The 116216-nt window shown below is 41.5% G+C and overlaps 14 protein-coding genes across 15 annotated transcripts; 7 read left to right on the top strand and 7 right to left on the bottom strand.

Annotated features, from left to right (window-relative positions):
* Positions 1-2724: 2724 nt before the first annotated feature.
* On the bottom strand, positions 2725-6347 carry zpd (zona pellucida glycoprotein d). The gene is made up of 10 exons (XM_061076469.1): positions 6327-6347; positions 6197-6248; positions 5127-5234; positions 4817-5025; positions 4486-4643; positions 3920-4034; positions 3689-3816; positions 3404-3587; positions 2971-3076; positions 2725-2846 (listed from the first exon to the last, which is right to left on the bottom strand). Exons 1-10 carry the CDS (start codon positions 6345-6347, stop codon positions 2725-2727), a joined length of 1203 nt encoding a protein of 400 aa, XP_060932452.1.
* Positions 6348-9400: 3053 nt separating this feature from the next.
* nup93 (nucleoporin 93) lies at positions 9401-32899 on the bottom strand. Of its 2 annotated transcripts, none has more exons than XM_061076204.1 (22): positions 32776-32899; positions 31315-31497; positions 30514-30631; positions 20483-20545; positions 17822-17950; positions 16949-17023; positions 15830-15922; positions 15605-15744; positions 15350-15482; positions 14481-14638; positions 14227-14392; positions 13979-14072; positions 11748-11939; positions 11532-11658; positions 11341-11413; positions 11174-11218; positions 10794-10910; positions 10588-10706; positions 10367-10484; positions 10170-10253; positions 9964-10092; positions 9401-9770 (listed from the first exon to the last, which is right to left on the bottom strand). In XM_061076204.1, the coding sequence occupies exons 2-22, from the start codon at positions 31491-31493 to the stop codon at positions 9660-9662; spliced, it is 2463 nt and encodes an 820-aa protein (XP_060932187.1). In that variant the 5' UTR covers positions 31494-31497; positions 32776-32899; the 3' UTR covers positions 9401-9659. The 2 variants fall into 2 exon arrangements, with proteins under 2 accessions (XP_060932187.1, XP_060932186.1); XM_061076203.1 differs by having other exon boundaries at positions 32783-32899.
* Positions 32900-36821: 3922 nt separating this feature from the next.
* On the bottom strand, positions 36822-38374 carry steep1 (STING1 ER exit protein 1). Its single transcript, XM_061076122.1, has one exon. The coding sequence runs from the start codon at positions 38232-38234 to the stop codon at positions 37557-37559; it is 678 nt and encodes a 225-aa protein (XP_060932105.1). The 5' UTR covers positions 38235-38374; the 3' UTR covers positions 36822-37556.
* A 2667-nt stretch (positions 38375-41041) lies between these two features.
* On the bottom strand, positions 41042-41905 carry mt2 (metallothionein 2). The gene is made up of 3 exons (XM_061077002.1): positions 41800-41905; positions 41607-41672; positions 41042-41252 (listed from the first exon to the last, which is right to left on the bottom strand). The coding sequence occupies exons 1-3, from the start codon at positions 41822-41824 to the stop codon at positions 41161-41163; spliced, it is 183 nt and encodes a 60-aa protein (XP_060932985.1). The 5' UTR covers positions 41825-41905; the 3' UTR covers positions 41042-41160.
* Positions 41906-45009: 3104 nt separating this feature from the next.
* On the top strand, positions 45010-49349 carry LOC133009567 (lathosterol oxidase-like). The gene is made up of 7 exons (XM_061077090.1): positions 45010-45706; positions 46277-46419; positions 46984-47201; positions 47283-47415; positions 47519-47619; positions 47800-47928; positions 48091-49349. Exons 3-7 carry the CDS (start codon positions 46992-46994, stop codon positions 48358-48360), a joined length of 843 nt encoding a protein of 280 aa, XP_060933073.1. The 5' UTR covers positions 45010-45706; positions 46277-46419; positions 46984-46991; the 3' UTR covers positions 48361-49349.
* Positions 48497-50056, bottom strand: anapc13 (anaphase promoting complex subunit 13). The gene is made up of 2 exons (XM_061077091.1): positions 49726-50056; positions 48497-48829 (listed from the first exon to the last, which is right to left on the bottom strand). The coding sequence occupies exons 1-2, from the start codon at positions 49822-49824 to the stop codon at positions 48704-48706; spliced, it is 225 nt and encodes a 74-aa protein (XP_060933074.1). The 5' UTR covers positions 49825-50056; the 3' UTR covers positions 48497-48703.
* A 327-nt stretch (positions 50057-50383) lies between these two features.
* On the top strand, positions 50384-54308 carry LOC133008758 (uncharacterized protein DDB_G0271670-like; the record flags this gene model as incomplete). The annotated part of the gene is made up of 2 exons (XM_061076035.1): positions 50384-50736; positions 54041-54308. Coding segments are annotated over 2 exons (621 nt in total), but the record flags the coding sequence as incomplete, so codon positions are not given.
* A 1125-nt stretch (positions 54309-55433) lies between these two features.
* rspry1 (ring finger and SPRY domain containing 1) lies at positions 55434-67288 on the top strand. The gene is made up of 15 exons (XM_061076015.1): positions 55434-55756; positions 56612-57233; positions 57636-57688; positions 59948-60060; positions 60647-60773; positions 61417-61475; positions 61918-61984; positions 62189-62320; positions 62413-62528; positions 62637-62780; positions 62865-62976; positions 63626-63728; positions 63924-64076; positions 64614-64718; positions 65036-67288. The coding sequence occupies exons 2-15, from the start codon at positions 56836-56838 to the stop codon at positions 65130-65132; spliced, it is 1779 nt and encodes a 592-aa protein (XP_060931998.1). The 5' UTR covers positions 55434-55756; positions 56612-56835; the 3' UTR covers positions 65133-67288.
* Positions 67289-67679: 391 nt separating this feature from the next.
* Positions 67680-71250, top strand: LOC133008756 (ADP-ribosylation factor-like protein 2-binding protein). The gene is made up of 7 exons (XM_061076033.1): positions 67680-67740; positions 68055-68124; positions 68539-68600; positions 68849-68955; positions 69137-69222; positions 69368-69464; positions 70077-71250. The coding sequence occupies exons 1-7, from the start codon at positions 67722-67724 to the stop codon at positions 70173-70175; spliced, it is 540 nt and encodes a 179-aa protein (XP_060932016.1). The 5' UTR covers positions 67680-67721; the 3' UTR covers positions 70176-71250.
* Positions 71251-72220: 970 nt separating this feature from the next.
* LOC133008759 (ADP-ribosylation factor-like protein 2-binding protein) lies at positions 72221-73787 on the top strand (the record flags this gene model as incomplete). Its single annotated transcript, XM_061076036.1, has 6 exons — positions 72221-72330; positions 72621-72682; positions 72835-72941; positions 73126-73211; positions 73357-73453; positions 73689-73787. Coding segments are annotated over 6 exons (561 nt in total), but the record flags the coding sequence as incomplete, so codon positions are not given.
* A 349-nt stretch (positions 73788-74136) lies between these two features.
* On the bottom strand, positions 74137-81069 carry pllp (plasmolipin). Its single transcript, XM_061076032.1, has 4 exons — positions 80570-81069; positions 77331-77504; positions 77044-77154; positions 74137-75798 (listed from the first exon to the last, which is right to left on the bottom strand). Exons 1-4 carry the CDS (start codon positions 80732-80734, stop codon positions 75691-75693), a joined length of 558 nt encoding a protein of 185 aa, XP_060932015.1. The 5' UTR covers positions 80735-81069; the 3' UTR covers positions 74137-75690.
* A 1451-nt stretch (positions 81070-82520) lies between these two features.
* tgm2l (transglutaminase 2, like) lies at positions 82521-89978 on the bottom strand. The gene is made up of 15 exons (XM_061076014.1): positions 89891-89978; positions 89351-89521; positions 88242-88472; positions 87777-87895; positions 87263-87391; positions 86516-86687; positions 86221-86353; positions 86033-86136; positions 85691-85833; positions 85482-85581; positions 85228-85379; positions 85012-85141; positions 84722-84882; positions 83878-84014; positions 82521-83303 (listed from the first exon to the last, which is right to left on the bottom strand). Exons 1-15 carry the CDS (start codon positions 89904-89906, stop codon positions 83135-83137), a joined length of 2067 nt encoding a protein of 688 aa, XP_060931997.1. The 5' UTR covers positions 89907-89978; the 3' UTR covers positions 82521-83134.
* Positions 89979-96428: 6450 nt separating this feature from the next.
* Positions 96429-103775, top strand: LOC133008746 (cytochrome P450 2F2-like). The gene is made up of 11 exons (XM_061076020.1): positions 96429-96825; positions 98101-98263; positions 99167-99319; positions 99915-100075; positions 100622-100690; positions 100851-100955; positions 101590-101728; positions 102080-102165; positions 102272-102373; positions 102579-102720; positions 103385-103775. The coding sequence occupies exons 1-11, from the start codon at positions 96664-96666 to the stop codon at positions 103570-103572; spliced, it is 1470 nt and encodes a 489-aa protein (XP_060932003.1). The 5' UTR covers positions 96429-96663; the 3' UTR covers positions 103573-103775.
* A 1131-nt stretch (positions 103776-104906) lies between these two features.
* LOC133008754 (cytochrome P450 2F2-like) lies at positions 104907-113858 on the top strand. Its single transcript, XM_061076031.1, is given in 11 exon segments — positions 104907-105071; positions 106451-106613; positions 106927-107079; positions 107283-107443; positions 111374-111442; positions 111539-111643; positions 112037-112175; positions 112770-112855; positions 113037-113138; positions 113223-113364; positions 113587-113858. Coding segments are annotated over 11 exon segments (1470 nt in total). The 5' UTR covers positions 104907-104909; the 3' UTR covers positions 113775-113858.
* Positions 113859-116216: the final 2358 nt, after the last annotated feature.

Genomic DNA, 116216 nt, shown 5'->3' with positions numbered 1-116216 from the left:
CAGTTTTCAAGTTTTTGATATATTTTACAAAAGTATAGAGAAATAGATAGAGATATAGGTAAGGAGATAGAGCGATATAGATACACTTAGATAGAGATAGAGTTTGAGAGATATATAGATATAGTTGAGATAGAGAGGGACGGCAGATTATTTGTTTTGTAAATTCTTATATTTTAAAATATATGGATTAATATTGGGACCATCTACAATGTACATCTGGTGTATACAGGTAAGTAGGAATATAGTAGTATAAGTACATATATATATACTTTGCCTCAGAGACATTATCACTGTACCTCAGCACCGAAGCCTTCCTCCTCTGGAACATCTGTCTCTGTGCTGCACAGGCTCAGGGAGCAGAAAGACAATAACGTGATGATGAAGATGAAGATGATGTGTGTCAGTGGTGGTTGTTGTTGTTGTTGTTGTTGAACGCCATCCTCCTCTGTGATCTGCTGCCTGTGGTCCTCAGCTGGAGATCACAGTCCTGGACGATGAGCTGATCAAAGAGCTGAGGCTTTGATCCGCTCTCTTCTCCTCACAAGTTCCCAACAAGTGAAACTATCTGCTCATGTTTGGAGTTTGCACATCAGGAAAAAAAGGAAAAACATCAGACTTGAATATTCCACACTAATAAAAAAAGGGGGTATGCACAGAGTCTGAGAAAGTCAGAGTGATACTAATCCATACCCGGCTGCAGGCAGACAGACCTGACCCGGGACAACTGACTCAGACAGCACATCTCTGCCATGCATTACAAACTCCAGCGACCAGCAGGGGAGAGAAGTCTTCCTCCTCCCTCAGGCCCACAATGGCTGATCAGCAAAGAGTCAGAAGAAATCCCCCCGACTCTCCTTCTGCCAAAAGAACCCAGGGAAAGTCCGAGCTCATGAAAAGTTCCTCCAAAGTTTCCCAATCACTCTGTGAAGTCGTGCACAATAGAATCCAGACCAGCGTCAAGCAGCTGCGGGCAGATAGAAGTTTCTAATGATCTGGACCCTCCTCCCTCTTTGATAAAGCAGAGCAGAGGAGGCCACGGCCAGGGCGCCACCTGCTGGTCCGATGGGGGAAGTACAGCTAGTGCAGGCCAACACAGAAAGATCAGCAGCAGCCACGAAGGTCAATGCATGAAGGAGAATTCATCTGCAGGTGTTCACTTTTTACTTTAGAGGTTGCCTGATTTTAAATTAATTTAATCATGCAACTCTGGAGTCAGAAACTTGCAGAATGAATAACCAGGATGTGTATCAGTGAATAAACATTAATTTCAATCATTCCATCAGCCTGAATCCACACTGATTCACCCATTACCTTCAAGGATGCCTCAAATTGAAATTAGATTTTCATATATTATTAGATGTGACTCCTCCAAAGTATTACAGACATTTGTCAGTTAAAAAGTGAAAATTTAGCTCCTTCTCCACAGGTTTATTCATACTGAGACAATATGTATGAAATATGAATTGAATGTAAAAATAAGAGTATCCTCTGTGTTTGCTTTACCAACATTTAAATTGTGAACAAAGAAAACCAGCCATCAACAACCAAACAGGAGAATAACAAAACAAAACCTCAGTTCAAATCATCCAGTGTCTCAAATTTGAGACGGAGTAAGCCCTCTTTCCGCACAAAACCATGAAGGATCTCTGATACTGTACCTTTTCTGTTGAGATCAGTTTTTTCCTCTAGTAGTGAGTCATCTTCCAAACACCTCCATAGATCTGTGATGAGGGAGAGGAGCTGAACTCACCTGCAGCTTCAGGCCTCATGTCTTCACACCCACACGAGAAAAGAGGATGTTTGTCCAGAAGGAGGCGCCATCTTCTCCTCTTTCCTCTTCTTTGGTGTTTAATGGCAGCTTGTGTCTTTGCATTGCAGCTATCTTCTGGTGTGATTTACCTCCTAAAGAGTCTGCTTTGTCTCATCAGTCCTGTTCTCCTAAGTCCCAGATGTTTCCTGGCACGTCCTCTCCCCAGACTCCAGTTTGTCCTTTACACTAACTCCTGTCATTTCCATTCCCTCCATCATGTCCTTCCTCTGTGGAGAATATTTTTTACATCCTCTCTGTCTGGTACATGTTCACAGAGGCCTGTTGGATGGTCCCTATGATGTGGAGTGTCATATTCTTGAGTCTAGTTGATACCACCTCCTCTTTCCTCCCCTGTTTCCCTCAGTCCAATATAGACGTCTCCCTCTTGTCTCCTGATCCCAGTGCTGCTGCCACTCTTTGATTTTCTTCCATGCAATAAACACTTTGCCTCTGATTCTGAAAATTTAATGAGATGTCTTGGTTTTCTTTTTTAGCAGCTTTGTTTATCCACTTACTCATTACCCACAATGCCCCAGTGTGCAGGAAACCAGTAGAATGTGACTATAGTGCCTTGTTTAACTGGTCCTGAATGGATTTCCCTAATTTTCAAGGCACCATCATGACTTGTACCATCTGTAGTTAAAGTTGGAGACAGGATCAGCGTAGGACACAATCTCATTGGCTGAACAATCTGTAGATTAATTACCTTTCAAGCAAAAAAACTTCATAATTGAGGGAGGAAAAAAACATGAGCTTCACCAGTGTTTCATGAGTCAAATCTTTTAGTTCAGTTTGCAATATTTTCAATAATTTACATTTTTTTGTTACATTTTATGCAATCACATATCACGAGATCAATAAAATAAGCTTTTTTAAGTTTTATTATTCGAGCTGCAACAGCAGCATCTTTGTCATCAGTGCTGTTCCACTCGTTTGAGCCTCCGGCTGGCGGCCTTCGCCACAGTGATGACCACGATGAGGAAGACCCCCATGGTCCAGACCCCCGCTACGGGCAGCACCACTGTGGACAGTATGCCTGAAACCACACAGAACACAGACAGTAGTCACACAGATCAATATAGTGGGGCCTATGGAGAAACAAGGACAGTGGAGGGTTTGATACACATTACTTTGGTTCGGTCCCAATGATCGGAGCTTACTGGATTGAGGTCTGTGTGGCATCTCGATTCTGATTGGTCCATATGACAGGAGTCCCTGGAGGGGGTCTGCCCTCACTGCTGCTCTCTTACTGATCGAATTACAGCTCTGCAGAGAAAACAATAATAAGATGAGATCACTGACTTCTTAGAAAAATGACTCTTCAATGTTTTTTTTTAGACTTGATTCATGTTAAGACCAGGACATTGTTTATAGTGATATAAATATCAATTCATAGTGGCACCATCAAAACATCCTTAGCTCAGCCACATGTTTTCGTCCCGGTCTTATTGTTTGAAAACAGGATGACTCAAAAACTAGTTGACACACAACCACTAAACCTGGTGGAATGATGCAGTATGTGTCGGGGAAGAACCCGTTCACTCTTGTTACAGACCCAGACCCACGAGCTCTGAACAATAGAAGTGCGCTCACAGGGATACAGGACTGGTGGTCGTCGGGCTCACACAGCTGCACGGAGCAGTGCAGGTAGAAGCTGTTCGGTTCTGCTGTGAAGCGAAACATGTCGAAGCTGTAGCGGACGGTGGAACTCTCTCCGTTCCTGCCGGACTCTCCCTCGCTCACGTTGAGAAAAGAGACAGTTTGGTCGTTCACGCAGCTGAATGAAGAGGAAGAGGAGCAGGGAGGTTATTCACTGAAGTCACCAGGAACACACATCAGTATGGAGGTTAAACAGTCTGCAGTGAGAGAGGACTGCACCCGTTCTGGACCAGCGTGTAAGCTGATCCCTCTGTCGAGTTGGGCTTAGGAGACTGAGTGGCCCAACACTCGTTGATGCGGAGCAGGAAGAAATCTGCCGGCTTCGTCACGGTCACCTCCACGTACACCTGGAGACATTTTGTTTAAGTTCCTCTAAAGAGAAAACACTCACGGTACAAATAACCAACATCTGAGCAATATCTGATCGAACTGATCGATAAGAGTAGGAACCTTGTCTCGGAGTTCAATGGTGGGGGCGCTGGTGAAGGCCTTCTTGTAGGTTCGGTCTTTGTAGAGCATCATCTGGATCTCAGCGTCGAGTTCATCTGCTCGTATGACCATCTCACTGAGCGAGAGCAGAGAGAGAGAGAGAGAGAGAGTTAGTCAGGGAAGGTCTGATTGGTCACTTTAACTTAACAAACATACGTGAATGAAGGTAGTAGAGGAGAAGCAGTCGATTCCTGTGTCGCAGCAAATCGTGGCCATGGAGACACATTATCTAAGTATGGCATTTCAGACATGTGATAACAGCATTCATTTATATGAGAAATAATTTGGGATGAATATAAGCTTTAGAGTCTCTTGTTGACTGAGATATTTCTGAAAATCTGTTTTCATTGCACCACATTTGTTGATCTTGAGCTCGATCTTTGATTGATCAACTGCAAACGTTAATCATCTGGAGATGAACTCACGAGTAGGAATCCCACCATGTTTGGCTCAAATCCACCCGTGCATTGATGAGTTATTTTGCACACACACATTACATCGGATTTCGCACGTTGCTTCTGGTTTACCTGGAGAAGGGAACGACCGGGAACGGCAGGCTGACGGTCCTGATGTACGGGAAGACGCACGTGTAGTCGATCTTAATGACGGGATCTCTGATGATGTTTCCCATCACCTGAGGGTCCGTCAGCAAACTCAGAGAGTACGAGACGTGAGTCAGGTTTTTCTACAACAAGGGGAAGATAAAACAAAAAACACACAAATAAAACATTGCCATTTGTGGGGACAACTTGAAATGTTGGTGTTTCTCTACTGCACAAGTGAGATTAACTTAGTGAAAGTACACCTTTACAGTGAGTATTTCTCTGTCGATGTGTATAAAGTACTTTGCAGTTGTACCTCCAGCGGTCTGCCTCCACACTTCAGATACTGCTCTTTGGAGATAGAGGACATGAAGTACGACACGCCGTCGATCTCCTCCTTCTGAACTCGACACGTTTTGTTGGGTAAGTGCAGCGATTCCAGCGGCACGTTGTAGTACTTGAAGAAATCCTCGACTACCCTCATCGCAATGTAGTCTCTGCCACACATCACTGCAATCTGTGCATCTGTAAAAGTCAATGGTGATAAATACACACATCTCAGGGGATTTCTCCCATGAAGACAGGAGAACTACTCATGGAACATGTGGTGATAAAACTTTGCCCACCTTTGTCACACAGGTCTCCATAATATCCCACAGTGCATTTGCAGCGTCGCTGGTCTTTGGTCAGAACACATGTGGTTTTGTTGGTGCAGTGTTCAACGCTGCAGAATCCTGACACACACAACAGATTTATAATACAAACTACAACACACCTGACACACACATATTTAACTTCTACAACACATTTAAACTCCAACACACAAGACACATTGAAACTGAGACATATTTAAACTACAACACATTTAAACTGCAACACATCTGACATTTTAAACTAAAACATATATTTAAACTACAACACAACATATTTAAATTAAGACGCATTGAAACTGTGAGACATATTTAAATTACAACATATTTAAACTACAACACATTTAAACTGCAACACATCTGACATTTTAAACTAAAACATATATTTAAACTACACCACATCTGACATTTTAAACTACAACATATTTAAACTACAACACACCTGAAGCACACACACACACGACAGATTCGAGCTACAACACACCTGACACACATAATTTACTTCTACAACACATTTAAACTACAACACACAAGACACATTGAAACTGAGACATATTTAAATAACATATTTAAACTACAACACATGACATTTTAAACTAAAACATATATTAAACTACAACACAACATATTTAAATTAAGACACATGGAAACTGTGAGACATTCAAATTACAACATATTTAAACTGCAACACATCTGACATTTTAAACTAAAACATATATTTAAACTACAACACAACATATTTAAACTAAGACACATTGAAACTGTGAGACATATTTAAATTACAACATATTTAAACTACAAACACATTTAAACTACACCACATCTGACATTTTAAACTACAACATATATTTAAACTACATCACAACAGATTTAAACTACAACACACCATATTTAAATCAGGACACGTATTGAAACTTAGAGACATATTTAAACTACAAACTAAAACGCACACACATTACATATTCCAAACTACACGACAGATTTAAACTACAAATTGAGATTTAAACTACAAATTAATATTTAAACTCCAGGTGAGACACACTTACCTTGCACACTGGGGCACATGAGGCCGAGCAGGAGCATGAGGAGCATGCTCAGCTGTTTGAAGTGAAGAAGATGAATCATGTGATGAATAAACTTCTTAATGGAAAATAATTGTGTTGGAACTTCTCTCACCTGCGTGTGGATCCGCGTCATCTCTGTAAAATAATATTTTAACCGTTGCTCTTAACTTTATTTGCAGTCAGACGTGATTTTCTCTTTCTTTCTTTCTCTCTCTCTGCTGATCCTTAATGATCAACAGCTGTGTCACTCTTGTCTGTGCCTGCAGGGGGAGCTCGTGGCCCGATTGTCTCTGTTGATGGTGTTTTTATAGCGCTATGGAAAATAAACTAACTCGTATCATTTTTTTTCCCCATAATAGTTTTTTTCACCCATAATATTAATATTAATATAATTATTAACGTAGATTATAATAAATAAGAAGATTGACACCAGTAATTATACTGGTAATATTTTATTATAGAAATATATGTATATATATGTATACTATACTGTGTAGTACATATAAAATACAGTGTATATTCTGTATGTACTGTACATATTTATATATTTATATATTTCTGTTTTGCTGATGAGTTTAATAAGAGAAACCTATAAAAAGATGTGATTACTATCTGAACATGATGGATGATGCAACACAAACTTGGATATTTAGTTTCACCTTTATTGAACACAGTGTTTTTATTGTTGCCCTTCAAACGAGACAATGGGTGACTGGTAAGAAATGTGACCACAGGGAGCGTCATGAAGTGGGTCACTGGTTTTCCTCCGGAGCCAACTCCTCTCACCCGGAGGCTGAGTCCATGTTTCCAGAGAGGATCTTCACACAGGCCTCCCTCCTGTCGGAGAACAGACCATCTGTCGGGGTCAGGGCGGATCAGAGCCACCACAGGTTATTGATAAGAAGCTCATGATGAGTTATGAGGAACTTTTCCCTCAGAGATAAACGTGTGGTGTCCCTGCTTCTTTTATATTTATGTTATATCGAGTAGATCTCCTCGTCTGAAATATGAAATGGCTACAGTCACTTCGATGGTAAATGTTTGCATAAAGGATTACGACAAATAAACTAGTTAGAACAAATGTGTTGCTTACAACGAAAGCCCATTGTATGATGTATGAATGATCTAATTAATTATCTGATTCATATTTCTTTCTGTTTTTCTATATACTGAGTAGAAACAATAGAGTCCCAATAGATTGATATCTTTATTTAACCAATCAGGATGCATTTGATAAAATTAAGGGATATTAGTCTTATTTCAATTCTGATATATAACTATTGTTATGTTTGCCAAATTAAAGTATCCTTCGGCAGAGGATGGAAGAGTTTCAAACCTTAGGCCATTTTTATGTCTCTTAACTAATGGATACATCATATTCTGTGAAAAACACATATGGTGAGGAGGGGTTTGTTTAATAATTTAAATAATCTGCTTGTATCATCTCAAACTAAATCTTGTTTAAATCTTCTTCTTTTCCTCCAAAGACAGTTTGGACTCAAACAACAGAATAAAGAGAAGAAACACTGGTAAATATTCTCTCAGTTTATAAGAGACGAAAAGATCTGAAAAGGCATTTTACAAGTTTGTGTTTTACAGAGTTGTGATGTGTTGCTCGGTTCATCAGTTCAATTTATGAAGATGGGAGGAAAAAAGAACGAGAAAATTAGGTGATGGATTAAATCATAAAGTCGACACAGCAGAGGAAACAGTTAAACACACAGTAAGAATACAATGTCAGGGTCAGTGTACAGACCACTGAAATCATAAATCTTTTAAAGAGCAACTTGTTCCTCTGGATGTAACAGAACAATCATAAATCATCTCTCCATTAGCAGCAGCAGCATCACGTGGTGGTTCTCGGTCTCGTCGGCTGTGGTGTGGTGCCACCCTGGTGTTGTGAAATAGCCGGGTTATCTGAGGTGTTTGTCATCGGCCTGATTCACAACACCAGCTGCAGCGCGCACACCTGAGAGGCTAGTCTTCTTCTGCTGGAGGAGGCAACACACACAGACCAGAAGGAACAACTCATCCAACAGGGATGTAAAGAAAGAGTATAACCTTTACTCCAGCCTGAATAATTGGCATCAGATTGGAGCAGGAGATATCTAATCCCATGTCTTAAAGAAACCAGGTGAGTTTTAACATGATCAGCATCATTAGCATTAAGTGTCAGAGTGGTGATGTGTCAGTGTCGGTCTGAGGACAACAGCCGGCAGATCCCACAGTCACTTGGCTCGGCTCAGTCTGTGGCCGTGCATGAACCCGACACATCCCAACAGTTATGTGGAGCAGCCAAGACAGAATGAGCCTCCATCTGTGTTCTCTCAGGCCAGACTGAGGGACATGAGAGAGAGGGTCACAGATTTAATGGGGTGGGTGGCGGTTGGTTGCTACTGCACATGCGGAGACTTGTGTTAGGGCCCAGGAAACCTCAGCACAAATCCGTGTGTGTTGGCTGGTAAATGAGGGAGAGGGGGCTGGTGGGATTGGAGCAATAGGAGGAATAAGCAAAACTTCTGATTCCCTTTTTTCGTTACATTAACTTATAACAATTGGGAAAGAAAAAGTCTAAAACTGAAAAGTTACCATTACATTTCTTCTTGACATCACTCTGGATAAATTAGCTCAAGAGGAATCGGACACTTTAAATCCCATATTCATTCAATGCAGTTGGAGTTACTCATTTTATCTTTTATCTTGTTTGATGTTATGTTAAACAACACCAATGAAGACGAACCTTGTGGATGACAAAGTTCCTTTTGACAACAACTTGGTGTCGGTCCTTCACAACAAACAGGAAGGTGTGATGATGTCTATCAAAACCCAACACCTGGTTAAGAGGTGTCGTGTAAGACATGTTCGCTCAGGGAATCCTTCACCCTACAGACCTCAGCCACAGCAGAGAAAATCATCCTCTCAGAAAGGGACTGAGAAAACAAGCTGAGGGATGATATGTATGAAAGAACTTGAATCATTGTGCAATAGAAAACAGAAAGTCTAATTTAACTGGACATCGACTGGAAGCTGCTTTGCTCACAATGAAAAACACTTTACTGATCGTCTGCGTGTGCAAAACAAGCATAATTAACTGGAAAAATTAGGCAAAATGAATAAAATGAGGCAAAACATAAAATATGGAATTAAAAAAATGAAACTGAAAATTATACTTAGTTTTTTTTATTCCAAATGATCACAGATACAAATATGAAACAACAAAATGGGGAAAAAAGAACAGAACAGAAAGAGGAGACTGACAAACGGGAACGGGTGAGGCAAATATGTGTCTGTTAACACACAACAAAACAACAGACAAGTGAGTGTGAGTGTGATTGTATACTCAAAAGCCAAAAGGTTTATGGTAGAAGGCTGCTCTGTGTATGTGTGTGTTTGTGTGTGTGTGTATGTGTGTGTGTGTGTGTGTGTGTGTGTGCGTGTTGACGTCTCAGTTCATCAGTAATTCCATCTGCACCAGTCTTGCGTTGGTGTCACCGGCCATGTTGTATGGAATCATACCAGCAAAGGTGATCAGGGCTCTGGCCTGGTTGCGTAGTTGCTGTTTGAGGAAGAAGACGACATATGAAGCATTAATATTCACAAATGGTGCAAGAGTTTCCCACTGAGCCAAAATGTTGGTCTACCTAATAAAAAAATCCTCAAAATTGCAGCTTTGGTACGTTTCTTATTTATAAAGCAGGATTCTTATGAAATTCAAAGATGTTGAAATAGAAAGACGAGTGTCTTCTCACCATGTCTCTGTCCTCCATGGTCCTCTGTGGCCGTCCTGGCGTGCCTGCCGGCGCCCCCTTCAGGCGTTTGTACTGTGTGAACAGGATGTTCATGGTGGCCAGCAGCACCTCTGACAGGTTGTGTCGCACCTGGAGACATTGACACAATTTAGAAAGAGATAAAGAATTTATAAAAAAAGTTGTGTGTTGTGAGAAAGTTTCCTCACCTCATCGCTGAAGTTCCTGAAAGCAGCGACTCGCTCCTCCACGCTGTCCTGACTGAGAGGAAGAAGCTTTAAACGCTCCATCACCTGACGGACAAACAGAAGAGGAGCTGTACTCAACACTCAATATCGATCAGGGTTTGAGAAACGTGATTCATGAGTTGTCAGTCGTCTCTGTGTGCAATCACAGCTACACTCACGTCGTAGGCTCGGTCCACATGACCTGCGTGGTACTCGTCAAAGAAGGTCATCAGGTCTAAGAGCAGGTAGAACGTGCTGTCGACCGATTTCTCTCCTGAGACGCTCTGAGAACGATACCTGAACATGGAAAAGAGGAAATCATTCAAGTTTGTGCAGTTATATGACACCACTGAATAGATACTAGTCGTGTGTGTGTGTGCGTGTGTGTGTGTTGTCCTACCTCTCAGCAATGGCCACCGCCGTGTTCTTCAGCCTCTCCTTGTTGGACTGAGGAGCACTGACCTGGGCAATAACCGGACTCAACAGTCTGTTCATCAGCTCCAGCACCTTATCTGGATTCTACGAGGAGGCAAACAGACGGTGAGAGGATGTTAATTCAGAATACAGATGCAAAAGATCCGGAAAAAAAAGAAAATGTCTGCTCACCTTGGCGAGTTCGTAGAGTCTGACTGCCTCCTCGAACAAGCCCTTGTTCTCTGCCTCTAGAGCCACTTTACTGATGATCGCTCTGGTGTCGCCGGCAAACTTATCTATGACTCCCGGCTAAAGAGGAGGAGGGAGAACGAGACTGAGACTGAGAATACTACAGAGGATACTGCTCTACTTCTGCTGGTGGAGCATAAAACTGCAAAAAAAACCGACTTAATGCTACAATGAAGATTTGTCCTGCAAATTCGAACCATGAAAGACCAACACCGCTCAAATATAGTGCAGACAAAGAGCGAAAGGGGAGAAGTGTGAAGGAGAGAGAAACACAATAACCACAGAGGAGATGAGCGGGTCAGATAGAGAGAACTCCTTCCTACCTTCCTGCTGCCGTCCTTCTCTAATCTCCCCAGCAGCATGTCAAACTGCAAGAGAGACAAAATCCTCACAAATCAGATAAAAATATATATATAAACCTTACCGGAGAAATATTGTGGTGACACATTTGAAATATAATACAAACTAAAACTATTATAGTCGCACTCACCTCTCGACTCTCAATAACGAGCTCACTGACGCAACGCATGAACATGTTCTCTCCCTGGCTGTCCTTCTCGTTACTGCGGAAAAACACACAATTATCTTTTAAGACAAGCAACAGTTCAATCTGTGTATTTCAGGCACTTAACTCTTTATTTATCATTTACTAACTCGGTGAAGGTGTGTGGGATTAATCACCGTAAGAAGTAGAAGTACTGCAGCGCTTCCCGTGGATCCGTGGACTCGAACTTGCGAGTGTAAAGCATGAGCAGACGGATGAAGTTGAGGCGGCGTATCATGGGAGGATCCCCGGGCTCCTGACTCACTGCACAACGACAAGATGGACACATTCTTTTTAAAAACCCAAACATTATCTCGAGTGTCTGCAATGAAGATGAAGGTGAGTGCACTCACACAGCTGAGCACTTTGGCCCGATGACTTCAGCAGCAGCCGCAGTTCATACAGCACCAGCGCCATGTGCACGGCGTGACTCCGCAGCCTCTCAACGCGAAACAAGAAAGCCACCGCCGCCTCGAACTGAGCCGTGAGGAACAACACCTGGAAATACAGGAAGGGCTGCTGGCTGGCGGAGAAGTGAGACTCTCCTGTTGGACAAAAAGACGAGAGAGAGCGAAAGAGAGAGAGAGGGGGTTTGTTTAGATGAAAACTGAAATTCATGAGAAAGTATTTCTTTATTGCTTAGACCTGTGTGTAATTTCAGAAAGAAGGACAGACACTTTTATTACCAGATAGGAATCAACACATTTCACTGACATCTTATCTCCTTCATCTATAAGCAACGTTCGCATTTTCCCTTTTGAATGATTTCCTCCATCTGACGCTTTATGTGTAACTGTTAAAAAAACTAATTAATAACAGCGGTCTCTCCTTTCTGGAGGACAAAGTTAAGTATTTGGGGAAAAGATGATAACGAAAATGGGATTACGGGGCTTAACTTTTTCTTTAATTTGTGCTATTGTGGCCGTGATGCCCCAAACTTCCAATTTCTGTAAATCTAATTAGAAAGTGAAATGAAAAGATTAAGGAAATTAACATTTATTGTTATATAGTGACAGTGGAGAAGTGTCAGGAAACAAGGGGAGAGAGTAGAGGTATAGAACAAATAAATAAAAGGTTCTCTGAGTCCATGTTAACGACCCTATACCCATCAGCCATCAGGATATGTCCCAAAAAGGAGACTATATTTTACACCTCTACTATTAAGCATTAGAAGGATTTAAATCCATGATGTTGTACAGTAGCTTAGAAACTGGCAACCCAAGTTCAAGTGTCAGACATCAATATGACAAACAACATGGAGACCACACTAAGCAGCTCACTGAAGTTCTGCTGCACCAGCCTTTTCTAAACTGATGCACAAACCTCATGACATGAAATGTCAGCTTCTGACAGTTGCCACGGCAACTAACATGTAAGAATTTTTTTTTTTTAAATACATTTTTGTCTGGTGCAGGTGCTTAGTCATCAAGTTTACTTTTTAATTATAATCCTTAATCCCCTTCCTGGCTGAAAGTTTGGGGAGCAGAACAGGGCGGACCATGTCAGCCATTTTATAGCCTTATCTCAGACTTACAGCACTTTAGTTCAAAAAAACGAGAGAGCGTGTGAGAGAAGAGGAAGGAGGAGGAGGAGGTGGGGGAGAGCGATGAAGAGAGGAAAAGGGATGAAGGAGGGGAGATAAGAGTGTGTGCATGTGTGTGTGGGGGGGACGCTGCAGCCGAGTGTGCAAACAAGAAAAGTGAAAGAACAAATCACATGCAGAAGGCGAGAACATGCGAGAAGAGGCTGAAAATCCGTGGGAGGAAGGAGGGAAAACATTGATGCAGGTGTGATGCAAAAGAGGGATGAAAAGGAGGAGACGCGGCGAACAAGGGAGGGAGAAGCCGGCGAGCCGTGGCGAAGAGAGAGAAGTGAAGCGAGAGGCTTCGGGCTTTACATCCCGCTGTGAAGCAAGATGGAGGACAAGCAGGAACATGGTGGTCGCCATGTGAGGGCGTGGAGCAGCAGGGAGAAAACAGAATGAGGCTCGAGGCTGTACACTGAGAAGAGGGGGTGAAGAGGGGGGAATGGAGAGAGGGGGGTTGCTACTGAGAGAGAGAGAGAGAGAGAGGGGGGAAGAGAGTACAGTGTTATCTGAATGGAGAAGCATCGGCCTGTGGAGAAGACAACACCCGGCAGAGAAAACTGTGCTTTCGCCTAATGCCCTCATGCTCTGCTTTTTATGTGTTGGGAAGGTCTGTGGTGGTTTTAAGTGGGTAGTTTTATTTTGAAATGGAGGGAGTGAAGAAGAGTCAAAGGAAGTTTATCTTTAAAAAGGGGCAGTTGGAAGATAATTGCGTTTACGGCTAATTTAATCTGATGTTTGGGTGAAACAAATTGCCCGGGTAAAATCTAACATAAGCATGTGAACCTCTCTCTGTCTCTTTTATCAGCTTTCATACCAAATATCCTGGATACGGGTTCAATAACTAATTTTCAAAGAAAGCACAGACAGCACTCAGGAGCAAAATTACACAGGGAAAGCAAAGAAAACCAAGGGAGGCAAAGTGATGCTGTTTTTTTCCCACTTCCCAACAAGTAAAGCTGCAAAGGGAAACGGACAGGGAGGTGAACACTGTCGTACCGTAGTCCTCCAGCAGCTGTTTCTGTAGCTGCGGCAGGGTCAGTCTGTCCTGAGGAGAGTTGCTGCCGTCATCGTCAAAACACACCTGGTTCAACTGCAGGGACAAAACATGGTGCACGGGGTGTAAAGACTGAAGAAATACAGCCGGTGTGACTCCAAGAAAGATGCACAACTAACAAAACAACATAAAATACCAAACTGGAACCTCTCAGATCAAGCAAAGTGAAAAGAAGGAGAAGGTAGTGTACCTTGAGCCAGAGGTAGTCTTCAGTCTTGTCTGCTACCTCTCCATGGTTGTCACTGATGTCACATTTCCCGATCAGGCAGTAGACGGCTCTCTTGTAGGGGTCGGCGCTGTTCCTCAGCACTCTGCGGTAGTGGAGACGAAGCTTGTTCTCCGACGTTGGGGAAAGGCTGAAGAGGAACAGGAAATTAGAAAGAACAGATTTAATATACAATTTGAACTCTATTGACCCGTTTAGACATCAGGCTGTGTCCTCACCGTCTGTCGGGGCTGTTCATGTACTCCTGGAACCAGGTCTTGAAGTCTCCGAGCTGATGCTGCACTCGGTTCACCACCTGCATGGCTGCGTTCAGGTCTCCACAGCGCAGGCAGTAGTAGATCACAGCCCACACTGGGTGGCCTTCGATCTCCCCGTCCTGTTGCAAACACACACATGATTTGATGCAGTGGTGAAGATAATAATTTATAATAAATTTCCAAATAACATTCCGTCTCACACTGTGTTTTTGATTGCAGTCAGGACATTACCAGGACATATTATCTCCACTACACAATTTCTCCAATAACTTGCCTCCACCAACTAGCAGGAAACTATGGTTTAGTAAACCACATTATCATATGGTCAAAATCAAAAGTTAAAAACTGGAATACATGATGTATATACATAAACATATAAAATACAAATGTGTCATTGTGACATATGCCATAGAAAGACAAGGTCCCATTTAAACCATACTTAACAGACACTGCAGTCTTCAGCTGATTTAACAAACATCTGCCATTGTTCATGCAATCACACTGATTGTGTTTTGTTTACTACCTGTGTACACGTGCATGTTGACTACACAATACCAGCATATTAAACCAAGCACTGGGCAGAGGTTGAGAGAACAAATTGTGTTGTTTTTGCAGATGAATACAGAATAAATGTATTAGTCTTAGAGATGGCACGGATACAAATATCTCTCAGTCTGGATCTTGATATTTGGCAGCCGCAGGTGTGTTCTCAATAATCTGAGTTTCACTTGGCAGGTTGATCAGTGATCGCAACAGCTGGTGACATGTTGTCACACTTCACTTAAGTGTGTGGTGCAGGTGATGTCAAAATGTGTGTGTGTGTGTGTTACCTGCATGCCAGGCAGGGGACCTGGTAGTTTAATGTTGAGGAAACTGCGGACCAGTTGGGATGTTCCTGGCACCCCTCCTAACTGGGCCTGATGGAGGTTCCCGAATACCGTGACCATGGTGTAGTTTTTATAACTGGGAGAAACGAGACACACCCAGAATTAGTCATCTTGGTGTAGACGACTTAATATCCAGCAGTAACATTTACATAAAACATCAAAAATAAGTTTCCATTCCCAAAAACAACAAGCAGTTACCTGTTCTCGAGGAAGCTGAGTGCCTGACGTACGAAGGCCATTTGCATTTCAACTGAAGTGCGACTCTTCAGTGTGTCTTTAGCCGGCACCAGCAACACGTCTGTCATCTGCTTCACCATCAGCCACATGTCTGATACGTTCTGATATGAAGAGAGAACAGGAAGGTCACAGGTGCATTCACAGAGAAAACACACAGAGTAAACACCAAGCAGATGTGAGTGTTACCTTGTCATCCAGGCTTTCAGCAACAGACGCACACAGGTCTCCCAGGTTGGGCTGAATGTGACCATTCACTATCTTCTCATTGAAAATGTAGATCTGAACAAGGAAAGAAAAGATTTGATGACGGCTGCTCCCCAGGTTGTTCCAATGCTCACATTTCAGGTTTAGTTTCAACAGCTCGAGAAAAATATCTTAAAATCCGCCTACAACTCCATCCTCAGCTTAAACAGTGAAAGCAGAGGCTACGACCATCGGGTGAAATGGTTCACAACGAAGAAAAGGAAGAAAAGAATCAAAACGTTAAAAATGTCGTCGAAGAGGATGACAAAAACAAGACAGATGACTCCGCAGGCGATGTGTCGACACATGGTCGAAGGAAAAGCCACAATCGAGGCACTGCGTCATGTAGCAGACGAGAGACAAACACAGAGGGAAAGAGAAAAGGTCAGACAGGATGATGAGGGGGGGAGAGAGAGGGGCAGTGGAGAGACACAGACACCCAATGAGAGAGTGAGAGAGAACTACCCAGAGTTCAGCTCTAACGCCGAATCAATCAATATGTTTGATCCGCCTCTTCCTGGCTCGCTGTGACCCAGTTTCCACTCAACAACCAGACTAGGCATCACAAATACAATTTACACATCTGTGTTAAATTTACTCTAACTTCACTTCTTTAGATTTAAGCAGCGATACACTTATGTTGGACAGAAAAAACTGTATTTTAAGTAAAAACGTTGACAGCTATTTTCTTTCATATATGAAAAGATTTCCATATTTTGTAATTTCTGATTATTTCTTTGGTAGCAAATCAGTGATCAGATAATATTTATAGTAGCTAGATCTGGACATTTTTTGTTCATAACTTACTAACCAAGTGTAAAATATTCTGCTTTGTACACAAATTGGGCACAAATCATTAAAAAATATGATTATTTGTTCTTGGATGAAAAAATGTATTGGTGAATATATTAGGTATTTAGAGATCAATTTCAGGAAGTGTAAAAATACGACACAGAGATTAATGGGCTTGAATTAATTTCCCAAAGTATAAATCGTTTATTATTCATAGTAGATATTTCCAGTGTCTTCCTTCGCGTTTCAACGATCATTAAAGAGACTCACCTGTCGTCCGTAGGCCACCTCCACGCTGTCCAACGCACTCCTTCCCGGAGCCGTCACTTCACTCACAAAGCTTGGCTATAACAGAGAAGAGAGTTTACTTCATAGATACACTTCACAGAAGCAAGTGGCACAAAAGTAAAGTAGTAGTTTTGGTTTCCAGGCATATTGTAAAATGAAAGCTGGGATATGTTCCCACAGGATGATACACAAGTCTTTCAGATAGAATCGACAAGTCTCTGATATAACATAATTCTGGTTAGTTCAAACAAGACTTATCACCAGACTTATTAAATATGGTCAAATATAGATTTTTATTTTAGTTTTTCTGACCAAATATATTAGATAATTACTCTGTTGCTCAATGATTCAACAATAAAAGTCGATATCATCAATCTAGGCTAGAACTTCCGTGGTTGAGGGATCTGAGCCTTGAAGAAATGAGGTGTTAACTTGTAAACTAGACAGTAGACGACTGAATCCGGGAGTGAAACCTGGTGTCTCTACCTGCCGCCCCTCCAGAGTAAAGCCAAAAATAGACATTTCTTCAGGCCTCTTTATTATTAAAGAGCGACAGCGGTGGCCCTGCGCTTTCCTTTTGGGAGAAGTATTCATTTTTTATGGCAGTTCTTATTAAAGAGAGGAAAGGTTGAGCAGGGCTGCGTCCATGAGGCAGTAAATCTGACAAATTTACAGACTTGTTGAGGAAAAATCCTCTCAACAAGCCACAGTGTTGCCTCGACTGTTGAACCTTCAAAGACCCTGCGGCAAGTGTTCTGCTAAATCGTATTTGGTTTCCTCATCAGGTAAAACCTTGTCCTCATGAACTGTGGACGTATCTCGTCATAAAGTAGATCTGAGTGGTTCATCCTGTACCTCCACATCTTGACTGAAGTCCAGAGCGTCCTCTCCTGCTCCGAGCAGCGTGTGCAGAACTCTCTGCTTCACCTGCTCCCACTGGACCAGCATGGACTCGCGGTGGTACTCCTCCGCCAGCAGGAACGTCTGAAACAGGAGCACAAACGCACTTAGCACATTCTTGTGTTTGTGTATGATTATAGAATCCAAATCACAAAATACCAGGAATGATGCAACTTGATGATAGAGCTCGATGAGAACAAGAAGTTTTACTGCCAAACTCTTATACCTGTATAATTCATATTAATATATCATGTTAGATGCTATGTGATGAATTTATTCATGTTTATGAATGTTCCAAAATTGTCTTAGTGATCTCAACTCGCTAAAGCTCGATGTATACATATAAATGCCATCAATTTAAACATACACAGGTGCAGGTATGCAGTTGATACGATGAGCAGTTCACAAGAAAGCCTCGAGTCCCTTTTAAAGTCCTGATATTTATTCAATGACCTGCTAGGATTGAGATTTACTGTAGATCACAGACACTGCAGCTTTTTCGAGGGTGACACTGAAACCACTGATCATCTGTTTGTCCGCTGTATTTACTCTGTGACATTTGGGAGGATTTGCAGGATTGGCAGTCGACCAGAATCCTTCTATCTGCTGCTCTCACCAGAGAATATACTGAGTCTGGTATTAACGTGGAGGACGGTTAGCATGATTCCATTTTGAGTAACCTCATAGTCCTCATATATGCATCCAAAAGGAGAAAAGAGGAAAGTTGTTTATTCTTTTTTTAAAGGGACACTTACCTGGAATTTTTAAATTAGTGAGAACGAGCAAGGACTCTGATTAGAGCTCACGAACAACTGGAAATATTTGATGACCATGAGAGAAACAACTGAAGAATACAGTTTTTATATCATCTTTTTATGTTGCTATATGATAACCTCCACCAAGGAGGTTGTTTTTTCTCTCAGGATTACGCGAAAACTACTAAACACAATTTCACGATACTGGATGGGAACGTTAGCCAAGAGAGAAACCTTTCAATTATGGCAAATCTAGACAAAGGGACATCTGACAAAGGGGAAAAAGGCGTGGGTGCATATCCAAATAAAAATCGAGATCTTGCTAATTTTATTGGGGGTATGTAACAAATAGGGCTAGAATCCTGACTGCCACCAAAATATAACTCAGATAATGTGGTTTTAGTAGAAAATTAACTGTTTACATGTATCTTTAATAGTTCAGGACTATGTCCAAATGAACATGATGATTTAGTGTGAAATTTTAGGCAACTGTTGGCCCATGGTGGAGGTAAGCACTCTACTAAGCACCATTCCAGTTAGAACTAGAATGAATTGTATTTTAAGAAGTGTTAAATGTCATGATCTCTATACCTTGGGTGTTTGTAAATCTTCCTCTTCAATAAGAAACACTGACACATGGATCTGTCTTTTTCTGCCCCTTGTTTGTGGCTCTGTTCATTTGATGAGATTCTAAAATGGGTAACTTGTGTGAAGTTGGTTTGGATGATCCCAGTTGACAGGCACATTTTGGGAGAGCTCAGCACTAGTTATGTAAATTTGGCCTACCTATGACAGTCACACACACACACCAGATTAAGCAGCAGACCTCAGTTAAGATTGCACTACTCCGCCAGGACACACTGCAGCCCACTTTAAATCTCCACCGAGACTCAGCGTGGGATAAAGGGAAAGTGAGATAATTGAAACTCCAGCTCAGGGACGCACAGATCTGGACCAAAGCCAGAATTTACTGGTTTAAATTGGTCGCTGCCTGGATGTCAAAGCTTTAAATAATGTAAAATTTGATCATTTATGTAAGTGAGTTCACTACATACATAGTTTGTTCACCAGAGAGCATTGACAAGTTAATTTTTCAAATGCATGTGGAAGTAGTCAGTAAATATAGATCATGGTCCCATTTCCCAACCAATAAAAAAATGTATATTAGCCATTATATCAATATCAGATTTCGATCAAATACAGATAATTTCATCAGCCTCCTTATAAATGGACAACTGCGAGTGAAGCCAGGACTTTGAATTTAAATGAGATCATTCATGTGAAGTAGCTGCAGTGACTTCCCACATCTCAAACGAAATTTGTCGTTTAACAATCCACATTTCCTGTCGTGTAAAAGCTGCAGCGGTCATTCACAAATCTGCCAGAACATCTAAAATCCACTTTCTTTTAAATCTTCGTTGCATTAGATGTTTTTCCACCCTTCTCGTCTCCCAGGGAGCAGAGAGAGAGATAATGGGAACGGCAGCTAATTAAAAAGGGCCTATTAGCTCTGCACATCAGGGAAGCCATTTCAAAACTGTTCCCTCAAGGTTCCCACCAGAGGGACTTTAAGATCACAGTGCACACATATTGCACATAATTTTTTTTTTTAAGTGTTCCAAAACTGTAAAGTGCTAATCTGAAAGTAAGTGACACAAGGAAGCCCCCGTGTATAACTACTTTCTGATTACTGGTCATTTAAAGTGTACATAATTTCACCTGTAAAGAACAATAAAACTATATTTTGGCATCTCGAGCGTGTTTGAATCTGGAGATGGTCTTTTGGAACTTGTTTCCTACAAAGGATTAGATTTCGTAACCCAATCTGTAGATCTTCTTCATCGTGAGAGGAAATACTGACCCTGCGACGAGACTCCTCGATGGCCGACAACAGGGCGTTGTCCCTCTCATTCTTCAGGAAGCCCTGTGAACGAGGCAGACAGACAGAGAGATGGAGGGAGGGGATGACGCACAGTGACAAACACAGAGAGAGAGAAAAAGCAGGTGATATTAGTTTGACTGGTGAGGACCAAATAAAGCAGAGATAAACTGTTTGCAGCGAGTTCTAAGGGGACAGATTTAGCAGGCGCGCCATCATTTGCTCTGCGGGAGATAGAAGCTGCTCCTCAATTTTCCGCCCCCTTTTTTTTCCTTCTCTGCCCTTCTCAGACGTGTGCAGTCACATCATGCACTGCCAGGATTAGTCAAACGTATAGCAGCCAATTTATCCTGATGTACAGGCAGGCCGGAGAAGCGATGCTGCTCTTCATGCACCATCCTGCTATGAGACAGCAGTCATCACAGCCTCCATTTTGATGCAAACTCAAGATGGCTGCCGCTGCAAACATTCCTCCCCCTGTTCTGGCCCTTTTGGGCAAGGTAATTATTCATATCTTGTTGAAGTGATAATAAAACCTCTTGTCAGGTCGGTAAGTGGTAAGAACTGGAGTACACAGGACAGGACATGATAGCGCTCAGCAAGAGGGGAACGAGGATGTGGACGTCCATCTTGAAAGAACATCAAAATGGTGGCTATGCTCTAAATGCTGTCTCTGTTCTCTAAGAGTGAACACGAGGGTATCAAAAAAATTATTAAAATTTACACAAAAAGCTCCTTGTTTTCATATTATTATCAATTCAAGCTAAAACATCTCTCCTCTATAATCGTAAATATAAAATATAAAACCCTTTTCTATATTTTCAACTATATCGGCAAGACTATATGTAATTAAACCAAGTTGGGACTGAAAAGCAAAGAGAAGATGCATGAAAATCCATTTCATCAGCAAACTCTGACAACGATTGTATTGTAAGGAGTTATAATTTGAGCAAAGTCAAACAACATGTTACGCAGCACATCAAACACATTATAAATTGTGATTGCAACATTCACATTCAAGAATATCACCAATTAACCAGGTTTCCACATACAAGGGATTTGCTGTAGTGTATAAAATTGAAAAGGGCACATTTAAAAAGTTAAATTTGACTAAAAATGTCAGAGCGTTGAATTAATCATTCACTGCAACACAGGGTTTTAAAAACTGTACATTTCACCTTCAGAGCAACCAAAGGATTTTGAATATTCAGTTTAGATGGAAAAAAAACAGCATTTCCTCACAATTACGAGAGAATTTATCATCATTTTGTTGCAATCAATGAATTAACGTCTCACGTGATTGCTTCAGTGCACTTAACAAGCCCACATTATGTATGAATACGAGCACTTTTGTGGGCCCGGAAAATAGAAGATAATTCAATCAACAGAAAACGGTGGAAAATGTAGATTTTCATTTGCTTTTTCATTTACTCATTGATTCAAGGACATTTTAAGACGCAATGCTTGGTTTTTCTCCATTGTGTTTTCTCAAAGGTCAAAACAACGGCCAGAAGCTGGTGTGTTCAAATTTGCATTCATGCCACGGCACATTATTTCTGATATTGATGTACCTATACGCCTTCAGCTCCTGACTTGACAGCCCCTTGAGTTGGTGGAGTCGTTCCCCTCTGTCAGATAATGGCATGTTTTATTTATGACATTTACGGCACCATACGTCTTTCTACCTGTAGCATATGTAGGATAATTTCAGCTTTTAGAATAAGCACTTTAGATTAGAGAGGGTTTAGCATTTGTCAATCCGTCTGGAGGTTATTCTGATCTACAGGGACGTGGGTGCTCCTGGCTTCGCTCCTCCTTTCTCGTCACCTCTCACTTGCTCCTCTAATCGCCCACCTACTTCAGCCCCGTTGAATCCCAACCCATCCTTTCTCTGCTCACTCCGAGCCTTCACCTCTGTCTGTCATTGCATTCTTCTCCTCCTCCTTCACTTTCATCCCTTTATCCCGGCAAATCAGGGCCAACTGGAAGCATAGAGGCCAATCTCAAACTACAATAGAGGGACTGATTATCAAACCCTGCGATACACAGGTGACTTGTGGAGGGTGTGCCCCGCTGCTCGTCTCTAAAAGAGGAGTAAGAATGAGTCTTAGCTCGTCTTTTATAAGAAATCCAGAGGAAGAGGTGTTGTCACCCGACAAAAGAAGTTGTCAAAGTACCAGAGACTGAGAAAAAAGGGCAAACCCAACCCATTTCAAGCCAGAAGCAACAGCAGTTTGTTTCATTTTATACATTTCTCCTCGTAATAAGGTGAAGATGCTCAGTCATCCAGGTCATAGTTAGGCAAAAAGAGTTGAATTGACAGCAACTGGACTTGGCTATAGATGTTTCACTCTCATCCGAAATCGCATCTCCAGGTCATTATCGAAGTCAGTGATGTAAATCACATTAACGGCCTTAATTCAACTCTTCTTGGATGTTATTAAGGTCCTTCATAGAGAGGAAGCCATGAACTGGGCCGCGCTCAGTCATAGTGGAAGGCAGATTAACTCGATCTAAGTGGGTTAGTAATACGAGAGTCAGGTCACAAACTCACTCAGACAGGAACACTGTATGACGAGTGAAGCTTCCTTCAACGAAAGCACTATGTGAGTCAGTTTAGTTTTGGACGAAGATTCAGTCAAACAAGCATTTCTTTGTGGTGGGACAATGCTACAGACATCCTTAAATTATCTTACATAACTTTAATACTAATCTAATGTACTGAAAAATGGGCCCTTCATATTCCAAGACATTTGACTTTCCCGTATGAAGAATGCCGCAGGAGACTTTCCAAGACGTGTTCACAAAGTACCGGAAGATGTCCACATTTGTGGACTCACATAAAAAATTCTGTAATATTAACTAGTATTATATGCAGCTAAGGCTAGAGCAGTTTAACTTACCGTCTTGGGGAAATGCTGTCAAAAAATTGTTTAAGTCTATTTTATTCTATTTATAGGGGAAACAAGTTTCATCCAACCTTCCCATTTACCCTCTGCCCCCACCCTCACTTTATTCCCCAGGAGAGGCCGACAATGGGTCTATATTTAAGTGCTCTAACCAGAGAGGAGCTCAGGTCAATGCTCACTGGAGAGCTGCACTGAAAAATGTGAATAGAATAGAAATGAACAGAGGAGAGGAGAGCAGAAGAAAATAGAGAAGAAGAAAATAGCTGTAACAAGGGTTTATAGAAAATATCTACTACAATGTAAGAGGGGGATATTTTCTGTCAAGGGTCCATTTCAAATTGGAGAGGGAGGAATGAGACGATCATCTTCTCCAGACACAGACGAGGGGGGGGGGGGGGGGGTTGCTCTTTACAAAAGCATACAAGCTGCGTACTGGAAGACTCTGCTGGGAAGTCGCCTCAGCATTTTTTTGGTTTTAACTGGAGTACAACGGGAAGAAATGATTTTTCATTGCTGTCATTTCGTTGCCAGCTGCATTTGTGCTGCCAGTGACTTTGCCTATCAGCATTTTTTGTGCCAAAACCTTAACTGACAAGTTCGCCAAGAGCTGTGGCCAAATCTCCAATTTGTCTGAAATATAATCTTCATCTTTCTTGCCTCGAAATGTTGGCATAGGGGATGATATTGTACCTTTTAAAATAAAATTAACAAAGAAAGAGCTCTTACTGATATTAGATAATGCCTGAAAAAATGTATGCATCACATTTTTTCTCGTCTTTCATTGTTTCTCGGTTCATTTCTGAAAAAATCTGACCAAATTCTGAGCAGATTTTGAGGCTTTATCACAGAGAGACACGACATCACTGCTGCTAACATCATATCGGCACTAAATATATGAAAGACTTGGCATGTTACTCAGCCTGAGACATACTGTACCGAACATTTCACACTGACTGAACAGTGCAGATGCTCCGTGGGAAAAAATAAACGCAAAATAGGGGGAAAGGCTTAATATTAAAGAGCCTTGGTTAAATTTCAGACGACGATGCGTAACTCTCTCACTTTCTCTCATTCAGTATTCAGTGCTGGGCTATAGGGGAATCTAAAGATGTACATTTTCAGTTGCCCCACCCCTGTATTGTGTATCCTCAGAGATCTGCAAGCCACTGTACACCCACAGCCTGCTGGCCAGACAGAGCCGGGGACTTTTATAGGAGCAGAAACACAGCCACGGAAAATAGCTGAGGATTAAATCAGGAAATACAGAACTGATGATGATAAAAAAATACCAGATACCGAACAGGGAAGACGAACGGACCTGAGGACCAGTCTGCCATCAATGGAAGTTTTGGTCTTTGTCTCTAATTCTGTAACAACCAGCAAATATAATAAAATTACAGCGGACGCCTGATTGTGTCTCTAAAAATACCTCTTATTGTTATCTGCAGATCATATAGGACAATTTCTGGCAATAACAAGTACATAATTTTATGCATGCGTGTTTGTGAGCACACATGTGCATTTTAACATGCGTATGTGAAAACGCACACATGTGCTCGTTCTGTTAGCTTCGGTCAAGAGAGTCAAACTGTCTGCGTCTCACTGACCTGAATTTTTCCATACTAGGGAATCAAGATTTTCAACTTTCCATCCGGCTTCATGCTTATCACACACAGACACTACCAGACACAGTCATGTTGTAGAGAAACCAGGTCTCGAGGAATCCAAAGGCTACGTGAGGACACGGTCAATGAGCAGTTAAAGAGAAAATGAACGCAGGGAGCCTTGTTCTCTGTGCCAGTCATGATGAAAGAGTGGACGGCTTTCTGTCCTCATTTGCCACGACAGAATGCGCTGTCCACTGCCCTAGTGAGCGTGTGTGTGTGTGTGTGTGTGTGTGTGTGAGCGTGTGTGTGTCCGAGAGAAACCCCACCCTTCGCTTCTTTGCTTCCTGTGAGGCAAACATATATTTGTAAAATACTACAGCAGAAATACACACACACAGACATGTGCATTTGTGCATTGGAGACAGTGATGTCTGGGTGTAAATCATACAATCAATTTATAAAATCGTCATCATCATCACGGTCGTCACACAGTCGCACAAAATAAAGAATAATCACAGAAGAGGATGAGAAAGAGAAATAAAACAAAAAAAGTCTGTCAGACAAAGCACTTGCCGGTCTATGTGTGTATGTGTGTAATTTTGTGTGTGTGCGTGTGTGTATATTCATGTGCATGGGAAATACTCACTCATGCTGAGCGCCTGCCTGCCTGGCAGACAGACAGACAGACAGACAGGCAGACAGACAGATGAGAAGAGAGGATGAGACAAGAAAGAGTGAACAAAAGAAGAGTTTGTTTCTTTGTCTGTGCCCAGGTATCTGAGCTATGACATCCCTCTCTCTGCCTGTCCATACCTTCAGGTCGCCGTGCCAGGGGAGAAGCAGTGGCCGCCATACTGGGGCGTGTTCCCTGTGCCTTGTGGAGCCGGCATGGCGGACCCGCTCGCAGCCTTTCCCCGTTGGCAAGCAGGCCGGTGACTCTCTGGCGCGTGAGCCGGAGAACCGAGTGGAAGTGCTACATCTAGACTCACTGGAGGTGCTTTTATCGTCGGAGGGCCGTACCAACTGAGTGCGTAGACACAGGGGGGGATCCATGAGAAGGAACTATGGATCCATATAGAATAACAGTTCCTACCATCAGCTGAAACCCCCCCCCCATCCCTCAGCTCTCCACCCTCTCCCTCAGTCTCTCTCTCTCCCTCCTGCACTCTATCTCCGATTGCCCTCCCTCCCTCAATCCCACTCATTTTCTTCCCATTTTATCCATCTATGCATCCTCTCCCCCTCCTCTCCTCCCTCCCTCCCTCCCTCGGCTCAATGCAATTATAGTAATGGATTTTTCCCCCCACGGTTGATGGCTTCCGACATCCTGTCTTGAAATGAGGCTAATCATGCTCTTAAGGGTCATGTTTAGTTAATGAAGGGTTTGGGAGGCACATGTGGGTGGGGTGGGCTAAGGGGGGGGGGGGTATTCCTATGTGCCGGTTGACATATAGGAATCGCCGCCCAAGCACACAAAGCAGGCGTGTTAATACACACCAGACTTGTAGTCCTGCGCACATGGCTGGCACACATTCTCACTGACACACATACTATCACACACATATACATTAACACAAATTGATACACACACACACACAAAGTAAAGCTGCATTCATACGTGCAGGCCGGTACACACACGGATGAAAATGCATGCTCCCACGTGCAGCCAAATCTACGCTACACACACGTTCATTCATAAGCACATGGTTGTGCACTGTATATGCCAGCGATCGATCGTGCCTGACACAGATACAGGCATGCAAACGCAGCACAGGGTGCCTGTGCACCACACACACACGCACAGACCCACACACACACACACATCCCTCAGCAGTGATGGCATGCGTTCAGCGGATGCAGTTGGCTAAGCCCTGAGCATCTGCTGAGATAGGCGAACAGTACTGACATAGCTTCACTGTGTGTGTGTGTGTGTGTGTGTGTGTGTGTGTGTGTGTGTGTGTGTGTGTGTGTGTGTGTGTGTGTGTGTGTGTGTGTGTGTGTGTGTGTGTGTGTGTGTGTGTGTACGAGAGGGGTTGGGGAGGGCAGCAGAAGACGAGTAAAAATAAGCGAGTGAAAGGACGAAAATGAGGAGTAGAAAAAAACTGAGAGAGAGGAAGGTGAAGTAGAAGAGAAAGGGAGAGGAAGAGAGTGAGGTGATGAAAAGCAGAGAGAGAGAGAGAGAGAGAGAAAGCGAGCGAGCCGTGGCAGAGAAAGATGGAACAGTGAAAAGTGAGACGAGGACACGGAGACCAAAAAAAAAGAAAAAACTGCAGCCAGTCGCCATTTTTCTACCATTTTTCGCTCTCAGCGCTCCACGACTACAGTTTACATTGTTCTGACCGTCTCCATCTACTTTCTTTGTATTTTGTCTCCTTGTTGCAGATTGTCCATATTTGTCCTCTTCCTCTGTGGGTTTACATTACTTCACAACAGATACGAACACACACAACCCAGAAGCACTGAACAGTGTTTCGTCCATGACAAGTGCAGACACGGAACATATTGTACAGATGCCAAACTGGAAGAGAACAAAAAGAGGATTTAATTATAAAAACATCTACACTGCTGGGGGTAAATCTGTGCATGCATGTCCTATAATGGGATTAGGTCTGGGTGTCGAGAATTAGCCTCATTTAATTATCAGCTCCTGATGGTGTTCTTCCGTCTACATCTTTGGATTCACATGTTTCAATGTACAATGTAGATATGAAAGAAAGAACTGACAAAAGAGGTATAGGGATGAGAATCGGTTTAACAGTAATTAATCTACTATAATAGTTCACGAATAGTGATTTAGGCAATGAAGAAATAGATATTTGGGCTTTAATTAATGATCATCTTATTAATTGTTCATAAAAGGAAGGAAAAAGCCGATGTCATTGGATCTCTTGTACTAACTATACTAACTACATTGTTGAAATACAAGGATAAGCATCACAATTTCAATTTAATTATTGGTTATTTTACCTGATAAATGACTCAAGTGGTGAAGCAGTTATAAAAATAGTTGCCGATCAATATCCCATCGATCGATTACACATCAGGTTTGTGTTTTTGTATTTTTCTTCATGTTCTAAATGCTGTGAGCCCTTTGTCTGGATTTATTAATTAGGAAAGCTTATAATGTAAATCACTAATAATTGGGTTCTATGATTCACAAAAACACATATGCTGCCTAGAATGAAACACGTTATTTTCATACTTCTTTGGTTATACAGTGATGTTTAATCTACATTTTCTCAAGGTTTCCCTGGAAGACATTGGATTTTTTTTAAATATCTTAAGTGTTTGACAAAAGGGTGAGAAATGAAACAAAGCCCTGTCTTGTGAGATGTGCAGTGTATTTTTGTGCAGTCTGGAAACAAGGTCCTTGAAGCCCTTAATCTGGGGCTGTGGCTATATGGTCCTCTATAGTAAGCTTCTCACTCATTTGCATTCAACCATACATACAGACACATCACTCACACACCAATAAAGCTCAGTAATGTGTGTGAGTGTGTGTCAGACAGAAGGCATTTATCAGCTTAGTCATGCACAACAGACAAAAACACACACTGGCAGCATATTGGCACTTCTCTTAATCAAACTTGTATACTGGCCCCAATCCTTGTCTTTAAACTAAAATTAAACCCCTTAAATATTGCTTTGTATTTTATCCGACCTGCTTTAAACAATATTATTGCTCCTCAGGATACTTTGCACTCTTCTACAGTTTCTCAGACAAATGAGTAGATAAGTACAATACACAGGATCAGTGCTCGTCCCGATACACACTTTTACTTGAAGTATATATTACAACTATCAGATTGAAGGAGGTGGACCAGTACAGAACTGGAGGCTAATGGGTCTGTCCACATTCTGTGAAGACAGTAACGATAAGAGCATCAGTGTCTGACAGCAGCTAAGTATGATTCATATAGACTCTTCCTATAAATCCGAACTAGGAATTCAGATAATGTATTTGGTGAGACTGGAAAAATGGTAACAACACACTGATTTCTCTTTATTAAATTATGAGAGTGATGTCATGTGTGCAAAAAGCTGTAAAAACCATCACCCTCAGTTTTGATATCCGACTTCAAGCTACACTGCAAGTAGATAATGTTTAGGTGATTTGATTTGTAGTTCATTGGTATCTGGATATTTAGTGATTCAATCAGTAAAATACAGTTTGAGAACACTTTCTTTGATATCTAAAATTTAAGTATGAAACTTCTGTAACAAGCTTGATATTGTTGTGTTTTCTCAATCATGTAGTGTTTGTATCCTGTAACATCCCTGTACCACATATCCTCTTTTCTTCTCCTTGTTCCTGGTGATGTAAAGTGACTGAGACTCTCCCAGCACCACATTCAATGCTTTGCTGTAGGAGGAAAGAAGTGGGCTGCGATGTAGCGTGACAGCGTTCAGAGCTTGGCTCAGTCAAGAAATGAGAACGGTGCGTGTCTGAACACCGTGTAACACCGGTAACATCGACCTGACTCACGCGGCAACCCTACACTGCACATTTCTACCGAGATGGATCTGTGTGATGCACTGTCTCCCTATAAACCAATAAGAGGTGAAGAGCAAGTGCAGAGTGTGTGTGTGTAAGTGCTTTTCCAGTGAGTCAGTCAAACCCACCCATGCCTCTCTTCCCACCTAACCAAGAACATCGCATAAGATATCGATGAAAACAGATGAGTAAATGTAGAAGAAGAAAAGCTGCACAGTCATAGATGAAGAGGAATAAATGATAAAGGAATAGAAACTTAGAGATGGAGTTAAATTACTATATTCAAGACAAAGAAATACAGACTAGTTCATTAAGTTCTGCCTGGAGCTGATCATAACTCCAACTGACACAAAAAGTCTTTACGACTGAATCATGCTCCTAAAATATAAATAATATATACTGTACAGTATATAAGGTTATTTTAATTTGTGTAAGGTTAAAATATGTGCGTTTATTCACCAGGTTCTCATCAATCTCGATCCATAATCAGATATTTCTACGTGAAGAAATATCTAAATATTATATCCACTGTAATTAACTGTAACCTCATTCTCCTGACGCTACACAATACAAACGTTCCACCTGCCAACCACTATCCAATGACACAGCTCAATTCAGAACCGGTTCTCAATACACAACTCTAATGCCTCGTTCCTCATTAAACACATAGACATGTCAGTTGACTTCAACTGACCATTTTGTGACTTTTCCTTTCATCCTCCTTTCATCCTCCGGACATAATCTCAGAAACTTTGTTCACTGTCTTTGCTGCAGACTATCGTACTTGGTCAATGTGCTCTCTGCGAGCCAGCATCTTTAATTAAATATGCTGAGCCAAAGATGGCTAAGAGAGAAAGAAGTCTCACTCTTTATCATTCATAAAGTGGACTGTATCTTTTTCCATTGGACAAAATAAAGAAAACTCTCATGGTCTTCCTCAACAATCATAAGACTACAAAGCCAGTAGTTAGCTGTGCTCATGGCCTGTTCTGTCATTCCTACCTGTATGTCAGTGTCCTTGACAGGCTCCAGGGGCTCAAAGGTTGTGGCAGCACTTAGACTTTCCAACCTCTGAGAGATGTGGAAGATGTCTAAGCCTCTGGAGCCGAGGAGGATCGACCTGAGAGGGAGTCAGAGAGGGGGAGAGAGTGAATGAGTGTCATTCAGTGAAAGACTTACTAACAACTGTAGTTCTACTTGACAAACACTAGAGGGCATAAGAGGATATGCTACAATTACAGAACTATCCACTGGTCTAAAAATCACTTCATGTCGGCTACATAGGAATTACACAAGATTTGTGTTCAGACATTTATGAGGGAAACTAAACAAACTATGAAATATTGCTATTTCTAGCATTGTCTTAAAACAAGAAGCCTTTAGACAGAATAGTAAAGTGCTAAATCACAGAGGATCAATAACATTACTTAAGTAAATGCTGTTTCATTCCCAAAGAGACTTATCTGTTAGAGGGATTGAATGAAAAAAGAACTCTGCACATGATTTGAACACTCATTTTGCATTTGCTGAAGAAATATGATCTGGCTATGAGATGTGAGGATATGACAGACAAGAGGACAGCTCTTTATTCAGCAAGTGCCAAATGGGTAGCTAACCCTTGGCTCTCCAGCTGTCTACGAATATCTGGCTGAAGCTTTGTCAATACAATCAGTTTGGATGAATTTGCGAGCAGACTTTTAATTTCGTGATAACATGACAGTCCGTGTGACAACTTTTTGCATTTGCCAAGCTTGATTCAGAGAAGCCCTCCATGCACGCATCTATTTATCTGGTGTAACTTACGCTTTCACGTCGGCAGCATCTTGTGAGGTGCGGGTCAGCGTGCGGGATCGCAGCCTCTCCCCTGCCTGCTGGATCTCCTGGAGGTTCCTCTCAACATGTGGCAGCTCCGACACTGCTTCTGTCTCTGCAGCCAGCTGCTCTGCCTGCTGGAGCAGCTCCCCGAAGCCCTCTGCATCCATACCTCTATACACAGAGAAGAAGACTGTCAGAACTAGTGGATACAACAACAGTAAACTTGCACTACATTAAATTATGAATGGAATATATAGTAAAGAGTGACGTCTATGTACTTTACCACATTAGATTCAACATGAAACAATGACTATGGAGGTAAAATGTCAACAGGGAGCTTCAATTCTACCCCAAACTTTACAGAAGCCATTTATGTGACCTGGAATTTGCAAAAAGTCAGAGTTGAGTTCACCAGGATTAATCAAAAATCACAGTAAACAAATCCAAGATAAAGCCAGACTATAAATACCAAGAGTCTGTCTTTGATATTTCTGGTTAAATTAGGCCACTGAAGGCAAAGTGTCATATCAACAGGTGTAACTTTTATTGGATTTCCAGGATTTAAACTTAAATATAATGACGCATCATGATTTGCAAGATATTTAATTCCCTGGAAAACCCAAAAACAGGTGTTTATAACATTTATGTACAAAACACTACAGTGAACAGCGTATACAATGTACATAATCAGCATCAATTTGTTATCTATTGCCTTTTTTATTCATATAAGGTTTTTATTATCTTGTCTACCTCATTCTGATCTGCTGCTTATGTTACAACTGCATTCCCCTGGTGTGTGGATCAATAAAGTTTGATTCTTATCTTCCACCAGGAGAGAGGGTTGTTGTTTCAAAGGAGTCTCCCACTGACTCAAAGAGATGAGACTAAAATCCAAAACATGATGTAGAGAAAACTTAAAATCTGAGTCAAGCTTAAATTAGGTTTACATCTCAGCCTCCATCCCTCAATCAGCTGGACACTCCATGAACCCTTCAAAGTAAAAGTAGCCTGTTTGGAGCACACGTCACACAAACTGTAACACGTTAGTTTGGGTTCGGTTGACACACATGTTCCAGAACAGCTGATGTAAACACACTGGCACCTCCAGCCCGCGCATGGATCTCCCTGGCTGTCAGTGTAGCTTAGCGTTAGCACGATGCTAACACATTGGCTAGCTTGGTGTGGACACTCGCCTCCCTCCTGACAACCGGAAGAGCCTGAAAGTTAACTTCCTGTGCTCAGAGGAGGGAATTACAAACCAAGGTGACAACGACCTCAATTCCTCTCCCTCCCCAGTTTTGTTCTGGCACTTCTTTAATTTAGCCTCATGCTAAAAATGAATGGCGTCACCGGAGCTAGCTTACAAAGCTAATAGGCTAACGCTGTCTCACATGCTCGCAGTCGAATCGACTTATTCTCTGTCGCAACGCTAACCGGAAACAGACGAACCTGGTACCTGCTGTACGGGACAGACGTGGATCTGATCCGGTTTGTATTTCTCAGGTGAACGTGTTTACAGTTGTTCCTGCTTAATTCGGTTTAGTTCAGAAATACAACATGGACCAGGGAATATGATTTGCCGGCACTGGAGGAGCCGATGCTGATTGGACGAGCGCTGGCCCGTACCGGAAGTGACACTTACTCGCCTGTTCTGAGGATTTGGGGAAAACCGGCTGCTCCCCCCTCAGGACTGGAGGACTTATTGCTTATGGCATCTGGCAAATAGTCCTCATCCCTGACACAGTTTGTTGGTTCTAGTTTGTGTGTTTTCTCCAAAGAAAGAAAATCAACAAGGATTTTTATTTGTATGCCATTTATTATGATGCCATTTTGCTGAATAGAATATTTAAAACAACTGTTTAACAGCACAGGGGAAACTTCTTTGAATGGTAGAGCCGTGCCCGTACATCCACCAAGGCTTAAAAATCCTATAAATGATTGTTTATTTCTTATAGTAAAAATGTAAAATAAAATATGAAGTGGTCTGACAACATTGATTACCTATATGCCATCAAATCAAATCGAATTTTATTTGTATAACCCATATTCACAGATCACGATTTGTCTCATAGAGCTTATCAAGGTGTGACATTCTCTGTCCCTAACCCTCAACAAGAGTAAAATTTCCAAAAACTAAAACTATTTACAGGGTGGAAAAACGTAGAAACCTCAGAGAGAGTCAAATGTGAGGATCCGTCTCCCAGGACAAACAGAAGTGCAATAGATGCTGCATGTAAATGAGAACATCAACAAAATGACGATATTTCCCGAAATGATTAGAAGAAACAGTTTGTAACATAATGGAAAAGTGTGTAAAAGTTTAAAGTATTTATACATAAGAAAATGTCTGATAGAGATGAAGGGAGCAGCAATGATCATTTAAGTTGAGGAGTTATATTGTATGTCATGCAGTCTGGTTGTAATCATAGTCCAAGATCAGCTGCCATACCGATCAGAGTCCACCACCACACTGGAAATTAGTTTGGTTGTTTGTGCATAATCCTGCTGACAAATTAACCAATGAATAGACATGAGTGAGACATACCCTCCTACGCTGTGTTGACAACAAAAAACAATAGCAATCACTTACTGTAGGTAGAATCCTTTTAGGACAAAGGAGAAGATGGAGAAAGTTTGAAAGTCAACCAGCAGATGTCAGGGAAAAGTCATCAGTTGTTTTCCTTCAGCGTCAGCGACAGAGTTCAACACCAGGACAAAGCATTTTTCTTATTTCTCTTGTTTAATTCCAAGGCTCTTATTTTTGGATCAGTTTCTATTAAATATGTTTTACAAACTTGGCATGACGTATTTATTTTAATAGAAAAATGATTGGCTACTACTTTTAAATGCAACTTGATAAAAGCATTCATACCAAATGCGGGGAAAAATTAATTGATTATGCCTGCATGTACTCGGAATTAGAATCAGAATCAATCTTTGCTAGATTGAGAAATGCATTCTCTTTCACAGTTACACACACACAGACACACACTCATAACAGTTTTTTAAATAGCAAAGTAGTTATTTTCCATCATTCATCTGTTTACCCTTAAAAAGTTCATGGTCAAAATGTGGAGCAACACTGCTCAACTTCTTTGAGTTTAACGAGGTCATGTTTACAGTTTTATGGAGCGCAGGGAGTTTGGTGCAATGTTAGTTAGTAAATGAGTAGACTGAGTATATCACCGTTAAACACAAGGTCTGCTTGCACACTGTGTCATATGAAGATTAAAATGTTTGTTCCCCTTTCTCGATGTTTGTTCTTCTGTCATGAAATTGGAGTCATACACCAGTTATCTGGTTTTGATGTGGTGGTGTTTGTTTTTCTACTTAGTCAAGCTGTTAAGCCAAGAAAGATAACTGAAACAAAAAAAACAAGATCGGAATCACATTGCAGATGATTTAACATTAACATTAAAACTAGTTACAGGTTTTAATGAATGTAATTAATGAAAATAATCTGCCTCCTGTTTCTCGTAGGGTAGCATGATGTATATGATTTTCATAATTGAGGTGAGAGAATATAGCAAAAGTTTATAAATAGCAAGCTCTTACTACCTGCTGTTTAAATCTTTGGGATCGTGGGGACAGATCCATAACTTAATTCTACCACTCCTGAAGTTTGTATTTTGTGTTTTTGGTACCAGAGATTGACAACAACAAAATATGCAACTGCATTTGTTTTGATGTATGATTGTAAAAAAAGGCACAAAGTGAAACGTTTGAAATTTTCTTTTGTAAAACCTCTGCCTGCAAATAAAAATCCCAGATGGATGATAACAGCTTACAGTCTGTTGCTTTGTCAGGACAGATCCGATCATGTGGAGTTAAAAACCCCAGAGCTTCTTCATAATATAATAGCACATACTGTACTGTACATGTAAGTGTTTCCTCTGTTTTACGACACAGAGAGCTCATCACAATTGTGCTTCTGTGAGTCTTTAACCTACACTTGGCTGAATCTCCAGGATCCCTATGATCATAAGTTTATCTTGTGACGAGCAAATTTTACTCATGTGCCTTTTTACAGCAGAAAAAAAGAAAAGAAATAAGTAAAAACAAAGAAAATATCTGTGTATGTCTTAGGTATTTAACAGACATTTTGACATGGAGGACAAGCACATATGTGAATAATCGTGTCCCATGTTGCTTTATTTTGTTGAGAAATATTTATTTCCACATAGACTTTTACTGTAAAATGTTGTATTGACAAATGTTTTTTTTAACTCAATTATTTAGACATTTTGAACAATTGTCTGCATATTTTTTCCTTGCAATACAGAAAAGTATTGTTCTATATCATGCAACAGAATCTGCAGCCCTTATATTTTGTATGTGCTCTGAACTGTGGCCAAGTTATGATCCAGTCCAGAAAGCACATTGTTTTTCTAATCGGTCTGTCCTGTGTTTTCTGTGACCCACATTCTGGGTCGACCTGGTATTTAGACACCGACCTTTATTTACTCATCTTCTGATGAAACAGTGTCTGATTCAGGCTCCAATGTCTGTTTTATACAAACAAGTTTAAACATTACCCATAATACACCAGATAACAGGCAATTTAAGTTTTTAAATTAATTTTCTTAATTACCAGAGAGAACACTATGAATATTAAGTGTGGTGAATGTGTGAAGGAATGACTGAATTTCAGTTGATAGATGAAAATATAAGATTCTTATTAAATAGCTTGTGCAATGCTAGTACTAAAACCTTAAGAAGCATCTGGATATACTGAACAAATACTCGATTCCCTGCTGACCTCAGCAGCTCCAGGGTATTTAGTTTGTTATGCATGTCTGATTCTCAGGCCACAATATCCTCTGTGAATAAAGGCTTTGAAATCTGTTTTTTAAAATGCCGAGAAATACGTTTCCATCACAGATTAATCGAGTGATTTGTTTATCTCTTTATGAATAAATACCTCTGCCATGGAGGTTATGTTTTTATTGCCGTATGTGTTTGTTCGACCATCAGCAGGATTACTCAAAACTACTGAGCCAATTTCTATAAAATCTTGTGGAGGGATGAATCATGTCCAGGAACGAACACATCAAATCTCTGAGTGGATCCGGATCAATGCTCAATTCCAGGAGTTTTGTTTCTCTAACTTAAGCATGAAGAGATGCAACAGTATCTTTGGCAGTGATATGGGCCCTCTGAGCATCCTGTAATATGTCAGATTCCTTAAGCAACATCTTTCAATGACTTGCTTTGTTCCAGGGCTCAACAGAGACAGTTTCAAATAATTTAAAACAGAACGCTGCAGATAATATTCTTGGTAAATTAATTAATTGTTTGTTGCTGACAAACACTTCAGCTCTTGTACGTTTAAATACAAATTAACTTTGTATTTGAGCACAAACACATTTTTAAACCTGTACACAATATTTGATTTGAATTTCAGAGCATCGGTGACCTGGAAGTCACATTTTCCAACAGCCCGTGACTTTTTCTAGACTTTTGCTCATGTCACACAAAGAGGAAATGCTACCAACAGGTGTATTTGTTTTTTTAATTTAGTAAAAAATAACATTTCAAAACATCTACAACTTCTTTCCAGGATCGAAAAACATGTAACACCCTCTTCATCAGTCCTTTTTTTCTCTGTGTGTCCAGATATGTGAAGCGTATATAAAAAGGTGATGTTACTCCAGACAAGCTGAACAGATCAGGTCAAAGCTGCAGGATCCATGGATGGAAACAGGTCAACAGTCAGTGTGTGTGTGTGTGTGTGTCCCTCCCTCAGTGACACTCGTCTACTTGAACTGAGTAGTAGTAGATGAGCGTCCCCTTCATCTTGGCCTCTTCCAGCTCAGCCAGCTCCTGCAGCCTCCTCTTGCTCATGCCCTGTGTGTCTGTCTGTCTGTGTGTGTGTTTATGTGTGTGTGTCCCTCCCTCAGTGAAACTAGTCTACTTGAACTGATTATCGATGAGTGTCCCCTTTATCTTCACCTTCTTGGCCTCCTCCAGCTCGGCCAGCTCCTGCAGCCTCCTCTTGCTCATGCCCTGTGTGTGTGTCTGTCTGTGTGTGTGTTTATGTGTGTGTGTCCCTCCCTCAGTGACACTAGTCTACTTGAACTGATTATCGATGAGTGTCCCCTTTATCTTCACCTTCTTGGCCTCCTCCAGCTCGGCCAGCTCCTGCAGCCTCCTCTTGCTCATGCCCTGTGTGTGTGTCTGTCTGTGTGTGTGTGTTTATGTGTGTCCCTCCCTCCCTCAGTGACACTAGTCTACTTGAACTGATTATCGATGAGCGTCCCCTTCATCTTGGCCTTCTTGGCCTCCTCCAGCTCGGCCAGCTCCTGCAGCCTCCTCTTGCTCATGCCCTTCCTCTCCAGCTGCTTCTCGATCACCTTGGCGTTCTGGGCGTACGAGTCGGCCACCTCCCGGGCCTCGATCTCCTCCTCCTCCTCGTCGATGGTGGACACGGTGACGGAGCTGAACTTGCCCATGTCCTTGGTCCTCTTGGTCATCATGACTCGCACCTTCTTGGGCGGCTCGGGCTTGGTGCTGTACACGCTGGTGCCTCCGTAGCCCAGGCTGTACTTCACCACGGCGCCGTCCACGATGAAGGTGGCCGGGCTGTTCTTCTCCAGGTGCTGGTAGAAGAGCAGCAGGCCGCACTTGCCGCACTTCTTGCGGCGCTGCCTCTCGATGCCCTCGGCCCGCTTCACGTACGCGGTCTCGTCCACCTCCACGTTGCAGAACTTGTGTGCGTGCTTGGCGGCGTCGATGACCCGGGCTTTGTCCCAGGGCCTCATGGGGAGCTTCTCCAGCTGGCAGTCCAGCACCAGCACCATCTGCCCGCACAGGCAGTAGAAGACGTGCAGCGGCTTCTCCCCGTCGTCGTACTCCTCCCGGTCCCGGGTGTCCGAGCACACGACGCTTCTGGACACGACCTTCGGCATCTTGGATTAGTTTTTAACACCTTGTTGTTGTTTTTGTTGTTGTTTTTGTAGCTAAACGCTGCTAGTGAGCCGCCGTGACGACATAAACACGATCAACACACGGAGCAAGTGTACAGAAACTACGCAACACTTCCGGTGTCCGTCACTTCCTCTGCTCCGACAGTGTCCCTTTTTCGTTCCGCCTGATCTGATGGTTCCGCATGCAGTGGCTCTCGTGAAAATGTATCTAAAAACTGCAAATAAATTTAAATACCCGAAGAAACTTGTTTTATTAAATGTTTGGCACATCAGGTAATTTTTTTAATCATTTTAAGCTCCGTCTGCAGGTAGATTTTTTTTTAAATTCCACAACCAAAAGTAGATTTTGCAGGCAGTTGCCAAGGATTACCTCAAGTCACCTCAAAGAAATTAGACGTCCACCAGTCCAGTCAGACAAACATTATAACTGTAGATCAGGGGCGGCTCCTGGCATAGGCGAAGTAGGCGGTTGCCTAGGGCGCAAAATGCCGAGAGGGCGGCACAAGGGACTGATTTATCATGACGTGACACATGCAATATAAACCAAAACATTCACATCACAACATCATCTTCTAAACCCGGGGACGCACCGGAGATAGAAGCGCAGCAAGGCGCCACGAAAGCTGTCCGCTTCCTTTCCGCGCCCATGTTAAATAATTGGGCTGTTCGCACCGGCAGCGTTGTGCCGGGAAGCTGCGGGCAGCGCCGCGGCCGGCTCGCGATCTGCAGCGATGGTTCCGGGGTCTGTTCTATTTTTTTCGCTCGCTGCGAGCAAATCGGGCCGGAAAACACACTGAAAATTGATATATTTCAAACGATCTATCATGTCACTACAGATATGATGTCGGAAATGGCAACAGAGTTGTAAGTACTGTTGTGGCGATCTCAGGGTATTCTGCCGTGACTTTAATCCAGGACACCGGCAGAGTTGTTTTCTCAAACATACTTTTAAGACCGCCGTCATTTGCGATCTCGGGCAGCTAATCTTTTTCTTAAACAGACCTGCTGGATTCACCTGGTTTGTTGACAAATGGGTCCGACAAATACCGTGCTGGTTTGTGGTCAGCGAAAAAGTGGCGTGACCGAGACGAGCGTCTTGACATGCATAAAGCATGAGTCATAACGCAGAGGATCCGGTAATTTTTCAAAATAAAACGGTTTTATTTTGAAAAACTACCGGATAATAGATAAAACAGAAAACATGTAAAATGTTTATTCTTTCTGTGCGGCCCGGTACCAAATGACCCACAAATGGGCCTGTTGCCCTGTTGATTACAATAAATAGGTCTAAAAAATATATGTATTGTGTTTGACTGTTCAGTACTGTTCATATTCATTACATTTAAAAAGCAGACATAAAGGTAACTTAAAAGTTACTTTCCCTAGTAACTAATTACTTTTGATATACAGTAACTGGTGGGGTAAATCAATTACTTTTAAAAGAAGTGACTAGTAACTGTAACTAATTACTAATTTTCAGTAACTTGCCAAACACTGCTTAATCCACACATTTGTCAGTTGTGTCTAAACAGACAGAAACACACAAGCACATACTCTCTTGTGTGTGTGTGTGGGGAGGTGTGTTAGACTGTGGTAAGAGTTGAAGATGAGTCAAAAAAGGATTAAATTATCAGGTGCACGATTCAGAAAGCGCAGCAAAGTAGGGGAGGAGAAGAAAGAACAATACAGAGGTAGAATCACCCCAATTCATCATTAATGTTTATTTTTGTCGACATGACATGATATGCTGTCAGTACAGCTGAGTTCAGACTTTTTATATTTTTATTATATATTTTTATTATTTTTTATAGCTTACAATTTTGTCTGCCTGTGTGTGCATCTGTATACAATCCAAAAGTTCTTGGGGATGCATGACAATTTGCGTGTGTATGTTGGGGGGGGCGCCATTCTGAAACCCCGCCTAGGGCGCCAACATTGCCAGGGCCGGCCCTGCTGTAGATCATTTATTTGGGTGCTCCCCCTAGATTTGGGCCATAAGATAAAAATGACTAATAGGTAAACGACCAAATGGAATCATTGCCATCAGATAATTTGACAAAGAGCACCTTGACCTTCCAAAACAAATTGAAATGTGGATAACTAACCCAGGACAAAGTATCACCATTGCACAACCAGGGCCGCACAAACACATAAAAACATTACTCCTAGTGGGGAGAGCATCACGCTTCTGGGTCTTCTGTGCCACCTCTGGGCCTGGACAGCTCACTACATAATGAAACTGATGATCAGTGGATGCTTTATAGGTCAATGACCCTCAGTCAAACAGTGACTGGAGTGGTCCAATCAGAGCCCAGACCTCAACTCAAGTTTTATAGTAGGGCCTCAAGAGCAGTGCACACCTGACATCTCAGGCTTTTTTTAAGGTAGTCTCAAATTTGTGCGAGGTTAGGTTTTAGAGCATTTCTAATAAAGACGCAATCACATTTTAGACATCAAGCAGAGTTCTAAGGATTTACAAGTTTTATCTGCCACTTTAAAAATCACAAGTGGTCCATACATCTCCAGTGAATGCAGCACAATTGCAATTAAATTTAGGGGGTTTGAATTTCTTTCTTCCAATCACTGGTTAATTTTGCTAGAGTTCAAATGGTTTAGTTTAATGCGACTTTACGCATGAAGTTTCCCTCATGTTGAAATGAGGAAATAAAGCAGCCTCACCTCTCAGCTCGATACACTTGACAGTCTGACCTTGGTTAAGTGAATTCACACTGCAGCAGCTCATTTTATAAAAATCTGTATTTGATGCCACACAATCCAAGACAACTGCATTGAGGAAACATGTTGATTTTAATTTTCAAAGACAAGTACAAAAGCCATTATTCTCATTCTAGACGGCTACAGTTTAATCAGTGTAGGGCGCACGGCTCCACAGTGCATCAGGCTCCTCTCACTGACAGCAGCTGGTGTCACATGTCTTCCCTTTGCACACGCAGCCAGAGGCGCACTTGGGGCAGCCGGATGGGCAGCATGGGCAGCAGCCTGCAACACAAGGTCAAAGCTGCATTAGTGAAGCATCAGCAGTCAACTCATCTTCAGGCTTCTTTTAGAGCAGTAGGGGGGAAACTGTGAGCACCACATTACAATCTGAATCCATCTTGTTGATGCAAAGGTGGTGAATATGATGGAGAGACACAATTAACACCTTAAGATTGAGACAATCAGCTTCACCTGGGCAGTTGAAACGAGAAACTCAACATGCACATGGTGCTGAATTTAAATATAGGACACTATAAATAGACAATTTGCTGATTGGGGTTAAAGAAAAAGCTCAGTCTAGGATTAAGATTAAAGCACAAGTGTTAGGATTTACATGTGATGGATGCGAGGACTTACTCTTGTTGCAGCTTTTGCAGCTGCAGTTCTTGCAGGTGCAAGATCCTCCGCAGTTGCAGGTTCCAGCTAAATAAAGAAGGAACGTGACAAAAGGGGTTAGCTTCATGTTGTCTGGCAATGACAGAAGGTCGAAAAAAATGGAAAAAAGCACAATAACAGGTGTTCTATAATAAAGATAAATGCAGATACTTACTCTTGGAGCATTCGCAGGGATCCATGTCTCTCAGTGTTTTTCTGGTTCTTCCTCGGAGGTGCAGGTGAGTCTCTGGTTGAGCTTCAGTGTTGTGATCACGCACTTCAGGGGCGGCTCCTTTTATAGCAGCAGCAGAACAACAGGGCCGAGTGCAAACATGTGCGAGTCACGTAGCACGCACAAAGAAGTTTATGCGCACGGCCAGCAGGATGAAGAGGAGGAAGAGGAGGAGGAGGAGGGAGAGATTCCCAGATTCAGACGATGTGAGGTGTCGTCTGAAAATTATATAAGACCACCCCCCCCCCCTCTCTCTCCTCTGTCCCCATCCCTGGAGACAAAAAAGCCCGGAATAATTAACGTGTTTACATCGTTATATAAAGGGGAGTGTGTAGATCCCAGTTCACTACAGTTCATCATAATAAGGTCTGTATTTGGCATGTATGTGTAGAGACAACAAATATCTCCCACTGGGATATTAAAGTTATATTTAACAACATGTGTGAGTTGAGTATAAATGATATATAGAAGCTGATTTGCACCCGATGGATCTTTTGCGCACGGATCCATGTGGGAAATTTCCATGCTGATGAAAGGAAGTCATGCGGTAAAGTGTTGACGTCGAATAAATTAAATCCACGTTTGTTTTTACGAAGAAGTTTATAGTTTGTGCTCAAATAATCAATCATCTAGTGTAGTTTACACCGTGATGTTGCAGTAGACCTGTAGATTTCATTACTCACATGTATTATCATTTATTTTTTATTTTTTTATAATTAAGTTAATTATAATTCACTCCTATTATTCTGAAGTTTGGCTGCATTTCTTGGAATCCTGCTTCAAACTATAAAACATAAAAAATATGAATTAGATTATACCTTGTGAGACCAATGTGGGCTGAGTAAATATACCTCTACATTTATTTTGTGTTGCTTCTATTTATAAAACATAACAAATGATACAAATACAAATATTAATTCACAGTTTATTGATATTCAATAGTTTATGGGGGTAAATAAACCCCATTCAATCTATTTGTATCACTTCAAGTTTTAAAAAGTCTATATTATTTTACAGTTTATTAATACTAGCTCCTTTAACTGGTGACTTTCTGCACTCAGTTTGCACTTTACTCACACATTGTGCAGCCACGTCATATTTTACTACTTCAACATTTCTGTTTGACCAACCAGTTTAGTTTCACATCATCTTTTAGGTTTCTACCAGTACACAAACATCAGATGAGACTCAGGGTCAATGTGTATAATTAACAATAAAGTCTGATTTTAAATGTAAATCCACCAAATTACCCATATATGTTCTGAGTAAATACACAATTCAAAGTATTGTGTCCATTCTGAATCCAGGTTCTATGAAAACCTTCACTATCTTGTTGTTTCAATATTTTCAGCTCGGACCCAGTTCCATTATTTCGCCACCACGTGTGAATCAGTGTTTTCACTCGGGTGTGTGCACACGGTCCTAACAGACCCGTTGCCATGGTTCCGCTCCGGCGCGCACCGCTGTGCACACGGCCCTCCTCTGCTAACAATATGATGCCTTCACGGACCCGGTACAGTCGGAAATATGTAACTTCAAAACAGACAACAATTCACTATTAGCTTAATCTTTTTATTTGTGATTTTCCAGAGACAACAAGAACTTACATTTAGTTGAATAAGACATTTTATGTCCGTTTTGAAAGCACTACTGCTGTTTTATTTTGAAAATAACCAGACGACTCTGTGTTGACTTCATATTGCTTTGGAAATAATTCGCGCTTCATCATAAAAAAACCATTACCGTCCCGTCACATGACATACTTTATGTTTCTATCATATTTTCTGTCCGAGTAAACAGATATTTCCTCGGTTGTGAGACTGTTTACATTAACAGTTGTCGGATGTCCGACCTGGGTTTGGGTTCCTGAAAGCACCATTGTCCCGTTGTTTGCGCTCGCTGCTCTTTTGAAACTTTTCCACACTTTTCACCATCATGTCACAATCTGCTGAGTCACGACAGGACGTGACACGTGCAAACATCACAAGGACGTGTGAACATGGACGAGTCCAGAGAAGATTCTGGAAAAGTCTGAACTAATTGTCCTTGTATTATCTTGTACAGTGAGAATAAAGACTTTAATTTTAAAGTTCAACCATGTCAAAATGTGACATCCGTTTTCAGTACCTTGGTGAAAATGAAAGTCAGGATGTAAAAGTGGAAGTGGAAGAGTCCATGAGATAAATATAACTGTAGGAACCTTGGGTCAGAACATTGACCTTTCACGTTTTAGACATGAGAACTCTGTTTCTGTAGGTTCTGATTTCACATCATCAGGTATTTGATCATGTGAAGAGACAAATACAGACATTTGAAGGCTTGTCGTGATAATGATGAATTATAAGTTGACGAAAGTTATATAAAAAGTTATACTGAAGTACTACTGAAGTCTCTCGAGACCTTTAGTTTGGGTCTTGGCTTAGACACTTAAACACAAAGGCATTAGATTGAAATTCATTGTTTATGATCCACTCGTAGTTAAATACACTTAAATAGTTGTTTTTTTATTCAGTTTATAAAGAACCATATATGATTGCATTGATTCCCTGTGTTATTCTGGAACATTCAGAGTGACAACTATGCAAAGTGTGCAAAGATGAGGCGTGATGGTCCTGCACACGGTACAGAGGGGTGCAGTTACTGCCACAGAGCTCTAGAGGGCGCCAGCTACACGTTGACATGAGAGGAGGAGAGAGAGAGAGGAGAGGGTGAGAGAGAGAGAGAGAGATAGAGAGAGAGAGAGAGAGAGAGAGAGAGAGAGAGAGAGAGAGAGAGAGAGAGAGAGAGAGAGTTGTGTCACGTATTTCAACGATTTGCTCACATTTCAAAAGAGACATTGACTTTAGTCTCATTACACAGGTTAGGTTCAGGTTAAGAGCAACACTGGGAGACAGACTCCTGAAAAACACATTAACCTTTTCTAATCAATACATTTATTCAGACAAAACTAGAGTGGAGCCAGAAGCTGCCTGTGAGAAAATTTCCCACTCAGGTTTTCTGTGCAGATTTTCCTCTTTATTCGATCACTAAAACGTCCCATCGTCCACCTCTCACTGAGACGGCCTGCAAGCCGCCGCCTGGGGGACACTCTCTGTGTCATGCTTGAAATGCTGACTCATCATGTTTTTTTTTGCCTCCTGGTCAACCTCATGTTTCATTTTTGCTATGTGCGTGTGTATGTGTGTCAAACTGTCCAGACTGAATTTGATCCTGCAGCCAACCAGAGAGAACCTGCAGTGCAAAAAAGTGACAAGCTTACTTACATCTGCTAATGTTTCTATTTGGCAGGAAACCTCTAGCAGTTGAAAATGCAGCTCATGGTTTAATGGCACTAATTCCATTTATGAATGTGTCTATATATGTTAAAAAATACATTAAATTGGAGATTAATTCATATTGTGATGAACCAGATTCAGTTACTTGGGATCAAATGAACGGTCTGCATGTAAAAGAGATAATTTGACTGTAAATTCATTGAATTTGGCAGGTATTGGCTGGAAGATCAGGTGTCTCACTGTCACTGAGCTCCTTGTTATTTGCTGAGCATGCTGGGATCTTGTTCCACCCTCACCCACATGTGAGTCTCATATGTTTCTCCCCTGGATCCTGTTGGGACACTTGCTGCCTAAACTTAAAGAAGCCAGGAAGAGGTTTCCTTTAACTCAACTTTCTGGGAAACGTATTGGATTACACAGTAAAGTCGGAATAGCAGGGAACATTTTTGCAACTCTATATGTCAGGTCATTTCTGCCACAAATCATATGCTGGTGGACAAACCTTGTGAGGAGGAGCTGCTCTTCCACCTGGGAAGGTTCCAGCAAACCTGACATCTGGCCCTGGTCCTACGCAGGTTAGTTCAGCTGCAATAACCCCGTTCAAAAACCCTGACAGAATAATGCCTTTAAAGCATGAAACTGCTGCTTTTGATATATAGAAAATGTTAATAAATCTGAATATAGGGTGGATATGTTTGTAAAGCTATTGAGAACTGTACAGAAAAGGTAAATGTCCTCCAGTTGATATTTAAAATCTGTGTTTTGCTGGTGCACACATTTGCTTTCAATACTTTCAGTAAAAGCTAAATTAATTATAATTTTTATATGAATATATTCATATTATAGAACTACACATTAAATACCTAATAATATGTTATAATGCTAAAAAATGTACAATGAAAAGTGATAAATTAGGCATTAACATATAATACGTTTGTGAATTAATTTATATAAAGAAAATAAATTGAACTTTCACAAGAATCTGTGTGAGTAGATTACTGCCTCTGGAATTAGATGAGGATATTAATGGTTGAACAGAGTCTGATTGGGATTAAGAGCCTTTCATCAACTAAATCAATCAATGCATCAGGCGCAGCTTTTGATGACAAAAGAACTAATGTGAGGACTTTGCTCTTTTTCATCAGTCGACCAACCAGCAGCCGATAGTTCAAACAGTTTTCACTCAAACAGACACAGCGTCACTAGTGGAGGTAAAACTAGTCGGCTGAGCGTTAATGTTTTTACACTGGAGTCACAGCCTGAAGAGGGACACTGGTCATTGATTCAGGTATGGACACAAAACTGTTCTATAGCATTTCTGATAATCAAAGTAAAGTTGATTGATTATTATTATTAGCAACATCAGACAGATGAGGTTTCTACTAAATAGAGTTTATTGTGTCAAGTAATGATTTGGATCCATACATTTTTCCAACCCTCCAAGACTAGTTTAAACTTAGATCCTTTGTAGAAGATAGTTTTCCTCTGTGGTTCCAGATGTTGATATTAAATATGTTGACTGATCTAATGGAGCTTTTCAGTCCTGTCGACTTTTTTTGAATTTGACAAAACATCCTGATCCCAACACTCTTAAATTCAGTTTTATGTGACGCAATGTTAAAATTGGTTTTGTCCTCTAATAGAAACATGTCGTTTAAAAGATATAAAGAAGAATAAAGGCTAAAATGCAAGATTGGCTTAATATACAATATATATATATTGAACTCTTGCCTTTTGAGCAATTTCAGTTCCAGAACCTTTCACAATCTTTGTAAAATGTCTTGATTTCTTTACTGTTGAGTTGTAGTTTCTGTTGATATGGGCTGATGTTTCCACTGCTCTTCACTCGCAGCCTGTGCCATGGATCACGTGCTCTACATCGCCGACCGCTACATCCTCACTCCGTACGTGTACCCGGCCTCGTGGCCCGAGGATGAAGCTCTGCGTCAGATTATCAGCCTGTGGGTGGTGACAATGATTGGAGCAGAGCTGCTTTACCTGGGCTTTGCTGCTCTTAACTTCTACACTGTGTTCGACCACAAGCTCATGAAACATCCACAGTTTATCAAGGTGTGGCAACGCTCTTATTAACAGTCTGACAATTCAAAACTTCTCTCAAATCCTAACTTCATGTCTCTGGTTGGACCACAGAACCAGGTGAGACAAGAAATCCAGCTGGGAGTGAACTCGATCTTCTGGATGAGCTTCCCCACTGTCGCTCTTTTCTTCTGGGAGGTCAAGGGACACAGCAAACTTTACGACCACATCAGCGAATCTTCCCTGGGTGAGAAGAGTCTATATTCTCTATACTCCTATATAATAAACAGGTTGAAAACTAATGGTTCCCTCCCAGACTTATATGTGAGCATGGGCTGTCTCTGTTTCAGGCTGGGCTGGAGTGATCCTTAGCATTGCTGGTTTCTTGTTCTTCACCGACATGTGCATCTACTGGATCCACCGCTGGATGCATCATAAGCTCGTTTACAAGGTGACAAAGGCTCAAATGAACGGAATGTACACAACAGGCTCAGCACAACAGCCAGATGTTTTCCTGAGGAGCTGGTTTAGACCAAAAACAGACCAAGAGGCAGAGTAAAAGTTGGAATTCAATCATCAAGTTGCCATTTGCAAAAATGTCAACCATTTGTGTTTTTCCTTCCCTCCTCAGTACTTACATAAGAAACACCACATATTCAAGATCCCCACGCCATTTGCCAGCCACGCCTTCCACCCACTGGACGGCTTCCTGTCGAGCTTACCCTACCACGTCTACCCCTTCATCTTCCCCCTGCACAAGGTGGTGGTCTGACTCTCACGCCTTACTCCACATACTTTGATATCACATCTGAGGCGTGAGGAGTAACTATAATGTACATTTTGAAACCAGATTTTAACGTTGTATGAACTCTGTCACGTTTAAAAATGTTTTATATTCTCGTTTTGACCCTTGACAGCACAGGTGGTGTATCTCTCACTCTTTCTCTTTGTCAACTTTTGGACCATCTCCATACACGACGGAGATTACCGCATCCCCGGCCCTCTGATCTGTGTGATTAACGGTGCTGCCCACCACGTGGACCATCACCTCCACTTCATCTACAACTATGGACAGTACTTCACGCTCTGGGACCGTCTGGGGGGGTCTTACCGACACCCCTCGGCCTTGCTGGGGGACGGCTCCCACGACCACGTACGCAAGCTCATGGCAGAGGCTGCAAAGACAAAGTGAGGGTGGAAGCCGCAGTCTGGATATCTCTGTTTGTCATCTGCACATCTCTGGGAGGTTTCCAGTGAGAAACCGATGCTTCAGTTACACCCACAGACATCTGGAGCATTCAATAAAAATACAAAGTACACAGGAGGCATTATGTGATTTTCAAAACGGACTTTAGCATGACAGGACATTTCCCTTCAGGAGACAACAAGGCAGGGGAAGCTTTCACAATGACGTGGAAGTAAAGGACAGTTGAGTCATTTACTTTAAAGAACTTTTGGCCTGTTGCATTGAAGTCTCAGCAGTCGAGAGGATTTGGAGATTTCTGTTGAAGCGGCCGCAGCTTGTCAGAAGTCTCTCAGCTCCCCGTGCTCGGTGTGTTCTCGTGGAGGCTCTGCAAGGCGAGGTCCGTCCACTTCATCTCCTGCTCTTTCACCGACTCCGTGGATCCTCCGTTGTCCTGCTCAGCTTCAGGAAGCTCACTCTGACAGGGGACAGGGAAGAGAAGATGCCATGATGCCACTGTTTTTGATTTAAAAGTTTGTGCACATTACACAACAGCTGAGAACAGATCAAATTGGCTTGGTTCCTTGTGTGCTTCATCAGATTTGTTATTTGTATCGTGTCGTAATCCCATTAAACCTCCACTGCTCAGCGACTAGCTGCAGAACAAATCCACAACACATGAAGCTTGTTTGATGCTCACAGAAACAGTTTGACATCGATATAAGATGAATGAACAATGACAACTCGTGCCTTGTGAAAACCCCAATGTCCGATTAAAAATGTGACTGTAAACAAGCTGTGAATGTTGGTTTCCTGCTGAAGCTGGTAGTGATGTGTATGTGATGTTTATATATATTAATTGTATTTTAAAAGAGGAAAAGAACAAGAAACAAGTAAACATGGGGTTGTATACAATAACACATGGGAGCATTCAAGGGGTTTGTCCAATACTCATATAAATCATACAAATATCATGTAGAATTAAAAGATATTCAAAGATTTAACAGCCTTTTTGTTGGACGATTTAGAAATTAAGTTTACATTTTTGGGTCATCTCTCAGATCTTGTTTTTAACAGGGTCTTTTGTTGCTATATTTGCATTTATGGATGAAACATTTTGCCCAAAACACAGAGAGCAGTTTGTGTTTATGTCCTTTTTTCCTTTTCTGCATGTAGTGATTCAGGACATTTCATGAACCTTATTTAACGACCAACTATTTGTAGGGAAGCATCCAAACGTTCCTCTAGTTAATGTCATTGACACACTAAACCCAATGTGCAGTAGCATGATGGTACAGAGACCACCGGTTGTGTAGTTACACTGATCCAGGTGCAGTTCTATCACTGGTCCCTATGTGGCGCTACGACACGTACCAGGGGGATGGTGACGTCTTCGTACGGCAGCTTGTCTTCCCTCCAGGCGTCGTCGGTGAGATCCAGGACTCTCCCGTCTCTCTGGATTTCACTGTCCATCTTCTGAGTCCAGATGCTAGCTCCCCCCCCCCCCTTGCTAGCCTCAAGCTAACCACAACAAGAAGAAGATGGCGACGAGAGAGAGAGTCAGAGTCCACTGCTGCTGCTACAAGTTCCCTAACTGTTAAACAAACAAATCAAAGAACAGGGCTTGAGTTTAAACTCGTTTAAAACTTGTTAGTTGTTTGAAACGAGTGGACGCGGAAGTTGTGCGTAAGCGAGTGGACGCTTGGTGATGACGTAGGCAGTGACGCCTTCAAGGGCTGTGGGGAAGATTCCGGCTTCCACATAAAAGATGTGTTCGTTTATGAAAGTGATAACAGAGACATTATTGATTCATAATAATACTTCCTCCTCCTTCTCCTCTTCCTCCTCTTCCCCCTCCTCCCCTTCCTCCTCCTCCTCCTCTTCCTCCTCCTCCTCCTCCTCTTCCTCCTCCTCCTTCTCCACATCCTCCTCTTCCTACTCTTCCTCCTCCTCCTCCTCTTCCCCCTCCTCCTCTGTCTCTTCCTCTTCCTCCTCCTTCTCTTCCTCTTCCCCCTCCTCCTCTTCCTCCTCCTTCTCCTCCTCCTTCTCCTCTTCATCCTCATACTCCTCCTCTTCCTCCTCCTTTTCCTCCTCCTCTTCCTCCTCCTCCTCTTCCTACTCTTCCTCCTCCTCCCCCTCCTCCTCTTCTTCCTCCTCTTCCTCCTCCTCTACCTCCTCCTCCTTCTCCTCTTCATCCTCATACTCCTCCTCTTCCTCTTCCTTTTCCTCTTCCTCTTCCTCTTCCTCCTCCTCCTCTTCCTACTCTTCTTCCTCCTCCTCCTCCTCCTCCTCCTCCTCCTCCTCCTCCTCCTCCTCCTCCTCCTCCTCTTCTTCCTCCTCTTCCTCCTCCTCTACCTCCTCCTCCTCCTCCTCCTCCTCTTCCTCATCCTCTTCCTCCTCCTTTTCCTCTTCCTCCTCCTCCTTCAATAGCAATATTCATATAAAATATTGGGAGCGATGAAGTTTGTGGGTCACATTTTTTAAGTGTTAATATTAACATAAAATATTAGAAGCAGTGGAATAAAATAAAAACAGACGTGTCCTGTTTATCCAGGGTAATAACGGAACTCAGCAGTTTGAAGCTGTTGAAAAATGTGTCTTCTTCTTAATATTCATTTAAAACAGAAGAAGCAAGATCTAATAATGTCTCATAACAATGGGTGTAATCTTTGTATCTGGGGTAAAAAACATTACATTTACTTCCTCTTCACTTCCCTTTGCAAATGTAAAAGTAAACTTGCAAATGACACCTAATGTTTACACGTTTCCATGGTGACCAGGAGCCGTCTCTGAGCCCTGGCTGTAGCCAACGTAAGCATCAAGACCCAACACAGATAGTTCAGCTGCTCTACCGCGATTAAAGGTAAGTTTATTTATCTGCTAACAGACAGGAGATTGTGGGATTTAATTCAGAAAATGTTTAGTCAGTGATACTGTAAGTGTTGCCGTGTAAAGTTTGCTAATTTTGATATAACTTCAGTAGATATCCACGATTAGCTCAGCTGCATAGTTGAGCATTGAACAGGTTGCTACCGTTAACCACGACCTAAAAAGAGAAATATCCCTGTTGTATTTGTTTTGTTAGATACCTTAATATTACTTTAATACTTATTTTCAAGAAATTAAGAAATCCATTTATGAAAAATGTGTCATTCTTATCAAGCATGTGTGGCTTTTTAATGTAGCTGCCACTTGATGTTTGTGTTGATTACAGAGGTGTTCATTATGGAGGACCATACATGACTTAAGTATAAATAAATATATAAATGTAGAAATAAATACATAAATAAATAAATAAATAAAATAAAAAGTTAATTAATTAATTAATACAGAAATAAATAAATTAATACGTTAATAACAACAGAAATGTCTAAATAAATGTCTTCCACATTTATTTATTTATTTCTACATTTAATTATTTATTTATTTATAGTTAAGTCATGTATGGTCCTCCATAGTTCATGGGAGTAAAAAGAGAAATCACCTCTTCACCTCAGTTCAGTGTCTTTGGTTGAACTTGTTTTGTGTAATCTGAGGTTGGTGAAGAATTCTCATATCTTCTACAGGTTCTGCAGAGATGTCAGCTTCTCAAGATCAGCAGGTAGAAAATACATGTGCCAGCCCTGGAAACCCGGTGTTCACCTGCATGATGCCTCCAGCAGGGAAAGATGGACGACCATGGCTGAGAACAAAGCACCAGAACCCCCTGTACAGAACCTCATATGGCGACATCGGCCGTCTCCCGCCAACCTATGAAACCGCACCGTGTACTTTCCACCCGAAATCACAAAAGTTCTCTGCGGAGCTGGGCAGGGCCGGGCCGTATCGTGACACCTCCTTCAACACAGCGCTGGACCGCAGCCGAGTGAACGACTGCCCCAGTTTACATCACACCATCTAGATACACATGCATGAGAAAACCTTCTGTTCTGTCCTTTCCTTCCTGTAGTTTAGAGGAGACTAGTCTAAGTAAACAATGTAATAATGCCTTTTCAGTGTGAGAGCAACCTTAGTATTGGATAGTGAGCTACAGCTGTTTCATTACAGCATAAGGTCCGACCACATGAGATTATTCTTTCTTTAAACTAAATGAGACATTTCCTGAAACTGATTAAAATCTGTCGAGTGACTTTTATTCCATTTATTTATGGATATAACTCTGTCTGTCAGTGTTTCATTGCTAATGTGGATGCCACTTATTCTTTTTTTATATTCCCTATACCTTCAAACATATGATTTATAGTTCAGATTTTTAAATGTCTGGACATCAAATTGACCTGGACTCTTACCTGGTCCATGAACCTGGACACACTATTTTCTGATTCACATATCTGAATTACCTTGGGTTAGTGTTACCATGTTAGTATTAAATAAATGTGTATGTGACATTGAGTCTGAAAACACTGAGTCTCTTCTTCCTTGGTTATTCAATCAAAACATCCACCATATGCATTATAACCTCACATTTATATATATTGTTGTTCTGGACAATTATTCTTAACTGGATTCACATAGTTTAAAATATGACAACATGTGTTTTATAGAAACACTTTAAAACTTCTAGTTTCTGGCACAACTTGTTTTATTCATTCATTTAAACAGTTTTTCTTACAGTTCATGAAAGCAGCGTATTGAGGTTTTTTGTCAATGTCTTGACTGAGGGTTGCGTTCACTGACCTATAAGACAATTTGATTTCAGAGTATCTGGTTGACGTCTAACCTTAAACTCCTGTATTTGTTGACATTTATTAAAGCTTATGGATTTGCAGGGAAACATCTGTAAACATGGCGGCCCTCGGTGTAATAAAGACAATTTTCTTTAACTTTTGTTATAGTTTTAATTCTGAAGCTCTCTTCTCCTAAAACTTATTTCCTCAGAAAACAATATAGGAAAAAATGACAGACACACACTAAACAAAACAAAAAATCCCAGAAAGGTTTAAATAGTTTGTAAAGATTCAAGATTCAAGAGTTTATTATCAATTGCACCTCAATAACATTAATCAGGCGCTGTCATAGGCTCTCTTCTAGCAAAGCTCAAAGTTATTACAACCAAAGAAAATTAAAAATTTGTCTAAAATAGTATAAAATAGAATTTAAAAAAATTTAAAATAGAAAATTAAATATATATATCTAAATATATATATATATACAACTGAAGAAAAAACAGTAGTCTCCTCTTCCTCCTCCTCCTCCCCCTCCTCTTCCTCTTCCTCCTCCTCTTCTGCCTCCTCCTCCTCCTCTTCCTCCTCCTCCTCTTCCTCCCCCTCCTCTTCCTCTTCCTCCTCTTCTTCTCCTCTTCCTCCTCCTCCTTTTCCTCTTCCTCCTCCTATTCCTCTTCTTCCTCCTCTTCCTCCTCCTTCTCCTCTTCCTCCTCCTCCTCTTCCTCCTTCTCCTCCACCTCCTCCTCTTCCTCCCCCTCCTCTTCCTCTTCCTCTCCTTCTCTTCCTCCTCCTCTTTTGCCTCCTCCTCCTCCTTCTCCTTCTCCTCCACCTCCTCCTCCTCTTCCTCCCCCTCCTCTTCCTCTTCCTCTTCTTCTCCTCCTCTTCCTCCTCCTCTTCTGCCTCCTCCTCCTCCTTTTCCTTCTCCTCCTCTTCCTCCCCCTCCTCTTCCTCCAATTCTTCTCCTCTTCCTCCTCCTTCTCCTCTTCATCCTCCTACTCCTCCTCTTCCTCCTCCTTTTGTTCCACCTCCTCTTCCTCCTCTTCCTCCTCCTCCTCTTCTTCCTCCTCTTCCTCCTCCTCTTCTTCCTCCTCCTTTTCCTCTTCCTCCTCTTCCTCCTCTTCCTCCTCCTTTTCCTCCTCCTACTCCTCTTCTTCCTCCTCCTCCTCCTCTTCCTCCTCCTTCTCCTCCTCTTCTGCCTCCTCCTCCTCTTCCTCTTCCTCTTCCTCTTCCTCTTCCTCTTCCTCTTCCTCTTCCTCTTCCTCTTCCTCCTCCTTCTCCTCTTCCTCCTCCGCCTCCTCCTCCTCTTCCTCCTCCTACTTCTCCTCTTCCTCCTCCTTTTCTTCCTCCTCTTTGTCCTCCTCCTTTTTCTCTTCCTCCTCCTCCTTCTCCTCTTCATCCTCCCACTCCCCCTCTTCCTCCTCCTCTTCTTCCTCCTCCTCTTCTTCCTCCTCCTCCTCTTCCTCCTCCTTCTCCTCCTATGCCTCCTCTTCCTCCTCCTCCTCCTTCTCGTCTTCATCCTCCTACTCCTCCTCTTCCTCCTCCTTTTCTTCCTCCTCCTCTTCCTCCTCCTCCTCTTCATCCTCTTCCTCCTCCTCCTCTTCCTCCTCCTCCTTTTCCTCTTCATCCTCTTCCTCCTCCTTCTCCTCCTATTCCTCTTCTTCTTCCCTCTTCCTCCTCTTTCTCTTCCTCCTCCTTCTCCTCTTCCTCCTCTTCCTCTTCCTCCTCCTCCTTTTCCTCTTCATCCTCTTCCTCCTCCTTTTCCTCCTCCTATTCCTCTTCTTCTTCCCTCTTCCTCCTCTTTCTCTTCCTCTTCCTCCTCCTTCTCCTCTTCCTCCTCTTCCTCCTCCGCCTCCTCTTCATCCTCCTCCTCCTCCTCTTCCTCCTCCTCTTCCTCCTCCTCCTCCTTCTCCTCTTCATCCTCCTACTCCTCCTCCTCTTCATCCTCCTACTCCTCCTCTTCCCCCTCCTCTTCCTCCTCCTCTTCCTCCTCTTCCTCCTCCTCCTCCTCCTTCTCCTCTTCATCCTCCTTCTCCTCCTCTTCCCCCTCCTCTTCCTCCTCTTCCTCCTTCTCCTCTTCTTCCTCCTCTTCCTCCTCCTCTTCTTCCTCCTCCTTTTCATCTTCCTCCTCTTCCTCCTCCTTTTCCTCCTCCTACTCCTCTTCTTCCTCCTCCTCCTCCTCTTCCTTCTCCTCCTCTTCTGCCTCCTCCTCCTCTTCCTCCTCTTTCTCTTCCTCTTCCTCCTCCTTCTCCTCTTCCTCCTCCTCCTCCTTCTCCTCTTCATCCTTCTACTCCTCCTCTTCTTCCTCCTCTTCCTCCTCCTCTTCTTCTTCTTCCTCCTCCTCTTCTTCCTCCTCCTCCTCCTCTTCCTCCTCCTCTTCCTCCTCTTCCTCCTCCTCCTCCTCCTCCTCCGCATCAACAGCTGATGATGAGCAGCCTGTTAGCAGCCGACGCTACGAAACTTAGCATCAGCAGCTAGCGGCGCTTCGTCGTTAAATCGCGTTTAGAGGAGTTCGCCCCCCGTCACGTGAACGCGCTTTACCGGACGTGTGAACAACGTGTGTTGTGGAATATCAGCGGGTTGCGAGCACGTTCTTCGCCGGCTAAGTCACGTAAAGCGAACTCTCGTCGTTTTGACAGCAGGAGCGCCCCGCTAATTGGCTAGCTGCTAGCTGTTAGCCGGGTTAGCCGCTAGCCGACGCCAGCTGGCTAACCTGTTTGGTGAAACTACTCACACGCAAACACGTAAGTATGTGTTGAGGATGAAACAACACAACTAAGACCTGCGAGTAGTTTGTGACACTTGTTTTATTTTGAAGTATTGTAACACAATGCTGGTGACTGGCGGGTGGCTAGCTCGCTAGCTATCTAACTGGAGAGCTCTTATTTTGTCAACAAGGCTAATTTATATGCAGACATTTAGTAAATAATGATGATGCGAACACAAGGTGACTGTCAACAGGTTCAAACTGCAGGTCGTCGTGTTGTGGCTGCTTTGCTTCAGAGATTCAAAGCTATGTGGCTAATGTTGATTTTCTATTTGAGTTTTCACTCTTTTACTTCATTTGGGAATCGACCCTTTCTCTAGCGGTGTGTCTCACGTCCACCAGTTCTTTAGCTTTTTCTTCTTGCAGAGCACAATCAGCTCTTAGACTGTTAAATAAACAAGTCATTAGAACTCATCAGAATCAGAATCAGAAGTGTTTTATTGCCAAGTACGTTCACACATACAAGGAATTTGCTCTAGTTATTGGTGCAAACAAAGAACATAGAAACATAAAAACGCAATAAATACAACATGCATAGGAGAGCAATGAAAAATGGGAAACCAGTATATATTTACTCACTGTTTACTTCTTATTTACTCACTTTTTACCAATATTTATACAAAGTAACATTTATTTTTAGATAAACATTTCTGAATAAAAATATATAAAAAGTGAAGTAAAAAAGTGAAATGCTAAATGCCAAACAGTTAACAGTGTCATATTGCAATATGCAATGTAATGCAGTATAAGTATATACTAATATAATATAATATGATATGATATAATGTGCAGAGTTTAACTTGTCTCTTGTTTCTTTGTGTTGCTTCCACAGCTGTGTCTGCCCAGACAGACAACTGGACCTGAATCTGTCAGATGATGTTCAGGGTTGATCTCGATGCATCACCTGACCCTGACTCCTGGTCCGTTTAAACTAGCGATACGTTAGTTCTCCCCAAACAATCCCACACCTCTGCTTGGCAACACTATGGTCATTGACACTAACTCCACCCAGCCCACCGGGGCAAGAGTCCCCCTAATGCAAGCCCTCCAGATGATATGATAGTAGCAGCTTGGATCACTTTCTGTGCCTGCAGGAGCCTTGCAAAGGTTCTGCTCTTCCTTTCCTCCTCAAACTCCCTTCCCCCATTCTGGGAGACCCTTGCCAGTGTGGTCTCCAGCTCTGGAACCATGGGTAACAGCTGTGTGTGCCGGGAGGATAGTGACTTGGAGGACCATCACCACGGGTCGTCGAGGGTGACCCGGGGACAAGCCAGACGGGTGGATCACGGTACAGGTGGAGGTTCTGACGCTGGTGAGGCAAGGAGCAGTCGGCCGAGGGATCCAGTCCGGCCGCCGCGCCGAGGACGAGGGCCACATGAGCCACGGCGGAAGAAGCAGAACGTGGACGGCCTGGTGCTGGACACACTGGCTGTCATCAGGACACTTGTGGACAAGTAAGTCTAGTCGTGGGCGGAGGAAGAGTCAGAGTGGGCTGTACAGTTAAATTAATATTCTGTAGTTAAAGAGTGTTTGTTGTGAGATCTCACAATGTCTCATCCAACTAAAATACATATGAAACAGAGTTGTAAGTACCTGCTGCTAAGAGAGGACTGTAACACGCAGACTTTACCTTCCTGATCAATGTCAAAAAGTTATTTTAAAAGTTTGAATACTTTCAAAATACCTCTTCGATTTACATGTTGATAGATATGCACTTAGAATTTGAGTAGTTAGACTAGTAGCAGTGCCCGGTATCAAGTTGTTCAGGTAAATTGAGTCCACACGCATCACTAAGTGCAGAGCTGAGTTTGTGATGTGCAGCCTGTTAACATATTCTGTGGTCTGTTTTATTTCAGCGATCAAGAGCCGCCCTACTCCATGATCACTTTGCATGAGATGGCAGAGACGGGTAAGAACATTAAAACACACAATGAACAAAGGCTGTTGTAAACAAAAGACACAGCTTTGAGGTTCAAAATAAGCAAATACTACAGAGATAGGATGGGTTTGTTTGACTAATGTGTGAAAGAGACAGTGTCAAACTGGAGGAAGAGGAGAGAGGCTGCAACATCACCTGTGTTGTGCTGCTTACTATCCTGCTGCAATACTGCTGCCTCAGCTTTTCTCCAGCTTAGAGGAACATTACATCACCTTGGGAAGGGACATGACCTACACTGCAGACATCATGTGATGGCTACTACGTGTGAACTTTGTATAAATAGAATTTTGGTTTTGCTCTACTGAGCAGAAAGTTAATAGAACATTGCAGCTGGTATCCTCTGTTTTGCTGACAGTTACTGACTGATCCTTGATAGAGTTTGAGTGTATTTGAACATATCAGGGTTCGTAGGGTCATGGAAAACCTGGAAAAGTCATAGAATTTTAAAATGTGTTTTTCCAGGCCTGGAAAAGTCATGGAAAAAAGAATCTCCCAAAAGTTATGGAAATTTGTTATATTCATATTTTCATGTCGTTTTCATTTACGCTGAGTTTTAAATAATTCATATGCTTTTAAAGAAATACTCTTAAAATAGAGGTATACTTGGGTTTGTGTCATTTAAGGTATACTGTATGCCTTGGAATTCTCATTGTTAGTTTGAATACTACATTGTCACTTTTTTGCGTATACACCGAGATTTCCCAAAATGTTCGGTCGTGGAAATTTGGTTTAAAGTTATTGAAAAGTCATGGAAAAGTCATGGAAATCCATTGGTCAAAATGTGTATGAACCCTGACATATGTTTAAGTGTTTTTGGTTTATTGTGTGTTTGCTTTCTTGCATGTGGTCAATAACTCTCTCATGCTGTGTGTGTGTGTGTGTTTGTGTGAGAGAGAGTTGTGTGAACGCTTATGTGTTAGCTTGGGCCTTGTGTCATGCACATATGGTGTTTGATGCTCAACATGGAGTGGTGTTGTGTGGCTTCACAACAACCAAGCTGGGTATTGGCTTGCAGTGCAGATATAGAACTCTGAAGGCAGCGAAGCAGCAAGTCAAGTCAGCCGGAGAGTCACTTTTCTGCCACCATCATACATTATTCATAAGCCCCTTGGCTCTCATAAGTGATATGGTTAGGGAGAGTGTGTTTGTTACTGAGTCATCTAATGGACAGGAAACGGGTGCTTTTCCATTTGTGATGCATCCAGTGCTCGTAATGCAGGAGACTGACTCAGCACAGTTCAGTAATCTTTGTGTTATCTGGTTTCATTTGGCAATTTATCATGAACAAATGATCCAGAGAGGAGAAGCGTCTGTCTTTAGAGGAATATACTGAAAAACAATGCAAACACATATGATATATAATGAATGTTTTTATCAAGTCTTCAATAATACTCATGGTTTTACCTAACATTGTCCCCTCAAAATTCAAGAGAAAATATTCCTCTACAAATATGTTGTCACCTTGTATTAGCAAGTATAAATTCAATGCTAGGTAGATCTTGTAAAAGGTTTCACCTTAACAAGCTTACAGGGATATTGAAATGTGTGCACTTTAATCCCCGAGGCTATGAAATTAGGTGAAGGCGTTGACTTCATGAATATGATGGATAGGGTTTCCATAACTATGCAACAGGAAATAAAATTCCTCAAACTGCACCACTGTCTATGTCAAAGAGAAATGAGAGATGAAAGCTTTGGACGATAACTGAGCGTATCAACCTCAGGTCTTGGAGAAAAGTCTATTGGAGCAACAGAATATGTTTTTCATTTTTCATCTAAAGGGGGGGGGGGGGCGGAAGTAATACTGGAGGCAGTGTGGTTACAAATGAGAATTTTCATATTGTCTGTGCCTGCCTTTAAATTTCCATATTGGCCAGAGATGGATTGAGAAATAAAAATTGTGTTTGGAATAGAAATGGACATCACCTGGACAAATATTCATGGTTCAGGAAGAATAAAGAGTATATTGTATACTTGACTATAAGATTTACTCCCTTATGAACTGTGAGATTGAAAGATGCTATTTCTGGATGAGTATAATTTGGTCTACTGAAATGCACCTAAACCCATAATAAGGCGTATTAAATATTGAGACAATGGTTTGCTTAATGCTTTATGCAGCCATCCAGAGTTATGTATCATAGTTGTATATAATATGATTTATTTGAGTCATTAGATAATTGCGGTCACATAAATTTTAAATTAAACCTTTCTTCTTTCCTCCCTCAGATGACGGTTGGCTGGAGGTCGTCCAATCTCTGATTCGAGTGATCCCATTGGACGATCCGCTAGGCCCTGCAGTGATCACCCTTCTTTTGGATGAGTGCCCCTTGCCCACCAAGGTTAGTCTTTCATACATGCATGGATAGATATTCAGGAGGATGCTTGTCCTCATACTTTGTATTGTTGAGCTTGTCACTGCTCAATCTGACAACTATAGAGCAAGGAGTCATGTTGTGGTGACGACACAGGTAACATCAAGTCTACAATTATAAGAGTTTGTCCCTGTTAATAAAGTCAGTTTTATTATTGTCACCTCTTTCTTTCCCTGGTAGCAACAGCAAGTGTGTGTTTGGTCTTGCTTTTGTGTCCTGGTGGGACCTTTTAAACTGAATACACAACAACACATGGGTACTTGTGCCACTTGGGGGCAAATCTAGGTCCACTGGTGTCCTAGCTTGTGATGTTCAAAGTAGAATTGATAAGTGAATGCATTATATCAATAAGTTTCCCCCACAGGGGTAATGGAACAAACATTTGAGTGTGTGTCCCCTTTCTACTGTATTTTCACCCACACATGACTTTACTGGTTTGACTTTGAAGTATTGAGATCCTTTATCTCCATCCTCTCAAACCTTTCCTTATTATTCATTGAAGCTGTGTGCGTGTGACCCTCAGTAGGATAACTGGTCTCTATCCTCTCTCTAGGATGCTTTGCAGAAGCTCTCGGACATGTTGAGTCTGAGTTCGGCTGTAGCACAACAGGATGCACTTAACCCCGCGAAACACAGAAACACCACAGCTGTCCTGGGATGTCTGGCAGAGAAACTGGCCGGTACAGTCCACTTTAACACACTTGATTTATTTTTTCAAATCCTCAAGCCAATATTCTTGTTCTTTCACTCTCTGTTTTGCTATGTTACTTGCTCACCATGATCATGTAGAGTCTTGAAATCAAACCAAGACACTGATTGCAAAAGCAAAAGGTGTGTTTGTGTGTGAGTCAATTAACGAGAACGTTGCATTAACCTTTGCTCAATTCCTAATCCTGTGTTAAAGAAGTAGACTGTTATTATCCAGAGGGATACCTATTCTTTTTGTGTCTTGTTGTAGTTTGTTTGTAATTTTATTACGTCAGAAAATCTTTATTTTGTCAAAAACAATAGATACAGAACAGCAATTGTCATGAAAATCAAGGAGCAGCTTTACTTTCTAAGTTAGGAAAACACTGAATACTGTAGACTGAGGTTTAAATACAAACCAACTGATAAACAGATATAGAGAAGCTGAAAAAGGTTTTCACAGCCTTCTGATTATCCACAATTATACATTTATTTTGCTCGGAAACAACTAGTTAAGTACAGAAGTTAAAAATAATTCATCATAATTCCTTGTTTGGGTGGGACAGAAACAGACTTGAAGTAAAGTTTATTTTTAAAACTGGTCTTTTTCACACACAATTTTGCTCTCTATCTCAGGACCAGCCAGTATCGGACTGTTGAGCCCTGGAACCCTTGAGTATCTTCTGGAGAGCCTGGTGAGCAAACATACACACACCCAGTCCGCTGTCTGCGTGATAATGATTCATTTTGTGGAAAGGTGAAACACTCAATTGCTTAATTTTAATCCACTGTTTTTGCCTTTTCAAACTGGGCTTGTCAGCACATGGCTTTCTCCTACTGATAAATCAAGAAATCTTGTCTTTCTGTTTAACCTACGATTTTCTCAACAACTACTCATGTGCTCATTGTCAACGTTAAGGGTCACAAAGCAAAATTCTGTGTTGAATGAGTGGTTGTTGAGAAAATCAAAGGACGGACAGAAAGAAAAACAGAGAACTCAATTTACTTGTGTGTAATTTCCACAACAGAAGTTAGTGTTCTGGTGTTGACCGTGTATTAACACCAGCTGTGTAATTGTTGTGTGTTTGAATGAAAAGTAATTAAATTAATTCCAAGTGCTTGTACGTCTTCCTGCAGAGTTCTGAGGCTCATCCCACTGTCATGCTGTTTGCTCTCATCGCTTTGGAGAAGTTCTCCCAGACCAGTAGGTTCACTCACTGTATCATGAAGCCATTATAAAAAGCACAAACTAATGATGAGAAATTTGAACACGAATGACGTCTATGCAAAATAGAACAGAAAGTGACCTTGACCTCAAATCAGTGACCTGCTGTCTTTCCTACTATTTTTAAATTGTGTCGTTTAGTTATTTCTTCGCACAATTCTCATGCTTGCTTCTTGCCCTCAGGTGAGAACAAACTGACAGTGTCCCAGTCTTGTATCAGTAATCGACTCTCTGTCCTGGAGTCGTGGTCAGAACATCCCGACTACTTGAAGAGGCAGGTGGGATTCTGTTCACAGTGGAGCCTCGACAATTTGTGTGAGTAGCCCCATGTTTTCAAAACTGTATATGTTTCCTGAAGAGTCTCTTTCATCAGGAATATGTGAGAAAGAAACTTGTTGTCTCTCCAGTTCTTAAGGATGGTCGTCAATTCACCTACGAGAAGGTCAACCTCACTAATATCAACGCCATGCTGAACAGCAACGACGTCAGCGAGTACCTCAAGATTTCCCCCTCTGGGCTGGAGGTTTGTCTGGTTCTAATTTTACTTGTTTTACTCATTGACAAAATATAAATGTTTTTCACTAATCTATATTAAAACTGATTTTTATCTTATTCTTGTTCCCTTCATCAGGCTCGATGTGACGCCTCTTCCTTTGAGAGCGTGCGTTGTACGTTTTGTGTGGATTCAGGCGTTTGGTACTATGAGGTGACGGTCATCACGTCAGGCGTGATGCAAATCGGATGGGCCACCAAGGACAGCAAGTTCCTCAACCATGTAATCCTCCTCAGTCTGTTTTTAATTTTGAATCTATGTTTGTTCTCTGCAGACACAAACTTAAGTATTCTGTATATTCCACAGGAGGGATATGGAATTGGAGATGATGAATACTCGTGTGCGTACGATGGCTGCAGGCAGCTCATCTGGTACAACGCTCGCAGTAAACCTCACTCTCATCCCTGCTGGAAAGAGGGTATGCTCCACACACACACACACACACACATAAACACACAATTATTAAGTAGGACTACTAATTAGTTAATTATAAACGAGAAAGAAATTTGAAAAGTATAACAAAAGAGACACGTTTAAATCAACACTTTTTAACCTTATAACAGCAGCTTCAAAATGAGTTTGATGGTTCACTGAGCTGGAACATGGAGAATGTTTCCTCTTTCATTCCCACTCCTCTTCCTGAGTGTCTGTTCTTACTCCATGAAACTTTGGTGAGTGGGTACGAGAAATGCTACGAGAAATGCTGAACTACAGATCAGTTAAAAAGATTTGGAAGTCATCAAAACCAATGTTTATCTCCAATATTCAGCCAAGAAACTTTTAAAATATGGGGAATTCGCTTGGAGACAGAACCCAAAGGAATGCATCACCATGTGTGTCTGCAGAGGGTGCTGCTGCTCAGTAAAAGTTGTGTAGTGTTGCTCTAACCGTCAGACTTGTGTGCTTAGAAACTGATTCATTTAGTGTCTCTATAGTGTGATTGTGATGATTGAGTGTGATTTTTAGGGCCCACACGCTGTCACCACCAGTGTTAACGCCCTGGTTTACCTCCCACATAGAGGGATAATAGGAATAGCATTTTGAGACTACATGTGTGTCGTGTGTAGGAGATGCCATTGGCTTCCTGTTGGACCTCAGCAAGAAGCAGATGATCTTTTATCTAAATGGACATCAGCTGCCACCAGAGAAACAGGTCTTCTCATCGGCCACGTGAGTCCACACAGTCACCTTCTGGATTCTGGTCACCTTTTCTATTGTTGTTCTGTAGCACTGGTTTCACTTCTTTCCTCTCTATTTCTTCTCTTTCTCTCCTTCCTTGCTTTGCTTATCTCCTTTCTTTGTCCTATTCCTCCTCCTCTCAACTGAACCCCCATGTTTTCTTCCCTTCTCTTATGTCTCTGTCAGGTCGGGTTTCTTCGCTGCAGCCAGCTTCATGTCATACCAGCAGTGTGAGTTTAACTTTGGGGCCAAGCCTTTCCGTCACCCACCCTCGGTCAAGTTCAGCACCTTCAACGACTTCGCTGCACTGCTGCCCAGTGAAAAGATCATCCTCCCCAGGTACCAAGTAAAACTGCTCCTCACAGTGATTTGTATGACTGTGTCTAAAATAGACGACACACTGACCGCTTGGGAAACCATGTGTAATCTGATGTCTTACCCAGTCTCCCTAGAGCCAGTGAATCATGTGGTTACACACAGGGTTCAACTCGTAGGTAGGACACGATAGGAACATGACTCAACGTTTGGGGTTTTTCCAGTGTACAGAGCATTTTCATTACTCTTTCACTACTGCTATTAATTTACACCTACACCTCTAAATAGCTGCTTCTTTGGCCACACTGCCTGCATCCTCTTTAGCAAATAGAGAAGCTCTAATTACAAGACGCACAGAGGGAGTTTAACTTCATTCTCTGCCATTATTCCACTACATCCCTATGTAGCATGTTGTTGCTTACAGCTATCGCAATGCAGAACAAGTACATCATGACGATCTGTACTGCTAAAATGTAATTTCAGTCCACACAAGAAAAGCAGATTTAAATAGATGTCTGTCAATGGTAATATTCATTAGTTTTGTGTGTGTATGTTTTCTAGACATCGCCGTCTGGCCTTACTAAAGCAGGTTAGCATCCGGGACAACTGCTGCACACTGTGTTGTGACGTTATGGCCGACACGGAGCTGCGGCCCTGTGGACATGGGTATGTATACATCTGATTTATCATCTTTGTACATTTTTTGCAAATTTCTAAAAAAAGAATTTGGCCGAGAGGCTTGAGGATGACGTCCTATCCAATCTGCCCGGTTTGAGAGGATCCGTCAAGAAGAATTAGATAAACGTATCAAATCCAGATGCAAAGCTTGTAGAGACTTGTTCAAGACTCAAAACGGCTGCTTCTACAAAGTACTAAATACTTTAAAAGCATCTGCTACCTTGGACAAAACTTTATTTATTTACAATTAAATGAGGATAATAGAATCTTCTTTAATGTTGTTTTTTTCCTCCATGTTTTTCCAGTGGTATGTGTATGGAGTGTGCCTTACAGTTAGAGACGTGCCCCTTGTGCCGCCAGGACATCCAGACCCGAGTAAGACTCATTGCACATGTCTCCTGACACACTTCCTGTCCCTCCTCCGGTAAGGAGAGACATGCAAGCCCAACAGCCTCCTCCTCCTCCTCTAATCCCCTCCCATCCAATGGGGCTGCGAGGATGGTGCCACAATGCTGTGATGACGCCAGAACTGTGAGTTCTGGTCAGAGGAGACGGCGACGGAGGGGTGGAGAGAAGAAAGAGAGGAAATAAGAGGAGGGGAATCGAACCACAGCTGGATCCCTCATTAACCTGTATCTCCTCTTTTTGTATCGTTCTGACGCCTCCTTGCAGAAGCTGGGCCAAGAATCTTCATCTTCTACAGACAGTGTGTTTGTCAGATTTATTTAAAAATATAAGAAAAGAGCAGGCGCGAGGAGCAGAAACAATTTGACCAGATTAAAGACAGAACCATCTTCTCATCTGCAGCTCCCCCCCATCAAGTTATCAGAAACAAGGCACCCGCTGCGCTTTCAGCACAGAGGCTACAGCTATTTAATCCCCCCCATGCACACGTCTGCAAATCTGAAAGGGGCGGATAGCTGGAAAGAAAGCTGCCTGCAGTACAGTATTAAAGCCACGGTACAGATAAATCCGAGATGTATCACGTATGTCATGTTTTTGGGTATAGATATTCGAATTGTGTTGTTCTTGAGGTAGCATTTTCATTCTTTTCTCAAGGTTGTACCAAAACCTCTCCTTTTAATCTGCTTCACTGTCTGTACTGATTAATCGCCCAGTGGGTGTTCGCCTTCAGAAAGATATTCTAGAACTTACTCCTTGTGTAAAAGAACTTCAAATTTGCAGGATTATTCCTCGAGTGAAGTTTTCTGATTTGAAGTTATTTACAAAAGATGTTTAAACTCAAATCAGTGGTGGAACAAGAGAGAAAATAAATGCCATATTTCTTTCTTTTTTAGAAACGGTAAAGACACTACATACTTGAATCTCTATTAGGACTAACTGATTTTCAGCGTGGCTGACCCTGCTGCTTTTTGTGCTGTAGTCTTTGCTCAGATGTCGATCTTTACATGTGTATGTTGCAACCACAAGAAAATAAATACACAGGGATTCAGATTTACAGAGACTTCATCTGTAAAATGAAAAGTTTTTTCACCCCAATTTTAATATTTGAGGAGCCAGTGTGAGGGACGTGTGCGTCAGTGAACCTTCACGCACCACCTCTGAAGTTCTTCATGGATTTCTTGGTTGCAGCAGCGAAACAAAGTCTTAATTTTAGTTTGTGATCACACAAACACGTGTGTCTGTATAAAGACGATATTTTCAATCCACAAGATGTGATTACATTTTGTTTTAGATGGCTGGAAACTACAGCAGATCTTGTTGATCATCACCTGATCAGTAAATCCTTTAAAACAAATGTGAATTGTCTTTACTCTTCATCAGTTTACTGAACACCCCACGGTCAATCTTAAGATGGGTTCATACTTGAAATAAATTTGCAAAGAAACGGTGACATGGCCTAAACTTTTTGATATTTCTTGCAGGGTTGATCTTTTCAGACTCGAGGTTTATCCTTCCCTCTCTCCTCTATGTAACACTGCACTTCTCTCTGCTCTTTTCTTTTCTCCATCTTTCTCCCTGTGTCTTCAGTCGTGTGTTTTCCATCTATCTCTCTGTCTATCCTTTACTTGAAGCATCTCTTGGTTGACGGAAAGAGATTTATCTTTTGGAAACGGGTGACAAGATGAACATGAGACTTCGATTTACGGGAATATCCTGTTTGTGTGATTAAAAAGAGAATTTAACGACAATTCAAATTAACAGAACACTGAAAATTTTCAAATTTACTTCAGTCAAATTGTTTATGAAAGAGTTTTTACTCAACCAAATTGCATGAGCAAGGTCTGTAATATCATTTAGACTATACTGGAATGGTTTATTAAAGATAACATGCATATCTCAGTATAACAATTGACTGCTCTGTTCCCTGTTTGCTACCTTGTATTTCCTGGAGCACCTTACACATGCAAGTGAAAGAAATTATATGGTTGTCCCCATGGTTGGAGATGAACTTCATGATTGTAAAGAATAAGTTGTGAGCTGTATTTAAAACATCTATAAAGGAATTTTGCCTCGGAGTTCCCAAAGATGTGATTTATTGACGAATTGCTGTTTCCTGGATTGTGATATTTGTAATAAATGTATGTTCATGCTTATGTTTTTTTGTATGACTGTGTGATGCTTATATATATTAATAAAATAATAAATATTAAAATTACATAAATTATATTGATTATAACTAATAACATTATATATATTTTATTTTTTTTCCACAGGGTTCGGTTGAGGATTAAGTAGGTGTTATTATATTAGGGTATGTGAATTTACTTATTTTTTAATAATATATGTAATTAGGGGATTTAGACTGAGTTTATTTTCTGATCCACACGCCGTAGCAGAAGGGGGCGGTAATGCGCCTATAGCTGGAGGAGAAGAAGCAACAGAAGAAGAGTTGGTGAAGGAACCAACGTTCACAGACTTTGTTTTTACCCGGACAGAGAAAAAAATGCGCACATAAATTCGCCGTTTCCTAGGCAACAACGTTACGTTCACATCATTGCCATCCAGGAGAAGATCACCGCGGACAACATGGACATCCACGAACGAAGTAATTGAAGTGAATCTATCGCGTTAACGTTGATGCAGCTGAAAAGGAAACGAACATTATTATTGTTGCTTCGGGAAAAACACAGCGAACACTTCATCAGTTCGTGTGTTAAGCTAACGTTAGCTTCTGTTTACCTAGCCCACCTGCTAACTACCTGTTATCTTTCACTAGCTTGTGTTTACTCTGTGGCCAGAGGTCACTGTTTAACCTGATAGTTCTGTGGTTTGATATAAAGTCTGAGAGTTTCATATTTAGCTGTTCTCCATATTTAGCTGTTCTTCATATTCAGCTGTTGCCTCCCCCTCGTTTTCCAGATGTTCGCAGCTGTGTGGAAAACATCGTGGAGATGGTTGACATGGACGAGGAGAACTTTGCTGTTTCCAGGTTGGTTGTTTACATTTGTTTTCAATTCCAAGTCAAGTCGAGATAATCTCAGTCCAAGTTTGAAGTGTTCATGAGCCAACTGCAATACAAGATGTGCTTCGGGCCATTTGGTATTTTCAAAATCATGGCTTCACCAGATCAAGTCTTTGCTTTCTAGCTGATTTCTAGCTAATAACTTTATTTACGTACATTTACTAAATCAACCTTAGTTGAACCAAAGTGCTCAACAATCCTAGCAAAGTAAAACCAGTACAAATATAGATAAACAAGAATAATCAATAATAACATTAACTTTATTTTTAGAGCATTTTTCAAAACAAAGTTACAAAGTGCTGTATGTGAAATGAATGACATAGAAGAGAAAAACGGACAGAGAATAAAAGCATAAATTCTGAATTGATTTCCTCCTTCCAGTTCCTCTGCGACAGATTCTGCTTTCGATGCCGTTATCGGCTGCATAGAGAACATCATCATGGGTAAGAGAGGAAACCACTGATCTGTTGGACAAGTTTTATTAAACCTTAACTTATCTAAACAGTAAAACAGTTTGTGAATGATGGATGAGGAACCTTTCAGCGACCTGACAGGAAGGAGGGAGAGTCATTGTCTTATTTTGTAAAACACATCCTACCATCTTATAAACTGAGACTTTTTATAAAGGCCAGTAAGGCAGCTGAAGATGAAGAAACATATTTTATTCTTCACACGTTCACTGTTCTTTCAGAGGAGGAGTTTCAGCAGCTTCAGCAGAGTTTCATGGAGAAATACTACCTGGAATTTGACGACTCTGATGAGAACAAACTCAGCTACACACCCATCTTCAAAGAATATGTGAGTGTTTGATGGTCTAATGTATCTTCAATATGACACACAGCTCTCTGATGTATACAGCCTTTAATAAGTTGTAAACGTATCAGCACATGTGTCATTTAGACTTTACAGCTCATTGATTGAAACATTTCACAGAATTTGTCTCATACTGAATTCACATTCAGTCCTTTGTGTTGTGCAGGTTGATCGACTGGAGAAACACTTGGAGCAGCAGCTGATGGAGAGAATCCCAGACTTCAACATGAACAATTTCATAGAGCTGCTCATGTAAGATCACAACTCTTTCTATTTATTAAATCCTACTCTGCTCTCACGTTGCTTGATGCACCTGTTGCTCCTAAGGAACATTATTCCACAGCTGGCCACTAGGTGGCACACCAGTACATTCACAGCTCCTCTCTGTTTCCTCCAGGCAGCACAAAGAAGAGGTGGCAGGTGACATCGTTGAAATGCTGCTGACCTTCACAGATTTCATGGCCTTTAAGGAGATGTTTCTGGAATACAGATCTGTGAGTTGTGTTTTTTTGAAAGATTATTTCTCATTTAGTGGCCCTATTGACAGTTGATGCTATATTCCATACTGGTGTCTTCACCCTCTGGTCACATAGTTTGTCTAAAAACTTTCAGAATTGCTACAAATTAAGAGCACCACATTATTCTTAAATTTATATTGTAACCATTGCAATTAATAACATCATAAATCATAAATGAAGTACATAAAAATATACATACTTTATCCTTTCGTTTATGATTGATTGATTGATTGATTGATTGATTGATTGATTGATTGATTGATTGATTGATTGATTGATTGATTGATTGATTGATTGATGATCCTAGCTTAAAGACAAATTAAAGAAAAATGAGGGGGGAGGAAAAATAGCTAATTTAGACCAAAACTTAGTTAAATAATTGTTGATTTGTATGAACTTTATTGATAACACAACATATATCAGCCAACAAGGGTGTTGTTTTAAAACAAGAATCATGTGTGTCAGGAACTGAGTAACACAAACCCAGTGCAGCTCAGAATGCCAGTCCGAAAATTGTGTCCCACCTTCTTACCTGTGTGGGTGTGTGTGTGTCCTTTTCTTTGTCCCCCTCTCTGTGAATCTGTGTAGGAGAAGGAGGGCCGAGGTCTGGACCTGAGTCAGGGACTGGTGGTCACACCTCTGATCTCTTCAGGCCTCAAATGCAGCAGCTCCACTGAATCTCAGTGATGATGAGTTGTGTTTTTGAAATTTTTTTTTTACTCTGGTGTCGAGCTTCATGATTCGCTCCACATCTAAATGTACGGTCTGTGCACTAACAGCACCTGAAGCAAGTTCATTTATGCATTCCAGTGCATTTTTTGTATTGGTGGGATGTTTGTTTAAACCTCTCTCTTGTTAAATAGTGAAGATGGAAGGATTTGTACTCCTCATCCATTCCACTGGACATAAAGACTACTTGAAGTATTCACATCTCTTTAATTTGACAAGTGAAGGACCATCCTCTTATTCATGTGATTTATTAAAATTTATGTTAAGCATCTATCAGTCCTGCCTGGTTTTGGAGAAGGAACCCACACTTGTGGTGCTTGTTTACTTGCTATTGCAGTTACTGGATTAACAAATCCTGGCTGCTGTGTTAGACTGTCTAAACAAAAGGATATCAGCAGTTGGAGGGCACAAATCTAACAACTCAAACGTCAGAAATCACTCACTTTCAAACCACAAATCAAAAAGGTAGTCCTGTCCTGCTTCCTACAAATCAGAACCATCTCCAAAATGAAACCCGTGCTTCCACACCCGGACTTACAAAAAGTAATTCACGCACTAGTCTTCTCCAGACTGGACGACTGGAACTCCCTCCTCTCTGGCATGAGTCAAAAGTCACTCTCACGCCTCCAACTAGTTCAGAGCGCAGCAGCTCGGCTTCTCACTGGTCTGAAAAGGAAACATCACATCACCCGACCCTTTGCTTCTCTCCATTGGCTCCCTGTCCGTAGTAGAATTGATTTAAAGATTTTACTGATCCCTTCTGTAGGCTGCAGGAAGCCTTAGATCCTCAGGTGGATCCTGCTTACTGTTCCAAAGTCGAGGTTGGAAACTGAAGGTCACTGTGCGTTTGCCAACAGGCCCCTCTGCTTTGGAACGTCCACCTGAGGAGATAAGACAGAGTCAGGGACTTCTTTAAATCACTTCTTTAAACCCATTTTTATAGACTTGCTTTCATGTGATACTGTGATTTCATTGTTTTCTTTTCAACTTTTATTTGACATGTTCACTTATTTTCAATGTCATTTTTACTGCTTTTACGTGTTCATGTTTTTATTTATTGTTGTTGCTTTGTTGTCAAAGCACTTTGTAAACTCTGTTTTTTTTAAAGTGCTGTATAAATAAAGTTTATTATTATATATTTGTTATTACTGACTCTAGAGAGAATAAAGGGACATTGCTCGTCAAAGTGACTTGAACTTTTGAACCCGCCCTCGACCAATCAGCAGCTGCCCCGCCCCTTTAAGCCCCTCCCTTGACCAATGGTCAAAGGAGGGGCTGATGTCGAGCTTCAGGATTCACTCAACATCTAAATCTACAGTCTGTGCACATACAGCCCCTAAAACCAATTAATTTATGCATTCCAGTGCGTTCACGTATTGGTGGGATCAATGTGTTTAAAACTCTCTTTTTAAATCGGCTGTTGCATTCCACTTTTGTGTTGGCCACCTGTGTTAGTGTCATGTTTTAGGTAGATGGAGTAAAACGTCAATGGACGCTTTTTCAAAAACTGCCGGATGTGTTGCAACAAAGGCAGCGGCCTCCAAACTGTGGCAACAAAGTCAGCTGCCTTTAAACTGTGTGGCAACAAAGTCGCCTTTAAACATCAGCAGCAGTTCCTGTTGACACCAGAAGTGTCTCTACGAGCGGCCACCATTCGAGCTTCCCCTTTCTGCAAATATTACCGTCCAGGAAAGATCTTCGCTGAAACATGGACATACAAGGTCAACAAAATACTGAAACAAAATCTATCGAGTAACCATTGATGCAGCTGAAGAAAAATCGACTTTATTATTGTTCATTTGGAAAAACACTTAACAGTTCGGACGTTAAGCTAACGTTAGCTTCTATTTACGTAGCCCACCTGTTAAGTAACGTTATCTTTCAGTAGCTTGTGTGGTTTTACAAGCAGATTTGTGACCAGGCGTCAGCGTTAAACCAGATAGTTCTGTTGTTTGATATAAAGTCTGTGAGTTTTGTTTAACTGCAAATATCCATAATTATAACAATCATCATATTTAGCTGTTGCCTCCCCTTGTTTTCCAGATGTTCAGAACTGTGTTAAAAACATCGTAGACATTGTTGCCATGGATGAAGAAAACATTGCTACTTCCAGGTTCGTTGTTTGTTTTTAAATTTGTCTGAATAGACTAGAAAGACTTTTTAGAAATGTCCCCCCATTGATTTTAAACCCAAATTTATGCAAGAGAGATAAAAGATTTAAGTAAAAAAAAGGGTTTAATGCAGTCAAGTCCACGTCTACAGACAGAGAAAGTGGCATTAATGCATAGTGATACATTTCACATACCTGGGCTCTGTGTTAAAATAATAACCAAGTGAGTCAAATTCATCTATTTGACCAAATGTCAGTGATTTATCTTTAATCTCTTGATTTCCTCCTTCCAGTTCCTCTGCTACAGATTCTGCTTTCGATGCCGTTATCGGCTGCATAGAGAACATCATCATGGGTAAGAGATGAAACCACTGATCTGTTTGAAATGTTTTATGATCCCTTAACAGTAAAACAGTTTGTGAATGATGGATTCATCTTTCACCAACCAAAAAAGGTTTGAAAAAGTAGAAACATATTTTATGCTTCACACGTTCACTGTTCTTTCAGAGGACGAGTTTCAGCAGCTTCAGCAGAGTTTCATGGAGAAATACTACCTGGAATTTGACAACTCTGATGAGAACAAACTCAGCTACACACCCATCTTCAAAGAATATGTGAGTGTTTGATGGTCTAATGTATCTTCAATATGACACACAGCTGTCTGATGTGTACAGCCTTTTATACGTCTTACACAACGTATCAGCACATGTGTCATTTAGACTTTACAGCTCATTGATTGAAACATTTCACAGAATTTGTCTCATACTGAATTCACATTCAGTCCTTTGTGTTGTGCAGGTTGATCGACTGGAGAAACACTTGGAGCAGCAGCTGATGGAGAGAATCCCAGACTTCAATATGAAGACTTTCATAGAGCTGCTCATGTAAGATCACAACTCTTTCTATTTATGAATTCCTACTCTGCCATCACGTTGCTTGATGCACCTGTTGCTCCTAAGAAATATTGTTTCCAAGCTGACCACTAGTTGGCACACCAGTACATTCACAGCTCCTCTCTGTTTCCTCCAGGCAGCACAAAGAAGAGGTGGCAGGTGACATCGTTGAAATGCTGCTGACCTTCACAGATTTCATGGCCTTCAAGGAGATGTTTCTGGAATATAGAGCTGTGAGTTGTCTGGATGCTCGGATAATCTTTCAATTGTACTTTGCTTAGAATCAGAACACAATTTATGTAAAGACAGAGTAACACAAACTCAGTGCTGCTTATATTTACTTCATCAGGCTCAGACAGAAAATTGTGGCCCACCTTCTAACCCGTGTGTTTGTCTGTGTGTGTGTGTGTGTGTGTGTGTGTGTCTGTGTGTGTGTGCTTTTCTTTCCATCTCTGTGAATCTGTGTAGGAGAAGGAGGGCCGAGGTCTGGACCTGAGTCCGGGACTGGTGGTCACACCTCTGATCTCTTCAGGCTCCAAACGCAGCAGCTCGACTGAATCAGAGTGACACTCGCACAAGTCAAACACTTGAATTTTTGAATATGATCTCTTTAGCTTTTGGCTTTTCAATGTAGCAGAACCAATGTTTTATGAAGATTTTATTTTATTTTATCTATTTTATCTTACCCCAACCCTAAACCTGTTGAACTAAGTTTTCTGCCTGTGAAAGTGATATGTTTTGTGTATAGTGATTGTACGTGTGAAATAAGATCTACCTAGTTTCCAGTACAATGTTAAAGTATTTGCTACTCGTCTTAACATGAACTGTGAGAACTGTATATTTATACCACTGCTGAAATACTGTCGATATCACATTTGTTAGTAAATGTATATTTCCAAATAAACGAAAAAAATCCTGAAATCACCAAGACCTTTATTAGAGCAGGTGCAAGGTCGAGTCCCTGCACCAACCTCCGAGTTTCACTCGTATCCTTCATACAAAAAACACAACATAAGTCAAAAAGTACAGTACAACCGGAGTCGAGAAGTGTGTGATTTAAATCAGGAAAATATGCTGCATTATATTTCCACAACTCAGCAAATCACCAGTGGAATAATATTTGAATCACTGTACTTATTTATATCGTCTTCACAAAACGTTTGGTCATTATGTTCAATCTACAACATTACACACATTCGTTTCAGCAGAGTTGAGAGTTGTGTGGATTTGATAAGTTTCTATCAGAGCAGATATCTATAGTCTGCAGCTTCACTGGAGGAAATGAAAATAGATTTCGATAACTAACCTCTTCATTAATCAGCCTCCACTGTCCTTTCACTTTATGAGATCAACATCCTCTGTAAACAAGAAGGTAGAAAATACACTTTCAATGTTGACATTGCTTCATGTTTCTTCTTGATGGATAAGAACACTTCTTTGGAGTGCACACGGGGAAATGTGTAAACTTATAGTTTGTGGCTGAAGTTCTTGTAACCAGGGTCATTGGATAATTTTCCTTCCGCTCAAACTATTTCTATTTCATGGTGAAAATCGGACTTTTATGTCTCTGGCGAATTTACTTTGTCAGTGTACAAGTACCTTCTTCATGTATCTGTAATTGACTGAGACATTATTTTCAGCTATTGTTAACCAACTTTAACCCCACCAACCGAAAATATCGTCTTTTTAAATAATCAATAATTAAAGGGGGATTCGTCAACTGATCCAATCATTGTGCAGATAAGATTAGACCCCGCCTCCTGCAGTGAGAACTAACCACGCTTTGGATAATGACGTTGACGAGTGTTGCATTAGGGAATACGCTTCACCTAAAAAGTACTTTCAATACTTTATGTTTCAAAGCAAGTACTTACTTTTACTCAAGGAGAGACGTAGAAAAAGTAGAAAAGTTAATGCGGTACTTTTACCCTGTCCCTTTTAGTACATTCAAAAGTAAGTATGTTTGAGTACTTCCTCCATCACTGTCAGCAGCTATTCAAGCACACGTCATGTTTTCTTCCCCTTTTACACATGGAACGCAAAAATAAAAGTTATTATACAAAGTTTATAATCACAACATTTGTCCCCATTTTCTTACAACAGAATGTTTTGCCAAATCCACCTGTTTCAAATTTAAGTACTTTGTTGTCTTTGAATTACTGAGCCGAACTCTACATCATCATTATCCACAGTTAATGTTGGAAATCCAGTGTTGATATTCAACCTGTTCTCATAATGTGGAGGCAGAAATCTGAAAATGAATGTATGGCCATCCCCTGTCTGGTTTGGGTTTTATCTTTGAGTTTATAATGAATGGGATGAGGTCCAGCTCTGTCTACAGTGGCAGTCGAGTGACGGTGTGTTGAAGGTCCAGTATCAACACTGGACTTGCCAAACATCCAGAGTATCTGAGGGGAAAGAAAACACGATGGAGTCTTTTTTCCCAGGAGCGGCGTCGCAGGTTTGAGTCCTAGGTCGGCACCGTGCTGCTGGCAGCGTTTCCTCCGTCATCCTTCCAGTCCAAGTAGGAGAAGAAAGCACTTGCGGCGTACGCCAGGGTCACCACAGCACCGAAGAACTGGAAAGACACATGTGAAGTGAACACCTCGAGTGAATTCAGGAAGCAAAGCAAATGTCGTAATATGTCACCTGCTGAAACATAATCAAAGGTAGAGTCACATCTTTATGTGACCATATCTATAAAGTTTCCAGGTACTTAACAGCGTAGAAATTCACTAATGGACCATTATCCCCAGTAAATCCGAGTGTGACAGGCAGTGAAATGCAACTGATAAGAAGAGAGTGTGATAGGACAGGGGCAGGGCTGTGTGTGTGTCTGTGTATGTGTGTGTGTGCTCTGGTACAGCTATCTTTGTGAGGACCAGTTTGAGCCTGCAACCCCCCCTTTAATGGACTGTTTGAAGGTTAAGACTTGGTTTTAGGGTTAGCGTTAGGGTTAGGCATTTAGTTTGGATGGTCCGGGTAAGGGTCTAGTGAATGCATTATGCCAATGAGTGTCCTCACTAAGATAGAAGTACAAATGTGTGTGTGTGTGTGTGTGTGTGTGTGTGTGCTTGTGTCTGTGTTTGTGTGTGTGTGAGAGAGAGATCATGTGACAAATGCTTTTGTGGTAAACCAGCATGGACTTTGGCCTTCGGAGGAGACCATAAAATGACAAATTGACACAAACACACACACACACACACACACACACACACACACACACACACACACACACACACACACACACACACACACACACACACACACACACACACTCTTGTCTACATGACTTCAGAGTACATTTTTCTGACACATATGGATTTCCCTCGAAACTTAGTCAAATCTCAACCACAGTTACTAATTACCTAAACCCAACCCTAACTTTAATCTCACACTAACCTTAACCTGAGTTAAACCTTACGACATAAAGACACGTCTTCATCTTCAGGTCCCCAAAACATGAGTAATACCTGTACCACACACATACACACACACACACACACAGAGGGGGTAAGAGCCAGTCGTAACTTGGGCTTAAAGTTAACAAACGCACATCACCTGCTTTCCGACCATATGCTAAATAAGATGATAAGACAGCCCCCCTGCCTCAATCTTTCTCTGCCTCTCCCAGTTTCTTTACATTCTGGGTGTGTAGCCGTGCCACAGATAAGATAAGAAGATGTAGAAATACTCAACACACATGTACGAGCCTGGATTTCTGTTTGCTGATCTCAGCTGTGTCACAGTGTATTGAGCGTGATGCACATTTAACCAGTTGTTTGTATGTGGGTCTGTGTGAGCAGTGTCGGGGGGGTCTTACAGCGGCGGCTGCAATATGTCCATAGAAATAGTAGAAATTGTTGACAGTTGCTGCATTGGCCAGGAAGGCGGAGAGATAGAGCACGGTGGCGACGCCGTTATACACCATCACCTGGAAGACGAGAAACATTGGTCACGATTCAGACACTAATTCATGGATCTTCATGAAACACAACAAAAATGAGGCCTTTCGTGGACTGATATCTATGAGTGTGGTGGAATTTGGTGCAGCGTGATTGAATTCAAGGGGACGGAAGTCTCCGAACTTTCTCCCGTTTCCCTCCCTACCGTCAGGGGCCAGGGGACGGCGCTGAGTTTCCGCTGGGCACCAAACAGCAGCATGAAGAAGAGGATGGTGGTGAGGATCCACAGAGTGACGGCCACAAACATCACCCAACCGTACGCTGGCACATACGTGTAGTTGGTGGCGGCTATCAACGCCCACTGGAGCAGCCCCATAACCTAGAGAGGAAGAACAGAGAAGAGAGAAGGGAGATGAGAGAAGACAATTATAGATACTGACTAGAAGAGAGCGTCTATGAATAAAGAGGCAAAGGCAAAGAGGTTAGCAAACAGTTGCTCATTTACACATACAAACAACACGGAGCAGTATTAGCTACTTACCACATCCTGAGGGAAATATCGGACTCTTCAGCTGCTAAATGCTTCTCTCCACTTTTCTCACTTCAAAGAAATTAAGCCAAACGAGTTCAGGGGCGATCGAGATGTTTTGCTTTCACTTTTCTAAGTTTGGACGCAAGTGGCGGATTTACCAAGGGACAGATAAACATTTAAGCCGTGTGCGTGTTTATTAACGTGACCAGGACTGTGGCCCATGCCTGTAGAGCAGAGAGACTGACGACAGTCTCAGCCTTGTGCATTAACAGCACTGTTATGTCTGAAATTTAAGCCTGAAGCTCCTGTCTTTGCCCCAGTGTCTCTCTGGGTCTGTCCCATGAGAAAGAGCATGAAAGGACAGTCTATTATGTATGCAGGGATCCAGTTTCACCTTTCACAGACATGCATGCACACAGGCATACAAACACACACATACACACACACACGCACACGCAGTAATTTGTTGCAGTGATCCACAACCTGAGTCAAACTGCTTGTGTTGATATTTCATCGTTACTAAAATGACTTCTCTGGCCACTCCTAATTTTGGGAAATACATGTATTTATTTTGGAGTTATAGAGAACGTACAGGTGAACTATTCCAGACGGTTATGGCCCTGACAGTATAAACCCGATCCCCCCCGATGATCAGCATTGACCTTCATCACGATATCGTTTTACGAGTCTCACAAAGTCTGTCTCAGTGCTGCGTTCGTATCATAATGATGCATCAAGACTTCCAGCTACTGACTTGACACAGTTTTGTTTCTATTAGACATTGATATATCGCTGTTATAAAAAAGTAAAAATCAGGAAGTAATGATCAGGAAGTAACGGTCAGGAACACACCCAGAAGATAAACTGTCGAGGATTGAGATCAGGAATGTGTGCGACAGGACCCAGAACCTTTACAAGGATCTGTTATCAGGTTGAAGTGATTTTGCTTAGTGGACAAAGTCAATTCCTTCCTACTGTTCCTGTTTCAGAGGTTTTGTCACAGAATAACTTAACAAAATCCGGGCGACAAACAGTATAACAGCAGACAGGTAGAGTTAGGGAGCAGCTGGAGAACATAGTGGAACACTGAGCAGCCAATGAGCCATTATTTCCCTCTGGAGTAGGTGGAGAACAATATAGCTCTAAAAGCACATGACTCGAGATGAATGTTAACTTTTCTCTTAAAAGTCACAGGTCTTGTGTTGTGGTTTATAACTTTTCTTTAACGACTAATCTTATGTCTTCTACAGTGAGATAATGTGTCCTGGTTATTGTATGACTGTAAGGCCTTTTGTCCCTGTAACCAACAGAAGGGGTCTATATGCATTCCTTAGACAAGGGTGTGAAGAAGACCGAGTTTAGTATTGCTGGTTTATCAGAATTACGCAAAAATGACTTCATTCATTTCCATTTGAATTCTATGGAGGGTAGGGCCATGACAGGGGGAAGAACCCGTTAACTTTGGGTGGCGGATCCACGTAAAACAGGTGGATCAGGTTTCATGTTTTACTTTTCTTGAACATGTTGAGATAGGGCGTTGGCGGAGGTATGTGTTTTCTGAGTGCCTCCCTAGTTTACACAGGAATAAGTTAAGGAAAGCTCAGAAATAACATATGGAGGGTTTGTTTATCTGCACACACACACACACACACACACACACACACACACACACACACACACACACACACACACACACACACACACACACACACATACACCATTTCATATCTACTACAGTAATATTTCAGGGTGATTAAATAAGTATGTAACACACAAACTATAGAAGCTGCTGACCACTGCCCAGCTGGCTTCACTACTACAACACCATCAGAAGCATCTATGCAATGCAACATGCAACTTCACCACTAGCTGTCACCTACCTGTGCACACTGAGCCTCTCACAATCAAATACAGAACAAACATTAGCTTTGTCCCTGTGGGCTCGAGGGCTGTAGGCTCAGTGTAATTATTTAACACAAAGCCTGTTTAACGTAACGACTCTAGGCACAGCTACAGACCCGCTGGGGATAAACACATGAAACCTCCCGATAGTCAGTTAGAACTGAAGAAGAGGTGAAACATCAAAAAACACAAGCAAGTGCCGACGTGAACTTCTGACGATGCCATGACGGAGAATCCTCACAGATTTGTTCAGTGTAATCTATGGTTAGATGGTGTGAGTGATGTCAGGAAAGGAGAGGGATCAAAGGTCGCCTGCACCTGACAGTCACATGTGGTCTAGAGCAAATACATCAGCTGGAGGGGGAAATGAGTTGGAGCTGAATGTCCTGAATGGCCAATTATGCTCATTACTTCTCTTCTCCATTCAGTCCTTCAACCAAATATGACTTTAATCTCACTCTGCCGCTCTCAGTTCAGAAATGAACAGACATGAGTGTGTGCAACAAGAAGGCCGAGGATTAGACGAGTGACTGTTCTGTTTTGTTGAAAGATAGATGGTGACATTTGTGATGCACAAACAGAAACTAGTCGGGTCCCGTTTAAATCCCTAGAGCACTTCTACGAATTGAGCAGAAATACAAATGTCCTTGGGTAGTGCTGCTGTAATTGGACGAGAACATTATCACACTTAACTCACCCTGGATTGCGAATATAACCAGATCTATATCAGGTCCTAGATCCCTCACACTCTGTTCTACATGTGTTCTTCAGTTTGTTGTAAAAAATCTGGATAAACTGGATAATCTGGCTAAAGATTAATTTTAAACAATAACGGGAAAATTTGTAATATTGTGAGTCTATTTATCTTCTTTTGTAAACTATAAATGAACCCACCGGTACTCTCAGTCGCTCAACACAAACAGAACAGAGGAAAGAGAAGAGAAGAAGTTGGGTCAACAGAACAGATAGAACTGGAAACAGGTTTATTGTGATCGGCATCTGTTACGTACTATTTCAGCGATCATGAGCATGGCTGGGATGCTTCGGATAAAGACCATGTCCATCTTGGTGGTGACGTTAGCGGCCAGGCCTCGGAGGCTGTTGCCCCCCTGCTGAGAGTTCTGGGAGTTGGGGGAACTGGTCTCCGTGGAGACTTTGGACGGGAAATCCGCCATGATCACGCAGCTTGTCTGAAGTTGGGTGTCTCAGAAACTCCTTCAGGCTGTGGTACAGTCTCACATGGAAATGTTCCTCCTGGAACAGTTTTCACTCCTCATGAAATGCCCTAATGGTTTGAGGATCCTGGAGACATCGGCCTCAGGGAAGTCCAGTTACATCCAAAACACAAATATCACAAGAAACATCAAAATACAAAGTCTGTTTAGAAAAAAGTCCCAGAAATGAAAGACGAGCCCTCCACTGAAACCTCCAGGTTCAGATACTCAGTCTCCACCTGCTCTGACAGGTGTCTGACGGTGTGTGACTCTCCCTACACCTCTCTCTCTCTCTCTCTCTCTCTCTCTCTCTCTCTCTCCCTCTCTCCCTCTCTCTCTCTCTCTCTCTCTCTCTTTCTCTCTCTCTCTCTCTCTCTCTCTCTCTCTCTCCCTCTCTCCCTCTCTCTCTCTCTCTCTCTCTCTCTCTCTCTCTCTCTCTCTCTCTCACACACACACAGTGAATGTTCCGTCCGTCTTCTCTCCCTCTTTTCCCCCTGGCACCTCCTAAATGGCTCCTGCCTTTCACCTGAGTGACTTATTAATGCGTTTGGAAATTGGGAGGAGGTCGGACATGGATGCAGAAATAAAAGGCTCATTGACGCCCTCTTGTTGTGAGTGTTATGTGCATATGTGTCCTTCACATGTGTCTTGATAAGACGCAAGGTTGATGCACTACTGTGTCTTATAATTCACTTTTTAACTTGTTGTTGTGGGGTCATCCCATTATAAATTCTGAAAGTCCAAAATAAATAATTAAAGGAGACATATTGTATTCATATTCATCATTATAATTATTATTTGAAAGGCTTACATGCTCAATTACCTCAGTGTCCATTGCTGCAGCTCCTCTTTTCAGCCTGTGTCTGAAACACAAATCTCAGATGGCAGTATTTGTTTTGTCAAGTGCTCAGGTCCAATTCAAATGATCTCAGTTATGTTCAGCTGCAGAAAGTTTCTGGACATCCCATTTTCTCATAAAGACTGATGCTTAAAGAACAGGTACAACTCATTAGAAAAAGCCTTATACCAAACAAGAGGAAAGACACTAAAAACAAGACAGATGTTTCCTTTACATTGTAAATAAACACCAAAAACAACCGTCACATTTATAACAATCTATAAACACTTTACTTTAAGATTTGTATTGTATATTAGTTTCTACTCTCTACAACTTTGTTTTGCCACTGCATTTACAGGAGACTTGGATCGAACCACCAACCACCAACCCTCTGGTAAGTGGTTGACCCGCTCCTCACCCACAGACACCCAGGTGTTACTGTCTCTGCCCCCTGCTGGCCGAGAGGCCACATTACCTTTCACCCATGTCCTGTTCTCTCTTCTCCTCAGGTGAACTGTGATTGGCTGATTGAGAGGAAACTACAACAGGGGGCAGGACGCCTCTCCCTCTCACTTCCTGTTTGCTGCAGCAGTGTGTTCAGTGCCACCTCTCGAGTGGGAGACCTGGTGAGTTATTTTAATTTACTGCAGCTGTAAACGGTTGTTCTGCATTCACCTGCAGAAGTCCAGCAGAGTTCATGAAAGGTCCTGTCGCGTGAATCTCTACCTACGCACATCCAGGAGACACTGCAGCTAACGTTAGCTCACTTCAAAAGGTCACACAAACGTTTAGCTATTTCCATTTTTAACTTGTAAAGCACCTTGTAGGCCAGTCTCTGTTTTAAAAGGTGCTATATCAATATGTACAATATTCAGATTCTTAAATTAATGACCACACAGACCAAAACCATAAATAAGAATAAAATCTTTATTTTTTTTTCAGCATAAACACACAAAATTATTGTAAATGTTTATAAATATTTAGAATACATTAAAGCAATAGACTTATTTTAATCATGTGTGGGTAAGCGTAGTGCAAAATAGGTAAAGAAATAGAAGATGCATCAGATTTACTTCAGATACTTTTCAGAAATATGTTTTAAGCCTGAACCTCATGACCGAGGCCCCCGTCGGTTTTCATTTAATGTATTCAGTAAGTGATGATGAGAATGACAAAGAACAAATGGCACTCGGAAGGAATATAAAAATATAATTTTTTTACTTATTTGTCGTGTAGACAACATGCCACCTGCTGTTTCCTATATTTCCACGTGGACGTCGAGTGTCAGACATAATGCAAAGTCAGAAATGCTCAAATACGTGGTAACCTTAAAATAATCTAGTATTTGTTGACCAATGGATGTCGACATGTTTATCCTTCACGCTTCACTTTTAGAAAAAACACTATAGATCTAATCCTTTTTGTTTTCCAAATCTTTTTCAAACAGGACCGTTACACCTCTCAGGTTATCTCACACTTTAATATGTGTCGGCGGTTTCAGACCGATTAGATGTCTGTTTTTTTTAAGAAAACCTACTAAACACGTTTCTTTTGCGGACGACCACTGTCGCGATTCCTTTCACGTCCTTCAGCCTGTCAGAGTCAAAGTCCACCAGCAGCTTCCTCACCCCGACCCTCATGGGCGAGAAGGAGATCTTGACAGCCACCTTCTGGCCTGGAGCGATGTCACCTCTGAAAGAGAAGAGATGTCATGTCAAAAGCAGCAACTACATAAAGAAGAGAGAGGAACAACAAAAAGTAGAGAATATTACATAAAAGCAAACCATACCGATATAAAAATATTCTAAAAACATTAAAAAAAGTCTTTCAAAATGGGCTTAAGGGGGGGGGGGGGGATTTGAAAGAGGTCACCAACTCTGGAAGTCTTATCTCGTCAGCCGGGTTATTCCAACCCACATAGCAAAACTGTCTGGCCCGCATCTCACATTCCACATCTGCCCCTCATACCACGGGGAATTCAAATGCCATGTGGGAAGCCAAGGGGCTGTGATGTGAGCTGCTATGTAGACCAAGGCAAGCTTGAAAGTGATCAGTAAAATCTTAAAATCAATTTTAAACCATACAGGATGCCAATGGCGCAGAGCCAGGATTTGGGTGATGTGAGTCGGTCGAAAAACCCCAGTAAGAAGACGTATAAGTAAGAATACTGATTTCTGATCTGCTGCAATTTCAGCATTAAACCACCAACTTTGTTTTCCTTCTATATGCATGATAGATATTCGTGTAGCGCCTCGTCAGCCCTTACTTGACATAGATCGCAGAGGAGAGTAGCAGTCCGGACCCCTCTAAGGTGAACATGCCACGCTTTAGTGGGACAGCAAGGGGATTGGTGAAGGAGATGAGGGCTGTCGCCCTCTCCTGAACAACAGAGCTCCCAGATACCTGGAGGAAGACGAGACGGCTTAGTGTCAACTGAAGCAGAACATTACAGAAGAGGTATTGACAAAGGACAATCTTGTATTTAGTTGCCTCCACCTGTTCACCCCCCTCTGTTGGTTGGTTGGTTGTTAGCAGGATTGTACATAAACCAATGGACAGATTAGCATAACACTTGGTGAACTGATGCAGTATTGATTAGGCCCACACACACACAGCCAACAGAACACATCGCACTTGGGCAGACGGCTCCTGTTTGCCAGATCTGTGCCACATGTCAACCAAAGGTGGCCCAAATTAGTTTTGTGCTGTTTTAGCCATATTATAGGTTCACATCAGATTGTAGCACAGAGCACTGCATATTTGTTTCGGTAATTTGGGCCACATTTACAGTTTTACCGATAAGCAACTCAAGGCTGACTTCCATTTTGTTTGGATCACAAGAAGACTAGATGAGCCTTATCATTGCCTGAAGTGGCCCATGAACGTATTTAAGTTTGGAGCTGATCCAGATCATGGGGTGGATCCAAAATGGATTCTTCCGTCACCCATACTGCAAACTTCCATCAACTTGCGCGATAATCCGCCTGCTAGTTTTTGCATTATCTTCCTGACAAACAAAGAAGCCAACCAACAAACACATGGACGGGTGAAACCATAACTCTGCCGGAGGTAAAACTGACCAACAACGCGTGTGCACAGTGTGTACCCACCTGTACAAGGAGTTCAGGCATGCTCAGTGGAATGTTGGTCACAGTCATGACGGGTTCATTCTCCCCTGGAACCTCCACGAGCGCTTTCACCCTGATCAGGTGGTGCTCAGAGACACAGTTGACGTAGTCGTCGTAGCGCAGACGCAGAACTTCCTTGTGGGCTGAACACAAATATGAAATATAAATGATACATCAGGGAACAAGTGTGTGCCTATGTGAGACAGGTAAGTTCTCTTGTTTCAGGATATGTCTGCACGAGAGACCTTTGAGGGTTTATTTGAGTGACTAACTTTTGTAAGCCGGCACGGTCACCGTGGTCGCCTTCCTCTGACACTCCCCTTGATAGATGGAATTGTAGGTTACGGCGGCGGCCAGGATGATCAGCTGAGCATTGGCCTCTTCCTTTCCGCCATTCTTCACCTGTGGACAGAAAGGATTGATCATCAAAGAGGAATACACACTCTATATCCATCAATCCATCCATCCATGCATCTGAGCACTCGTACCTCAACTATCACATCGAAGTCGGTGCCAAACACAGGCTTTCCGTGCTTGATTGACAGCTGCAGCTGCAGTTGTGTTGGTTCTACGTGGTCAGGGATCGGCTCTGTGACTCGGTGTCCGGCCTTCTCGTACACCTCTCTCTCCTTCTTGGAGCCTGCAGAGAAGATGTTGATTATTAATAAAGGTCAGTCAGGTTCTGTTGTGAACCTGTTTATCCTGATCTATCTGCTCCTCTCTGTGAAACTTCCTGACAAACCTTCGGGGTATTTGTAGAGCTGCGTGACATCCTCCCTGTAGTCGCCGTAAACACTCTTGGTGCTGATGTTCTTCCCCACGCTGCTGTGTTCCGCCTTGATCTGTAACCAAAACTATCTCGATCACGCTCAATAAAACGGTAAACCTTTTTAAAAGGTCAAGCCTATTAATCATATTCAAAAATTTCCTGACATTAATTAAAGCTCTCACCTTCCTCCGGTGGCCTTCTGGTCCAACCATCCAGTAGACGATGTCAGCGTTCACCTCGGCGAAGACAAACGGAGCGTCGTACTTTGCGTTCAGATTTCCCTCCTTGATGGCGTTGAGTGGACACGGGCCACAGCAATACTCACCTGAAGAGCAAAAATCAGATTGGAGTGGATTTATTTCATTACATTTTTTCTTTAATATCAAATAGTTTTATTTATGAAGACAGTTCCCTATGATTTACAGAATAGCTCTGATTCCGTAATTTTACTATTATTTGATTCCTAAGAAAACAAGCGCTGACCGTCCTGAGAAAAAGAAGACGGACAGAAATGATTAATGTACCATCACTCAGTTCTTGAGGGGTGGGGTCCAAAACCTGCCAGCCGCCATTCCCTTCAGGGAGGTCGTCTCTCCTCATCCAGGACTCGACCCAACAGTGGAAGTTCCTGACAACACCAGGACAAGGAGATGAAAAATAATTTCCTTTGGTGTATGTGTGTGTGTGTGTGGTTGTGTGTGGTCGGTCCTACCAGCTACTGTCTTTCTTGCCAACGCTCTCCATACTTTCATTCACCAGGATATCTACAGAGAGGTTTCCATCAACATCGTGGGCTGAGTCGAAGTTGGTGATGTGTCGTGTTGGGATTCCCAGACAACGCAGCACTGGGAAGAAAACAGCAACACTTCAGACTGGACGTTTTGTTCCTCTTTCCTTCCCGAAGATAAAGTATTCCTTTCCTCTCCTTAGCTTTCCTTTCCTTCTTTAAACAATTTAGTCATTTCCTCTTCAAGAGCAATTTATTCTTTTCCTTGGAAATGCCTCACCTGTGCAAGCGACAGCAGCAAACACCCAGCACTGGCCATATTTGACCGACCCCCCCTTGCTCCACTGCTGAAGGATGGGCACGCTGCCGGTCCATCGATTTGGTGCAAACCCGCCAGTGTATGGCTCCTGCCACTTACCAGTCAACACCCCCTTGTCCCCGTTAGAGTTCACCTGGACAGGTGGAAACAAAGCAAAGCTTCCTTTCATAAGACAGGCACTTTGCAGACGAACAGAAAAGTCTGACGAGTTCACAACAACTTGATCATTCAGGTGAGGGTTAGACACCAGGTTTATATCGACATCGGCGTCTGTCATCATCACATACGAAACATACTTATCACATACAGGCCTTCCAAAAACTTTCAGGTAAATGTCCGGACTTCAGGTCATTCCTGAAAGCAACTTACGACTAAGTATCAGGACACTTACATTTGGGATTTACGTTTCCAAGTATGGATTTGTTACAGAGATCGAGTGGAGGATCATTGTGGGAGATCAGAGGCATCCTTGGGCCTCCTCATTTTAACGGCTCACCCCATATATTTACAAAAAGGGATCTAATACTCAAACTTTTCCCACATGCACAGAATTGAGGACGTCTAGCTGTTCAGGAGCAAATGTCTACCGCTGTCAAGAGTTATGGTGCAATATTAGTGAAAAAAAAGAAGCGCACAATCCAAGATGTCTACAACAATGCAGACATCTTGTGATTCTTTTGTTGTTGTCAGAGTGTATGAGATCGTCACCATCGCAGTGATCATCCTGCTGACGTAGACGGGGTCAGATCTCTTCTCAAGGTCCATCTTTGAGTTCGTCATAGCGTCCTTGGAGTGGTCCAGAACTTTAAAACAGATGTCCATCACATAGTCCTCAAACTGAGAGACACACACAAACAGAGAAAAAGAAAATTAAACATTTTAAATCACATTTGTCTGTCTCTGTCTGTCTTTGAGACTCCGTTGCACCATCTCCTGTCTATGTGCCATCTATGTGTTTGCCTGTCAGGCATGCACACACCCTCCATGTTTGTCTTCCCCTCTGTGCCCCCAGAGACAAGCCCGTGTTTGTGTGGTTTGGTTACATTCTGACACCTCCTGCTCAGAAGTTTCCTCCATCCAACAATCTCATGTCCTGACATAGCTGGAGCTCCAGCGTCTCCGCTGTCATGCTGCTGTGACAATTCACACACGGCCCCGATCTGCCTGATAGACACTGAAAGACTCAATCCAGGGTGTGTGTGTGGGTGTGTGTGTGTTTTACCTGTCCATAATTCCAGGGCTTGTTCCTAATGTCATTCCAGGCTCCCATGTAAATGATCCCATCCTCATTCATAATGTACTCCTGGAGCATCTTTTCATCAGGGTGGTAGACAGCATCCTCTGACACACACACACACACACACACACACACACACACACACACACACACACACACAAACACACATTACAGCCATAACATTAAACACAGATTCAAGAAAGAGATAGGCTGACAAGATTCAATTCTACAATGACCGGACCTCTTGAGTTTGTGTGGTGATTTTTAGTTTTCTTCACTTTATTAAACGTTGCGATACAGGTGATTTCTCTGAGAATAATTTATAGATCTTCTGGAATGATAGCGACCTGATTTGATTTCTGTTGGGCCTGGGTGGATGAGCAGAGTATGAGTGAAATAGAAAAACTGCAGTATATGAATCTGATAATTGTAATTGCTCTGTGCTCTTACCTCTGCACCAGGGGTTAAAGAGCAGGTGGAACCCAATCTTCTCAGTCTTCTTCACGATGTGTCCGTCCGATGACGTGATCGACATAGTCAGATGGTACTCGCCAATGATGGCGTCCGCCGGACTGTGAAGAGTCAGCAGAATTTCATCCTGCGCTCCCTGCTGGTTAAACCACCACTTATCTCCAGCCTCGAACTCCTTCTGCACCTTGATCACCACCTCGTCTTTTTTACCTTGAGAAGCATTAAGAAACATTGTGTCACTTAAGAAACAGATTGTGGAAGCATCAGTTCAGCTGCTTGCTGGTCATCCAGAATCCTCGTAAGGATACTGGTGGACGTCCGGACCCCGGATTCTCGAATCCTAGATCTAAACCAGGAGGTGGTTCTTTGAAAATACTATTGAAATTAGCGTCTACATTGTCTAAAAGTGAATTTAGTTCTCAATGTAATAGAAGAGAGTTATGAATTAAATGGAGGGGGGAGGGTTAAGCTGTATATGATTGAAAAAATATAACGATGGTCTTTAACTCTATTGAGGAGGTTTCAACCCTGTTTGTATGTAAGTAAGAATACACAAAAACAAAACAACGGATCTGAAGGATGTTGTAATGGTTCTAAAGGAAGATCACATTCTATTTTGGAGCGGATCAATTACACCATTTTTCCAGGAACTGATTTATGGATTTTGATCAAAAATGATCCAGGTTATCCAGGGAACTTGATTGAATTCAGGGGAACTGTTGAGTGTCCATTACTTGAATTTATTTCCACTGAAAAGGATGAAGCCTGGACCTCCGAAAAACCTGGAAAATGTTTAGTCAAGTAAGGAAAGTAAGGGACACATCCAGGACTTAAAAAATATTTCTGCAAGTATATTTTGTGACAAATAATTTATTAGATAATTTCATGTATTTTTTCCATATTTCTGCTACAAGAACCAAACATTATGTATTTTAGTTTTCATTATTATAACAAAAGCTTTGAAAATGTCTTTCATAATCAACTCACATTGTGAAACAACACGCTGACGCAGGTGATGCACAGTGATGCAACACACGTTTTGAAATGTATTGACCCCAGCAGAATGTCTCAGGTTGTGCTGCACTCACCGAGGTGCAGGACCAGCTCTAGATGGTCCGTCGGGGTCAGCGAGTCGGAGCACTGCAGGGATATGGAGAAGGGCTGCCCCCTGCGCACGATCAAGCGCTCCCGATCAATCTCCCTGGTGCGGTGCAGCAAGTTGTTTTCATGACTTCTCACATCCACGTTGGGGATCAGACCTTGCGGGCCCAAAGGAGACAAAGTTCAACAGTGGACGTGCAGGATTGCTGTATTGCTGCCTGTAGCTGTTGCTTAATGGAAATACTGGCAGTCATTTAGAGATTTTTCCTTATCACCGTGACCTCACAGAGAAGACGGAGAAATGTCGACAATAGGAAAAATTCTGAGTTGGATCAAACTAAACCTGCTTTTTATAGATGAGTCTGATCCATGTTTGAGCTGAAAAAGCTGCCCTTGCATTTGTTGCAGGAATTCCGATTGGTCATATCACAGGCAACGGTCAAGTCACACATCAGCACATTCTTCATGTGGAATATAAACTACCATAAAGGTTTATAATATGATGGATAGATGAACAGTCCACTTACCGTTGTGATTGGCCATCGCAGATCTTTTTTCTCGTCTTCTAAAAGTTGCTCCTCCAGACTCTTCTCTGCTCTGCTCGGTCAGTCGTGTATTTATATCCAGCTCAGGTCCGACCCTCCCACCCGTCTGATAAACACTTCCCCCCAGAATCCTCCCTCACTCCTTCACGCCTCCCGCTGTGCCCTCTGACATCACTTACCAAAACCCTGTGTGTGTGTGTGTGTTTGTTTGCCATGTGTGAGTATCCATTTAAAAAAAACGTCCTCATCCTGTTTGCGACACTGGGGCCTGCTTGTGTTGAAGTTTGAATCTTGACGGGTAGCAGGCCCCAGTGTCATATTTTTCTCTAATCAGACTCTTACTCAAGAAGACATAAAATTGTATATGACTCCTCTTCTGGAGCATTGGGTTTCTGTGCATCAACCAGGGTTACGTGATTGCTCGGCCTCAGGGTTTCTCAAAAGCGGCTGCCAGGCAAATCACGTAAGCCTGGTTATATCTCCCCTGCATTCACTTCCCTTCATTGTCTGCCTGCACATTTAGAATTTTAAAGATACATAGCTGTTGACCTTCCAGGGACCTGCAGGGGTTGGCACCGAGCTCCCTGGCTGAGCTCCTCACTAGCCCGTAGCCTGAGCTCTCCTGATAAGGCTCTGTTAGACTGAAAGACTTTACTCAATCGCTTTTAGTCATGACTAATGGTTAACTTATCTTCTATACTATTATATTGCCAAAATTATGTTGTACTATGAAATATTTATTGAGGAGGGAGGCTTGATTGAATTTATGGGAGTGCTTGGCGTTGGTGAAGCTGTGAGCTTTCACACAAACTTTTACACAGTGCAGTTGTTGCCATCTGCATCATATTCACAGGAACTTCATAAACTCATAAATCAGATTGATATTACTTTACATGGTAATCGGTGAATTTAAATGACCTCTTTATGTAGCACTCGCTAACAACTGTTTTTAAAGGTGCAACTGTATATAAATAAAATTATTATTGGTCAAAACAACATGATGAACGACATGACATCATCACTTGTGTGATTTTGAAGAGTGGGATTTCACCTGAACTTCTCATCTGAGCTTTATTCACAATGAGAGGACCGCAGACAGACCTGGATAAAGCCCAGTCAATGTACAGTTGTATGTTATTACAGGATGTGTATGGCTAAGACCCCTCCCCCTCATTATCTTAACTGGCTTATCTCACTGATTTAATCCAAAATGAGTGATGGTCAATTTACAGTAAATTTTGACCCTCAATATTGTCCCCAAGTGCGTCATCCAGGCCAGATTTGTCCCGATTAGACCAAATAATATTTATATCTATATCTATTTATTATGTGTAAAAAATTGAATAACCTTGTACAGCAGCATAAACAATCATTGCAGATAAACACCCTTAAAATGAATGATTAATGCCTCTACTTTGGAAGTTATGTTTCATTGCTGACGGATGGATTTTGATCTAAGGAGGAACCCATTACATTTTGGAACAGATCCAGGAATTCTTATTAACTTCCCCCAGGGCGTTAGCCTGTTGCCTCAGTGGAGGTTTGACCTCAACGAGCACTCTGCTTGTTTTCATTGTTTTCCAACAATATGTCAAATGATCACATTTCAATCACATGTGATTATTTCCTCCTGTTACATGTATTTTAATTGGCAGCCGCATTCAGTTTTTTAGAAGTAACATAGACCAGTGAATATTAGTCAAACCTTCACCCTTAAGTTTCACGTTACAGACATTTATTAAAATGTATATTTAGACCAGAGTGTCACTCTCTTCCTCAGGCAAAATGAGCCAAAAAGGAGACTTAACTGACTCTGAAAAGTCAAAAATTGTAAAAAGTCTTTCATAGGGATGCAGCCCTGTTGAAATTGCTAAGATATTGGGGCGTGATCATAGAACCATCAAACGTTTTGTTGCAAATAGTCAACAGGGTCGCAAGAAACGTGTGGAATTAACTGCTCAAATTTTGAGTTGGTTGTTATTATTCTCACTTTAACAGATGAAAATGAACAAGTGAGATGGGAAATTTTTCATTTGTCATTTAGTTGCAATTTTTTGATTTCTTAAATATTCAGGTTTGAGGTTTATTAACATTGTGGATTGACCGAGAGCACTAGTTCAATAATAAAAGAATCCTCAAAAATACAACTTGCCTAATAATTGTGCACATAGTGTATTAGTTCCCTAATCATGTCTGGTTTTGCTTTTCATCAAGATTCATGATTATTCTCTGTGATATAAAGAAAAATGATCTCATAATGTTAAAGAAAGTTGAAAGAATTCTACCCCCTAATTTGGATCTGTGCCGAAATGAAATGTGCTCTTCCCTGAATAATAACCCAAGCTTACAATAGATTTCATGATTATCCGTCCAGGAGTTTCACGGTAAGCTCTTAAACAGTTGAGGGTAAAAACACAAGCTCCTCGGTCGAGGTCATCACACAGCGATGTCACTTTTCAAAAGCTGACATCTATGAGTATGTGAAACTTGCTGCAGTTTGATATACTTAAGGAAAGTTGGGCATTTGTCGGAGGTGTCAGGTTTTACACAGACGTTTACATAGTGCATCATATTCCCAGGAGCTGCTCTTGCTATAATAAACTCATGAAATCGGTGTAATCGTCAGGTCAGCAGTTTAATGTGTAATCCTGCAAACTAATCTGGACGGGGGTAATTTTTATGTGGAAGTGAATTGTAATAGTCCATAAAATGCTGAGCCACATTTCAGGCTAAGTAGAACGGAAAAAACAACGCCCTCCGCCTCCTGATAGCAGGAGCAGTTCCTGAGAACATGATCTGTGAGCCTTTCATCGCTTTTTTCTCTAGAACCCTATGACCCATGTTAGATACACTCATCAGAGCCAGAAAGTCAGTCAAGCTTCAACAGTTTACACACTCACAGATATCAGTCTCCTCCTATGTCTGATTTGATCAAGATCCATGAATCATTACCTACGCCGAGAAGGTTATGTTTTCTCCCCTGTCAGTTTTTTGTAAGCTGGACTGATCACCATGGAATTTGTGGTTTGGACACTCAATGGGTCAGGGAAGGACCAGGTACATTTTTTGAATAATTCTTGAATCTTAAACTGATATTTATGAGTGTGCGCTATTTCGTGCAGTTCCACATAAAAATCTGATAAATTAAAATGTGGTTTCATAAGGGGAACAGCTGGGCCTTGACTGAGGTGTGTGCCATTCGACTTCCAGAGGAAATCTGTGAAAATGAGAAAGAAACGCCCGACCTCCCAATGTGAAAGAAAATTAGTTTAGAAGAAATGTTGTGGTAAGTTTAATAATCTTGCGTACAAACAAACAAATGGAAGGGGGTGAAAACATAACCTCCGCGGTGGAGGTAATAACTAGAATAAACACACTTATTAACAATATAAGAAAAGGAGGTGTATGCTTATTTTAAGTGTCAGTGTGTATTTGCTTAGCGAAGCCTCATGTATGTTGTGTGTGAGAATCTGTTGTTGTGACTTCAGAGCCGCCTGCATTGTGTTACTTATCTCCGTGTCCACACACAGCTTGTGATGGCTGCTGCATTGTTTAGCTCCGGGTGAATAACAGGAAGATAATGAGCGGGACGGACTGATAGAAGTGAGAAAACACACAAGCGCGCACACACACACACGTCTCTCTATAGTTGTGAGGACACTCATTGATATAATGCAGGCTCTAGCCCTTTACCCTTACCTTAACCATCACAACTAAATGCCTAAGCCTGACCTAAACCTAATACTAACCCTAAAACAAAGTCTTAACCCTCAATCAGCCCATTGAATATGTGAGGACGTCAAAATGTCCTCACAATGAGGGTATTGAACCAAAATGGTCCCTCATAACTATTAATAGACATGCACACACACACACACACAGACACACACACATACATTTAACAGGCTCAAGTGTCCCTATTTGCTATAATGATGACTATAGACTATGCACACACACATGCACAGTTTCACTAAAACAGTCATAAAGTGACGCACATCACACATGTGCACATTCATCCTCCCGTTAGTAGCTTACTCAGCTGTAAGCACACATCAAGCTGCAGGTGTGAACAGGACGTCTCTTCTTAACCTACTCTCTGAGGTGGTTCGGTTTTTCCGAGTGACACAGACACGTTAAAATCGAAGCATCAGTTTGCTTTTACACAACAGAAAATTCTTCCACACAGAAATGTTTATTTATAGACATATTTACATTTATTAGTCAAGGCTCCTGGTTCAAATCCCCGTTCGGCCAAATGTAGGGAACTTTGCATGTCGCCCCTGTGTCTGTGGGATTTCTCCCTCGGTCCAAACACATATTGTCGACATTGAGCAAAAGAAGAGCAAACATAAAAGTCAAAAGGGTCATCAAGCTGGACTGGGAAACTGAGTTAGTGGGTGTGATGCTGAGCTGTGGAATGCCGGGATGGTCATGTTTCGGGAAAACGAAGCCTTTGACTGACCTCGGTCTCCCACATCACACCAACGTGTTTACCCAGTGACACTGATCGGAACAGACCAGCAGCGCAACGTACTTTATTGGTCTTTCACCTTCTTTCTCCACAATTCCCCAACACAAACAATCACACACATGACCAGACGCACGCACACACACACACACACACACACACACACACACACACACACACACACACACACACACACACACACACGTGGAGATTAAAGTACACAGTTTGACACAATGATGAACTTTTTGCCAGAACGATCTAACTTTTTTATTTTAGTGATAAGTTTCCATTCAGCAAAAAAGTGCGTGACAATTAAGTGTCACGCACAATTAAACCATTCTGTTCTTCTCATCTACTAGAAATAGGAAGTGATAAGAAAAGGGAGTTAAATAGTAAAGTTATTGAACGACTTTCCCTGATTTTACACAATTTCACAATGAGGAGCAAATTCATAAAGGAACACAATGTATGTGTCTGTATGAGAGAGAGAGAGAGAGAGAGAGAAAGAGAGAGAGAGAGAGATGTACCATCTGACTGACATCATGTTCCAGACTAGAGAGCAAACAAGAGATGCTTTTTCATGCTTGTTGTTTTTTGTTTTATGTTGACATTAGGTTTGTTTTCCCAACGCTATAAACTGTGGGTAATTCCTAAAGTGGGCATAAAGTGCTCAGAATGTCTGGGAGAGAGAGAGAGAGAGAGAGAGAGAGAGAGAGAGAGAGAGAGCACTTGCACCCTTAGTAATTTCACAGTGGGATAAATTTAGGACTATTCTGTTCCTCCTTTTCCACCCAGAACTAGAGCTGTATCTGGAACCAGTTGTTCTCGGCGTCGAAACACAAAGAACTGGTTGGAGATCAGGCACTGGCCCCGAACTGGCCCTGGATCTGCCTCGGTGTAACATGTGAGTCACAGAATGAACTCATATGTCAGCTCCTCATTCCAAACACTAGAGGGCATACACGAATTATAAAAAAAAATGTATACACTCACCAGATTCATGTTCAGATTTTTAACATCACAAGCCTTTAAATAACTTTTAAAAAACCGGTTTAATTCAACAGTTTTTTATTTTTCAAACTAAAATGAATTAATTATTTACTACAGAAGTTGAATATAAAGTATATTTTAGTCGAGAGTTGTGTCTCTTTGTAGTTTTGTTCACCGAGTTTGGGATTTGTCGTTGTACCTGTAATCACCACATTGTTAATTTCTAAAACCCATAATGTTTAAACAAATCAGTCAATAACCATATAGTCAATATTATTTATTTATTTTGAGATAGAGACTTATGGGTAACTTGTTCCATCATTACAACACTTGTGGTTCTGCAGTAGTTTAGATCAGGTATAGAAATTTGAAACAACAAATGGCTTCTTCTCTTGTGTAGCTACTGATCTGGGCTGCGATTCCTGTTTTACTCTGAAACTATTGCCCTCTGGGGTCTATTATCTACTTCCTGTCTTTGTGTCTATCCCCATGGTTGGTTAATAAATCACCAGTGTCTTTTTTTACAGCCTGTTTCAAGTCACCTGAACCTAACACCAGTTTCTGTGAGCTTCCTGTCTGTGTGTCCTTTCCTACATTTTGTATTTCTGTTTGCTTGCACAGCTGTTTGGGACTCTTGGACCCTGGCGTGCCTCAGGGCCGTGTGAGCCTTGTTGCTTCTGTTCTGGGTAAATCTCCAAACAGAATAAACTCTGCCTGGACTTCTGCCTTAAGATCCTTCCTTTTGTCCTTGCTTAGCGGTTGTAACGGTGCAGACACAAGCTGATCTCCAAAACAAATAAATAAAAATAAAATAAGAATAAAAACACTTGTGCAGGATCGGGCTCACACGCCGATACCATTCTGGTTTATCATTCAAGTTGTGTTCTATGAGAACTTCACCATGGCGACACAAACAGACCCACAAACACTGTGTTGTCTCTGCTCGGCCTCCTGATGCTGTGAGGTGAACTCTGGGATCAGTGCTTTATCAACACTAGAGTTATGTAACAGCTGGTGATAAAAGCACTTACCTTTGACTTTACCCTTACTTTGATTTCCTGCTTACTTAGCAGCTAATACAAAGAAGGGAGGTTATTCATCTGACAAATAAATTGGCTCAGTGATTTATTGTTTTGGTTCCAGTCGGCAGCCGCTCACAGCTCCCGTCACAACTTGGGCCTCTCAGTGTTGTTGACATTCGACTCTGAGAGGAAACAGAAGAGGAGGAGGTAGAGTTCAGAGACGATCTTTGCTCTCACAGCGAGTCCTGCAGCTCTCAGTGCAGCCCCGGGCCACCATGTTGGTTTCTATTATCCTCCTGTGGCTTTGCGTTTGGTTCATCATCCTTCAACTGAAATCCCGGAGGCCCAAGAACTTCCCACCGGGACCCCCTGCCCTGCCCGTCCTGGGGAACCTCTTACATCTGAGCCTGGAGAATCCTCTGAAAGACTTTGAGAGAGTAAGAAAAACACTGAAATCAGTGACGCTGCTCTTTAATATCCCTTAACTTCTTATATTTATTGCATAAACGTGCATATTACTACTTAAACCACTGCTTTTCATGCTGTGTTTATATGAATGCTTAATAAAATAATAATAATAGTATGCAATTTTTCTATTGCACCTTTCAAAACCGAGTTAGAAGGTCCTAAAATAAGATATATGATAACAAATCAAAGAAAATACAGATTTTGCTCAATCATACAATAAAACTAAATTGATAAAAGAACAACAGAAAAACGGATAAAAGAACAAAATGAAAACAATAAACCTCTATCTCTGTACAGAGTTGGCACATAACCAGGAGTGTAGGGTTATCTAAGGTCTGCAAGCCTCTGAATCAGTGTTTGGTTTGAGTTGTAGTATATAACAGTACCAGTACCTTTCCTAACATTTTCACTAATTTCCCAGAGAATGATTACTGGATATGGTTAAAATAATCCATAATATTTAGAGAACTGATTTGCATGAGTGTGTGAGATTTGGTGAAAAAAGGATTTTTCTGTAGTTCGCTGTAGTTTTGACTTCCTGTCTTGGACGTTTGTTCACTTTATCGTTCTGTTCAGTCCTGTTACCTGGTGTTTTTCTGTGTTATTGGCTTTTCTCCGAATTTATCTTCTGCTTGCTGGGAATTTATGTTTCTCCCATACTCCTGTCTGCCTCTAAGCCACATTTTTGTCCTTTAAATACTTCACTACAACTTCCTGTCTGAACGTGTCTCTGCATTTGGGTTCTCCGACCCTATAACCTGCCGTGAAGGCAGTTTCCTTCATGACATACAGGTCAAGACTCGTGAAGGCCAAATGCTTCAGACATTCATTTTATGTATTTGCAAAAAAATGTTGGAACCATCTTTCGTCTTGTTCATTATTACTTTGCTAGATGTACCTGTTGTAATATTTTGATATTAGGCAACCTCAACCAGAGGGGAAGGAGCCAAACGTATAAAGAGAAAGAACAGCTTCCCATCTGGGTGCATATTACAAACCAAACTTTGTCTTGTGCACCATTCTCCGAGCATTAAAGTGTGACCATACTGTAAGAGATTTGTATCTCGTTCCTTGTGTCAGAGTGGTATTGTGGAATTGCTGCCACAGTTTGATCTGGCTTGTCTGTGTTTTGCCATGTTCTACACTAAACTACCTTTTGTCATTATCAGGGAAATTTAAGTTGTGTGATATATATATACACATGTATTTTAAACACTGACACGTGTCGTCTTGTACTGTGGCAGCTGAGGAAGAAGTATGGAGACGTGTACAGCCTCTACCTCGGCCCAAAACCTATGGTCATCCTCAACGGGCAGAGTGCGATAAAGGCGGCTCTGGTGACCAAGGGGATTGATTTTGCTGGACGACCCGATGACCTGTTCGTCAATGACATCACCCAGAGGAAAGGTAGGAAACACGTGATGGTCTATGAAAGAGAATGTCTGCTCAGATGTAGCTCATCGAAAAGAAGAGTCAGTCAATATCTTCTCCCGTCACTTTCTATGCAGATACAACAAATCTTTGTTGTTCTGGGTTTGTACCTTCAAGTCTGAATGCACTTATTGTAAGTCGCTTTGGATAAAAGCATCAACTAAATGAAATGCAATGTTATTGAAACCATTATCACTGTGAATAAGAATATACACAAGGGAAACTGTTTTACACATTGTGCTACAACATGTTGGGAAACGTTTAAAAGACAGAAACAAACACCTGAGTAAAAGTCGTGATGACCTTTTGCCTTGTAAAACTTAAAGTAGGTGAAACTCCTATGTTTACTTTTAGTATATATATAGTTATTTGAATAGTGTAATATTCAGTTTTCCAAAGAAAAGTTGAAGGTATAGATAGTCTCATCGAATCCACACGACTCTTCCAGAATGGGCTGCTCCACTTTTCATCGACAAAGTTCATGATTTGATTATTTTTTTTTTGATGCTTGTGCAAGTCCTGTGCAATTATTAATATGTTTGCTACAGCCAGGTCTGAGCCTCTTGCGTCAAAATGAAGGCACTTTTTAAGTTGTAACTCCAAACCGCTGCAACACCATGTCCTCCTGGTGCTGTTTATGCTCAGCAAAATGTCATCGGCATACACTTTCAGTTTAAAATCAGAACGCAAAAGATTTCCACCATAGATATCGTTGCACTGAAGACTGTTTGTGCTCGTATTTCTACATAGTGGGACTTTAGTTGTATGACTATGACATATCTCATTCTCGTGAATCCACTACTCGATGTCTCGGGTTTGAAAACACATTATAGCAAAGTCATGAGCCGTCCTGTGCTCTTCTCTGTGCTTCTGTCGTAGGTGTGATCCTGGCGAACTTTGGCCCCAGCTGGAGGGATCACCGTCGCTTTGCTCTGACCACCATGAGGAATTTTGGCCTGGGGAAGAATTCAATGGCGGACAGGATCCATGGAGAGCTACAATACACTGTGGACGCACTGGAAAAAACCATTGGTGTGTTTTCTGTAATTCTGGGTTAAAGCAACACGATGCACCTTTTATACCTAGAATAACAAGTTTGAAGGTTTATTGACTTTGACTATAGAGAATGTCTGTTGTTACCGCTCCTCACCCTGAAGCTCTGTTCTCTCTCTATGTACCTTTGGCGGGTGGGTTCAATCTCCTGTGTGGACCTGATTGGGACAGTTGCAGATTCAACTGTCACAATCGAGTCCAGCAAGCTCTTCTTGTTCAGGAATGAAGGGATCGTGGGTCATTTCCACAGTTCAGTTGTGTTTCAGCCAGAGCGCCAGTCAACACATTGATAGACTTTGCTTTTTTTTCTCTACATGAAAACAACTTAGATCACTCGAACATGGAGCCCAGCAGAATGTATCACCACGTGTGGCTGCAGAGGGCACTGTAGCTCAGTAAAATCCACATGGTGTTGCTTAAACCCTCATCAGTCAAACTGAGTCCTCCAGAAGTATTAAAATATTATAAGTTAGATTTTGATCACACTCTTTCTTTGTGACTTTGCTCTTGTTTTCACCTTCCTTTTATGTCCTCATCGCAATCTGCTCAATGTCTGTGTTTCTTCGTCTCACAGGCAAGAGCGTGAGTCCAGGCATTCTCTTTTATAACATGGCCTCAAACATCATATGCCAGGTTGTGTTCGGAACTCGATTCGAGTACGACGACGAGTTCATCAAAGTGATCGTTCGCTGCTTCAGAGAAAACGCCAAGATAACAAACGGACCCTGGGCGATGGTGAGTCTAAGTGCTCTCTCTCTCTCTTAGGTACTGGTATTCAATGGGAATCTCCACTGGTCAGAGGTGAAGAAGCTGTTTGGACTTTAGACTGTAGATAATGATGGAAAACATGAAAGCCAATGGTACCCTGGTGGCTGCCTGCAGTATAGGTCATAAACCGAAGACAGCATTTGTATGTGGATTTTTTTGGCTTGATTTCTGGATAGTGAGGGTTTGTTTGATAGTTTGTGCTGTAGGGTGAGGTCCCACTGAGTTACTGCCTTTTGTTTAACCACCTGTAGGTCTGCATCACTTCTGCAACTTGCAGCAGACTGTTGATATTTTGGTGTCTAAAACCAAACAGCCTTCCCCAAGTCACAGGCACAAGATGATGTTTTCTAACTAAAATGATTTAAACTTGCAAAGAGTTATCTACAGCTGTACTTCTCTTCCCATTATAGAGAAATATCCAGGATTTAAAATCATCTGTTTCGAGTGTCGAAGCAGAATCTGCACATTTGGATTCAGATTTTAAACTAATAATTGTTGTTTTTTTGTTTACAGTTGTACGACTCTTTTCCACTGATTCGAAACTTGCCGCTGCCGTTCGTCAAGGCCTTTGAAAATGTTAAGGTGTGTTGATTGGGCCCTGAAAATGATTATGATACTGATGTGAACATTTAAAAGGGGATATGAAAGTGCATCATTCTTTTTTTCCTGACGTACACATCCATATACCTTCAGAAATCCTAATGCTGGAGTGAACATCCAACTTACATGTTATATTCATCAGGTTACCATGGCGTTTGGACGTTCTTTGGTGTCTGAGCACAAGAAAACCAGAGTTCCTGGAGATCCAAGAGACTTAGTTGACTGCTATCTGGATGAACTGGACAAGGTGTGTGTGCAAACTTACAAGTTATATTTGATTTAAACAAATGGTTTCATATTGAATTTGTAAATCTTTTTATAACGCCTGGACCTTAAAGCAACCCTCTTACTTTTATTAGGAGCTAAAGCGCCCTCTGCAGCCACATGTGGTTATTAATTCTGTTGTCTTTGTGTTTGAGCGATGAAGTTGTTTTCTTGCAGAAAATAAACAAAGCCTATTGATCCACCAAAGAGGAAATATTTTGCAATTTTGCTATTTGCTGCCATATCATAGGGATAGTTCACCCAAAATGAAAATTCACTCATTATCTACTCACCCCTATGCCGACGGAGGCGTGGGTGAAGTGTTTGAATCCACATGACACTTTTATTGCTGCTCCACTGTTTGCCCCTGAACCTCCAGAAGTTCTTTCTGAACTCAAACACTTTCCCCCACCACCTCTATCTGCATAGTGGTGAGTAGATAATGGGTGCATTTTCATTTTTGGGTGAACTATCCCTTTTAAGGGAAGAAGGTTGCTTTAACTGTTATGACACAATAAAACCCATGGTAGTGAGCTGATTCTTATCAGATTGTGTGTCTGCTCGTGTATTTACATGTAATGTTGGTTTATCTTTAAAGAATCACTCTTCTTATTTAGAGAGCCGGAGAGGATTCTACACTATCAGAGGAGGAACTTGTTTCGATTTCTCTTGATCTTCACTTTGCTGGAACTGACACGACCTCCAACACCCTGCTCACTGGTTTCCTCTACCTCATGGCCTTTCCACACATACAAGGTTCGTCCACATGTGCCAATGTGAGGATTTAATTGTGTCATCTTCTCTATGGTTTTACCATTGTCTTTCCAGGGAATTAATAACTGAATAATTATCTTTAGAGAATACATCAGACTTTTTGATATATATTTGCCTCCAAAAACGCTGTACTTATCCGCTGCTGGTTTGTCTGAGGTTCCCGGTAACACTCAAAAGAAAATGGGGGATTCAGTCTGTGACTTCTTGCATTATAATTCATGTTGATGCACTACCTCCTTCAAATATTCTTTTGTATTTAACTTTCTACTTACTTTACGTACTTTTTTACTTGATGAAATGGTATTTTTTTAACATGAAGAATTTGTCTCTCAGAGCGTTGCCAGCAGGAGATAGACGAGGTGCTGGGAGGGAAGCATCCGGTCACATTTGAGGACAGACATAACATGCCATACATGCAGGTATATGTTCAGACACATTTCTCTTGTGATGATTCATCAATAAGGTTACGTCTATTTGACATATGGGTGTGGGTCAGAGGCTCTCAAAACCTTTGTTTCCATCCAGGCTATGATCCATGAAATGCAGAGGATGGCCAACACCGTTCCACTCAGCGTCTTCCACTCAACGACCAAAGACACAGAGCTCATGGGATACTCCATTCCCAGGGTAAGAGGCCAGTGGTTACGGTTTGTGGAAGGAAACCCAACTGTGATTAAGTGGACTAACCAGGGCAGGGTAGCCAAAGATTATGCCTGACTTTTCTGCAAGTTTGAAAAGTTGCATGTAACTGTTGGAACCACAAATAAAACATTGTAGAAAGTTACTATTACATTACAGTAAATCTTACATATATTGTCGTTAATTTCCTCAGGGTACGTTGATCATCCCTAACCTGGGCTCAGCCCTGAAAGAGGAGGGACAATGGAAATTCCCTGATGAATTCAACCCAGAAAACTTCCTCAATGACCAGGGAGAGTTTGTCAAACCCGAGGCCTTCCTGCCTTTCTCTGCAGGTAATCAAAGCAAAAAACACTTATTCACTTAAGTAGCTGTTTTATTCAATTAGCTACAAATGGATGTTGAAACCGTTAGCTACACATTGAACAGTTGATTTAGTCGGATAAGAAGTGTGGACATCATGGATAAATATTTTATTTTGTCAGCTAAAATTAGCAAAACGGGTATTATGATTAATTAAAGGTGTTGAGAGCAGTTGAGAAAGTTAGCTAAACATTGAACGGATTTAGTTTGCTGAAACGTACGTTGCGGGAAACAGTTAGCTAAATGTTGCTAAAAGCTAATTCTGTTAGCTAAAAGTTTTTTCGGGGGGGACAGTTGAGACAGAAAGCAAAATGCTGAACAGTTGATGAAGCTAACTTAAAAGTGTTACTTTATGGTGGGGAAAAGGAGTTGGCTAAACATGAAGGATACAGTTTATTTGTTAACTTTTTTTGGGGGGGGGGGTGGAGTTGAAACAGTTAGCTATTGGTGGGGAAAATAACTGTTAGCTAAATATCATGGATAAACAGTTGAGATAGTTGGGGTTTGGCTAAAAGTAAGTTCAAAGCAGCTCAACTACCCCAAAATTAGATCATTTATTTCTAACGTCTCAGGTCCTCGGATGTGGGTCGGTAAGATCAAACTCTCAGGTCTTTTCTTTTATTTCTAACGTCTCAGGTCCTCGGATGTGTCTGGGAGAAGCTCTGGCTCGTATGGAGCTCTTCCTCATCTTGGTGACACTGCTGAGGAAGTTCAGGTTTGTCTGGCCTCAGGACGCAGGAGAGCCAGACTTGACTCCGGTCTACGGGGTCACCCTGTCTCCCAAACCTTACTGCATGAATGTCCAGCTCAGGGCGACACAGTAAAAAGGTCTTTTATCCAGTCAATATTGTCTTAGCTACCTCACATTAGCTTTTAAATCAGATCCGTGTAGCTTGTCTATTTACAAAAATAACTCATTGTAAATATACTTTACAAATGTATGATTGCTAATTTTATGATTGTATCAAATGCATCTTTATATGTAAGTGAACGATTGGATTGAATAAACTGCAATATTGAGACAAAATGTCTCCTTGTTATGTCTCTTATTCATGTTGATTGATGCATTGGACACCAAATGGAAGAAAGAGAAATAAAAATTAGCTTGAGGGAAAAAAGTTTCAACTGAAGTTTGGTTATCAACACAAAAAAATGGGGCAGAATTAAGAGACAAAATCAAACTAAACACACAACAAAAAACTTGAACTAGAGCTGTGCCTGGAACAAGTTGTTCTGGCCGTCGAAACACAAAGAACTGGTTCGAGATCAGCAACTGGCTCCGAACTGGCCCTGGATCTGCCTTGGTGTAACATGTGAGTCACAGAATGAACTCACGTGTCAGCTCCTCATTCCAAACACTAGAGGGCAGACACGAATTATATAATATGTAGAATTTGTTCAAACACTCACCAGATTCATGTTCAGATTTTAAAACCAGAAGTAATTTTTACATCACAAATTACTTTTAAAAAACGGTTTAATTCAATGTTCATGTTATTGTTTTGACGGCTCTATGAGAGCTTCACCATGGCGACACAAACAGACCCTGAAACACTGTCACTGCTAAGCCTCTCTGCAATCAGTGCTTTATCAACAGTGGAGTTATGTAACAGCTGGTGATAAAAGCACTTACCTTTGACTTTCCCTTACTCAGATGTCTTGCTTACTTAAATGGTAAATGGATTTGTATTTATATAGCGCTTTTCTAGTCTGATGAAGACCACTCAAAGCGCTTTACAGTACAGTTTCACATTCACCCATTCACACACACATTCATACAGTGCATCTACTTGCAGCACTTTGTTATTCTATGGGGGGCTATTGAGGGTTCAGCATCTTGCCCAAGGACACTTCGGCATGCAGATGGTTCAGACTGGGGATCGAACCGCCTACCTTCAGGTTGGAGGACGACCACTCTACCCCTCAGCCACAGCCGCCCACTTAGCAGCTAATACAAAGAAGATTATTCATTTGACAAAAAAACTGGCTCAGTTATTTATTGTTTAAGTTCCACTTGGCAGCCGCTCCCAGCTTACGTCACAACTTGGGCCTCTCGTTTACATTAACCTCTGTGAGGAAACAGAGGAGGGGGAGGCAGAGTTCCGAGACAATCTGTGTGCTCACAGCGAGTCCAGCAGCTCTCAGTGCAACCCGTGCCATCATGTTCGTTTCTATTATCCTCCTGGTCGTTTGCGTTGGGTTCATCATCCTTCAACTGAAATCCCGGAGGCCCAAGAACTTCCCACCGGGACCCCCTGCCCTGCCCGTCCTGGGGAACCTCTTACATTTGAGCCTGGAGAATCCTCTGAAGGACTTTGATAGGGTAAGAAAAACACTGAAATCAGTGACGCTGCTCTTTAATATCACTTAACTTGTTATGTTTATTGCATAGTATTACTACTTAAATGCTTTTTCTCCTGTATCAATATGAATAAATAATAATAATAAGCAATTTTTCCATTTTGTCTCTTAAAAGTTTCCAAAGTTAAAAGCTGCCTCACAGAATAAGATTTATGACTCAAGATAACATATCATAGAAAAAACAGACTTTGGTCAATAATGCAATAAAACTAAACGGATAAAAGAACCAAATGGAAACAATTAACCTCCTTGTCTGTACAGAGTTGGCACACAACCAGGAGTGTAGGAGTTTGAGTGCTTACAATCAGTTCAATGCATGATTGCAGATGATGTTTTCTGAGGGAGGGAAAGTAGGTGAGAGGGGAACGCTTTGTGTAGCTCAACTGAAAACTCCCTCGAAAGCAACAACTTCCTGGCGGATGAACACTCGTCACTGTCTCGTGGAATTTAGTTTTGCAAAGTTGCCATTTAAACAACGTCAACAAATGTCCCCCCCCTGGGAAATCATAAAGTAATAGCTGGGCAGAAACATGACTGAAGCTAAACTAACTGCAAGGCTCTGAAACAGTGTTTGGTTTGAGTTGTAGTATATATCACTAGAAAGGGCCTTTCCTAACATTTTCACAGATTTCCCAGGTATCTATGTATGTGTGAGATAAGGTGCAAATAGTTGTACGATGTAGTTTTTACTTCCTGTCTTTGTCTTGTTTCTAATTTCTGTGAATGTCTGCTAGGTCCTGATGTGTTTCCCTGTGTTCAGTCGTCCCTTCCTTCAGTCTCTGTTCTACATAGTCGGCCCTTTGTTCACGTTTTCTTCTGTTCAGTCCGACTTGGTTTAATTCTGTCCTGTTGCCTGGTGTTTTTCAGTGTTATTGGCTTTTCTCAGTTCTCGTCTACTGCCTGCTGGGAATTTAAGGAACATTTTTGTCCTCTATTTTCTTCACTATAACTTCCTGTCTTAATGTGCCTCTAGATTTGGGTTCTCCGATCCTATAACCTGCTGTGCCGTTTGCTTCATGACATACAGGCCAAGACTCGTGAAAGACAAATGTTACAGTTTCAGACATTCATCTTAAGTCTTATTTCTAACTTAGTCATTGTTGCTGGATTTAGCTGTTGCAATGTTTTTAAACTATTTGTTAGCATTGTTTTTGTGTGCTCTTTATAAATGTCAATAATTTTAATCTGTGATGTTTCTTTTTTTTTTAAATATTTTATTGATGCTGTCTGTGTTTTGCCATGTTCCACACCGCACTATCCTTTTTGACCAGGTAACTCCACTTTAAGTTGTGTGATATATATACTTTAAACACTGACACGTGTCGTCTTGTTCTGTGGCAGCTGAGGAAGAAGTATGGAGACGTCTACAGCCTCTTCCTGGGCCCCTCACCTGTGGTCATCCTCAATGGGCAGAGTGCGATAAAGTAGGCTCTGGTGACCAAGGGGATTGATTTTGCTGGACGACCTGATGACCTGTTTCTGAGTGACGTCCTCCAGAGGAGAGGTAGGAAACACATGATGGTCTATGATTGTCATTTGAGGCTCATCCCGATGTGATAGTGGATGTTAACACCAAAGAGTTTTCCATTTGAATGTGGCGTCCATAAGGTCAGATTTAAAGGGATATTACAGTTCTCAGTTTATTTTGGACAGCTTCTGTGTTTCCACTGCAGTCAGTGTCTATATAGTGGGACTTCAGTTGTATACTCTAAATGACTATGACATATCTGTTACTCGTGAATCCACTACTTGGTGTCTCAGGTTTGAAGCACGTTATAGCAAAGTCATGAGCCGCCCTGTGCTCTTCTCTGTCGTAGGCGTGCTACTGGCGAACGTTGGCCCCAGCTGGAGGGATCACCGTCGCTTCGCTCTGTCGACCTTGAGGAACTTTGGTATGGGGAAGAATTCAATGGCGGACAGGGTCCATGGAGAGCTACAATACATTGTGGAGACAATGGAAAAAAACGTTGGTGTGTTATCTGTTATTCTGTTAAAGCATGAAGCACTGTTCTCCCTCTTTGTAACTCAGACGAGTGGGTACGATCTCCTGTGTCAGTCGCAGCTGAACGAGATCTTCTATTTACGTCCTCACTACAATCTGTTGTTTGTGTTTCTTGCTGTGCTGTTGTTCTTGTCTTTTTTTTAACACTGACGTTTGCATCATGTCTCACAGGCAAAAGCATGAATCCTGCATTTCTGGTTTATAACACGGCCTCCAACATCATATGCCAGGTTCTTTTCGGAACTCGCTTTGAGTACGACGACAAGTTCATCAAAGTGATCGTTCAGGTTTTTAGAGAAAACGCCAAGATAACAAACGGACCCTGGGCGATGGTGAGTCTGAGTGCTTTCTCTCTCTCTCTCTCTCTCTCTCTCTCTCTCTCTCTCTCTCTCTCTCTCTCTCTCTCTCTCTCTCTCTCTCTCTCTCTATCTGGCTCAGGTCATGGTATTCAATGGGAATCTCCACTAGTCCGAGGTGAAGAAGCTGTTTGGACCATAGACTCTACAGCAGTACTTCTCCTTCCATTATAGAGAAATATACAAGATTTAAAATCCTCTGTTTCGAGTGTCAAAGCAGAATCTTCACATTTGGATTCAGATTTTAAACTAATGTTGTGCAATAATGCTTTACCTCTAATGCATTAAACGTTATACCATAAAATGGTGTGCCTTTCGGCATTCAATAAATTTGGTTATCAAAGGAAAATATTAATTATTAATATTAAAAATATGAATATTACATCATAACTTTAATTGATTAAAGTTAGTTTATTGATTAAGTCTCTTCAAAGTACTTACTACAAATTTGGACCTCTGATTAACAATAAAATGAATAACTATAACCAAAATTCCCATATAGATAGTTAGCTAAGTTGAAGGATATGGACTTCTTGACAGTGTGTAGAGGTTGGCAAAATTCACTTATGCAACATTAATGAAAGAACATTTGTGAAAGCAAAAACATTTGTTATGAATATAATAAAGTATAAAAAACACAAATTACTAACGGTACTTACTAAACAAAGATGTATATGTGAGTGTGTGTGTCTAAGTGAGTCTGCATGCTTCTCAAAATGGTCGCTGGTCAACCTAAAGATAACGCCCCCCCCCCCCCCTTTCAAAGTGGTTTTACGACAGATAGTGGGAGCAGAGATAATTAGGTGGAGGATTATGCGTGGGTCTGTGTGTGTGTGTGTGCCTAGTTAGACAAAGGGTGTAGAATGAAATGCAAAGAAAGACTGTGAAGAGCCTAAAAAACTAAAATTACTTTCGAATAACTTATAACCAAAGTATCACAACAAATCAAACTTGTAAACACCACACAGAATCGAATAAACAGTCTTGCTTAGCCTAGTATAATTATTAAACCCAGTTGTGTTACCCGTCCGTGGAAAGGGGAAAAGGGAAGTTGCTTGGCAGTTCGCAGTTCTGTGAAGTCTTCATGGCTGGTTGTGTGGTTTCCAGTGTTGGGAGTAACGCGCTACAAAGTAACGCATTACTGTAAATCCACTCATTTAAGCGGTAACGAGCATGTGACAAAGTATTTTTTTAAATCAAGTAACGCAGTTACAATTACTGAAATTTAAACGAGTTTGTTACTCGCGTTACTCTCTTGTGTGAAAACTGAACACTTGCAGACAAGAATACAAGTGAAGCAGGTCCCCGAGAGATGGTCGAGACTTAAACTGATGTTCTGGTCGTTTATTTGAGCCGTCCTTGTAACACCGTACACCTTAATACAACTTTGAACAACTTAGAAACACCTTAAAACAACCGTGGACACCGTAAGAAATTGTGCTTCTTCGGAGGGTCGCTAAATACATAAACCTTTTCCGTAGCGCCGTTGTCGTCATCACAGGATGTCCGCGACTCTACCGGAACCGTTTCAAAATAAAATCATGTAACATTTTCACAATAAAACATTTTCACAATAAAATAACAGAAAGTAACTTAAAAGTTACTTTCCCTAGTAACCAATTACTTTTGATATACAGTAACTGGTGAAGTAATTCAATTACTTTTAAAAGAAGTAACTAGTAACTGTAACCAGTGGCGATTTTAGCCTGAAATTTCTGGTGGGGCAATTTTGTATGATGTCATGTCACCGTCACAAAAATAGAGGTAGCTGATTATTATAAGCAGTAGGCCTATATAGACCAGTAAGATATATTATGGGCTGCATTTTGAGTGCCAGCAGGGAGCAGAAATCCTATTTCAAATACATTTCACATGCTTTAGCGCTGAGCCCGACACAAAGATGTTGCCTATAATACAGCATTAAAGTAAAATGATTGCAACAAAGTAAAAAGATAAGACAGACCTAGCTCAAATAACTTGCATAATTTATTAATTTATTATTATCAACATGAGGACGACATGCACCAGCTTCATCTGCACAACACTTTGTGTTTTCCTCCCTAACTAAAGACGGCCTGCAACTGTTTAGAGTCATTGCTAAGTGTCATGGATAATAGAGTTAATTTCTATATTCATTATATATTATATATTCAAATGAACACTTATTAGAACAATGTTTATCTTTTGCTTTCTGATTTGATACACTGTAGATAAGAACCCAGTGTTTTATTTTTCTTCTTTGCCATAAGAGACGGTCAGCACAGCTGTGTCCTTCAGGCTCGTCCGTACCTAATAAAATGATAGGAAACATAAAAGTATGGCATTATTGTAGAGGAAGTGTTACACAAAGTTTATATCTTTATTTTCTGTGGATATTCAACTACTGATTTTGAATATGGTTTTGGATTAAACTGTGCACTACCAAGAAAATGCATGTACTGTGTGGAGTTCTTCCACATTATTAGTATTTCATAGCTTATTCTCCAAACACACTCATCCTCATAAACCAACGCTTCTCTCTGCTGGGTGGCCTGGATCATGTGGTTTCATGTCGGGTCAATAACTCCGTAGGCTATGGACCCATTAGCATCGCTATTACTGCTGCAGGCATGCCTGCGGGCTAGCCGAGCTAAGCTAACACCCAGGTACAGCAGGTACCGAATCACTACTTTTACAGATAAATACAAATACTAAACTTGACAAACCTCACCTCAGAAACGGGAGCTCACACGTCTTTAGCCTCTCTGCCAGGAGAACAAGCTGAACTTCAAAGCGTATTATTCATCTGATGTGAGTGAACCTCTCCACAGACCCAGGTGGTGTCCACTGACGGGGGTAGCCTGTTAGCCTGTTAGCTCAGGTGACGTCGAACCGGAGCGTCAGCCTGTTTCCGGGTGACGCTGACGCTGGAGTCGAGTAGCTTGCTGGGAAACGTCATAGGGCCCATCTGCATAATCACTACTTTCCAATGTTAACAGTGGCATGTGTGCTTCACGCTGATTGGTGCTCCCATGGCACTGGTCTGCCGCTTGCCCGTTGTGCCCACAGCAGAGAAGTACGGTAAGCGAAACGCGTTTCACAAAGCCCAGTGCAGAGACGGACAGCACGAGGGAAGCGTTTCCCAAAGCAAACACACAGAAACACACACGAATCAAATGACTCAAAAACAAGACTATAATGCTTGTGAGTCTTGTTTATTAACACACACATTCACGCTTTTTGCATATAAAATAAAATAAAATATATTTTTGCCACAAAGTTCAGATATGCAGTATTTAGCTTTCTGCACACCAGCGCCATCTGGTGGGGCAGTGCCCTTATGTAGAAACGCCACTGACTGTAACTAAGTACTAATTTTCCGTAACTTGCCCAACGCTGGTGGTTTCTACCTTTGCGATTCTGTTAAGCTGGTTGAAGTTTTCCTGCAGGACATTGAATAGCTACTAGGAGTTTGGTAGAGCTTGAGTTGCGAGGAGGGTTCCTTGGTGAGATGAGCTGGAAGCTGCACATTTTTTGCTCCTCTTGAAGAGTTGGATTCAAATAGAAGATGAGAGCTGGGGAAATCAGGCTTCTCCCCTCGGCGATGCAGGAAGAGCGGCTGGCAGCCCACAGACGGATTGTAGAAAAGAGACAGAAGAGGGGGAAAAATTGCCTTATATTGGCCTGGGACCTCACAGGTCATGTGGTCCAGAGTGACCAATAGGAGTTGACCCTTGTGGCTTTTCACACCCCTGTGTGAAGTTGAGGAATCCTGGGAGACTGAGATCCCTCTGCTCTGGCTTTGTCCGGAACAAAGAACATGTGGTTTCAGGCTTTTGACTACACATATAGGCCAAAGAGAAGGCCTTTGGTTTCACAAAAACACTGTCCCAACACTAATGATTGTTAATTTTTTCCTTTTTACAGATGTACGACTCTTTCCCACTGATTCGTAACTTGCCGCTGCCGTTCGTGAAGGCCTTTGAAAATTTTAAGGTGTGTTGATGGGCCTTGAAAATATTTATAACACTGATGTGAACATTTAAAAAAGGGATATGAGTGAACATGCATCTTACATCTTATATTTATCAGATTGCTGTGAAATATTTGCGTCATTTCCTGGACGAGCACAAGAAAACCAGAGTTCCTGGAGATCCACGGGACTTTGTTGACTGCTATCTTGATGAACTGGACAAGGTGTTTGTGTCTGTGTGAACTTACATGTTATACTTGATTTAAACAAATGATTTTACATTGAATTTGATAACTTTTTGATAAAGCCTGGAACTTAAAGCAACAGTATGTAATTTTTAGGAGAGCTACAGCGCCCTCTGCAGTCACATGTGGGTATCAATTCTGTTGGCTCAATGTCTCCATGATTAAGTGGTTTTCTTGCAGAGAATTAACAAAACCTGTCAATTTGATGATCCACCAAAGAGGAAATATATTGCAATTTAGCTAATTGCTCTTAAAGTGAGGTTAAAAACTTGCATAGTGTCACTTTAACTGTTAGCTCACAAAATTAGCTGATTCGTCTCAGTCTGTTTGTGTGTGCTGGTTAATCTTTAAACAATCACTCTTCTTTTGTAGAGAGCCGGTGAGGATTCTCCATTTTCAGAGGAAGAACTCATTTCAAACTCCCTTGATCTTCACTTTGCTGGAACTGACACAACCTCCAACACCCTGCTCACTGCTTTCCTCTACCTCATGGCCTACCCACACGTACAAGGTTTGTGTACATGTGCCCATGTGAGGATTTACCTCTGTCATCACGTGGACACAGGTCTGTCTCCAAATATATATGTTGGGTGAGCATTACTGAACAGTTGCACCACTCCATCTTCCTGCAGTGCTCCCCAGCGTGTCACCCCAGGGGACATGGGAGAACTGCTTTCAACACACTGGGAATTCTAACTCTTTTCCTGCTGTTCTCTTAGATTATGATCTTAACTTCATAGACTACATAACTTATGTACAATCATATAACTCAAAGTCCTGCTGAAAAACTCATTCCTTTCTAGTTAGTGGTCTCCCCCTCAAAAAATGGACTTTAGCCGACTTGAAACTTGCATATTTTTTAGTCCTCAGAATTGGCTTGAACCAAAGACTGCATTTAAGATGGCTGCAAACACATGTAGTCTTGGAGCCATGGTAGTTATTATAACACTTAAGAGAAATGGGCGATTCATTCTGTGACTTCTCGCAGTTTAATTTATGTTGATCCACTACGACCTTCAAATGTTGTGTTTTAAAATATACATTCTTTTGTATTTAATCTGATGAAATGTTATTTTCTTTAACATGAAGAATTTGTCTGTCTCAGAGCGTTGCCAGCAGGAGAAAGACGAGGTGCTGGAAGGGAAGCATTCGGTCACATATGACGACAGACATAACATGCCATACATGCAGGTATATGTTCAGACACATTTCTCTTGTGATGATTCATCAATAACGTTAATTCTATTTGACATATGGGTGTGGGTCAGAGGCACATTTCTTGAAGGAGAACGTTTATTTTCTGTGTCTGATCCTGTGTCCCAAATCAGACAAAGTATAACAACATGATGATAAAATCTTTGTTTCAATGCAGGCTATGATCCATGAAGTGCAGAGGATAGGCAACATCGTTCCACTCAGCATCATCCACGCAACGACCAAAGACACCGAGCTCATGGGATACTCCATTCCCAGGGTAAGCGGCATAAAACATGGTAAAAAATATGTACCATTACTTCAGTAAATGTTACAAATGTTGAAAAGTCGTTTATCGCCTCAGGGTACGTTGGTCATCCCTAACCTGGGCACAGCCCTGAGAGAGGAGGGACAATGGAAATTCCCTGATGAATTTAACCCAGAAAACTTCCTCAACGACAAGGGAGAGTTTTTCAAACCCGAGGCCTTCCTGCCTTTCTCTGCAGGTAAACACCAAACAAGCTGCTGTGTGTTTGCCATTCTATCACATCAACACTTAATATAATATTTAGCTAAACTGACAGTTTATTAAATATCATCGATAAACAATTGAAAAGGAAAGTTTTGGCTAAAATTACGTTTTTAGCGAATTCAATCACCTAAAAAGGAGATAGCATGGTCGGTAGGATCAAACTCTCAGGTCTTTACTTTTATTTCTAACGTCTCAGGTCCTCTGATGTGTCTGGGAGAGGGTCTGGCTCGTATGGAGCTCTTCCTCGTCTTGGTGACACTGCTGAGGAAGTTCGATTTTGTCTGGCCTCCGGACGCCGAAGAGCCAGACTTGACTCCGGCCTACGGGATCACCATGTCTCCCAAACCTTACTGCATGAATGTCCAGCTCAGGGCGACACAGTAAGAAGGTCTTATATCCAGTCAATGTTATCTTAGCTACCTCACATTAGCTTTTAAGTCAGATACGTGTAGCATGTCTATTTACAAAAATAACTCATAGTAAATATACTTTACAAATGTATAATTGCTAATTTTATGATGAATCCTGCATCTTTATATGTAAGTGAACGATCGGATTGATGGACTGGAGAATAAACCGAAATATTGAGACAAAATGTTTCCTTGTTATGTCTCTTATTCATGTTGATGGATGCATTGGACAACAAATGGAAGAAAGAGAAATAAAAATTTGCCTGAAGGAAAAAAGTTTCAACTGAAGTTTGGTTATCATCACAGAAAATGGGGCAGAATTAAGAGACAAAATCAAACTAAACACACAACAAAAAACTTGAACTAGAGCTGTGCCTGGAACAAGTTGTTCTGGCTGTCGAAACACAAAGAACTGGTTCGAGATCAGCAACTGGCTCCGAACTGGCCCTGGATCTGCTTTGGTGTAACATGTGAGTCACAGAATGAACTCACGTGTCAGCTCCTCATTCCAAACACTAGATGGCACACACAAATTATATAATATGTAAACTTTGTTCAAACACTCACCAGATTCATGTTCAGACTTTACAACCAGATGTATTTTTGACATCACAAATTACTTAAAAAATAACGGTTTAATTCAATGTACATGTTTTTTCGGCAGATCACACAGTTAGAGGTAGATATTATTATTGAGTCGAATCCAAAGACTCCAGAAGTTGAATATAAAGTACATGAATAAATGAAAGTTAAAAAAGTCTTGTGCATGATCAGGAAGCATACGGAAGCCTGAACTGTACATGGGTTCATACATTGTATTTCCTCTGTTATCTTTTGATAACAAACCTTTATTTACCCGAGAAAACGGGATAAATAACTTGCTATCCATCATTAGTCTATATATCATTACAGCAACTGTTGCAATCAGTGTAGCAATGTTTGATGTGTTTGATGTAAGAGACACTCCCATTTCATTGTGACGAGAGAATGATACGGGTAGGTGGACATACCAGATACCCAAATTAACGTGTAGAAGCACTAAAAAAGTTGAATTTTCATAATATGACCCCTTTAAGATAAAGCATTTCTAAAGCACAAAACAAATGCAGACATAGGCTAACCCATATACATGGGTCAAGTCAGGGGCGTCGTTAGACCTGTTTTAGGGGGGCTGAAGCCCCCCTAAAATGTTCTTCAGCCCCCCCAAATAATTATTGGGATTTAAAAAAAAAAAAAAATTAATTTTTTTTTTTTTTTTTAAATTAAACTATTGTTTTACACATGGACAAGTTATTTATAACTCTAACATGCTACATATGTGAGTGCGTTTCTGGTTTGTATGTTTTCTCCCCCTTCAAATTACCATCCAATAGCCTCTCATAATACTTAACAATAAAAGACCGGGCACTAGGACCTTGGTGAGTCTGCATCGCTGCTGCGCTGGCTTTCTCACTCTGCCAAGTAACGTCTCTCATCAATACAGCAGGATTACAGCCAAGGAGTAGTATCTGTAGTTGTTAACGATTGTTACCTGCTTAAATTTAGGTTTACTTGGGGCAAATGAAAGGGAATATTGTAATGAGCTATTTTAACACTAAGCTAGCTAGCTAGCTATTTTGTTAGAAAATGTCTCCAGTGAGCAAGAGTGTGAACGAGCAAATTTGAAATTTAAGAAATAACTATCGACAGCTCTCTATTCTTTGCATTAATATCTATCTCTAGTATTTTAAAACAATAATATCAGTGCCTATAGAATGTTGTTGTTTATAATCAGTTAATTCTAGTGAAAACTAAATGTCATAGTGTCCCTCATAACGCTATTGTACCGGTAAATCATCCAATTCATTGACCAGATAGATATAAGAAGATTCTTTAGCAGAGGTGACAGCTCCGCCCTAGTCAAAACTAGTATAGCCGTCTGTCCTTTACAAGCAGGAAAATTATTTCTCTCTATTTGAGAAAAGTTCATATTTGTGTTGTCAAATTTCACAATGACCCTGAAATTCTGTCTCTTCTGTTATCTTATACTGAATGAATGCAAGCAAAGATACAGAGAAAAATCACACTCTTTCTGATTGAACCAATCTATGAACTGTCTGAAACAATGGATATCCGCAGCCCCAAATGAGCACAAATAAAATTGGCGCGCGCTGCGCGCGCAATCATTCTGCATCCTTAGAGGCTAAGCCCCCCCTTTCTTTCAATCCTAGAAACGCCCCTGGTTCAAGTCATCCATCAGTTACTGATTGACAAAATATTAGATCGTGATCTCAAGTTATTTAACTCGTTATCACGGGGAAACAGAGGAAATATAATGTATGATTCCATGTCTGTTCAGGACATCTGTCCTTGCACGCCGATCCCCCTCTGCTTTATTATTCAAGTTGTGTTCTATGAGAGCTTCACCATGGCGACA

The sequence above is a fragment of the Limanda limanda genome, chromosome 8, assembly GCF_963576545.1.
Source record: "Limanda limanda chromosome 8, fLimLim1.1, whole genome shotgun sequence".
NCBI lineage: Eukaryota > Metazoa > Chordata > Actinopteri > Pleuronectiformes > Pleuronectidae > Limanda > Limanda limanda.
Note: the sequence above shows the minus strand (reverse complement) of the source record. Positions and strands in the feature narration are given on the sequence as shown.

What these genes read in the sequence shown, in the direction of transcription:
- zpd (XM_061076469.1), bottom strand. Translation starts at nt 6,347, where the DNA reads ATGACGCGGATCCACACGCAG. An exon ending in TGACGCGGATCCACACGCAG is followed by an intron (nt 6,249 to 6,326) that starts GTGAGAGAAGTT and finishes CACTTCAAACAG; the next exon opens with CTGAGCATGCTCCTCATGCT. An exon ending in GCCACACAGACCTCAATCCA is followed by an intron (nt 2,847 to 2,970) that starts GTAAGCTCCGAT and finishes GTGTGGTTTCAG; the next exon opens with GCATACTGTCCACAGTGGTG.
- nup93 (XM_061076204.1), bottom strand. Translation starts at nt 31,493, where the DNA reads ATGGATGCAGAGGGCTTCGGGGAGCTGCTCCAGCAGGCAGAGCAGCTG. An exon ending in GATGCTGCCGACGTGAAAGC is followed by an intron (nt 30,632 to 31,314) that starts GTAAGTTACACC and finishes ACTCCCTCTCAG; the next exon opens with GTCGATCCTCCTCGGCTCCA. An exon ending in GACTCTACGAACTCGCCAAG is followed by an intron (nt 10,707 to 10,793) that starts GTGAGCAGACAT and finishes GCCTCCTCGTAG; the next exon opens with AATCCAGATAAGGTGCTGGA.
- steep1 (XM_061076122.1), bottom strand. Translation starts at nt 38,234, where the DNA reads ATGCCGAAGGTCGTGTCCAGAAGCGTCGTGTGCTCGGACACCCGGGAC.
- mt2 (XM_061077002.1), bottom strand. Translation starts at nt 41,824, where the DNA reads ATGGATCCCTGCGAATGCTCCAAGA. An exon ending in TCCCTGCGAATGCTCCAAGA is followed by an intron (nt 41,673 to 41,799) that starts GTAAGTATCTGC and finishes TTCTTTATTTAG; the next exon opens with CTGGAACCTGCAACTGCGGA. An exon ending in CTGCAAAAGCTGCAACAAGA is followed by an intron (nt 41,253 to 41,606) that starts GTAAGTCCTCGC and finishes CTTGTGTTGCAG; the next exon opens with GCTGCTGCCCATGCTGCCCA.
- LOC133009567 (XM_061077090.1), top strand. Translation starts at nt 46,992, where the DNA reads ATGGATCACGTGCTCTACATCGCCGACCGCTACATCCTCACTCCGTAC. An exon ending in CATCAGCGAATCTTCCCTGG is followed by an intron (nt 47,416 to 47,518) that starts GTGAGAAGAGTC and finishes TCTCTGTTTCAG; the next exon opens with GCTGGGCTGGAGTGATCCTT. An exon ending in TCATCTTCCCCCTGCACAAG is followed by an intron (nt 47,929 to 48,090) that starts GTGGTGGTCTGA and finishes TTGACAGCACAG; the next exon opens with GTGGTGTATCTCTCACTCTT.
- anapc13 (XM_061077091.1), bottom strand. Translation starts at nt 49,824, where the DNA reads ATGGACAGTGAAATCCAGAGAGACGGGAGAGTCCTGGATCTCACCGAC. An exon ending in AAGACGTCACCATCCCCCTG is followed by an intron (nt 48,830 to 49,725) that starts GTACGTGTCGTA and finishes GTCCCCTGTCAG; the next exon opens with AGTGAGCTTCCTGAAGCTGA.
- rspry1 (XM_061076015.1), top strand. Translation starts at nt 56,836, where the DNA reads ATGATAGTAGCAGCTTGGATCACTTTCTGTGCCTGCAGGAGCCTTGCA. An exon ending in GTGGAGCCTCGACAATTTGT is followed by an intron (nt 62,321 to 62,412) that starts GTGAGTAGCCCC and finishes TTGTCTCTCCAG; the next exon opens with TTCTTAAGGATGGTCGTCAA. An exon ending in TTTCCCCCTCTGGGCTGGAG is followed by an intron (nt 62,529 to 62,636) that starts GTTTGTCTGGTT and finishes TCCCTTCATCAG; the next exon opens with GCTCGATGTGACGCCTCTTC.
- LOC133008756 (XM_061076033.1), top strand. An exon ending in CATAGAGAACATCATCATGG is followed by an intron (nt 68,601 to 68,848) that starts GTAAGAGAGGAA and finishes CTGTTCTTTCAG; the next exon opens with AGGAGGAGTTTCAGCAGCTT. An exon ending in TGTTTCTGGAATACAGATCT is followed by an intron (nt 69,465 to 70,076) that starts GTGAGTTGTGTT and finishes GAATCTGTGTAG; the next exon opens with GAGAAGGAGGGCCGAGGTCT.
- pllp (XM_061076032.1), bottom strand. Translation starts at nt 80,734, where the DNA reads ATGGCGGATTTCCCGTCCAAAGTCTCCACGGAGACCAGTTCCCCCAAC. An exon ending in TGCTCATGATCGCTGAAATA is followed by an intron (nt 77,505 to 80,569) that starts GTACGTAACAGA and finishes CTTCCTCTCTAG; the next exon opens with GTTATGGGGCTGCTCCAGTG. An exon ending in GACATATTGCAGCCGCCGCT is followed by an intron (nt 75,799 to 77,043) that starts GTAAGACCCCCC and finishes GTGTCTTTCCAG; the next exon opens with TTCTTCGGTGCTGTGGTGAC.
- tgm2l (XM_061076014.1), bottom strand. An exon ending in CTTTAACCCCTGGTGCAGAG is followed by an intron (nt 87,896 to 88,241) that starts GTAAGAGCACAG and finishes TGTGTGTGTCAG; the next exon opens with AGGATGCTGTCTACCACCCT. An exon ending in GGCAAGAAAGACAGTAGCTG is followed by an intron (nt 86,137 to 86,220) that starts GTAGGACCGACC and finishes TGGTGTTGTCAG; the next exon opens with GAACTTCCACTGTTGGGTCG.
- LOC133008746 (XM_061076020.1), top strand. Translation starts at nt 96,664, where the DNA reads ATGTTGGTTTCTATTATCCTCCTGTGGCTTTGCGTTTGGTTCATCATC. An exon ending in TGACATCACCCAGAGGAAAG is followed by an intron (nt 98,264 to 99,166) that starts GTAGGAAACACG and finishes CTTCTGTCGTAG; the next exon opens with GTGTGATCCTGGCGAACTTT. An exon ending in ATAACATGCCATACATGCAG is followed by an intron (nt 102,166 to 102,271) that starts GTATATGTTCAG and finishes GTTTCCATCCAG; the next exon opens with GCTATGATCCATGAAATGCA.